Source organism: Somniosus microcephalus, chromosome 4, assembly GCF_052327205.1.
Source record: "Somniosus microcephalus isolate GS21.2 chromosome 4, FLI_Smic_1.0, whole genome shotgun sequence".
NCBI lineage: Eukaryota > Metazoa > Chordata > Chondrichthyes > Squaliformes > Somniosidae > Somniosus > Somniosus microcephalus.
In genome coordinates, this window is record NC_140990.1 from 33,785,463 (window position 1) to 33,929,641 (window position 144,179).

Below are 144,179 nucleotides of genomic sequence, written 5' to 3' on the forward strand. Positions count from 1 at the left end.
TCTCAATTGTGAAGGTGGGAAGTCGATATATGTAGCCATGGAACTTTTCTAGTCCAACTACCAAGCCTAGACATTCCTTTTCAATCTGGGCATATCGACACTCAGAATCAGTCATAGACCTGGAGGGATAGGCAACAGGCTTCCAATCTTCACCCTCTGCTTGTAGCAAAACCGTGCCTAGGCCATCTTTTGATGCATCCATTGACACTTTGATTCTCTTTGTTGGGTCAAAGAAGGTGAGTACAGGTGTGGTTGTCAGCACTGTTTTGAGGTTCATCCACTCTTGTTCATATCTTTCTGTCCATGCGAACTCATTTGTTTTATGTAGCAGGTCTCGCAGACAGGCTGTCTTGGCTGACAAGTTAGGAATGAACTTTCCAATGAAGTTTATCATCCCCATGATGCGTAGCACTCCTTTTTTATCAGTGGGTCAGGGCATGTTGAGTATGGCATTTACTTTTTCCATATCTGGCTCTATTCCTTTACCAGATAGATTATCTCCTAGGAAAGTGATTTCCTGGATGCCAAACTGACACTTGGCTTTGTTGAGCTTCAGTCCATTCCGGCGTATGCTCTGTAGCAGTTTAGTCAGTCTCTCATTGTGTTCTTTCAGTGTGGAGCCCCAGATGATAATGTCATCAACATAGACCCGAACTCCTTCCAGACCTTCAATTATGTGTTCCATCGCTCTATGAAAGATTTCAGATGCAGATATTATCCCGAAAGGCATTCTGAGGAAACAATACCTGCCAAATAGTGTGTTGAAGGTACAGTATTTGGTGCTATCTTCATCCAGTTTTAGTTGCCAAAATCCTTGTGAGGCATCGAGCTTTGTGAAGTATCTGGCACCTGACACTTCACTGGTGATTTCTTCTCGCTTGGGAATCTGGTAGTGTTCACGTTTTATGTTTGCATTTAAGTCCTTTGGATCCATGCATACTCTTAGATCATTGTTCTTTTTCTTTACACATACCATGGAGTTAACCCAGTCTGTTGGCTCTTCGACTTTCCTGATGACTCCTAGTATTGTCATTCTGTCCAGTTCTTTCTTGAGCCGGTCACGCAGGGGTGCTGGAACTCTCCGTGGAGCATGTACCACTGGCTGAGCATCCTCCTTTAGCTGGATCTTGTAACTGAATGGTAGAACTCCAAATCCTTTGAACACATCCTGGAAATTATTCACTACAGAATCCACTGAGTCATCTGGTCTGCTTATGGCACAGTTTATACAGTAGACTCTCTTGACCAGTTCTAAGTCCTCACAAGCTTTATCACCTAGTAGTGAATCAAGTCCTTCAGCCACAACAGAAAACATGAGATGATGCACTTTGTCTTTGACTGTCACTTTAAGTCTGCATACACCTAAGCTATCTATTTTCTGTCCATTATAGCTCTTCAGTAGTACTGACTTTTTCTGTATTTTGGGCTTTTCTTTCATATTTTTAATGTCACTCATACTGATTAAGTTTGCTTTTGCCCCAGTGTCTAGTTTCAATGTAACTAATGCTCCATTTACCTGCAGTGGCATCATCCATTTGTCCTCTTTTACTGCATTAACTTTATGTTCAGCATTGTCCATTCCTGAGGGCTGCACATTTTCTGTACCCTTTTCTATATTGTCACATGACACCATTCCTACAAAAAATGTCTCACTTAAATCAGTGTCCTCAATCACATTGACTTGTTGCCCTTTCTTTGTTTTTACTTTTGAAAAGCATTGTTTGGCAAAGTGATTCTTTCCATTACATTTTGTGCACATTTTCCCAAACGCTGGGCATTGTCTTGACTGGTGCTGGTAACCACAGCATTTACAATTGAAAGTTACATCCTCCGATTGCTTTGCATTTCTGTTCTGCCCACATTTCTTCCCTTGTAGGACACAGCACCGACAGCAGCATTGTCATTCACTGCAGTCGCATTATTATTAATTTCACTGAAAGTCTTTGCGTGCTGTTGAGCTAGCTCACTGGCATGGCATATTTTCACAGCATCCTCCAATGTTAGTTCGGTTTCTCTCAACAAGCGTTCGCTGACTTTTTTATCATGAATACCAAACACAATCTGGTCACGAATCATGGATGATTTCAGTTCAGAGAAATTACATGTCTGTGCTTTCAGTTTCAGATCGGTCACAAAGCTATCAAATGTCTCATTTTGCTGCTGTGTCCGTGAATGGAACACGTACCTCTCATAGGTCTCGTTCTTTTTTGGAGAACAATGTGTATCAAACTTCTTTAGCACATCGTCCATTTTTTCTCTGTCCTCCTTTTGATCAAATACAAACATATTAAATACCTCTATCGCCTGCGGGCCTGCAACCGTGAGCAGCAATGCTATTTTCCTTGCGTCTGGCATCGTACCGAACCCGATGGCGGCAATGTAGAGTTCGAATTGTCGTTTGAAAGTCCGCCAATTGCTGTCGACATTCCCCGTGAGTTTCAAACCCTCCAGTGGCTTCAAATTCTCCATGTCGCGTTTTGCAATATTCAGCAGATATTCCCACTTCTGGTACCATGTTATTATGTTCATAAATAAATAGACGTTTTCATTATGAACAGCTAGCTTGAGCTAGTCATTTATTCAGCCATGTGGACTAGTATACAGCATCCATCTTGACTACTGCATCTTGGGTAGCCCACTCCTAAACATACAGCTCCACCTAGTGTACCATTATAGTATGACATGTTACTGATCATTACAGGGTCCTTTGACTTGGTGGACGTCTGGCGAAATCTCCATCCTGACTCCAGCGCCTTCACTTATGTGAGGTCTGGAGGAGGGAGGCCCAGAATCGACCGCCTTTACATTTCCCGGGTGTACGTCTCCTGCATTCTGGCAGCTTCCATGCGGCCGGTGCCGTGCATGGACCACCACCTGGTGTGGGCGGAGCTCGCTCCATTACGCGCATGGAGGGGGTCCGCGTACTGGCATTTTAACAACCTGCTGCTGGAGGACGAGTGGTTCCGGGATTCGATTCGTCGGTTCTGGGCCGACTGGAGAACGAAGCGGGGGACTTCCCCTCCTTGAGGCTATGGTGGGACCTGGGCAAGGCTCACGTCCGTCTCTTCTGTCAGGAGTATGCGTGGGGGTCGACCAAGAGGCAGGAGGCCCGGGTCAGGCGGTTGGAGAGGGAGGTGCTCGACCTGGAGTCCCGTCTCGGTCAAGTCGTCGATGACCCAGCCCTGTGGAAGGTGTACGAAGAGAAGAAGGGCGCACTGAAGGACCTGCAGCTCATCGGGTCCCGAGGCCCGTACGTGAGGTCACGGACCCAGATCCTCCAGGATCTGGACCGTGGCTCCCCCTTCTTCTACTCGCTGGAAAAAAGATGGGGGGTCCATAAGCAGCTCTTGGGGCTGCTGGCCGATGACGGATCTCTGGTCTCGGATCTGGAGGGGATCAGTGCGGAGACCAGGGCCTATTACAGGTCTCTGTTCTCTCCGGATACATCCAGCGAGGATACGCACAGAGTTTTGTGGGAGGACCTGCTGAAGGTCGGCCTGGAGGGCGCCGAAAAATTGGACGCTCCGCTGTGCTTGGCAGAGCTGGCTGCGCCCTCGGCCAGCTCTCGAGGGGAAAGTCCCCGGGGCTGGACGGGCTGACCGTGGAGTTCCACAGGGCATTCTGGGATGTCCTGGGGGTGACTACGTGCGGGTCCTGGGGGAAAGTCTGGCGACCGGGGCAATGCGCCTCTCGTGGTGCAGGGCGGTCATTGTCCTGCTGCCTAAGAGGGGCGATCTCTGCCTTTTAAAAAACTGGCGCCCGGTCTCCCTCCTCAGCACGGATTATAAAAATTTTGCCAGGGCCATGTCTGCCCACCTTGGCACCGTGCTGGCACACATGATCCAACCCGACGAGTCCTACATGGTCCTGGGCCGGACTATCCATGATAACCTCCATCTGGTCCGGGACCTGGTCCACCATTCCCAGAGGGCTGGTCTGTCGGTCTCCTTCCTTTCCCTGAATCAGGGGAAGGCGTCCGACAGGGTGGATCATTAGTATCTCTTCAGAACTCTGCGCGCATTCAGGTTCGGGACGCATTTCGTCGCACGGATCCGACTTCTGTACGCCGCCGCGGTGTGTCTGATAAAAGTTAACGGGAGGGGGGTGCGTCAGGGATGTCCCATGTCCGGTCAGTTGTATGCCGTCTGCATGGAGCCTTTCCTGCGCCTCTTGCGGAAGAGGTTGACGAGACTGGCTCTGCAAGGGCCGGGCGTGGAAGTCGTCCTCTCAGCTTATACCGATGACGTGCTCCTCATGGTTATGGATCCCGCTGACTTGCGGAGGATGCGAGAATGCCAGCAGATTTACTCGGACGCATCCTCTGCCAGGATCAACTGGGAGAAATGTTCTGGACTCCTGGTGGGCCAGTGGTGGGTGGACTGCCGGAAGAGTTCAGGCCCTTTGCCTGGAGCACCACGCACCTCCTCTATTTGGGAGTCTACCTTAGCCCCGCCGAGGACGCCTGGCCGGCGAACTGGCAAGAGCTGGAGGCCAAAGTCACCGCTCGCCTAGGACGCTGGACAGGACTGCTCCGAGTGTTGTCCTACAAGGGTTGAGCGCTGGTCATAAACCAGCTGGTGGCCACCATGTTGTGGTACTGGTTGGTCACTTTGATCCCGCCCCCTGCGTTTGTTGCCAACATGCAGAAGAAGCTCATCGCCTTCTTCTGGGACAAAGGGAAGCACTGGGTCTCTGCAGCGGTTCTGAGTCTCCTGCTTAGGGAGGGCGGTCAGGCACTGGTGTGCCTTCACACCTGGGCGGTGATTTTCTGTCTTCGGACCCTGCAGAGACACCTGTACGTCGAGAATCCTCCTCGATGGTGTGCGCTGGTGATGTATTTCTTCCGCCAGCTGCACGGCCTCAACTATGACACGCAGCTCCTGTTTGTGGAATTGGGCCGTACATGTGTCTACCTGCGGGAGTTGCCTGTCTTCTACCAGGAACTGCTATGGGTCTGGAACAGTGTCACCTCCAGGCGGAGTTCTCCCCCGTCAGGAGTGGCGGCTCTCCTTCAGGAGCCGCTGCTCAGGAATCCGCACCTCCGTGACGGCTGGATCAGGCAGCTGGCGGAGGGCAGGGCTGTGCCTGGTAAGGTGACCAGGGTCGGGGACCTGCTCGATGGCGGAGGAGTGGGTTGGATGGTGCTGGAGGAGCTGGCGCAGCGCCTGTCCTGGGCCAATGTCCGGCTCGCAGCCAAAGCCATCGAGATGCTGAAAGCGGCACTGGGCCCCGACTCCACTAGGTGTATCGAGGAGGCTCAGGCACGTGGGGCGATCCCGTCTGAACTGACCCCTGTTCAGATAGAATTCCTCATCAGCGCATGGCCCCGAAACCCCTCTCAGGAACCGGCGCCTCACAACTTGAGCCGTCTCGAGGAAATGCCCTCCGTGCCTTTTAGTTCTGCGTGGAGGGGTTTCCTGTATGGGCTGCTCCTGCACAGTCTCCACTTTGTCATCTTCACCTGCCGTCTGGACACGCCTTGGCGTGCCATCTTGCTGTCTGGCGGAGGTCCCCAATGGGGGGCTCTCTACGCGGGAGTCTTCCCTTTATCTATTGGGGACTTGGCCTGGAGGGTGTTGCATGGAGCAGTCCCGTGCAATAAGATTTTAAGAAAGTTCACGGACTCCCAGGCTGCTTGCTATTTTTGTGGCCTAGAGGAGTCCGTGTTCCATACCTATATTGAATGTGAGAGGTTGCAGCCCCTGTTCCATTATTTAAAGGGACTACTCCTCGATTTTTGGCTGCACTTCAGTCCCACGCTCCTGATCTAATGCCACCCGGTGCGGAGGGGAGAGGGAAGGTTGGAGGACCTCCTTGTAGGACTGCTCCTGGGCCTGGCCAAAGTGGCCATAAACAGGTCCAGGCAGCGGGTGGTCGGGGTGGTCGTTCGGCCCTATTGCCTACCTCTCTTCCGCGGCTATGTTCGCACCCGGGTGGCCCTGGAGATGGAGCACGCGGTGTCTGCCGGCACACTTGAGGCCTTCTGAGACCGGTGGGCGCCCCGGGGACTGGAGTGCATCATCACCCCGGCCAATGTGATTTTAATTTAATTTGATAAGTTTTAAAAATTAATCTAGTGTTTTTAAGCTTCTTTACAGTCCATTTGTTCGGCTGGGAGGGCGGGAGGTTCCGCTCGGCGATGCAGAGAGCCCTGCAGATGGAGAAGAATGTCGACCAGAGTCTGCTGGATCTGCAAAATCTCTCCACTGGGAGCGCCGACCCTCAACTGTGTGAATTCCTGGAGACCCGCTATCTGGATGAACAAGTGAAAATGATCAAGAAGCTTGGAGATCACATCATTAACGAAAAAAAAATAAACCCCGGGATGAGCGAACGAACGGACGAATGGAGGAATGAATGACTGAATGATTGAACGATGCCAGTTGGACTGGCGTGTACGGATTCTTGGTTAATTAAATAGTTGAAGTTTGTACTGTAAACATTATTGATTTACCTGTAAAATTTATTGTTGTATTTATATTGTTGACCATAATTGGTCAATGAATGTAATGGATTTACTATGTAACTGATGAGTTGTATAAGTACTGTTGCAGTTGAATGTTAAAATTTTTAAAAAGGATAACAGGTTATACCAAGCAAAAATGAAGAGTTACTACATTGCCAGTAGGACTGGTAAATATTGTTTTTCAACCTGGGTATCTATATTGTTGACATATAAAAAAAAAAGAACCCCAGGATCCCTGATAGCCAGCCAGGAATCTTGTGCTGCTGCTGTGCCAGAAGAGAGGGGAGGACAGGAGAGGAGAGGAGAGGAGAGGAGAGGAGAGGTCTCTCTCTCTCTGTGTCCAGGAGGAGAGACCACATCTGTTGATAAAAAAAAAAAGAACCCCGGGGGGACGTGGGCCGCTCACACCCCGAGCTCAGGGAGTGGGTTCATGAACCCCGGGGGGACGTGGGCTGCACACACCCCGAGCTCAGGGAGCGGGTTCATGAACCCCGGGGGGACGTGGGCTGCACACACCCCGAGCTCAGGGAGTGGGTTCATGAACCCCGGGGGGACGCGGGCCGCTCACACCCCGAGCTCAGGGAGCGGGTTCATGAACCCCGGGGGGACGTGGGCCGTTCACACCCCGAGCTCAAGGAGCGGGTTCATGAACCCCGGGGGGACGTGGGCCGTTCACACCCCGAGCTCAGGGAGCGGGTTCATGAACCCCGGGGGGACGCGGGCCGCTCACACCCCGAGCTCAGGGAGCGGGTTCATGAACCCCGGGGGGACGCGGGCCGCTCACACCCCGAGCTCAGGGAGCGGGTTCATGAACCCCGGGGGGACGCGGGACGCACACACCCCGAGCTCAAGGAGCGGGTTCATGAACCCCGGGGGGACGCGGGCCGCTCACACCCCGAGCTCAGGGAGCGGGTTCATGAACCCCGGGGGGACGCGGGCCGCTCACACCCCGAGCTCAGGGAGCGGGTTCATGAACCCCGGGGGGACGCGGGCCGCTCACACCCCGAGCTCAGGGAGCGGGTTCATGAACCCCGGGGGGCCGCGGGCCGCTCACACCCCGAGCTCAGGGAGCGGGTTCATGGACCCTGGGGGGGACGTGGGCTGCTCACACCCCGAGCTCAGGGAGCAGGTTCATGAACCCCGGGGGGACGCGGGACGCTCACACCCCGAGCTCAAGGAGCGGGTTCATGGACCCTGGGGGGGACGTGGGCTGCTCACACCCCGAGCTCAGGGAGCAGGTTCATGAACCCCGGGGGACGCGGGACACTCACACCCCGAGCTCAGGGAGCGGGTTCATGAACCCCGGGGGGACGCGGGCCGCTCACACCCCGAGCTCAGGGAGCGGGTTCATGAACCCCGGGGGGACGCGGGCCGCTCACACCCCGAGCTCAGGGAGCGGGTTCATGAACCCCGGGGGGACGCGGGCCGCTCACACCCCGAGCTCAGGGAGCGGGTTCACGAACCCCGGGGGGACGCGGGCCGCTCACACCCCGAGCTCAGGGAGCGGGTTCATGAACCCCGGGGGGACGCGGGCCGCTCACACCCCGAGCTCAGGGAGCGGGTTCATGAACCCCGGGGGGGACGCGGGCCGCTCACACCCCGGGCTCAGGGAGCGGGTTCATGAACCCCGGGGGGACGTTGGCTGCTCACACCCCGAGCTCAGGGAGCGGGTTCATGAACCCCGGGGGGACGCGGGCCGCTCACACCCCGAGATCAGGGAGTGGGTTCATGAACCCCGGGGGGACGCGGGACGCTCACACCCCGAGCTCAGGGAGCGGGTTCATGAACCCCGGGGGGACGTTGGCTGCTCACACCCCGAGCTCAGGGGGCGGGTTCATGAACCCTGGGGGGACGCGGGCTGCTCACACCCCGAGTGCGGCCCCAGGCCCCATTATTAAAACACTCGACGTTATCCGCTTCACACACACCCGGGGTGGGCCTCAGGCCCCGAACAAGAGCCTCGGGGCCGGGCGTTTGCCTCGAGCGGGGCAGCAGCTGCGGGGCTTTCTCCCGGTGACAGGCCCGGGGTAACGGCCGCCATCTTGAGAGGCTCAGGGGGCAGCAGGGCGCATGCGCGGCCCCCTTGGCCAGGAACCAGGAGGAGAGAATCTTGTCAATTTCTATCCTGGACTCACAGTGACGGCTTTTGTAAACTCCTTTTACAGGCTGTGAGAAGGGCAGCATTTACACACCGCAAACTCAAACCAAACATCACATCAAGATCTGACAGAGTCACTCCATTCATCAGGACCTGAATTTCATCAGCCTTTGAATGTGGAAGGAGAAATGTTTGTCTGTTCTGTCTGTCAGAAAAGATTTCAAACATCAGTTTGACTGGAAAAGCACCGAGACACACACACCCGAGTGAGAGTGTTCCAGTGCACTGACTGTGGAAAGAGCTTTAACCAGTTACACAGCCTGAAAAATCATTGCACCATTCAGTGGGGAGAAACCGTACCCGTGTTATGTGTGTGAACGAGGCTTCGACCGATTGTCCAACCTGAAGTCACACAAGGACACCCGCACCACGGAGAATCCGTGGAAATGTGGGGACTGTGGGAAGGGATTCCATTACCCGTCCCAGCTGGAAACTCATCAACGCAGTCACACTGGGGAGAGGCCATTCACTTGCTCCGTGTGTGGGAAGGGATTCACTCGCTTATGCATTCTGCAGACACATCAGCGAGTTCACACTGACAAGAGACCATTCAGCTGCACTCACTGTGGGAAGAGGTTCAAGCAGTCAGCCAACCTCATACTACACCAGCGAGTTCATACTGGGGAGAGGCCATTCCCCTGCTCCGTGTTTGGGAAGGGGTTCACTCGGTCATCCCACCTGCTAACACACCAGCAAGTTCACACCATGGCGAGGCCATTCACCTGCTCAATGTGTGGGAAGGGAGTTAATCAGTCGTCCAAACTGCTGACACACCAGCGAGTTCACACTGTGGAGCGACCGTTCACCTGCTCCGTGTGTGAGAAGGGATTTAATCGATCATCTAACTTGCTGACACACCAGCGAGTTCACATGTGACTGCAGGGGTTGGATTCTGCTCTTAATCACATCCAGGACTGAACCATGTTCATTCTGACAGTTGGGGTTTGTTTCTGCTGATGTTAATAACCACGATAACTGGGCTGGAGTTTAATATTCTGGATATGTAGCTGATTGACTTGTTGGGGCTGCAGTGTCCATTTAAGAACCGCTGTCTCATCTTTCCCCTTAATTTCTGATGAGAGCTGAATTATTTTACAGTAAAATTATGAACTTTTACTTCAATCCTAAATTGATCTTTGATACAAAATCTACAATTCAGTGTTTGAAAGGTTCTGCTGATTAACATCTCCAATTAGAAAGTGCTGATTAATCCTCGCAGACAATTCTTACTAACTTGCACATTACACACAGTGGCACCTCCGTTATCCACCAGAAAGAAGGGGAATGGGAATTGGTGGAGAATCGAGAGTCCCCAAATGTTGCCCCTCCCGTCTGGTACAGCAATCCCCTCACCATGGGAAGGGAGACAAGTCCAGTTATAGTAACGGGATGAGTTAAAGGTATTTACTCAGACGGGTGGGAGGCGGAAAGTGGTGTTCCACGGGGATCGGTGCTGGGACCACTGTTGTTCACCATTTACATGAATGATTTGGACTCGGGAATCAGAAGTACAATTTCAAAATTTGCTGATGACACTAAATTGGGGGGTGTAGTTAATATTGAGGAAGACTGCAATAACATCCTTGTAGAATTATTCAGTTGTGTTCAGTAAATAGCAGCATCTTTTAATTTGCTTTGACTGATCACATCACTATATAGTTACGTGAAAAACAGAAATCATTAACAGCTCCCAATTTCAGAATTGTCAGATTCAAACTCAACGTCTTCCAAGTACAATCTAACATTTCAAAAATTGTATTGTATGTAGGTGAGATATTAGGACTCTTGTCTAACACAATCCAAACACAGTGACACACAGACATATGGGCAGGTGCAGCTTCACAGCGAATCCTTTCAAGCCTCACTAAAAAGTGGCAGACTGGCAATCCATTGTTCACTAATGGAGTTGTGATCTTTGTAAATTAAGAAAGGAAATGCATGGAAATGTGTCAAAGAGTTGATTAACAGAGTGGGGCATCATCTCCCTTTGATTTCTATTTCTGACAGCAGGCAACAGAAAAAGGCCATTACAACACGACATAAACAGACTCTTCAGGTGTGAGACATCAGACTTCAGAACAACACGTCTGCCAGCTCTGGCCACAAACCTCAGTACAGTCAACCTTTCAGCAGCTGCAGCCCTGATTAAATAACTAGTAGTTTAACATGTCTAGTAGAGCTTTTGTATCAAAATAGAAGAAATCTATTTGTGACACACACACAATTAATAATTACATCACAATGTGATTGTCAGGATTGATTATCACCTCTTGATACCTTCCGTGCCCACCGGTCGAGGAAGGTATCAAGTGAACCGGTGGACACCACCTGCTCCCTCTCCAGGGCCACCCGGGCAGGGACAAGACCACGGGAGAGAGGCAGGCAGTCAGAGTGACCCCCCCCATGGGCCCCGCCCATCCTGGGCCTACAAATTGCTGTTTTCACCAGGCCCAAGAGCAGGTCCCGGAGCAGATCCCCCGACTTACCCACCCCCCTCCGCACCGGGCGGGCAAAGATTAGGAGCGTGGGGCTAAAGTGTAACCAAGAGTTGAGGAGCAGCCCCTTCAGGTAACTATACAGGGGCTGCAACCTCTCACACTGAATATATACACGGCCCATGGACTCCTCAAGGCCGCAAAAACCACACCTGGCCTTGGAGTCCGGAAAGGAGCTCAGAAACTATGCACACGACAGCTCCTTGTAACAGTCTCCACCCCAGATCCCCAATGGTGCAGGGAAGTACCAGTCTGATTGACATTGGGCAATAAACTAAATGAATAAATTATACAGAAACCCGAGTCCCCGGGTCCTCAGCCCTGGTGTGAAGTACGCAGGCCACCGATTTTCCATTACTGACTCGCACCTCAGGCCCCGCCCAGTCTGGTTTAATTACTAAATGTTTTCTAACTCGGGTTCAGGCCTGTCATTCTGAGGGAAACTTAAGAGGCCTCAATTTCTTTGTGTGACCTACTTGAGAGGCTTTAATAAACTGGCAATAAGATTTTATGTTAAAGGTGGAAAGAAGTGAAAAACACCACTAGCGATGCCTCAAAACTAATGGACAGAGAAATCCACTTCATCAGCGCCCCCGGCGCACCTTCACTCCACACGGCCTGACCTGGGTCATCTTCCAGGCCTTACATACTGTTTATGGATAGCAAGCTGGTTACAAAACAGGAAACAGGGAGCAGGGGTTGGGAGTAGCTACTCAGACTGGCAAAAGATGGGAAGTGGTGTTCCACAGGGATCGGTGCTGGGACCACTGTTGTTCACCATTTACATAAACGGTTTGGACTCGGGAATCAGAGGTACAATACCAAAATTTGTCAATGATACCAAATTGGGAGGTAGAGTTAATACTGAGGAAGACTGTGACAAAATCATGGGTTAAACTCCCTCTCTAACAGCACTGTGGGAGCACCTTCACCACACAGACTGCAGCAGTTCAAGAAGGCGGCTCACCACCACCTTCACAAGGGCAACTAGGGATGGGCAATAAATGCCGGCCTTGCCAGCGACGCCCACATCCGATGAACGAATATTTAAACAATGCAAGACTTCCAGAATGGGAGGGCAATTAGCAAATGAATTTTAAGATAAGTGGTGCATTTTGGTAGGAACAATAAGGAGGCCACACACTACTTGGAAAATAAGAATCTAAATGGGGTAGAGGAGCAAAGGGATCTCGGGGTCCAGATACACAAATCACTAAAAGTAGCGACGCAGGTTAATGAGGCCATAACAGGAGCCAACAATGGACTGGGGATCATTTCTAGAGGGATAGAATTGAAAAGCAGAAAAGTTATGTTAAACTTGTATAATAATAATAATAATAATAATCAACTTTATTGTCATTGTTAGTGCACAAGTGCAGTACAACGAAATGTAGGCTTGCGGCTCCCGAGAGTGTACATTTTGATTAAGACATTTAACATTCAACATTCATTTGGGTTGTAATACATAGACATAAACATAAACATAATAAAGTGCATTGGCAGATGTGCAGGCTTTAGAGTTTATTTGTAGAGTTCAGTAGGATGACAGCCCTGGGAAAGAAGCTGTTCCTAAATCTGGTCATTCGGGTGCGAATGCATCTGTAGCATCTCCCAGATGGCAGGGGGCGAACAAACTGTGGCTGGGGTGGGTAGGGTCTTTGATGATGGTCAGTGACCTCTGTAAACAGTGTTTCTGGTATATGTTCTCTATGGTCGGTAGCCGGGTGCCGGTAATGCGTTGTGCAGTTTTGTCTACCCGCTGCAGGGCTTTCCGGTCATAGGAGCTACAGCTGCCATACCACACTGTGATACAGTTTGTCAGGATGCACTCTATTGCGCAGCGGTAAAAGTTAGAGAGGATCAGGGGTGACAGGTTACAACCCTTCAGCCTCCTTAGGAAATATAGGCGCTGCTGGGCCTTCTTCACCAAAGAGGAGATATTGAGGGACCAGGAGAGGTCTTCCGTGATGTGGACTCTGAGGAACTTAAAGTTGTCCACCCTTTCCACCACAGCCCCATGGATGTGGATGGGGGTGTGACTTCTGCCTTTAGACTTCCTGAACTCCACAATGATTTCCTTGGTTTTCTTGATGTTAAGGGCCAGGTTGTTATCGGCGCACCACTTCACGAGATGCTGGACCTCCTCGCTGTAGGCTGACTCATCGTTGTTGGTGATCTGGCCTACTACCGTGGTGTCATCTGCAAACTTGATGGTGGTGTTGATGGGGCAAGAGGGCCAGAATCCAAAATAGGCTGAAGAGGGCCCCTCACAAACCCTCCCTCCCAAGTATTTTCCTGGCCAACGTTAGGTCACTGGAAAATAAAATGGATGAGATCAAACTTGATCTCTCCTCACAGATAAGAACAAAGACCTGGTTGAACAACGGCATCCCTGACACCACCATTCAGCTAGAAGGACGCATGGTCTTCCGTGCCGACAGAGTAACTGTCGGGATCGCACCCCCGTGGATGTTCCAGGTCGTGTATTTTTAGTTATCCTGGTGTCTAACACACACACATCAATAAAACAGGGAATTCCTGGAAACACGCTGCAGGTCCTTCTTTATCTGGAGATCAAATGTCTGTTGTATAATTGTACCAGCAGTTAACAGGCTCCTGTGAACTCCTCCCTCTGCTACTTTAATGCAGACTTTAACCAATTTATTTTAACCTGCCTTAAAATGGTAGGCTCAGGACTGTCCCACAAACACGTTAAACCTTCGTAGAATAATTACCAGTCATATTTAGACTGGAAACTTAAACCTGCTGTTTCACATTCAGTCAGGAACAGATCACAGTTTTACACCAATGTCTGATTTGACAGCACGTTCCCAGCATTCACCGTTGTTCTTCCTGACTCTAAACACAGTTGTAAAGGAGTCTTCTGTTCCGTGCCTAGGAGCTCTGAACCATGGAAGGGAGCGGCTGGGACAGGTTTCTCTCACGCCTCAAGATTAACCCACATGTGGCCTTTGCTGTCAGTGAAGAGAGGAGAAAGACCAAAGTGACATTTGCCCCTCTCAGTGTGGCCCTGAAGGACTGTGTCCAGGCTGGAGTTCTATTCCCGCCGTACGATCCTCCCCCAGATTGTTCTTTGAGCTCCAGCCAGGTGATGCTAAACACTCAGGTGGGAAAGACAAAAATCTACAACAATGTGTGATGTAAGAAAAAGGAGGCTTACCATCAAGTAACTTTAAAGTAAGCTTTAAGTAACTTATAAACACATTATATACAAGAGAGGTCTTTACCATGCCTCTGGTAGAAGCCTCTTACAATACTGAACAGACCAGTATTTATACCAGTCCAACAGGAAGTGACACATGACAGGAAGTGAGGTATGTACACAGTTCATAGTTCATAGTTCACAGTTCACAGTTCACAGGAAGTGATGACATAACTTCCCGGAAGTTATTATTTTTATCACATTCTTCCCTCCTGTAGGTTTAGGAGGCTGTGGTCTACCTTTTGGTCCGCAGCCGCCGAACAAGGAAGAGTCGCACCCGTTTGGATTCCCGTCGTAGAGGGTCGCTGGTCCGCTTACATGCAGTTGGCCATTGGTCAGAGTCCGTGTGGCCTGGATTGCCCTGTGAAGGGTCGGGGAGATCATGGCTTCGAGTACGAGCCCCAATAGGTTCAAAGTCAGACTGCCTCTGTTCAGAGGGAGGTGCAGAGCTGGTCTGTGGCGGACCAGTACTTTCATGGTACTGGGAGGGTCGCAACCTTGAGCACGGGGTTCTACCGGCACCAAGCTAGTTGGTGTCCGATCAGGATCCTGGAGAGGGGTACCCGATAGGTCCCAAGAGTTTCCTGGTGAAATGCCATCACCCGATGTCCCACTAGGTCCTGGTGGGCAGGGAGCCAGATCCCGTAATGATACGGTAGATTCTCGGCCGTCGGAATATCGTATGTTTGCATAGGTGGGGTTGGCATCGGTTAGTTCGACCTCGTCTACAAGAGGGTCATTTTTAGACGTCCGAACGTATCTTCGGAGTAATACAGGTCCAGGAGTAGTTAGCCATGACGGGAGTGATGTCCCATGAGATGAGCGACGCTGGAATCCAAAGAACCGCTCATGAGGTGTAGTATTTGTGGCTGTAGAAAGCAGGGACCGTATAGAGTGCAATGCATCCGGAAGCACTGTTTCCCATTGCTGGTCTGGTAGGCCCCGAGATCTTAAAGCGAGACGTATGGAATTCCAGATGATACCGTTATACCTCTCTACCTGCCCATTTCCGATGGGATGGTATGGTGTTGTTTTGCTTGTAGCAATTCCCCGTTCTGAGAGGTAGTCCTTGAGTTCCCTCGACATAAAGGATGGACCCCGATCTGAGTGAATATAAGCCGGCATGCCACAGAGAGAAAATACCTGCTCAAGGCAGCAGATTACTGTGGACGCCAGCATATTGGAGCAGGGGAAGGCAAACGGAAAACGTGAATATTCGTCGATCATGGTGAGCAAATATGTGTTCCGAGTTGAAGAGGGCACTGGGCCCTTAAAATCGATGCTAAGTCGTTGCATCGGTTGGGTTGCATGTATGAGTATACCATCTGAGGGGCGGAAGAACTGAGGTTTTAATTCCGCACAAAGCCGGCATTCTGAGCATATTTTCTTTACATCTCCAGTGGAAAAAGGGAGATTCCGTGATCGTACGAAATGTAGCATGCGCGTAACGCCAGGATGACACAAACCATTGTGGACATCCATGAGAGTGGAGGATGACATAGTGGAGCAGAATGCCCGTGTGAGGGTGTCCGGGGCCACATTCTCCTTGCCAGGCCGATAGAGAATGGTATAACCAAAAGAGGCCAGTTCCATCCTCCAAAGTTGTATTTTATTATTCTTAATTTTGGTTCGCTTTCGATTATCGAGCATGAAGGCGACTGATCGTTGGTCCGTGATCAATGTAAAGTGCTGGCGAGCTAGAAAATGGTTCCACTTCCGTACTGCCTCTATGATGGCTGTGGCTTCTTTCTCAACCGGAGGATAATGTAGCTCGGCACCTTGTAAGGTCCTGGACATAAATGCTACAGGACGACCTTCCTGATTCAGAGTAGCCAAGATCGCCACCTCCGAGGCATCACATTCAACCACGAAAGGGAGATTCTCATCAATGGAGTGAAGAGCCGCTTTCTCCAACTGTTTTTTGAGAAGGTTAAAGGCTGCAACAGCCGCTGTTCCCAGTGGAAATGATCTAGCATGCAGCAAGGGTTGGATTTTGTCCGAAAAATGAGGAATCCATTTAGCGTAGTATGCAAACAGACCGAGAGCCCGACGTAAAGAAGCCGGATTCTTAGGTGACGGGAGCTCTTGGAGCGGGCGAAGTCTTTCTGGGTCTGGCTGAATGATACCATTGCCTACGCAGTAGCCAAGGATGTTGATGGTCGGTTGCGACTCAACAGATTTGGATTCATTCAGGGTCAAATTACGGCGATGGAGGGCGTCCCGAAATTTTTGGAGGTTGGAGTCGTGTTCCTGTTGATCGTGACCTGCAATGGTAATGTTATCAAGATAGGGAAAAGTGTCCCTTAGGTTTTCCTGCTTAACCAGGCCATCCATTGCCCGTTGAAAGACAGCCACTCCATTAGTAACCCCGAATGGGAGGCGACGAAATTGGTACAGCCGTCCATTAGCCTCAAAGGCTGTGTACTGCTTATCTGAGACCTTCAAGGGTAACTGATGATAGGCACTTTTTAAATCGTAAGTTGAGAACACTTTGTATTCGGCCAGTTTATTAACCATATCATCAATGCGTGGCAATGGGTAGGCGTCCAAGTCGGTATATTGATTGATGGTTTGCGAATAATCGATGCATAGTCGCTGTTTGTGAGGTTTTAGAGGGTTCTTGACAATGACGACTTGAGCCCGCCAGGGCGACGAACATGGCTCAATGATATCCTCTGCTAGAAGTCGAGAGATTTCAGCCACAATAAAAGATTGGTCTTCCTGATTAAAGCGCCGCGATTTCGTTATTATCGGTTGGCATTGAGGCGGAATACTGGCAAATAATGAGGGTTCATCAAGTGAAGCTGCTGATAATGCACAAAATGGTAATTTAGACGGTATATTAGAAATAGTAAGTCCGGGTTTGGATCCACCAAACTCAATGGTGAGTTTCTTATGCTGTTTTTGGAAGTCCAGTCCTAAGAGGAGATCACTACATAAGTCCTTGAGCACCGAAAGTCGGGTGGAGGGATACATACGACCATGAAGTGTCATATCAACAACACAAAAGCCGGAGATTCTGGTATTAAGTGATGACTGGGCCATCGCAATTGCCTGGTCCGATGGGAAGACATGTAGTTTCAATTTCGCAACAATCTGTTCCTTAATGAAACTATCAGTACTTCCTGAGTCAATTAAGGCATCTAAGGTATGCCCTTTAATTGAAATTTTTGTGGCTGCTTGAGACAGGTTCTGTGGGCAAGCAGCTGTAATTGGTGTCGTTGCACAGAGAGTGGCTGAAACTCTCGGTGTGCTTCTTCGGGAGAGAGCTCGAGAGGAAGCTTGATAGGTCCTAGCTGGAGCATCTTGATAGGCCCTAATTGGGGCAGTTTGGTAGGCCTTAGCTGGATTGGCCCTCGTAGAGGCCCTTGATAGGCAAACTTTAGCAAAGTGTCCTTTTTTCCCGCAATAACTGCAGATTGCATTGCGAGCAGGGCAGGTTTTCCTAGGGTGAAAAGCATCTCCACAAAAGAAGCATTCCTTCCTAGATTGCCAAGAGGCTGCTAAAGTGGGGTCGTCCTCCTCTTCTTCATCAGAATTATCAGAATTAGATTCCCCCATGATAGGGTTCACCTGAGACCGCTTGAATTGTCTGGTTGCAGCTACAGCAGCAGATCGAGATCTGGGCAGCTGATAGAGGTCTGCATTTCTCTTTGCCAAATCCAGTGAACAAGCTAGGTCAAAAGCTTTTTGTAGCTCAAGTGTTTTACTTTCTAGTAGACGCTGGCGTATAAATGGAGAGGCAATCCCGCAGATGAAAGCATCACGAATCATTTCTTGGCGGTACAGCTCAGCTGAGGCTGCCTGAAAGTTACAATCTACGCTGAGCCTGCGAAGTTCTTGCAGGAATTCGTCAATTGATTCCCCTGGCCCTTGTCGGGCTGTGGCCAGTAGATGTCTAGCATAGACCTCATTTGGGGTCTTGGCATACAGTTTCTTAAGTGCCCGAATCACCTCATCGTAATTATCCCATTCATCAACATATTCGAACACTTTTGGGGTCACATAATTGATAAGTATCTTCAATCTAGCAGGAGCATCCGCTTCACATTCATCCAGAAAATTCTCAAAAGTACGGTACCAATGCTTCCATACCCTGCCAGCTGCTGGTGCATTCGGGTCCAAGTCCAGACGAATAGGTCTAAGGATTTTCTCCATGATGGGTGGTTCCCTGGATCCTTAATTCCGAGTTTGTCCGAAGGTCTAGTATTTGTGAGTGTAAATACTAAGTTACTTAAATTGATGTAAGAAAAAGGAGGCTTACCATCAAGTAACTTTAAAGTAAGCTTTAAGTAACTTATAAACACACTATATACAAGAGAGGTCTTTACCATGCCTCTGGTAGAAGCCTCTTACAATACTGAACAGACCAGTATTTATACCAGTCCAACAGGAAGTGACACATGACAGGAAGTGAGGTGTGTACACAGTTCATAGTTCATAGTTCACAGTTCACAGTTCACAGGAAGTGATGACATAACTTCCCGGAAGTTATTATTTTTATCACAATGTGTTTAACAGAAAGCTGATTTACCCAACATCTAACCAGAAAATTAAACTCCAGCCCAGTTATAGGAGTTATTAACATCAGCAGAAACAAAGTCAAACTGTCAGAATGAACATGGTTCAGTCCTGGATGTGATTAACAGCAACAATAACAGCAGAATCCAAACCCTGCAGTCACTTGTGAACTCACTGGTGTGTCAGCAGGTGGGATGAACGAATGAATCCCTTCCCACACATGGAGCAGGTGAATGGCCTCTCCCCATTGTGAACTCGCTGGTGTGTCAGCAGGTTGGATGAATGAGTGAATCCCTTCCCACATACAGAGCAGGTGAATGTCCTCTCCCCAGTGTGAACTCACTGGTGTGTCAGGAGGTCGGATGACTGAGTGAACCCCTTCCCACACACGGAGCAGGTGAATGGCCTCTCCCCAGTGTGAACTCGCTGGTGTGTCACCAGGGTGGATGACTGAGTGAATCCCTTCCCACACAACAAGCAGGTGAACGGCCTCTCCCCAGTGTGAACTCGCTGGTGTCTCAGCAAGTGCGATGAACAAGCGAATCCCTTCCCACACACAGAGCAGGTGAACGGAATCTCCCCAGTGTGTGTGCATTGGTGTGTCAGCAGAGTGGATGACCGAGTGAATCCCTGCCCACACACGGAGTAGGTGAATGGTCTCTCCCCAGTGTGAACTTGCTGGTGTCTCAGCAGATCCATTTTGATTTTAAATCTCTTCTCACTGTCAGAACATTTAAAGGGTCTCATATCATTGTGAACATGCTGGTGTGTCCACAGGTTGGATGACTGAGTGAACCTCTTCTCACACACAGGGCAGGTGAATGGCTTCTCCCCAGTGTGAACTCGCTGGTGTCTCAGTAGATGAGATGAATTAGTGAAGACCTTCCCACACTCAGAGCAGGTGAACGGCCTCTCCCCGGTGTGACTGTGCATGTGTCTCGCTAGGCCGGAGTATCGGGTGAAGCCTCGTCCACACACAGAACACGTGTACGGTTTCTCCCCGCTGTGAACGGTACTTTTTGCTGCCATGTGCAATGGCCGATGATATTCAGGTCCTGATGAAGCAAGTTACTGTTGACGTGATGTTTAGTTTGAGCTTCCTGTCTGCAAATCCTCCCCTTCTAATACCCTGTAAAATGAATTCAAAACAGGAAAAAGGGAGCATGAGAGAGAACCCACAAAAAAGGAAAGGCAGGTTTTGAAATTGTGCTCAATGAATCTGGTCATTTGTGGGGCCGGCACCAGAAACAAGTGACCATGAAAGCTGCCGGGTTATCATAAAAACTCAACTGGTTCACTAATAAGAACCTAAGAAATAGGAGCAGGAGTCGGCCATTTGGCCCCTCGAGCCTGCTCCGCCATTTAATGAGATCATGGCTGATCTGATCTTGGGCTCAGCTCCATTTCCCTGCCACTCCCCATAACCCATCACTCCCTTATTGTTCAAAAATCTGTCTACCTCCACCTTAAATATATTCAATGACCCAGCCTCCACAGCTCTCTGGGGCAGAGAACTCCACAGATTTACGACCCTCTGAGAGAAGAAATTCCTCCTCATCTCAGTTTTAAATGGACGACCCTTTATTCTGAGACTGTGCCCCCGAGTTCTAGATTTCCCCATGAGGAGAAACATCCTCTCTGCATCTACCCTGTCGAGCCCCTCAGTATCTTATATGTTTCAATAAGATCACCTCTCATTCTTCAAAACTCCAATGAGTATAGGTCCAACTTGCTCAACCTTTCTTCATAAGTCAACCCCCTCATCTCAGGAATCAACCTCGTGAACCTTCTCTGAACTGCCTCCAATGCAAGTATATCCCTCCTTAAATAAAGAGACCAAAACTGTACGCAGTACTCCAGGTGTGGTCTCACCAATACCCTGTACAGTTGTAGCAGGACTTCCCTGCTTTTATACTCCAACCCCCTTGCAATAAAGGCCAACATTCCATTTGCCTTCCTGATTACTTGCTGTACCTACATGCTAACTTTTTGTGTTTCATGCACAAGGACCCCAGGTCCCTCTGAACTGCAGCATTTTGTAATCTCTCTCCATTTAAATAATAATTTGCTTTTTTATTTTTCCTACCAAAGTGGATAACCTCACACTTTCCCACATTATACTCCATCTGCCAAATGTTTGCCCACTCACTTAGCCTGTCTATATCCCTTTGCAGATTCTTTGTGTCCTCTTCATAACTTGCTTTCCCACCTATCTTTGTATCATCAGCAAATTTGGCTACATTACACTCGGTCCCTTCATCCAAGTCATTAATATAGATTGTAAATAGTTGAGGCCCCAGCACTGATCCCTGTGGCGCCCCACAAGTTACCGTTTGCCAACCGGAAAATGACCCATTTATCCCGACTCTCTCTTTTCTGTTAGTTAGCCAATCCTCGATCCATGCTAATATATTACCCCCAACCACGTGAGCTCTTGTGCAGTAACCTTTTATGTGGCACCTTATCGAATGCCTTCTGAAAATCCAAATGTCCTTCAGGGAAGGGAACCTGCCTACACAAGACTCTGGCCTCTATGGGAGGAGAGAGAGAGAGGTGGGGGAGAAGGAGAGGGGCTTTATACATCTGTAACTTTGACAGAACCTCCCAAGCCCATGACCTCCACCACCGAGAAGGACAAGGGAAACCGGTGCATGGGAGCACCATCACCTCCAAGTTTACCAGCAAGCCACACACCATCCTGACTTGGACATATATCGCCGTTCCTTCACCAATCCTGGTTGGGAATCATGAAACTCCTTACCTAACAGCATTGTGGGAGTACTTTCACCACACGGACTGCAGCGGTTGAAGAAGAAGGCCCATCATCACCTTCTCAATGGGAAACTGAGGATTGGCAATATATGATGGGTGGTGGTGTTCCACAAGGATCAGTGCTGAGACCACTGCTGTTCACAATTTACATTAACCATTTAGAATTTGGAATCAAAAACACAATTTCTAAATTTGCGCATGATACCAAATTCAGGAGGGGGGGGAAGTCAATACTGAGGAGGACTGCAACAAATTACAGGAGGACATTAATAAACTTGCAGAATGGGCATATAATTGGCAAATGAAGTTCAACACAGATAAATGTGAGGTATTACATTTTGGTAGGAAAAATAGGGAGGTCACTTATCACTTGGAGGGTGCGAGTCTAGGTGGGGTAGAGGAACAAAGGGATCTCGGAGTACAAATACACAAATCACTAAGTTGTGACACAAGTTAGCAAGGCCGTAAAAAAAGCAAACCAAGCACCAAGGTTTATTTCTAGAGGTATTGAATTGAAAAGTAGGTAAATTCTGCTAAACCTTTATTGAACCTTGGCTAGACCACACTTGGAGTTCTGCGTACAGTTCTGGTCACCATATTATAAATAGGATATAGAGGCACTGGAAAGGGTGCAGAGAAGATTTACAAGGATGATACCAGAAATGCGAGGGTATACATATCAGGAAAGGATGAACATGCTGGGTCTCTTCTCTTGTAAAAAGGCCGAGGGGTGACCAAATAGAGGTCTTTAAAATTATGAAAGGTTTTGATAGAGTGGATACAGAGAGAATGTTCCCACTTGTGGGGAAGAGCATAACTAGAGGCCATCAATATAAGATAGTCACCAAGAAATCCAATAGGGAATTCAGAAGAAACTTCTTTACCCAGAGAGTGGTGAGAATGTGGAACTCGCTACCACAGGGAGTGGTTGAAGCGAATAGTATCGAAGCATTTAAGGGGTGGTTAGATAAGCATATGAGGGAGAAGGGACTAGAGGATTACGCTGATTGATTTAGATGAGGAAAGATGGGAGGAGGCTCGAGTGGAGCATAAATGCCAGCATGGACTGGTTGGGCCGAATGGCCTGTTTGTGTGCCATATATCCTACGTATGTATGTAATATATGCTGGCCTTGCTAGTGATGCCCACATCCCAAGAATGAATTAAAATAAAGATGTATATGCAAAATGGATTAAAAGCCTCTACAGAAATACTTGTTCCTAAAACAATACTCTTTTACATTGTACAGACAGCGTCTGTTTAACAATCTGATCTCCCCCCGAATCCACTTCCCTTGACGATCTCACATTGGAAATTGTTTGGGTCCTCCTGGGCTCAGAAGTACTGGGGGTTAAACCCAGCAGATTCAAACACTCCCAGGGCAGGTACAGCACAGGTTAGATACAGAGTAAAGCTCCCTCAACACTGCCCCATCAAACACTCCCAGGGCAGGTACAGCATGGGTTAGATACAGAGTAAAGCTCCCTCTACACTGTCCCATCAAACACTCCCAATGCAGGTATAGCACGGGTTAGATACAGAGTAAAGCTCCCTCTACACTGTCCCATCAAACACTCCCAGGGCAGGTACAGCACGGGTTAGATACAGAGTAAAGCTCCCTCTACACTGTCCCATCAAACACTCCCAGGGCAGGTACAGTGCGGGTTAGATACAGAGTAAAGCTCCATCTACACTGTCCCATCAAACACTCCAGTGCAGTGCTGAGGGACTGAAGCCCGGCACAGAGTAAAGTTCCCTCTGCTCTGCTCCACCACCATGCCTGAGCCCTAAACTCAAACGAGCGCCCTCTGCTGCCTGACACTGGTCTCAGCAGTGGGAGAACCAGGCGGCGGAGGTCCCGCCCCTCGGACACCCCAATTGGTTGGAGGACCCGCCGCCACCTTGGTCCTCCAATATCCACCCACTCACCCTATTGGTCGGAGCTCACGTCAGTCCTCACCCAGGAGCTAATGACGTGCCCAGTCCGGCTCTCTGCAGCAGACGCCGGGCTGCGGCCGCTCAATCCGCCCCGCTCGGTGCCGGGAGGGCGCTCCGGTTTGTATTTTGTTTATTTTTATCTCCCTGCCCGCACTTCTCTCCACGATATATATATATTAAAAAACCTCATAAAGCTCACTCTCCGGGGCCATCCGGGCTCTCGGACAGTTACCCGGACCTTCCCCAGAATGCCCCAGGCGGGGCCCCCACGCAGGCGCGGTAGCGGCTCATTGTCCGGAGCGGGTCTTGCCGAGCATGCGCAGTCCGCCGCCCAGGGCCTCGGCCGAGAATCTATAAAAGACCCCAGAGACTCAGGTAGACGTCAGTGCGGGGGCAGCGGGAGGAATCTCAGAGCGGCGGAGCGACTATAAAAGGCCCCAGAGACTCAGGTAGGCCTCAGTGCGGGGGCGGCGGGTGGAATCTCGGAGTGACTATAAAAGGCCCCAGAGGCTCAGGTAGGTCTCAGTGCGGCGGCGGTGGGAGGAATCGCGGAGCGACGGAGCGACTCTAAAAGGCCCCAGAGACTCAGGTAGGCCTCAGTGTGGCAGCGGTGGGAGGGGCCTCGGAGCGACTATAAAAGGCCCCAGAGGCTCAGGTAGGTCTCAGAATGTCAGCAGGGGACATCTCGGAGAGGGGGAACGATTGTAAAAGGCCCCGGAGGCTCATGTATGTCTCAGAGCGTCAGCAGGAGAAATCTCGGAGCGGCAGAGCGACTGTAGAAGGCCCCCAGAGGCTCAGGTATGTCTCAGTGCGGCGGCGGTGGGAGAAATCTCGGAGCAAATGTAAAAAGCCTCAGAGACTCAGGTAGGCCTCAGTGTGTCAGCGGCGGTGGGAGGAATCTCAGAGAAGTGGAGCAACTATAAAAGGCCCCAGAGACTCAGGTAGGTCTCAGTGCAGTGGCGGTGGGAGGAGACTCGGAGCGGCAGAGCGACTGTAAAAGGCCCCAGAGACTCAGGTAGGCCTCAGTGCGGTGGCAGCGGGAGGAATCTCGGAGCGGCGGAGCGAATATAAAAGGCCCCAGAGGCGCAGGTTACATTCCGCATGTCCAGTCCCAGGGTTAGAATCCCCCTGTACAGTCCCAGGGTTAGCATCCCCATGTACAGTCCCAGGGTTAGAAACCCCCTGTACAGTCCCAGGGTTAGAATCCCCCATGTACAGTCCCAGGGTTAGAATCCCCATGCAGAGTCCCAGGGTTAGAATCCCCATGTACAGTCCCAGGGTTAGAATCCCCGTGTACAGTCCCTGGGTTGCAATCACCGTGCACAGTCCCAGAATTAGAATCCCCATGTACAGTCCCAGGGTTAGAATCCCCATGTACAGTCCCAGGGTTAGAATCCCCACGTACAGTCCCAGGGTTAGAATCCCCACATACAGTCCCAGGGTTAGAATCACCATGTACGGTCCCAGGGTTAGAATCACCATGTACGGTCCCAGGGTTAGAATCACCATGTACGGTCCCAGGGTTAGAATCCCCATGTACAGTCCCAGGGTTAGAATCCCCATGTACAGTCCCAGGGTTAGAATCACCACGCACATTCCCAGGGTTAGAATCCCCATGTACAGTCCCAGGCTTAGAATCCCCATGTACAGTCCCAGGGTTAGATTCCCCGTGTACAGTCCCAGGGTTAGAATCCCCATGTACAGCCCCAGGGTTAGAATCCCCATGTACAGGCCCAGGGTTAGAATCCCCATGTACAGTCCCAGGGTTAGAATCCCCATGTACAGTCCCAGGGTTAGAATCCCCATGTACAGTCCCAGGGTTAGAAACCCCAGGTACAGTCCCAGGGTTAGAATCTCCATGTACAGTCCCAGGGTTAGAATCCCCATGTACAGTCCTAGGGTTAGAATCCACATGTACAGTCCCAGGGTTAGAATCCCCATGTACAGTCCCAGGGTTAGGATCCCTATGTACAGTCCCAGGGTTGGAATCTCCATGTACAGTCCCAGGGTTAGAATCCCCATGTACAGTCCTAGGGTTAGAATCCTCATGTACAGGCCCAGGGTTAGAATCCCCATGTACAGTCCCAGGGTTAGAACCCCATGTACAGTCCTAGGGTTAGAATCCTCATGTACAGTCCCAGGGTTAGAATCCCTATGTACAGTCCCAGGGTTGGAATCTCCATGTACAGTCCCAGGGTTAGAAATCCCATGTACAGTCCCAGGGATAGAATACCCATGTACAGTCCCAGGGTTAGAATCCCCATACACAGTCCCAGGGTTAGAATCCCCACGTACAGTCCCAGGGTTAGAATCCCCATGCACAGTCCCAGGGTTAGAATCCCCATGTGCAGTCCCATGGTTAGAATCCCTGTGTACAGTCCCAGGGTTAGAATCCCCATGTCCAGTCCCATGGTTAGAATCCCCATGTACAGTCACAGGGTTAGAATCCCCATGTACAGTCCCAGGGTTAGAATCCCCATGCACAGGCCCAGGGTTAGAATCCCCATGTACAGTCCCAGGGTTAGAACCCCATGTACAGTCACAGGGTTAGAATCCCCATGTACAGTCCCAGGGTTAGAATCCCCATTTACAGTCGCAGGGTTAGAATCCCCATGTACATTCACAGGGTTAGAATCCCCTTGTACAGTCCCAGGGTTAGAATCCCCATGTACAGTCCCAGGGTTAGAATCCCCATGTACAATCCCAGTGTTAGAATCCCCAAGTACAGTCCCAAGGTTAGAATCCCCATGTACAGTCCAAGGGTTAGAATCCCCATGTACAGTCCCAGGGTTAGAATCCGCATGTACAGTCCCAGGGTTAGAATCCCCATGTACATTCCCAGGGTTAGAATCCCCATGTAGAGTCCCAGGGTTAGAATCCCCATGTAGAGTCCCAGGGTTAGAATCCCCATGTACAGTCCCACGGTTAGAATCCTCATGTCCAGTCCCAGGGCTGGAATCCACATATACAGTCCCAGGGTTAGAATCCACATGTACAGTCCAAGGGTTAGAATCCCCATGTGCAGTCCCAGGGTTAGAATCCCCATATACAGTCCCAGGTTTGGAATCCCCATGTACAGTCCCAGGGTTAGAATCCCCATGTACAGTCCCAGGGTTAGAATCCCCATGTACAGTCCCAGGGTTAGAATCCTCATGTACAGTCCCAAGGTTAGAATCCCCATGTACAGTCCCAGGGTTAGAATCCCCATGTACAGTCCCAGGGTTAGAATCACCATGTACAGTCCCAGGGTTAGAATCCCCATATACAGTCCCAGGGTTGGAATCCCCATGTACAGTCCCAGGGTTAGAATCCCCATGTGCAGTCCCAGGGTTAGAATCCCCATGTACAGTCCCAGGGTTAGAATCCCCATGTACAGTCCCAGGGTTAGAATACCCGTTTACAGTCCCAGGATCAGAATCCCCATGTACAGTCCCAGGGTTAGAATCCCCATGTACAGTCCCAGGGTTAGAATTCCCATGTACAGTCCCAGGGTTGGTATCCCCATGTACAGTCCCAGGGTTAGAATCCCCATGTACAGCACCAGGGTTAGAATCCCCATGTACAGGCCCAGGGTTAGAATCAACATGTGCAGTCCCAGGGTTGGATTCCTCATATACGCTCCCAAGGTTAGAATCTCCATGTGCAGTTCCAGGGTTAGAATCCCCATGTACAGTCCCAGGGTTAGAATCCCCATGTACAGTCCCAGGATTGGTAACCCCATGTACAGTAACAGGTTTAGAATCCCCATGTACAGTCCCAGGGTTAGAATCCCCATGTACAGGCCTAGGATTAGAATCCCCATGTACAGTCCCAGGGTTAGAAACCCCATGTACAGTCCCAGGGTTAGAATCCCCATGTACAGTCTCAGGGTTAGAATCACCATATACAATCCCAGGGTTAGAATCCCCAAGTACTGTCCCAGGGTTAGAATCCCCATGTACAGTCCCAGGGTTAGAATCCCCATGTACAGTCCCACGGTTAGGATCCCCATGTACAGTCCCAGGGTTGGAATCCCCATGTACAGCCCCAGGGTTAGAATTCCCATGTACAGTCCCAGGGTTAGAATCCCCATGTACAGTCTCAGGGTTCGAATCCCCATGTACAGTCCCAGGGTTAGAATCCCCATGTACAGTCCCAGGGTTAGAATCCCCATGTACAGTCCCAGGGTTAGAATCCCCATATACAGTCCCACGGTTGGAATCCCCATATACAGTCCCAGGGTTAGAATCCCCATGTACAGTCCCATGGTTAGAATCCCCATGTACAGTACCAGGGTTAGAATTCCCATGTACAGTCCCATGGTTAGAATCCCCATGTACAGTCCCAGGGTTAGAATCCCCATATACAGTCCCAGGGCTGGAATCAACATGTACAGTCCCAGGGTTAGAATCCTCATGTACATTCCCAAGGTTAGAATCCCCATGTACAGTCCCAGGGTTAGAATCCCCATGTACAGTCCCAGGGTTAGAATCCCCATGTACAGTCCCAGGGTTAGAATCCCCATATACAGTGCAAGGGATGGAATCCCCATGTACAGTCCCAGGGTTAGAAACCCCAGGTACAGTCCCAGGGTTAGAATCACCATGTACAGTCCCAGGGTTAGAATCCCCATGTACTGTCCCAGGGTCAGAAACCCCAGGTACAGTCCCAGGGTTAGAATCTCCATGTGCAGTCCCAGGGTTCGAATCCCCATGTACAGTCCTAGGGTTAGAATCCCCATGTACAGTCCCAGGGTTAGAATCCCCATGTACAGTCCCAGGGTTAGGATCCCTATGTACAGTCCCAGGGTTGGAATCTCCATGTACAGTCCCAGGGTTAGAATCCCCATGTACAGTCCTAGGATTAGAATCCTCATGTACAGGCCCAGGGTTAGAATCCCCATGTACAGTCCCAGGGTTAGAACCCCATGTACAGTCCTAGGGTTAGAATCCTCATGTACAGTCCCAGGGTTAGAATCCCCATGTACAGTCCCAGGGTTAGGATCCCTATGTACAGTCCCAGGATTGGAATCTCCATGTACAGTCCCAGGGTTAGAAATCCCATGTACAGTCCCAGGGTTAGAATCCCCATGTACAGTCTCAGGGTTAGAATCACCATATACAATCCCAGGGTTAGAATCCCCAAGTACTGTCCCAGGGTTTGAATCCCCATGTACAGTCCCAGGGTTAGAATCCCCATGTACAGTCCCACGGTTAGGATCCCCATGTACAGTCCCAGGGTTGGAATCCCCATGTACAGCCCCAGGGTTAGAATTCCCATGTACAGTCCCAGGGTTAGAATCCCCATGTACAGTCTCAGGGTTCGAATCCCCATGTACAGTCCCAGGGTTAGAATCCCCATGTACAGTCCCAGGGTTAGAATCCCCATGTACAGTCCCAGGGTTAGAATCCCCATATACAGTGCCAGGCTTGGAATCCCCATGTACAGTCCCAGGATTAGAATCCCCATGTACAGTCCCAGGTTTAGAATTCCCATGCACAGTCCCAGGTTTAGAATACCCATGTACAGTCCCAGGGTTAGAATCCACATATACAGTCCCACGGTTGGAATCCCCATATACAGTCCCAGGGTTAGAATCCCCATGTACAGTCCCATGGTTAGAATCCCCATGTACAGTACCAGGGTTAGAATTCCCATGTACAGTCCCATGGTTAGAATCCCCATGTACAGTCCCAGGGTTAGAATCCCCATATACAGTCCCAGGGCTGGAATCAACATGTACAGTCCCAGGGTTAGAATCCTCATGTACATTCCCAAGGTTAGAATCCCCATGTACAGTCCCAGGGTTAGAATCCCCATGTACAGTCCCAGGGTTAGAATCCCCATGTACAGTCCCAGGGTTAGAATCCCCATATACAGTGCAAGGGATGGAATCCCCATGTACAGTCCCAGGGTTAGAAACCCCAGGTACAGTCCCAGGGTTAGAATCACCATGTACAGTCCCAGGGTTAGAATCCCCATGTACTGTCCCAGGGTCAGAAACCCCAGGTACAGTCCCAGGGTTAGAATCTCCATGTGCAGTCCCAGGGTGCGAATCCCCATGTACAGTCCTAGGGTTAGAATCCCCATGTACAGTCCCAGGGTTAGAATCCCCATGTACAGTCCCAGGGTTAGGATCCCTATGTACAGTCCCAGGGTTGGAATCTCCATGTACAGTCCCAGGGTTAGAATCCCCATGTACAGTCCTAGGATTAGAATCCTCATGTACAGGCCCAGGGTTAGAATCCCCATGTACAGTCCCAGGGTTAGAACCCCATGTACAGTCCTAGGGTTAGAATCCTCATGTACAGTCCCAGGGTTAGAATCCCCATGTACAGTCCCAGGGTTAGGATCCCTATGTACAGTCCCAGGATTGGAATCTCCATGTACAGTCCCAGGGTTAGAAATCCCATGTACAGTCCCAGGGTTAGAATACCCATGTACAGTCCCAGGGTTAGAATCCCCATGCACAGTCCCAGGGTTAGAATCCCCACGTACAGTCCCAGGGTTAGAATCCCCATGCTCAGTCCCAGGGTTAGAATCCCCATGTGCAGTCCCACGGTTAGAATCCCTGTGTACAGTCCCAGGGTTAGAATCCCCATGTCCAGTCCCATGGTTAGAATCCCCATGTACAGTCACAGGGTTAGAATCCCCATGTACAGTCCCAGGGTTAGAATCCCCATGCACAGGCCCAGGGTTAGAATCACCATGTACAGTCGCAGGGTTAGAATCCCCATGTACATTCCCAGGGTTAGAATCCCCTTGTACAGTCCCAGGGTTAGAATCTCCATGTAAAGTCCCAGGGTTAGAATCCCCATGTACAATCCCAGTGTTAGAATCCCCAAGTACAGTCCCAAGGTTAGAATCCCCATGTACAGTCCAAGGGTTAGAATCCCCATGTACAGTCCCAGGGTTAGAATCCCCATGTACAGTCCCAGGGTTAGAATCCCCATGTACAGTCCCAGGGTTAGAAACCCCATATACAGTGCAAGGGCTGGAATCCCCATGTAGAGTCCCAGGGTTGGAATCTCCATGGACAGTCCCAGGGTTAGAATCCCCATGTACAGTCCTAGGATTAGAATCCTCATGTACAGGCCCAGGGTTAGAATCCCCATGTACAGTCCCAGGGTTAGAACCCCATGTACAGTCCTAGGGTTAGAATCCTCATGTACAGTCCCAGGGTTAGAATCCCCATGTACAGTCCCAGGGTTAGGATCCCTATGTACAGTCCCAGGACTGGAATCTCCATGTACAGTCCCAGGGTTAGAAATCCCATGTACAGTCCCAGGGTTAGAATAACCATGTACAGTCCCAGGGTTAGAATCCCCATACACAGTCCCAGGGTTAGAATCCCCACGTACAGTCCCAGGGTTAGAATCCCCATGCTCAGTCCCAGGGTTAGAATCCCCATGTGCAGTCCCATGGTTAGAATCCCTGTGTACAGTCCCAGGGTTAGAATCCCCATGTCCAGTCCCATGGTTAGAATCCCCATGTACAGTCACAGGGTTAGAATCCCCATGTACAGTCCCAGGGTTAGAATCCCCATGCACAGGCCCAGGGTTAGAATCACCATGTACAGTCGCAGGGTTAGAATCCCCATGTACATTCCCAGGGTTAGAATCCCCTTGTACAGTCCCAGGGTTAGAATCCCCATGTAAAGTCCCAGGGTTAGAATCCCCATGTACAATCCCAGTGTTAGAATCCCCATGTAGAGTCCCAGGGTTAGAATCCCCATGTAGAGTCCCAGGGTTAGAATCCCCATGTAGAGTCCCAGGGTTAGAACCCTCATGTCCAGTCCCAGGGCTGGAATCCACATATACAGTCCCAGGGTTAGAATCCCCATGTACAGTCCAAGGGTTAGAATCCCCATGTACAGTCCCAGGGTTAGAATCCCCATATACAGTCCCAGGTTTGGAATCCCCATGTACAGTCCCAGGGTTAGAATCCCCATGTACAGTCCCAGGGTTAGAATCCTCATGTACAGTCCCAAGGTTAGAATCCCCATGTACAGTCCCAGGGTTAGAATCCCCATATACAGTCCCAGGGTTAGAATCACCATGTACAGTCCCAGGGTTAGAATCCCCATATACAGTCCCAGGGTTAGAATACCCGTTTACAGTCCCAGGATCAGAATCCCCATGTACAGTCCCAGGGTTAGAATCCCCATGTACAGTCCCAGGGTTAGAATTCCCATGTACAGTCCCAGGGTTGGTATCCCCATGTACAGTCCCAGGGTTAGAATCGCCATGTACAGTCCCAGGGTTAGAATCCCCATGTACAGGCCCAGTGTTAGAATCAACATGTGCATTCCCAGGGTGAGATTCCTCATATACACTCCCAAGGTTAGAATCTCCATGTGCATTTCCAGGGTTAGAATCCCCATGTACAATCCCAGGGTTAGAATCCCCATGTACAGTCCCAGGATTGGTAACCCCATGTACAGTAACAGGTTTAGAATCCCCATGTACAGTCCCAGGGTTAGAATCCCCATGTCCAGGCCTAGGATTAGAATCCCCATGTACAGTCCCAGGGTTAGAAACCCCATGTACAGTCCCAGGGTTAGAATCCCCATGTACAGTCTCAGGGTTAGAATCACCATATACAATCCCAGGGTTAGAATCCCCATGTACAGTCCCAGGGTTAGAATCCCCATGTACAGTCCCAGGGTTAGAATCCCCATGTACAGTCCCACGGTTAGGATCCCCATGTACAGTCCCAGGGTTGGAATCCCCATGTACAGCCCCAGTGTTAGAATTCCCATGTACAGTCCCGGGGTTAGAATCCCCATGTACAGTCTCAGGGTTCGAATCCCCATGTCCAGTCCCAGGGTTAGAATCCCCATGTACAGTCCCAGGCTTAGAATCCACATGTACAGTCCCAGGGTTAGAATCCCCATATACAGTGCCAGGGTTGGAATCCCCATGTACAGTCGCAGGGTTCGAATCCCCATGTACAGTCCCAGGTTTAGAATCCCCATGCACAGTCCCAGGTTTAGAATACCCATGTACAGTCCCAGGGTTAGAATCCACATATACAGTCCCACGGTTGGAATCCCCATATACAGTCCCAGGGTTAGAATCCCCATGTACAGTCCCATGGTTAGAATCCCCATGTACAGTACCAGGGTTAGAATTCCCATGTACAGTCCCATGGTTAGAATCCCCATGTACAGTCCCAGGGTTCGAATCCCCATGTACAGTCCCAGGTTTAGAATCCCCATGCACAGTCCCAGGTTTAGAATACCCATGTACAGTCCCAGGGTTAGAATCCACATATACAGTCCCACGGTTGGAATCCCCATATACAGTCCCAGGGTTAGAATCCCCATGTACAGTCCCATGGTTGGAATCCCCATGTACAGTCCCAGGGTTCGAATCCCCATGTACAGTCCCAGGTTTAGAATCCCCATGCACAGTCCCAGATTTAGAATACCCATGTACAGTCCCAGGGTTAGAATCCACATATACAGTCCCACGGTTGGAATCCCCATATACAGTCCCAGGGTTAGAATCCCCATGTACAGTCCCATGGTTAGAATCCCCATGTACAGTACCAGGGTTAGAATTCCCATGTACAGTCCCATGGTTAGAATCCCCATGTACAGTCCCAGGGTTAGAATCCCCATTCACAGTCCCAGGGCTGGAATCAACATGTACAGTCCCAGGGTTAGAATCCTCATGTACAGTCCCAAGGTTAGAATCCCCATGTACAGTCCCAGGGTTAGAATCCCCATGTACAGTCCCAGGGTTAGAATCCCCATGTACAGTCCCAGGGTTAGAATCCACAATCACAGTGCCAGGGCTGGAATCCCCATGTACAGTCCGAGGGTTAGAATCCCCATGTGCAATCCCAGGGTTAGAATATCCATGTACAGTCCCAGGTTTTGAATCCCCATGTACACTCCCAGGGTTAGAATGCCCTTGCACAGTCCCAGGGTCAGAATCCCCATGTACAGTCCCAGGGTTAGAATCCCCATGTACAGTCCAAGGGTTAGAATCCCCATGTACAGTCCCAGGGTTAGAATCCCCATGTACATTCCCAGGGTTAGAATCCCCATGTACAGTCCCAGGGTTTGAATCCCCATGTACAGTCCCAGGGTTAGAATCCCAACGTACAGTCCAAGGGTTAGAATCCGCATGTACAGTCCCAGGGTTAGATTCTCATGTACTGTCCCAGGGTTAGAACACCCATGTACATCCCCCGGGTTAGAATCCCCATGTACAGTCCCAGGGTTAGAATCCCCAGGTACAGCCCCGGGGTTAGAATCCCCATGTACAGTCCCTGGGTTAGAATCCCCATGTACAGTCCCAGGGTTAGAATCCCCATGTACAGTCCCAGGGTTAGAATGCCCATGTACAGTCCCAGGGGTGGAATCCCCATGTACAGTCCCAGGGTCAGAATCGCCATGTAGAGTCCCAGGGTTAGAATCCCCATGTACAGTCCCAGGGCTGGAATCCACATGTACAGTCCCAGGGTTAGAATCCCCATGTACAGTCCCAGGGTTAGAAACCCCATGTACAGTCCCTGGGTTAGAATCCCCATGTACAGTTCCAGGATTAGAATCCCCATGTACAGTCCCAGGGTTAGAATCCCCATGTACAGTCCCAGGGTTAGAATCCCCAAGTACAGTCCCAGGGTTAGAATCCCCATGTACAGTCCAAGGATTAGAATCCCCATATACAGTCCCAGGGCTGGAATCCACATGTACAGTCCCAGGGTTCAAATCCTCATGTACAGTCCCAGGGTTAGATTCCCCATGTGCAGTCCCAGGGTTAGAATCCCCATGTACTGTCGCACGGTTAGAATCCCCATGTACTGTCCCAGGGTTAGAATCACCATGTACAGTTCCAGGGTTAGAATCCCCATGTACAGTCCCAGGGATGGAATCCCCAAGTACAGTCCCAGGGTTAGAATCCCCATGTGCAGTCCAAGGATTAGAATCCCCATATACAGTCCCAGGGCTGGAATCCACATGTACAGTCCCAGGGTTCAAATCCTCATGTACAGTCCCAGGGTTAGATTCCCCATGTACCGTCCCAGGGTTAGAATCCCCATGTACCGTCCCTGGGTTAGAATCCCCAAGTACAGTCCCAGGGTTAGAATCCCCATGTACAGTCCAAGGATTAGAATCCCCATTTACAGTCCCAGGGCTGGAATCCACATGTACAGTCCCAGGGTTCAAATCCTCATGTACAGTCCCAGGGTTAGATTCCCCATGTACAGTCCCAGGGTTAGAATCCGCATGTACAGTCCCAGGGTTAGAATCCCCATGTACAGTCCCAGGGTTAGAATCCGCATGTACAGTCCAAGGGTTAGAATCCCCATGTACAGTCCCAGGGTTAGAATCCCCATGTAGAGTCCCAGGGTTAGAATCCCCATGTAGAGTCCCAGGGTTAGAATCCCCATGTAGAGTCCCAGGGTTAGAATCCTCATGTCCAGTCCCAGGGCTGGAATCCACATATACAGTCCCAGGGTTAGAATCCCCATGTACAGTCCAAGGGTTAGAATCCCCATGTGCAGTCCCAGGGTTAGAATCCCCATATACAGTCCCAGGTTTGGAATCCCCATGTACAGTCCCAGGGTTAGAATCCCCATGTACAGTCCCAGGGTTAGAATCCCCATGTACAGTCCCAGGGTTAGAATCCTCATGTACAGTCCCAAGGTTAGAATCCCCATGTACAGTCCCAGGGTTAGAATCCCCATGTACAGTCCCAGGGTTAGAATCACCATGTACAGTCCCAGGGTTAGAATCCCCATATACAGTCCCAGGGTGGGAATCCCCATGTACAGTCCCAGGGTTAGAATCCCCATGTGCAGTCCCAGGGTTAGAATCCCCATGTACAGTCCCAGGGTTAGAATCCCCATGTACATTCCCAGGGTTAGAATACCCGTTTACAGTCCCAGGATCAGAATCCCCATGTACAGTCCCAGGGTTAGAATCCCCATGTACAGTCCCAGGGTTAGAATTCCCATGTACAGTCCCAGGGTTGGTATCCCCATGTACAGTCCCAGGGTTAGAATCCCCATGTACAGCCCCAGGGTTAGAATCCCCATGTACAGGCCCAGGGTTAGAATCAACATGTGCAGTCCCAGGGTTAGATTCCTCATATACACTCCCCAGGTTAGAATCTCCATGTGCAGTTCCAGGGTTAGAATCCCCATGTACATTCCCAGGGTTAGAATCCCCATGTACAGTCCCAGGATTGGTAACCCCATGTACAGTCCCAGGGTTAGAAACCCCATGTGCAGTCCCAGGGTTAGAATCCCCATGTACAGTCTCAGGGTTAGAATCACCATATACAATCCCAGGGTTAGAATCCCCATGTACAGTCCCACGGTTAGGATCCCCATATACAGTCCCAGGGTTGGAATCCCCATGTACAGCCCCAGGGTTAGAATTCCCATGTACAGTCCCAGGGTCAGAATCCCCATGTACAGTCTCAGGGTTCGAATCCCCATGTACTGTCCCAGGGTTAGAATCCCCATGTACAGTCCCAGGGTTAGAATCCCCATGTACAGTCCCAGGGTTAGAATCCCCATATACAGTGCCAGGTTTGGAATCCCCATGTACAGTCCCAGGGTTAGAATCCCCATGTACAGTCCCAGGTTTAGAATCCCCATGCACAGTCCCAGGTTTAGAATACCCATGTACAGTCCCAGGGTTAGAATCCACATATACAGTCCCACAGTTGGAATCCCCATATACAGTCCCAGGGTTAGAATCCCCATGTACAGTCCCATGGTTAGAATCCCCATGTACAGTACCAGGGTTAGAATTCCCATGTACAGTCCCATGGTTAAAATCCCCATGTACAGTCCCAGGTTTAGAATCCCCATATACAGTCCCAGGGCTGGAATCAACATGTACAGTCCCAGGGTTAGAATCCTCATGTACAGTCCCAAGGTTAGAATCCCCATGTACAGTCCCAGGGTTAGAATCCCCATGTACAGTCCCAGGGTTAGAATCCCCATGTACAGTCCCAGGGTTAGAATCCCCATATAGAGTGCAAGGGCTGGTATCCCGATGTGCAGTCCCAGGGTTAGAAACCCCAGGTACAGTCCCAGGGTTAGAATTTCCATGTACAGTCCCAGGGTTAGAATCCCCATGTACAGTCCCAGGGTTAGAAACCCCAGGTACAGTCCCAGGGTTAGAATCTCCATGCACAGTCCCAGGTTTCGAATCCCCATGTACAGTCCTAGGGTTAGAATCCCCATGTACAGTCCCAGGGTTAGAATCCCCATGTACAGTCCCAGGGTTAGGATCCCTATGTACAGTCCCAGGGTTGGAATCTCCATGTACAGTCCCAGGGTTAGAATCCCCATGTACAGTCCTAGGGTTAGAATCCTCATGTACAGGCCTAGGGTTAGAATCCCCATGTACAGTCCCAGGGTTAGGATCCCTATGTACAGTCCCAGGGTTGGAATCTCCATGTACAGTCACAGGGTTAGAAATCCCATGTACAGTCCCAGGGTTAGAATCCCCACGTACAGTCCCAGGGTTAGAATCCCCATGCACAGTCCCAGGGTTAGAATCCCCATGTGCAGTCCCACGGTTAGAATCCCTGTGTCCAGTCCCAGGGTCAGAATCCCCATGTCCAGTCCCATGGTTAGAATCCCCATGTACAGTCACAGGGTTAGAATCCCCATGTACAGTCCCAGGGTCAGAATCCCCATGTACAGTCCCAGGGTTAGAACCCCATGTACAGTCACAGGGTTAGAATCCCCATGTACAATCCCAGTGTTAGAATCCCCAAGTACAGTCCCAAGGTTAGAATCCCCATGTACAGTCCAAGGGTTAGAATCACCATGTACAGTCCCAGGGTTAGAATCCGCATGTACAGTCCCAGGGTTAGAATCCCCATGTACAGTCCCAGGGTTAGAATCCCCATGTAGAGTCCCAGGGTTAGAATCCCCATGTAGAGTCCCAGGGTTAGAATCCCCATGTAGAGTCCCAGGGTTAGAATCCTCATGTCCAGTCCCAGGGCTGGAATCCACATATACAGTCCCAGGGTTAGAATCCCCTTGTACAGTCCAAGGGTTAGAATCCCCATGTACAGTCCCAGGGTTAGAATCCCCATATACAGTCCCAGGTTTGGAATCCCCATGTACAGTCCCAGGGTTAGAATCCCCATGTACAGTCCCAGGGTTAGAATCCTCATGTACAGTCCCAAGGTTAGAATCCCCATGTACAGTCCCAGGGTTAGAATCCCCATGTAGAGTCCCAGGGTTAGAATCACCATGTACAGTCCCAGGGTTAGAATCCCCATATACAGTCCCAGGGTTGGAATCCCCATGTACAGTCCCAGGGTTAGAATCCCCATGTGCAGTCCCAGGGTTAGAATCCCCATGTACAGTCCCAGGGTTAGAATCCCCATGTACAGTCCCAGGGTTAGAATACCCGTTTACAGTCCCAGGATCAGAATCCCCATGTACAGTCCCAGGGTTAGAATCCCCATGTACAGTCCCAGGGTTAGAATTCCCATGTACAGTCCCAGGGTTGGTATCCCCATGTACAGTCCCAGGGTTAGAATCCCCATGTACAGGCCCAGGGTTAGAATCAACATGTGCAGTCCCAGGGTTAGATTCCTCATATACACTCCCAAGGTTAGAATCTCCATGTGCATTTCCAGGGTTAGAATCCCCCTGTACAGTCCCAGGGTTAGAATCCCCATACACAGTCCCAGGGTTAGAATCCCCACGTACAGTCCCAGGGTTAGAATCCCCATGTGCAGTCCCACGGTTAGAATCCCTGTGTACAGTCCCAGGGTTAGATTCCCCATGTCCAGTCCCATGGTTAGAATCCCCATGTACAGTCACAGGGTTAGAATCCCCATGTACAGTCCCAGGGTTAGAATCCCCATGCACAGGCCCAGGGTTAGAATCCCCATGTACAGTCCCAGGGTTATAATCCCATGTACAGTCACAGGGTTAGAATCCCCATGTACAGTTCCAGGGTTAGAATCCCCATGTACAGTCGCAGGGTTAGAATCCCCATGTACATTCCCAGGGTTAGAATCCCCTTGTACAGTCCCAGGGTTAGAATCCCCATGTAAAGTCCCAGGGTTAGAATCCCCATGTACAATCCCAGTGTTAGAATCCCCAAGTACAGTCCCAAGGTTAGAATCCCCATGTACAGTCCAAGGGTTAGAATCCCCATGTACAGTCCCAGGATTAGAATCCCCATGTACAGTCCAGGGTTAGAATCCCCATGTGCAGTCCCTGGGTTAGAATCCCCATGTACAGTCCCAGGGTTAGAATCCCCAAGTACAGTCCAATGTTAGCATCCCCATGTACAGTCCCAGGGTTAGATTCCCCATGTACATTCCCAGTGTTAGAATCCCCATGTGCAGTCCCAGGGTTAGATTCCCCATGTACAGTCCCAGGGTTAGAATCCCCATGTACAGTCCCAGGGTTAGAATCCCCATGTACAGTCCCAGGGTTAGAATCCCCGTGTACATTCCCAGGGTTAGAATACCCATGTACAGTCCCAGGGTTAGAATCCCCATGTACAGTCCCAGGGTTAGAATCCCCATGTACAGTCCCAGGGTTGGAATCCCCATATACAGTCCCAGGGTTAGAATCCCAATGTACAGTCCCTGGGTTAGAATCCCAATGTACAGTCCCGGGGTTAGAATCCCCATGAACAGTCCCAGGGTTAGAATCCCCATGAACAGTCCCAGGGTTAGAAACCCCACGTACAGTCCCAGGGTTAGAATCCCCATGTACAGTCCCAGGGTTTGAATCCCCATGTACAGTCCAGGGTAAGAATCCCCATGTGCAATCCCAGGGTTAGAATCCCCATATATAGTACCAGGGTTAGAATCCTCATGTACAGTCCGAGGGTTAGAATCCCCATATACAGTCCCAGTGTTAGAATCCCCATGTACAGTCCCAGGATTAGAATCCCCATGTACAGTCCCAGTGTTAGAATCCCCATGTACAGTCCCAGGATTAGAATCCCCATGAACAGTCCCAGGGTTAGAATCCCCATGTACAGTCCAATGTTAGCATCCCCATGTACAGTCCCAGGGTTAGAATCACCATGTACAGTTCCAGGGTTAGAATCCTCATGTACAGTCCCAGGGTTAGAATCCCCATGTAGAGTCCAGGGTTAGAATCCCCATGTGCAGTCCCAGGCTTAGACTCCCTGTGTACATTCCCAGGGTTAGAATCCCCATATACTGTCCCAGGGTTAGAATCCCCATGTCCAGTCCCAGGGTTAGAATCCCCATGTACAGTCCCAGGGTTAGAATCCCCATGTACAGTCCCAGGGTTATAAGCCCCATGTACATTCCCAGGGTTAGAAGCCCCATGTACGTTCCCAGGGTTAGAATCCCCATGTACGTTCCCAGGGTTAGAATCCCCATGTACAGTCCAGGGGTTAGAATCCCCATGTACAGTCCCAGGGTTAGAATTCCCATGTATAGTCCCAGGGTTAGTATCACCATGTACGGTCCCAGGTTTAGAATCCCCATGTACAGTCGCAGGTTTAGAGTCCCCATGTACAGTCCCAGGGTTAGAATCCCCATGTAGAGTCCCAGGGCTAGAATCCCCATATACAGTCCCAAGATTAGAATCCCCATGTACAGTCCCAGCGTAAGAATCCCCATATACAGTCCCAGGGTTAGAATCCCCATGTACAGTCCCAGAGTTAGAATCCCCATGTACAGTCCCAGGGTTGGAATCCCCATATGCAGTCCCAGGGTTGAATCCCAATGTACAGTCCCTGGGTTAGAATTCCAATGTACAGTCCCGGGGTTAGAATCCCCAGGAACAGTCCCAGGGATGGACTCCCCATGAACAGTCCCAGGGTTAGAATCCCTGTGTACAGCCCCAGGGTTAGAATCCCCATATATTGTCCCAGGGTTAGAATCCCCATGTACAGTCCAGGGGTTAGAATCCCCATGTACAGTCCCAGGGTTAGAATCCCCATGTACAGTTCCCGGGTTAGAAGCCCCATGTACATTCCCAGGGTTAGAAGCCCCATGTACAGTCCCAGGGTTAGAATCCCCGTGTATAGTCCCAGGGTTAGAATCCCCATGTCGAGTCCCAGGGTTTGAATCCTCATGTGCAGTCCCAGTGTTAGAATCCCCAGGTAGAGTCCCAGGGTTAGAATCCCCATGTACAGTCCCAGGGTTAGAATCCCCGTGTACAGTCCCAGGGTTAGAATCCCCATGTACAGTCCCAGGGTTAGAATCCCCATGTATTGTCCCAGGGTTAGAATCCCCAAGTACAGTCCCAGGGTTTGAATCCCCAAGTACAGTCCCAGGGTTAGAATTCCCATGTACAGTCCCAGGGTTAGTATCACCATGTACGGTCCCAGGGTTAGAATCCCCATGTACAGTCCCAGGTTTAGAATCCCCATGTAGAGTCCCAGGGATAGAATCCCCATGTAGAGTCCCAGGGCTAGAATCCCCATTTACAGTCCCAAGGTTAGAATCCCCATGTACAGTCCCAGTTTTAGAATCCCCATGAAGAGTCCCAGTGTTAGAATCCCCGTGTACAGTCCCCGAGTTAGAATCCCCATGTACAGTCCCAGGGTTGGAATCCCCATATACAGTCCCAGGGTTAGAATCCCAATGTACATTCCCTGGGTTAGAATCCCAATGTACAGTCCCGGGGTTAGAATCCCCATGAACAGTCCCAGGGTTAGAATCCCCATGAACAGTCCCAGGGTTAGAAACCCCACGTACAGTCCCAGGGTTAGAATACCCATGTACAGTCCCAGGGTTAGAATCCCCATGTACAGTCCAGGGTAAGAATCCCCATGTGCAATCCCAGGGTTAGAATCCCCATATATAGGAACAGGGTTAGAATCCTCATGTACAGTCCGAGGGTTAGAATCCCCATATACAGTCCCAGTGTTAGAATCCCCATGTACAGTCCCAGGATTAGAATCCCCATGTACAGTCCAGGGTTAGAATCCCCATGTGCAGTCCCTGGGTTAGAATCCCCATGTACAGTCCCAGTGTTAGAATCCCCATGTACAGTCCAATGTTAGCATCCCCATGTACAGTCCCAGGGTTAGATTCCCCATGTACATTCCCAGTGTTAGAATCCCCATGTGCAGTCCCAGGGTTAGATTCCCCATGTACAGTCCCAGGGTTAGATTCCCCATGTACAGTCCCAGGGTTAGAAACCCCATGTACAGTCCCAGTGTTAGAATCCCCATGTACAGTCCCAGGGTTAGAATCCCCGTGTACATTCCCAGGGTTAGAATACCCGTGTACAATCCGAGGGTTAGAATCCCCATGTACGTTCCCAGGGTTAGAATCCCCATGTACAATCCAGGGGTTAGAATCCCCATGTACAGTCCCAGGGTTGGAATCCCCAAGTGCAGTCCCAGGGTTAGAATGCCCATGTATAGTCCCAGGGTTAGTATCACCATGTACGGTCCCAGGGTTAGAATCCCCATGTACAGTCCCAGGTTTAGAATCCCCATGTACAGTCCCAGGGTTAGAATCCCCATGTAGAGTCCCAGGGCTAGAATCCCCATATACAGTCCCAAGGTTAGAATCCCCATGTACAGTCCTAGCGTAAGAATCCCCATATACAGTCCCAGGGTTAGAATCCCCATGTACAGTCCCAGAGTTAGAATCCCCATGTACAGTCCCAGGGTTGGAATCCCCATATACAGTCCCAGGGTTGAATCCCAATGTACAGTCCCTGGGTTAGAATCCCAATGTACAGTCCCGGGGTTAGAATCCCCAGGAACAGTCCCAGGGATGGAATCCCCATGAACAGTCCCAGGGTTAGAATCCCTGTGTACATTCCCAGGGTTAGAATCCCCATATATTGTCCCAGGGTTAGTATCCCCATGTACAGTCCAGGGGTTAGAAGCCCCATGTACATTCCCAGGGTTAGAAGCCCCATGTACAGTCCCAGGGTTAGAATCCCCGTGTATAGTCCCAGGGTTAGAATCCCCATGTAGAGTCCCAGGGTTTGAATCCTCATGTGCAGTCCCAGTGTTAGAATCCCCAGGTAGAGTCCCATGGTTAGAATCCCCATGTACAGTCCCAGGGTTAGAATCCCCGTGTACAGTCCCAGGGTTAGAATCCCCATGTACAGTCCCAGGGTTAGAATCCCCATGTACTGTCCCAGGGTTAGTATCCCCAAGTACAGTCCCAGGGTTAGAATTCCCATGTACAGTCACAGGGTTAGTATCACCATGTACGGTCCCAGGGTTAGAATCCCCATGTACAGTCCCAGGTTTAGAATCCCCATGTAGAGTCCCAGGGTTAGAATCCCCATGTAGAGTCCCAGGGCTAGAATCCCCATTTACAGTCCCAAGGTTAGAATCCCCATGTACAGTCCCAGTTTTAGAATCCCCATATAGAGTCCCAGTGTTAGAATCCCCGTGTACAGTCCCCGAGTTAGAATCCCCATGTACAGTCCCAGGGTTGGAATCCCCATATACAGTCCCAGGGTTAGAATCCCAATGTACATTCCCTGGGTTAGAATCCCAATGTACAGTCCCGGGGTTAGAATCCCCATGAACAGTCCCAGGGTTAGAATCCCCATGAACAGTCCCAGGGTTAGAATCCCCATGTACAGTCCCAGGGTTAGAATCCCCATGTACAGTCCAGGGTAAGAATCCCCATGTGAAATCCCAGGGTTAGAATCCCCATATATAGTAACAGGGTTAGAATCCTCATGTACAGTCCGAGGGTTAGAATCCCCATATACAGTCCCAGTGTTAGAATCCCCATGTACAGTCCCAGGATTAGAATCCCCATGTACAGTCCAGGGTGAGAATCCCCATGTGCAGTCCCTGGGTTAGAATCCCCATGTACAGTCCCAGGGTTAGAATCCCCATGTGCAGTCCAATGTTAGCATCCCCATGTACAGTCCCAGGGTTAGATTCCCCATGTACATTCCCAGTGTTAGAATCCCCATGTGCAGTCCCAGGGTTAGATTCCCCATGTACAGTCCCAGGGTTAGAATCCCCATGTACAGTCCCAGGGTTAGAATCCCCATGTACAGTCCCAGGGTTAGAATCCCCGTGTACATTCCCAGGGTTAGAATACCCGTGTACAGTCCCAGGGTTAGAATCCCCATGTACAGTCCCAGGGTTAGAATCCCCATGTACAGTCCCAGGGTTGGAATCCCCATATGCAGTCCCAGGGTTAGAATCCCAATGTACAGTCCCTGGGTTAGAATCCCAATGTACAGTCCCGGGGTTAGAATCCCCATGAACAGTCCCAGGGTTAGAATTCCCATGAACAGTCCCAGGGTTAGAAACCCCACGTACAGTCCCAGGGTTAGAATCCCCATGTACAGTCCCAGGGTTGGAATCCCCATGTACAGTCCAGGGTAAGAATCCCCATGTGCAATCCCAGGGTTAGAATCCCCATATATAGTACCAGGGTTAGAATCCTCATGTATAGTCCGAGGGTTAGAATCCCCATATACAGTCCCAGTGTTAGAATCCCCATGTACAGTCCCAGGATTAGAATCCCCATGTACAGTCCAGGGTTAGAATCCCCATGTGCAGTCCCTGGGTTAGAATCCCCATGAACAGTCCCAGGGTTAGAATCCCCATGTACAGTCCAATGTTAGCATCCCCATGTACAGTCCCAGGGTTAGATTCCCCATGTACATTCCCAGTGTTAGAATCCCCATGTACAGTCCCAGGGTTAGAATCCCCATGTACAGTCCCAGGGTTAGAATCCCCGTGTACATTCCCAGGGTTAGAATACCCGTGTACAGTCCGAGGGTTAGAATCCCCATGTACAGTCCCAGGGTTAGAATCCCCATGTACAGTCCCAGGGTTAGAATCCCCATGTACAGTCCCAGGGTTCGAATCCCCATGTACGTTCCCAGGGTTAGAATCCCCATGTACGTTCCCAGGGTTAGAATCCCCATGTACAGTCCCAGGGTTGGAATCCCCATGTACAGTCCCAGGGTTCGAATCCCCGTGTACAGTCCCAGAGTTAGAATCCCCATATACAGTCCCAGGGTTGGAATCCCCATATACAGTCCCAGGGTTAGAATCCCAATGTACAATCCCTGGGTTAGAATCCCAATGTACAGTCCCGGGGTTAGAATCCCCATGAACAGTCCCAGGGTTAGAATCCCCATGTACAGTCCCAGGGTTAGAATCCCCATGTACAGACCCAGGGTTAGAATCCCCATGTACAGTCCCAGGGTTAGAATCCCCGTGTACAGTACCAGAGTTAGAATCACCATGTACATTCCAGGGTTAGAATCCCCATGTGCAGTCCCAGGGTTAGAATCCCCATGTACAGTCCCAGGGTTAGAATCCCCATGTAGAGTCCAGGGTTAGAATCCCCATGTGCAGTCCCAGGGTTAGAATCCCCATGTAAAGTCCCAGGGTTCGGATCCTCATTTACAGTCCCAGGGTTAGAATCCCCATGTACAGTCCCAGTGTTAGAATCCCCATCTACAGTCCCAGGATTAGAATCCCCATGTACAGTCCCAGGGTTAGAATCCCCATGTACAGTCCCAGGGTTAGAATCCCCTTGTAGAGTCCAGGGTTAGAATCCCCATGTGCAGTCCCAGGGTTAGAATCCCCATGTACAGTCCCAGGGTTAGGATCCTCATTTACAGTCCCAGGGTTAGATTCCCCATGTACAGTCCCAGTGTTAGAATCCCCATCTACAGTCCCAGGATTAGAATCCCCATGTACAGTCCCAGGGTTAGAATCCCCATGTGGAGTCCAGGTTTAGAATCCCCATGTGCAGTCCCAGGGTTAGAATCCCCATGTACAGTCCCAGGGTTAGGATCCTCATTTACAGTCCCAGGGTTAGAATCCCCATGTACAGTCCCAGTATTAGAATCCCCATCTACAGTCCCAGGATTAGAATCCCCATGTACAGTCCCAGGGTTAGAATCCCCATGTACAGTCCCAGGGTTAGAATCCCCATGTACAGTCCCAGCGTTAGAATCCCCATGTACAGACTCATGGTTGGAATCCATGCGTTGGCAATGAGCTTGGGCCCCAGTAAAACCCAGGTCAAGGGCAGGCCCACTGTGCCCACTCTGAACCCGGTTTGCTGCTCGCTCTGTGCCCAGCACTGCCTGCACCCCCGGCGCTTGGAATTGGAATTTCAGCCTCAGTGTTACAAGTTTCATCGGTTACAGGCTGGAGAGAGGAATAGTTCAATCTGACCCAGAGCTGTGTGATTGGTTCAGTCTGCATATTGCTGACGGGCCCTTTTAAATTTTAGTGGTCAGGTATTCAAATTCCCGTAAACACTAATCCCGGATGTAAAAGAGGGGAGAGCTGTGTTTGAATCAGAGTCCCCTTGGAGATTCTCTGAGAGAAGGAACTGGTCAGCTTGAAATTTGAATGAGAAAAATCAGTGAGAGATTTCCAATTAGCAGATTTTGACCATAGAATCAATGGTTACAGCACAGAAGGAGGCCATTCGGCCCGTCGAGCCCGTGCCGAAACAGCGTAGCTCATCAGGACGGGGATTGAACCCGCGACATTGGTGTTATTAGCACCATGCTCAAACCATCTGAGCAAACTGACCAATATCAACTCCCACAGGGATGGGGAATTCTAGAATAAGAAGGAACCGGTCACGATTTGAAAGGTATTAAAGTATTCGAGGTGCCCTTACATTTGGGATCCTTCTTTATTTTGTCCACTCAAGGAGTTAGATAACAGTTCTCCTCTTGTGAATGTAGAGCTGGATTATTGGGCCGTGATGTGTTTCCTTGTTGATCTTCTGTTAAATACATTTCCTGAGTTAATTTAAATATAAACCAGATTTGCAGGCGTGATGCTCTATTCACACATCGAAGGTGAGAGAGATGCTGTGGGGCACACACTAAGTCCAGTAGCTGAAAGTGATTAACAGACTGGGTTTTGTGTTTCGTGATCCCGGGTGTGTTACCGATACCTTCCCTGGACACCAAGGCTGGGAAAGGCACTCTGGAATGTATGGGGAGCTGGGACTTGTCCATGAGAGTAACCGAAGGTATGAGAACTGAAATAATCTAGAGTTAGAAAGCAGAAAAGGCCCAAAAATGGAGCAGTCAGTGACAGGACATCAATTAGTCTCCTCTTATCTTGGAGACGTCAAGGACTCCACACACTGTATGTTTGAAACAAAGCTGATTTATTTGACATATATATCCAGAAGATTAAACTCCAGCCCAATTAGGGAGTTATTAACATCAGAAACAAACCCCAACTGTCAGAATGAACATGGTTCAGTCTGAATGTGATTAACAGCAGCAATAACAGCAGAATCCAACCCCTGCAGTCACTTGTGAACTCGCTGGTGTTTCAGTAGGCTGGATGACTGACTGAATCCCTTCCCACAGACGGTGCAGGTGAATGGCCTCTCCCTGGTGTGAGTGCATTGGTGTTGCCTCAGATCCTTTCTGCTTTTAAAGGTCTTCTCACAGTCAGAACATTTAAAAGGTCTCTTATTTGTGTGAACACGTTGGTGTGCAGTGCGGTGGGCTGACTGAGTGAATCCCTTCCCACACACAGGGCAGGTGAACGGCCTCTCCCCAGTGTTTACTCACTGGTGTGCCAGCAGCTCCCTTGTGCTTTTAAAGCTCTTCTCACATTCCGAACATTTAAATGGTCTCTTATCAGTGTGAACAAGCTGGTGTTCAGTGAGTGTGAGTGACTGAGTGAATCCCTTCCCACACACGGAGCAGGTGAATGGCCTCTCCCCGGTGTGAGTGCGTTGGTGTCTCAGCAAGTGGGGTGAACAAATGAATCTCTTTCCACGCATGGTGTAGGTGAATGGTCTCTCCCCAGTGTGAGTGCGTTGGTGTGCCAACAGATCATTTTTCCTTTTAAAGGTCTTCTCACAGTCAGAACATTTAAAAGGTCTATCAGTGTGAACAACTTGGTGTGAAGTGAGGTCAGCTGATGAAGTGAATCCCTTCCCACACACCAAGCAGGTGAGCGGCCTCTCCCTAAAGCGAATACGCTGGTGTTCAATGAGGTTCCATGAATGAGTGAATCCCTTCCCACACACGGAGCAGGTGAATGGCCTTTCCCCTGTGTGAATGCGTTGGTGTGCCAGCAGAGAATTTCTGCTTTTAAAGCTCTTCTCACACTCAGAACATTTAAAAGATCTATCATCAGTGTGAACAAGCTGGTGTGTAGTGAGGTGTGATGAAGAAATGATTCCTTTCCCACACACGGAGCAGGTGAACGGCCTCTCCCCGGTGTGAATACGCTGGTGTTCAGTGAGGTTCCTTGAACGAGTGAATCCCTTCCCACACACGAAGCAGGTGAATGATCTGCCCCAGTGTGATTGCGCCGATGAGCTTCCAGCTCAGATGGGCAAGAGTATCCCTTCCCACAGTCCCCACATTTCCAGGGTTTCTCCGTGGTGCGGGTGTCCTTGTGTCTCTCCAGGTTGGATGATCGGTTGAATCCTCGTCTACACACAGAACATGTGTACGGTTTCTCCCCGCTGTGAAAATTTTCCTTATACAACAGATTCTACAAACAAATACTAATTATGATATTCATACAATATTATAGTTGTGTAGTAAAGTTCTTCTGACAGGCAGTGTCCACCAACTGAGCAGACCGATAGTTAGCAGATCTGGGAGGCACCACAAGATGTTCCACCTTGACTGCAGCAGTCAGCTTTCTTATCCCCGGGGTTCGGACTCTCAACTAAGCTGCTAACTGCCCCTCTATTCAGGCCCGAAAAGTAGAGCCTGCGTGATTCTTGTTACATCTGTGAATCAGATCATCCTGCTGAAGGAAAGTTACAGAACAAACAACCTCAAAGTAAACTTACAATTAATGAACTAACAAAGGGCCTCCATCGAACTGCAAGGAATATTACTTCCAGCTGCATTCCTTTTACAGATGTGCTCGCTCTAACTCGATCTTCCGTAGACATAGGCTTGGCAGATTGTGTTTGTAACTAACAGCTCCTTCAGTATATTTTCTTCCCACAATTGAATGTTGTGCCTCAGGAGTTAATTGGAATTATAAACTTCTTAAATTGATAGTTAAGACAGATGGCTTTGCCCGTTGCCTAGACAGCACAATGATGTTTGTGGACCTCTCCAACAGGGAAGGTCTCTGTGTAGAGAATAACAACAACTTGCATTTATGTAGCGCCTTTAACATAGTAACATGTCCCAAGGTGCTTCACAGGAGCCTATTATCAAACAAAATTTGACACCAAACCGCATAAGGAGATATCAGCGCAAAAGAGGTCGGTTTTAAGGAGTGGCTTAAAAGAGGAAAGAGAGTCGGGGAGTTTGGGGCAACGAATTCCAGAGCTTAGGGCCCAGTAGCTGAAGGCACGGCCACCAATGGTGGAGCGATTAAAGCTGGGGACATGCAAGAGGCAAGAATTGGAGGAGCGCAGCAATCTGGGAGGGTTGTAGGGCTGGAGGAGGTTACAGAGATCAGGAGGGGTGAGGCCAAGGAGGAATTGAAAAAAAGCTTCAATTTAAGAGTTTCTGGGCAATTAGTCTTTTAATTCAGAATCTAGCAGCCTCTATGTAAACATGCAATAGCAAAATAGTGTGAATTCTGGAATTCTGAAATAACAACAGAAAATGCTGGAAACATTCAGCAGGTCATATGTATATGAAATAAAGAAAATCTGTCTTGTGTTTAGAATTTCATTCTAAGTCTAATTTAATCGTGACAATATTTTAATTTTAATTCCGGACTTCTAAAACCTCCTTTCCCACACTCGGTCCCTCCCTATAAACTGTCCCTGTGTAATATTTCTCAGTTTAGGTGAAGGACACTCCCTGACCGGTCTCTAATTCTCCTCCATTTACAGATGCTCCCTGACCAGTCTCCATTTCTCCTCCATTTACAGGTGCTCCCTGACCAGTCTCCATTTCTCCTCCATTTACAGATGCTCCCTGACCAGTCTCTATTTCTCCTCCATTTACAGACGCTCCCCTGACCAGTCTCCATTTCTCCTCCATTTACAGACGCTCCCTGACCAGTCTCCATTTCTCCTCCATTTACAGATGCTCCCTGACCAGTCTCCATTTCTCCTCCATTTACAGATGCTCCCTGACCAGTCTCCATTTCTCCTCCATTTACAGACGCTCCCTGACCAGTTTCCATTTCTCCTCCATTTACAGATGCTCCCTGACCTGTCACCATTTCTATTACGTCCGTGAATGATTGAGACACGGACAGCAGGAGTTGAACAAAACACGTCTTTACTGTTGGAAGTCAATAGTGAAACTGAAACAACAGAGGCTCACTAACGCCTTTTATACAGGGGTGGTCACTGCCGGTACTGCAGTCTGAGACCAGTTATTCTCTTAAAGGTACATACACAACAATTCCTCCCCTTTTAGATAAACAGTACATAACATTCATTTAACAACTAAATGATAACTAATTACAATCACAATTACGGTTGCTAGATACATTGGTTAAGTTTAAGCAATTATAAGTTCAGTCTTTGAGGAGGCTTCCTGATTCTGTCTGGATAACGCCTCTTTGGGTTATCAGGTTCTTCTGGCAATGTTGAGTCGGGATCAATGTCGTCGTTTGGTTCATCTGCTTCCAATATTACCGGTTCTGCGGTAGCTGCAATTGGTACATCGATTTCATTACCAGGTGTATCAGATCGTGGTGTGGAGTTGACGTTTTCCAGTGACTCTAGAATCTGGTCAGCATGGCGTCTTACAATGCTCTCTCCAACGTCCACATGAAAGGTCCTTGCCGTGTACAAATCATTCCTGGCTGCCATTTCTCAGTGCGATAGTCCCGGGCCAAAACTGTTTGACCTATCTTAAAACTCCTGGTCGGCCTTTCATTCATATTCTGAAACTGCCTGTTCTCCACATCTCGTCGGACGTTTGGCTTAACCAAATCCAAGCGGCATCGTAGTCTTCGATTGAAGAACATCATGGCTGGAGTTTGGTTGGTAACCGCATGTGTCGCATTCTGGTAGGCAAACAAGAAGTTGTCCACCTTGTGTTGTAGGGGTATATCTTCATTACACATTGCCTTGATAGCCTTCTTGAATGTTTGGACAAACTTCTCGGCCAATCCATTAGTGGCTGGATGATATGGGGCAGATGTGTAATGCTTAACACCATTGTTCTTTAAGAACCTCCGGAACTCTTCAGACACAAACTGTGGTCCATTGTCAGAGCAAATCTGTTCAGGCAGCCCATTCCTGGCGAATATGGTTCGTAAAACTGTGATAGTTTTTTCCGTGGTGGTTGAGGACATTTTTATTACCTCTGGCCACTTTGAATGTGCATCTACCACAATTAAAAACATCGAGTCCATGAAGGGACCAGCAAAATCAATGTGCACCCTTTGCCATGGAGATGAGAGCCACTCCCATGGATGCAGAGGAGCTTGTGGTGGGGCATTTTGGACCTTCTGGCATCCTGCACAGCTCTTGGTCATCTCTTCGATTTCTCTATCGATTCCCAGCCACCACACAAACGCTCTGGCTAAGTTTTTCATTTTTACCCCACCCAGATGACCCTCATGAAGCTCATTGAGCACTCTATCCATCAACTTAGGTGGAATTACTACTCTGGATCCACACATCAAAGTTCCTCTGCACACTGACAGCTGTTCTCTTCTCGGCGAGAATGCTGGCAGCAGTGGTTCGCCATGTGCTGGCCATCCCTTCACCGTTAAATCATAGACCCGTGATAGTGTCGGGTCATTCCGTGTTTCCTTTTCTATGTTCGCATTCGTCACAGGGAGACATTCAACTATGGTCGAGTGCAATAACTCCATTGGATCCACTGCAAGGTCTTCTTCTTCCACCGTCGGCAACGGTAGGCGTGACAATCCATCAGCATTTCCATGCTGTTTAGTTCCTTTGTACTCGATGTCATATTGGTGTGCCCCTAGGAAAAGGGTCCACCTCTGCAGCCGTTGTGCTGTCATTATCGGTACGCCCTTCTGAGGGTTGAAAATGGAGACAAGAAGTTGGTAGAGTAAATTTTTGACCTTGCAGGTAGTGATTGAACTTCTTCACCCCCCACACTAGGCTGAGGGCCTCTCTGTCAATCTGAGTGTAGTTACGTTCGGCAGAAGTTAACGAGCGTGACGCAAAAGCTATCGGCCTCTCAAGGAATTTATGTGACAGTATCGCCCCAATGCCGTAGGGAGATGCATCACACGCCAGTCTGATCGGCAGTGCTGGGTTGTAGTGAGCCAATACTTCCCTTGAAGTGATTAAGTCCTTACTCTTCTGGAAAGCCCGCTTACAATCATTGCTCCATTCCCATGCTACTCCCGTTCGTAGCAGGGCGTTCAGTGGGTGCAGAATTGTCGACAAATTCGGCAAAAACTTATGGTAGTAATTCACCAATCCGAGGAATGACCTCAGTTGCGACACATTTTCAGGTGCTGGGGCCTTAACAGCCGCTTCAATTTTGTCAGGGGACTTATGTAACCCCTCTTCATCAATCACGTGGCCACAATACGATATCTGTTTCTTATAAAACTCGCACTTGGGGCGGTTGGCTCGCAGCCCATGTTCCTGTAGTCTAGTGAGCACCTGTGCTAGGTTGTTAAGGTGTTCGCTGTCATCTTCACCTGTCACAAGGATGTCGTCCAAGTAACACTGAGTCCCCGGAATCCCTTGCAGGACTTGTTCCATCGCTCTTTGCCATATCGCCGGAGCTGATGCTACTCCGAATACCAATCGATGATACTGATAAAGACCTTTGTGAGTGTTTATCGTGAGATACTTCCTAGAGGACTCTTCAACTTCCATCTGCAAATATGCTTGTGCTAGGTCAATTTTTGTAAAATGCTTCCCTCCAGACAGTGATGCGAAGATGTCTTCTATCCTTGGAAGAGGATATTGTACTGTGTGAAGGACTGGGTTCACCGTCACCTTGAAGTCCCCACAGATGCGAATCTTCCTTGGCTCCCCGGACTTATTACCTAACGTTTTCTTCATGACAGGAACGATGGGTGTTGCCCACTCGCTCCAGTCCACCTTAGACAACATGCCTGCCTTCTCCAGATTCTCCAGCTCTGCCTTGACGGCTGGGCGAATTGCATATGGTACCGGTCTTGCTTTGAAAAACTTGGGAACTGCATTCTCTTCTATTTTTATCGAGGCGGTTACGCCTTTAAACGTGCCCAGTTCTTGTTGAAATTCCTCTTTGGCGTTAGCTAAGATTGTTGACAATCATCCAGGAGTGACGTCTTCATCTTTTTCACCGTCCACCGTCATTGCATGAATGGAGTGCCAATCTAAGTTTATCTTCCTGATCCATTCCCGTCCCAATAACGGTGGTCCACCATTTGGCAGTATGTCGAGATACAATTTCCGTATTTTCTTGCCGTTGTATTCGACAGGCACCCTTATTTTTCCTCTGGGGTATACTTTATGCCCCGTATACTTCGTCAAGATGATGGATGTCTCTCTCAAGGGTATGTGTGAAAATAGCCGCTCGTAGTCTCGTCAATTCATGACGGTTAGCGCTGATCCTGTATCCAATTCCATTTTAACTTGGGACCCTGCTATCATGAGGGTGACCCAAATGGTTCGGTGATCCTCCTTTGTGATTACATTGTGAAGTTTGAGACAGCTTAGTCTCCTGTTCCCGGATTCACTATCGCTCATCTGGTCTTTGGAACTACTGTCTGTCATCTTTTGTACTTTCTTGTACGGTTCCTTAGTAGCCTTTTTGTTGTCGCTGGTCTTCTTCCCAGACCTGCAAACTCGTGCAATGTGGCCCATCTTCCCGCATTGCCTGCATATTTTGTCTTTGGACCAGCAGTCCTTCTGGTCATGGTTAGTTCTGCCGCAGCGATAACATTTTGCAAATCCCCATGTCATTTCGTGGGTGCCGTATTCTTGTGGCTTTTGTTGAATTTCTGCAGCTCCCCTGGCTGCTACTTCATACGATACTGCCATGCTAAAAGCCTTACCTAGCGTCAGCTCTTTCTCTGATAGTAAATTCTTCTGTGTTCCTGCACTCGGGAGTCCACAGACAAATTTGTCCCGTAGGGTATCTGCCAGTCCTTCTCCGAACTGGCAGTGCTTTGATAGCTTGCGTAGTACCATAAGGTGCTCAGCATTGCTCTCATCTTTATGCTGAGTTCTCCTGTGGAATTTAAATCTTTCTGCTATCAACAGCGGTGTAGGATATCGGTGTTTCTGTAGGACAGCAACAATTTCGTTAAAACTCATCGCCTTCCATTTGGCTGGAGTAATCAGGTCCCGCAATAGGCCGTACGTTCTAGCGCCCATTAAATTTAGCAATATCGATGCCTTTTTCTCCTCAGCTATTTCGTTTGCCTCAAAATATACCTCGACTCTTTCCACATACGTGGTCCAGTCCTCTATTGTATTATCAAAAGCAGTGATACAGCCAGTCTTCGGCATCTTGCAAATCTAAAATGGCGCCTCCCGCGCTTTGCCTTCTTCCCCGATTTAACAAAATGGTGCCTCCCGCGCTTTGCCTTCTTCCCCGCTGATTAAGATGGCGCCTCCCGTGCTTTGCCTTCTTCCCCGCTGTTGCTAGCACTGCTTTCCGCCTCTATCACTTCCTTAGGGTTCCCTTTGGCGTTACCAACGGGGTCTCCGTCTTCCAAAGGGAGATGGACCGGATGGTCGATCAAAACACGCTGCAGGCCACTTTCCCTTACCTAGACAATGTGACCATTTGCGGCCATGACTTGCAGGACCATGACGCAAACCTCGAGAAATTCCTCCGCACCGCCCAACTCCTGAACCTGACATATAACAAGGAGAAGTGCATATTCCGCACAGACCGCCTCGCCATCCTTGGCTGTGTTGTGGAACACGGGGTCATCGGTCCCGACCCGGACCGGATGCGTCCCCTTATGGAACTCCCACTGCCCCACTGCCTAAAAGCTCTGAAGAGGTGACTAGGGTTTTTTTCCTACTACGCCCAGTGGGTCCCCTACTATGCAGACAAAGCCCGTCCGTGATCAAATCCACCTCTTTTCCCCTGATGGCAGAGGCCCGCTCAGCCTTCCACCGTATCAAGGAGGACATTGCCAAAGCCACCATGCACGCAGTGGACGAATCCATCCCCTTCCAGGTGGAAAGCGATGCGTCCGACTTCGCTCTGGCCGCCACCCTTAATCAGGCGGGGAGACCTGTGGCATTCTTCTCACGAACCCTCCAGGGCCCGGAGACCAGACATTCCGCGGTCGAGAAGGAGGCCCAGGCTATTGTGGAGGCTGTGCATCATTGGAGGCACTACCTGGCCGGAAAACGATTTACCCTGCTCACTGACCAGCGTTCAGTTGCTTTTATGTTCAACAACAAGCAGAGGGGCAAAATCAAAAATGACAAGATCTTGAGGTGGAGAATCGAACTTTCCACCTACAATTACGAGATCTTGTACCGGCCTGGGAAGCTGAATGAACCCCCAGATGCCCTATCGCGTGGCACGTGCACCAGCGCGCAGATCGATAGGCTGAGGGCCCTCCACAATGACCTCTGCCACCCGGGGGTCACCAGGTTCTTCCACTTCATCAAGGCCCGCAACCTGCCTTACTCCATTGAGGAGTTCAGGACCATGACCAAGAACTGCCAAGTCTGCGCTGAGTGCAAACCGCACTTTTATAGACCAGACAGAGCCCACCTGATAAAAGCCACTCGCCCTTTCGAACGCCTGAGCGTCGATTTTAAAGGGCCTCTCCCCTCCTCCGACCGCAATGTGTACTTCCTCAACATCATTGACGAGTACTCCCGTTTCCCGTTCGCTATCCCCTGCCCGGACATGACCAGTGCCACGGTCATTAAATGTCTGAACAGCCTCTTCACCCTGTTCGGTTTCCCCAGCTATATCCATAGCGACCGGGGCTCATCGTTTATGAGCGACAAACTCCGCCAGTACCTGCTCACTAGGGGTATAGCCACAAGCAGGACCACCAGTTACAACCCCCGGGGGAATGGACAGGTGGAAAGAGAGAATCCAACAGTTTGGGAGGCCGCCCTACTAGCCTTAAAGTCTAGGGGCCTTCTGACCTCCCGCTGGCAGGAGGTGCTCCCCGATGCGCTCCACTTGATTCGGTCACTGCTCTGCACTGCCACCAATGCCACCCCTCACGAGAAAATGTTTGTCTTCCCAAGGAAGTCCACATCGGGGACAGTGTTACCGCCATGGCTGACGTCCCCAGGGCCGGTACTGAGAAGACACGTGAGGACCAATAAAACGGAACCCCTGGTCGAGAGGGTCGACCTCCTCCACGCCAAATCCCAGTACGCTTACATTGCGTACCCGGACGAGCGGGAGGACACAGTCTCCATACGAGACCTTGCACCATCGGGGACCGCTGTAACCCACTACCCATTACCACCACCCCCACGACCCGATATCCAACCCCAGCAGCCGGCTCGCCTTGGACCGTCACCCACGAGGACTACACTCCAGTGCCCCAGCCTACGCGGGACGTGACGCCGGAAGCTCCACCACCCCTGCTGTCGCCACGTCGATCACCGCGGCAGACAAGACCTCCGGAGAGACTCCAATACACGAACTTTTAAATACACTTCACCCCGCCGGACTCATTTTTAAACAAGGGGTGAATGTGGTAAACCACTGTTATACCTGTCTCTATGTGTATGTGTATTCCACTAGGTACAGGTCTGGACATGCCTCGGCTGACTCCTCCCACTATTCCAGGTATATAAGTGACTACCTTCCAGTCCCTTAGTATTCTGGACGGGTCGACCACTCGAGACTAGACCTTCATTCTTTAGTTAATAAAAGCCTGGTTGTTACTCACTTAACCTCAGTCTTTTGAGTAATTGATGGCGCATCAGAATCCCTGTGTTCAGTCCCAGGGTTAGAATACTCATGTACAGTCCCGGGGTTAGGATCCCGATGTACAGTCCCAGGGTTAGAATCCCCATGTACAGTCCCAGGGTTAGAATCCCCATGTACAGTCCCAGGGTTAGGATCCCCATGTACAATCCCAAGGTTAGAATCCCCATGTACAGTCCCAGGGTTAGAATCCCCATGTACAGTCGCAGGTTTAGAATCCTCATGTACAGTCCCGGGGTTAGAATCCCCATGTACAGTACCAGGGTTGGAATCCCCATGTACAGTCGCAGGGTTAGAATCCCCGTGTACAGTCCCAGGGTTAGAATCCACATGTACAGTCCCAGGGTTAGAATCCCCATGTACAGTCCCAGGGTTAGAATCCCAATGTACAGTCCCAGGGTTAGAATCCCCAAGTACAGTCCCGGGGTTAAAATCCCCATGTACAGTCCCGGGGTTAGAATCCCCATGTACAGTCCCGGGGTTAGAATCCCCATGTACAGTCCCAGGGTTAAAATCCCCATGTACAGTCCCAGGGTTAGAATCCCCATGTACAGTCCCAGGGTTAAAATCCCCATGTACAGTCCCAGGGTTAGAATCCCCATGTACAGTCCCAGGGTTAGAATCCCCATGTTCAGTCCCAGGGTTAGAATCCCCATGTAAAGTCCCAGGGTTAGAATCCCCATGTACAGTCCCAGGTTTAGAATCCCCATGTACAGTCCCAGGGTAAGAATATCCATGTACACTCCAAGGGTTAGAATCTCATGTAAAGTCCCAGGGTTAGAAACCACATATACAGTCCCAGGTTTAGAATCCCCATGTACAGTCCAAGGGTTAGAATCCCCATGTACAGTCCCAGGGTTAGAATCCCCATGTTCAGTCCCAGGGTTAGAATCCCCATGTACAGTCCCAGGGTTAGAATTCCCTTGTACAGTCCCAGGGTTAGAATGCCCATGTACAGTCCCAGGGTTAGAATCCCCATGTACAGTCCCAGGGTTAGAATCCCCATGTACAGTCCCAGGGTTCGAAGCCCCGTGTATAGTCCCAGGGTTAGAATCCCCATGTACAGTCCCAGGGTTAGAATCCCCATGTACAGTCCCAGAGTTAGAATCCCCATGTACAGTCCCAGGGTTAGAATCCCCATGTACAGTCCCAGAGTTAGAATCCCCATGTACATTCCCAGGGTTAGAATCCCCATGTACAGTCCCAGGGTTAGAATCCCCATGTACAGTCCCAGGGTTAGAATCCCCATGTACAGTCCCAGGGTTAGAATCCCCATGTACAGTCCCAGGATTAGAATCCCCATGTACAGTCCCAGGGTTAGAATCCCCATGTACAGTCCCAGGGTTAGAATCCCCATGTACAGTCCCAGGGTTAGAATACTCAAGTACAGTCCCAGGGTGAGAATCCCCATGTACAGTCCCGAGGTTTGAATCTCCATGTACAGTCCCAGGGTTAGAATCCCTGTGTTCAGTCCCAGGGTTAGAATACTCATGTACAGTCCCGGAGTTATAATCCCCATGTACAGTCCCAGGGTTAGGATCCCCATGTACAGTCCCAGGGTTAGCATCCCCATGTACAGTCCCAGGGTTAGAATCCCCATGTACAGTCCCAGGTTTAGAATCCCCATGTACAGTCCCAGGGTTAGAATCCCCATGTACAGTCCCAGGGTTAGAATCCCCATGTACAGTCCCAGGGTTAGAATCCACATGTACAGTCCCACGGTTAGAATCCCCATGTACAGTCCCAGGGTTAGAATCCCCATGTGCAGTGCCAGGGTTAAAATCCCCATGTACAGTCCCAGGGTTAGAATTCCCATGTACAGTCCCAGATTTAGAATCCCCATGTACAGTCCCAGGGTTAGAATCCCCATGTACAGTCCCAGGGTTAGAATCCCCATGTACAGTCCCAGGGTTAGAGGCCCCGTGTACAGTCCCAGGGTTAGAGTCCCCATGTACAGTCCCAGGGTTAGCATCCCCATGTACAGTCCCAGGGTTAGAATCCCCATGTACAGTCCCAGATTTAGGATCCCCATGTACAGTCCCAGGGTTAGAATCCCCATGTACAGTCCCAGGGTTAGAATCCCCATGTACAGTCCCAGGGTTAGAATCCCCATGTACAGTCCCAGGGTTAGAATCCCCATGTACAGTCCCAGGGTTAGAATCCCCATGTACAGTCCCAGGGTTAGAATCCCCATGTACAGTCCCAGGGTTAGAATCCTCATGTACAGTCCCAGGGCTAGAATCCCCATGTACGTTCCCGGGGTTAGAATCCCAATGTACAGTCCCAGGGTTAGAATCCCCATGTACAGTCCCAGGGTTAGAATCCCTATGTGTGAGGGAATGTTGTACTGAAACTAGAATTGTCTGTTCTGAATTTCTATCCTGTACTTAGAATTATGACTTTTGTAAACTCCTTTTACAGGGTATTAGAAGGGAGGATTTCCAGACGGGAAACACAAACCAAACATCACATCAAGATCTGACAGTGTCACTCAATTCATCAGGACCCGAATATCATCGGCCTTTGAATGTGGAAGGAGAAATGTTTGTCTGTTCTGTCCATGGGAAAAGATTTCAAACATCAGTGTGACTGGAAAAGCACCGAGACACACACACCCGAGTGAGAGTGTTCCAGTGCACTGACTGTGGAAAGAGCTTTAACCAGTTACACAGCCTGAAAAAACATCGCACCATTCACAGCGGGGAGAAACCGTACACGTGTTCTGTGCGTGGACGAGGCTTCAACTGATCGTCCAACTTGGAGCGACACAAGGACACCCACACCATGGAGAAACCCTGGAAATGTGGGGACTGTGGGAAGGGATTTAATTACCCGTCACAGCTGGAAATTCATCAACGCAGTCACACTGGGGAGAGGCCGTTCACCTGCTCAGAGTGTGGGAAGGGATTCACTTGTTCATCCACCCTGCTGACACACCAGCAAGTTCACACTGACGAGAGACCTTTTAAATGCTCCGACTGTGCGAACTGCTTTAAAAGCTCTGAGGGACTAATTCAACACCAGCGAGTTTACACTGATGAGAAACCATTCAGTTGCTCTCACTGTGGGAAGAGGTTCAGGTATTCATCTAATCTCATTGTACACCAGCGCACTCACACTGGGGAGAGGCCGTTAACCTGCTCCGTGTGTGGGAAGGGATTCACCCATTCATCCACCCTGCTGACACACCAGCGAGTTCACACTGGGGAGAGGCCATTCATCTGCTCTGTGTGTGGGAAGGGATTCTCCCGTTCATCCCACCTGCTGACACACCAGCGAGTTCACACTGGGGCGAGGCCATTTACCTGCTCCGTGTGTGGGGAGGGATTCACTCATTCATCCAACCTGCTGAGACACCAGCGAGTTCAAACTGGGGAGAGGCCATTCACCTGCTCTGTGTGTGGGAAGGGATTCACCCATTCATCCAACCTGCTGACACACCAGCGAGTTCACACTGGGGAGAGGACGTTCACCTGCTCTGAGTGTGGGAAGGGATTCACTCGGTCATCCAACCTGCTGACACACCAACGAGTTCACAAGTGACTGCAGAAGTTAGATTCTGATGTTATTGCTGCTGTTAATCACATCCAAGACTGAAATCATTCTGACAGTTGAGGTTTATTTCTGCTGATGTTAAACTCCAGCCCAGTTATAGGGTTATTAATATTCTGGATATGTAGCTGATTGACTTGTTGGGGCTGCAGTGTCCCTTTCAGAACCGCTGTCTGTGATCTTTCCCCTTAATTTAGGACTTTCATAAGAAATTATTTGACAAAATTATGAATTTTATTTTAACCCTAAATTGATCTTTGGTACAAAATCTACAATTTATTGTTGAAATGTTGCACTGATTAACACCTCCAATTAGAAAGTGCTGATTAATCCTCGCTGACAATTCTTACTGACTTGCACATTACACACAGTGGCACCTCCATTATCCACCAGAAAGAAGGGGAATGGGAATTGGTGGAGAATCGAGAGTCCCCAAATGTTGCCTCTCCCGTCTGGTACAGCAATCCCCTCGGCATGGGAATGGAGACAAGTCCAGTCAACGTAACGGGCTGAGTTTAATCTTTCTGGGCCTGTGGGGTTGGTTTATATCAGACAGGAGGAGACTGGTGTCAGTGACTGTGGTGTTGGTTTATATCAGACAGGAGGAGATTGCTGTCAGTGACTGGGGCTGGTTTATATCAAACAGGAGGAGATTGGTGTCAGTGACTGGGGTTGGTTTATATCAGACAGGAGGAGATTGGTGTCAGTGACTGCATCTAACCTGTGCTGTACCTGCCCTGGGAGTGTTTGATGGGGCAGTGTAGAGGGAGCTTTGAGCTTTATTCTGTATCTAACCCGTGCTGTACCTGCCGTGGGAGTGTTTGATGGGACAGTGTAGAGGGAGCTTTACTCTGTATCTAACCCATGCTGTACCTGCCCTGGGAGTGTTTGATGGGACAATGTAGAGTGAGCTTTACTCTGTATCTAACCCGTGCTGTACCTGCCCTGGGAGTGTTTGATGGGACAGTGTAGAGGGAGCTTTACTCTGTATCTAACCCGTGCAGTACCTGCCCTGGGAGTGTTTGACGGGCCAGTGTAGAGGGGAGACATGGTGTTCACGTCGATGACAACAATGGCGGTGCATTAACCCAGAATACCCCACGCGGTGGAAGGTGCCCTATCAATGACGACAGGAGCCGAGTGCGCCGGCGCAGTAACTTTGCTCTGGGCATGCGCAGTGCGAGTGGTGGTGATGATTTGAACAGAACAGGCAGGTCAGCGGCCGGGATCCGGAAGGAGTTTGTTGTCGCAGGGGATCGTTTGGACCCACGGGTGGGTTTAAAAGCTTTTTAAATACCTGGTGTAGGCCTGAGGCCCCGAATAAGAGCCACAGGCCCCGTGTTTCCCCGGTTACAGTCCCGGTCAGTAACCGCCCTGGTGATCCGTGTCAGCGGCCACCATCTTGGACAGGGCGGGTCTCACGGCGCATGCGCTGTACTGTGGGTGGGGCTTCAGGGTCTCTGTCAGTTTGATTGGACCACATGTTTCTCCCATATTAGTGACCCCTGAATTGGGCTAATTCTTGATTTTTTTTAAATAATTTTTTTTAAATTTAAGATTGAACATTTTATTTACAGTTAATGACATTACAGAGCTCAGGTCTCGGCTCTTTGCACAAAGTCACAAGCCATCATTCCCTGCAAGGCAGGGGTCCCAGTCTCTTTAAGTTGGTGATGTGATCTCCAAGCTTCTTGATCATCTTCACTTGTTCATCCAGATAGTGGGTCTCCAGGAATTCACACAGATGAGGGTCGGCGCTCCCAGTGGAGAGTTTGTGCAGATCCGGCAGACTCTGGTTGACATTCTTCTCCATCCACAGAGCTCTCTGCATCGCCGAGCGGAGCCTCCCGCTCTCCCGAGTCTCACCTTTGGGGGAGCAAGAGAGGAAAGAATGTTCCATAGAAACTAGACTTGTCTGTTCTGAATTTCTATCCTGTACTTAGTGATGATTTTGTAAATTCCTTTTACAGGGTATTAGAAGGGGAAAATATGCAAATGAGAAACTCAAACCAAACATCATGTGAAGAGCTGACATTGACTCGATTCATCAGGACCTGAATATCATTGCGCTTTGAATGTGAAAGGAGAAATGTTTGCTCTGTCAGTGGGAAAAGATTTCAAACATCGTTGTGACTGGAAAAGCACCGAGACACACACACCCGAGTGAGAGTGTTCCAGTGCACTGACTGTGGAAAGAGCTTTAACCAGTTGATGCGCTATCGATTCTAATAAAAGGCCGAGTAGAGTTCAGAACAACAGGCTTTTATTAACTACTGAATGCAACTACAAACAGATCAGGACTATGCCTCTAGTGGACGACCGAATGGCAGAGAGCTGCCGTGCAGCCGTCCTTATACCAGGTAGCCAAGGGCGGAGTCAGCTGAGGCATAGTCAGGTATAACAGTGAAACAAGAGTGAACGACAACAACAACAACAATAATGAACACAGTGAACGACAGTGGTTTACCACATTCACCCCTCGTTTAAAATTACGTCCGGCGGGGTGAAGTGTATCAAAAGTTCGAGTAGGTGAGTCTGTCGGGCGGCCTCGTTTGCCGTCGAGATCTTCGTGGCGACGGTTGAGATGGTACAGCTTCCAACGACGCGTCTTGAACGGGATCGAGCACCGGCGTATCGTCCCCTTTGGTGTTGGGTGGGCGAGTGGACTCCGGCGGGTCCTGGGGTCGCGGCATGCCATCTACTGGGGTGGAATGGACAGGGGTGAGAATTGGGTCTACTGAATTTTGGGCCATGTCGAAGGGGGTCGTGGTGGAGGGCAATGGTGATGGGTCAGTGGACCCCGAGGGTGCCAGATCTCTAATGGAGACTGTATCCTCCCGCCCGTCCGAATATGCCACGTAGGCGTACTTGGGGTTGGCATGGAGGAGGTGAACCTTCTCTACCAGGGGAGCCGTTTTGTGGGACCTTACATGCTTCCTCAGCAGGACAGGCCCTGGGGACGTCAGCCAGTGTGGTAGTGAGGTACCGGATGTGGACCTCTGGGGAAAAATGAACTTTCGCTCATGGGGGGTGGCATTGGTGGCAGTACACAGCAGTGACCGGATGGAGTGGAGCGCATCAGGTAGGACATCCTGCCAACGGGAGGTCGGAAGGCCCCTAGTTTTCAAGGCTAGGAGGGCCGCCTTCCAGACCGTCGCGTTCTCTTTTTCAACCTGTCCGTTCCCCCGGGGGTTGTAGCTGGTGGTCCGGCTTGAGGCAATACCTCTCATGAGCAGGTACTGACGGAGTTCGTCGCTCATGAAGGACGAGCCCCGGTCGCTATGAATATAGCTGGGAAAACCGAACAAAGCAAAGAGGTTGTGCAGGCATTTAATGACCGTAGCAGGGGATGGCGAAAGGGAAACGGGAGTACTCATCAACTATGTTGAGAAAGTACACATTACGGTCAGAGGAGGGGAGGGGCCCTTTAAAGTCGACACTCAGGCACTCAAAGGGGCGGGTGGCCTTGATCAGGTTTGCTCTGTCAGGCATATAGAAGCGCGGCTTGCACTCTGCACAGACTGGGCAGCTCCTGGTCATGGTCCTGACCTCCTCGATGGAGTAAGGCAGGTTGCGGGCCTTGATGAAGTGGAAGAACCTGGTGACCCCCGGGTGGCAGAGGTTGTTGTGGAGGCCCCGTAGTCTATCGATCTGCGCGTTGGCGCATGTGCCTCGCGATAGAGCATCTGAGGGTTCGTTGAGTTTCCCGGGCCGGTACAAGATCTCGTAATTGTAGGTGGAAAGTTCAATTCTCCACCTCAAAATCTTGTCATTTTTGATTTTGCCCCTCTGCTTATTATTGAACATAAAAGCAACTGAACGCTGGTCAGTAAGCAGGGTAAATCGTTTTCCAGCCAGGTAGTGCCGCCAGTGGCGCACCGCCTCCACAATGGCCTGGGCCTCCTTTTCCACAGAGGAGTGTCTGAGTTCGGAGCACTGGAGGGTTCGTGAAAAGAAGGCCACGGGTCTTCCCGCCTGGTTAAGGGTAGCGGCCAGGGCAAAGTCGGATGCATCGCTCTCCACCTGGAAGGGGATGGACTCGTCCACCGAGTGCATGGTGGCCTTGGCAATGTCATCTTTTATACGGTGAAAGGCTGAGCGGGCCTCCGCTGTCAGGGGAAAGGAAGTGGACTTGATAAGTGGACGGGCTTTGTCCGCATAATGAGGGACCCACTGGGCGTAATAGGAAAAGAATCCCAGGCACCTTTTGAGGGCCTTGAGACAGTGGGGCAGGGGAAGTTCCATCAGGGGGCGCATCCGGTTAGGGTCAGGGCCGATGACTCCGTGTTCCACCACACAGCCAAGGATAGCGAGGCGGGTTGTGCGGAATATGCACTTTTCCTTGTTGTACGTGAGGTTTAGGAGTTGGGCCGTGCGAAGGAACTTATCAAGGTTGGCGTCATGGTCCTGCAGGTCATGGCCGCAGATGGTCACGTTGTCCAGGTAGGGAAATGTGGCCTGTAACGCATTCTCATCGACCATCCGGTCCACCTCCCTCTGGAAGACGGAGACACCATTGGTGACGCCGAAAGGAACCCTGAGGAAGTGAAAAAGACGGCCGTTTGCCTCGAAAGCTGTGTACTGGCGGTCCTCAGGGCGGATAGGGATTTGGTGGTATGCTGCCTTGAGGTCAATGGTCGAGAAAACGCGATATTGCGCTATCTTATTAACCATGTCGGCTATGCGGGGGAGAGGGTATGCGTCCAACTGGGTGTACTTGTTGATTGTCTGGCTGTAGTCGATGACCAGGCGCTGCTTGTTGCCGGTCTTAACGACTACCACCTGAGCTCTCCAGGGGCTGGTACTACCCTCAATAACCCCCTCCTTCAGGAGCCGCGTCACCTCAGATCTTATAAAGGATCTGTCCCCGGTGCTGTATCACCTGCTCTTTGTGGCGATAGGCTTGCAGTCGCGGGTGAGGTTAGCGAACGGGGGGGGGTGGTGATTTTGAGGGTGGAGAGACTACAGGTGGGGTGCGGTGGGCAATTTAAAAACTGCTGGTTGCAGACAGTGAGTGGGGGAAAAGGTCAACCGTATGTCAAGGTGACACTCTTAAAGTGACAATGAAAGTCCAACCCCAGCAGAACGGCAGCGCAGAGATGTGGCAGGACGAAGAGCTTTACATTTTTATAAACGGAGCCCCTCACCGAAAGGGTCACTACGCAGTAGCCGCCGACGTCTGCTGAGTGAGATTTTGAGGCCATGGAGATCCGATGGTGCGCTGGCAGGACCGAGAGGGAATAATGCTGTACCGTATCAGGGTGTATGAAGCTCTCCGTGCTCCCGGAATCAAAAGGCAAGTTGTGGCGCGGCCATTTACCTGGATGTCCATCGTGGACCTGGCTAGCTGATGGGGTCTGGATTGATCCAGCGTAATGGAGGCCGCTGTGGAGTCGGGAGTGTCACTGTAAAACCCCGGTGAGGCAGTGGGTGAGTCGGGGGCCCGTTGGCAAAATGGCGGACAAAATGGCGGCGTCGGAGATGAAGGACAAAATGGCGGCGCCCATGATGATCCCGATCCCCACGAGGCTGGAGGAAGGCAAGATGGCCGCTCCCACGAATCGCAAGCGGCGCTGCTGAAGGTAGGGGTCTTCTGACTTCTGCAGACGCCAGCGTAGTGTCCCTTCTTACCGCAGGCAGAGCAGACAGCGTTTTTCGCCGGGCAGCGCGCCCTGGGGTGTTTGGTTTGGCCACAGAAATAACATTTCTGGCTCGGGCGGGACATCGCTGCAGCAGTTGGGGCCGGGGCCCAGAGCGGCACCACGTCCCAAGATGGCGGCGGCCGCGACATCCACGAGGCGGCCGCGCGGTCCGGGGAGTAGGCCTCCATGTTCCGATGGGCTACGTCCAATGAAAGGGTGAGTGAAATCGCCTTCTTCAGGTCGAGCTCACTACTTTCCAGCAGTCGCTGCCGTGTGTGAGTGGACCTGAGGCCCGCAACGAGGGTGTTCCGGATGAGCTCCTCCGTATGTTCCATGGCTGATACTTGCTTGCATTCGCAGGCTCGGCTGAGTTCCTTCAGCGCCCGTATGTATGCTTCTGTGGGTTCCCCGGGCTGTTGTTTGCGGGACCCCAGGAGATGTCTTGCGTAAACATAGTTGACCGGGCGTGCATATTGTTCCTTTAAAATGTCGATAGCCCCCTGGTAGCTCGTAGCGTCCCGGATAATTGCAAAAGCTCGGTGGTTTACTTTCGAATTCAGCACCCTGAGCTTGTCGGTGTCGGTGGCGACGGTCTCGCCGGATGCAGCCAGAAAAGACTCAAAGCAGTTCAACCAGTGTGAGAACTTAGCAGGCGAGCCCGATTCTTGCGGGTCGAGTTCCAGGCACTTGATCTTAAGTATCTGCAGCATCATTATTTTTTTTTTTGTCAGTAGTTAATAAAATTGATGCGCTATCGATTCTAATAAAAGGCCGAGTAGAGTTCAGAACAACAGGCTTTTATTAACTACTGAATGCAACTACAAACAGATCAGGACTATGCCTCTAGTGGACGACCGAATGGCAGAGAGCTGCCGTGCAGCCGTCCTTATACCAGGTAGCCAAGGGCGGAGTCAGCTGAGGCATAGTCAGGTATAACAGTGAAACAAGAGTGAACGACAACAACAACAACAACAACAATAATGAACACAGTGAACGACAGTGGTTTACCACACCAGTTACACAGCCTGAAAATATATCGCACCGTTCACAGCGGGGAGAAACCGTACACGTGTTATGTGTGTGGACGAGGCTTCAACTGATCATCCAACCTGGAGAGACACAAGGACACCTGCACCATGGAGAAACTATGGAAATGTGGGGACTGTGGGAAGGGAGTCAATTAACTGCCCCAGCTGGAGACCGGGGATACGCTGCTCACCTGCTCTCTATCGGAAGGGATTTACTCAATTGTCTAGCATGCTGACACACCAGCGAGCTCACAATAGGGAGAGGCCGTTCTGCTCCGTGTGTGGGAAGGGATTCACTTGTTCATCCCACCTCACTGCACACCAACTTGATCATGCTGATGAGAGACCTTTTAAATTCTCTGACTGTGGGAACAGCTTTAAAACCTCTGAGGAGCTGAAAAAACACCAACGAGTTCACACTGACGAGAGACCGTTCAGTTGCTCTCACTGTGGGAAGAGGTTCCGGCAGTCATTCCATCTGGCTGAACACCAGCTCCTTCACACTCATGAGAGTCCATTCAGTTGCTCTCACTGTGGGCAGAGGTTCAGCCAGTCATTACAACTCGCTGAACACCAGCGAGCTCACACCAAGGAGAGACCGTTCAACTGCTCTGAGTGTGGGAAGGGATTCACTCGTTTAGCCCACCTTATGTCACATGAGGACATTCACTCTAGGGAATGGCCGTTCTACTGCTCCGTGTGTGGGAAGGGATTCACTCGCTCAGTCCAACTTTTGACACACAAGCAAGTTCACACAGGGGAGAGGCCATTCATCTGTTCAGTGTGTGGGAAGAGATTTACTCGTTCAAGCCACCTTTTGGTGCACAAGCGAGTTCACACCGGGGAGAGGTTGTTCACCTGCTCTGTCTGTGGGAAGAGTTTCCCTCATTCATCCCACCTTTTGATGCACCAGCGAATTCACACTGGGGAGAGGCCGTTTACCTGCTCCGAGTGTGGGAAAGCATTCACTGAGTCAGCCCACCTCACTACGCACCAGCGAGTTCATACTGGGGAAGGGCCATTCACCTGCTCAGAGTGTGGGAAGGGATATACTCAGTCATCCGGCCTCACTAAACACCAGCGAGTTCACACTGGGGAGCGGCCGTTCACCTGCTCTGTGTGTGGGAAGAGTTTCCTTTCTTCATCCCAACTTTTGATACACTAGCAAGTTCACACCGGTGAGAGGCCGTTCACCTGCTCCGTGTGTGGGAAGAGATTCGCTCTGTCATCCACCCTGCTGAGACACCAGCAAGTTCACTCTGATAAGAGACCTTTTAAATGTTCTGACTGTGAGAAGACCTTTAAAAGCAGCAACGATCTGCTGACACACCAACGCACTCACACTGCGCAGAATCCGTTCACCTGCTCCGTTTGTGGGAAGGGATTCCCTGATTCATCCCACCTACTGGGACACCAGCGAGTTCACACTGGGGCGAGGCCATTCACCTGCTCCGTGTGTCAGAAGAGATTCAGTGATTTAGCCAACCTAAAGAGCCACCAGCGAGTTCACACTGGGGAGAGGCTGTTCACCTGCTCCGTGTGTCGGAAGAAATTCAGTGAATCATCCTACCTAAAGATACACCAGTGAATTCACACTGGGGAGCGGCCATTCACCTGCTCCTTGTGTGGGAAGGGATTCACTTTTTCATCCAACCTACTGTCACACCAGCGAGTTCACACGTTATTGCCGAAATTGGATTCTGCTGTTACTGCAGCTGTTAATGACATCCAGGACTGAACCATGTTCATTCTGACAGTTGGGGTTTGTTTCTGTTGATGTTAATAACCCCAATAACTGGGCTGGATATTAATATTCTGGATCAGTGCCAAATAAATTGGTATTGTTTCAAACACACAGTGTGTCGAGTATTTGTTTCCTCCAAGATAACAGGTTAATTGATATCCTGTTACTGACTGTTCAATTTTTGGGCCTTTTCTCCTGTCTAAATATAGATCTTTTCAGTTCTCTTACCTTCGTTTACTCCCATGGACAAATCCCAGCTCCCCATACCTTCCAGAGTGCCTCTCCCAGACTTGGTATCCAGGGAAGGTATCGGAAACACACCCAGGATCACTGAACACAAACCCAGTCTGTTAATCACTTTCAGCTACTGGACTTAGCATGTGCCCCACAGCATCTCTCTCACCTTCGATGTGTAAATAGACCATCATGCCTCAGAACCTGGTTTTAAATTTAAATACACTCAGCAACTGTATTGAACAAGAGATGAACAAGTAAACAGATCACAGCCCAATCCTCCAGCTCTATATTGTAGGCCAATGAGACTCTGTTAAGGTGCCATGTGCTGCTGGACCACTCTGCGTTTTGCCTGTAATGGAAAATAACTGGAGATTTGTCCCAGTGTAATCTTTGCTGTCATGAAATGAGTGTGTCTTTGAATGAGCCTTACGTTCTTACTCATGTCGGCTGCAATTGTGTAGAAAGGGGATGTGCAAAGAGATGGTCTGTGTATGGAGATGTGAAAGAAGGAAACGGTGTGTGTGTGTGATAGAGACACAGCCTTGTGGTTACAGTCAGAACAATGCACAGATATCCTTGTGGTTATGGTTTGGGCAGGGCCAGGTCAATAATGTAGTAAACACGTTAAATATAAAGGTCACCAGTGCAGTCGCAGCTTGTTAGAACAGATCTGGGGAGAAGAGAGCTCTGAATCCACTGTATTATCCCTGTTCTCCGGATTGGGTAACTATACTCTCTGTATTTTTGCAGTGCTGTTAATAAAGTCAGTGAAAGACAATCTGTTGTTGTGAGCTTGATTATCTGGTGTCTGAAATCACAAGACTCAATATTTAGAGTCAACAAGATGAACAAGTAAACACATCATGGCCCAAACCTCCAACTCTATATTCACAGGAGAAAGTCTGTTACCACACTCCTCGAGTGGACAGAATAAAGAAAGCCTCTAGAATCATTGTAAATATCTGTCAAATTCTGACATATCAATTGTCATTGTATGTTCGATAGCAAAATACTGCAGATGTTGGAAATCCGAAATAACAACAGAAAATGCTGGAATAACTCAGCAGGTCAGGCAACATCCGTGGAGAGAAATTTGAGTTGACGTTTCGGGTCAAACCCTTCTTCAAAACTGGAAAGAAAAGAAAATAGATCGAAGGCAGGGCTGCGATCGAACAAAAGAATTAAAAGAAACAAAAGAAGTAAAAAAGACAATAAAAGGTATTCGAAGCTAGACGAGATGGTAATAGGCTGAGATTAGGTGTGAAGTGTACTGGCAGGGCAAGAGATAGCTGCCAGGTGTGAGAGAGAAACAAAAGGAAAGGGGGGGGGAAAGGAGTGGAAAAATTACAGGAAAAAATGTAATGGGGGCCGAGGTTATGATCTGAAATTGTTGAACTCGATATTGAGTCCGGAAGGCTGCAGAGAGACTAATCGGAAGATGAGGTGCTGTTCCTCGAGTTTACGTTGAGCTTCCGTGGAACAATACAAGAGGCCAAGGACGGTGAGGTCCGAGTGGGAATGGAGCAGTGAATTAAAATGACAGGCGACCGGAAGTTCGGGGTCACCCTTACGGACTGAATGGAGGTGTTCTACAAAGCGGTCATCCAATCTGCGTTTGGTCTACCCAATGTAGAGGAGACCGCATCGTGAGCAGCGAATACAGTATACTAGATTGCGAGAAGTACAAGTAAATCGCTGTTTCACCTGGAAGGGATGTTTGGGGCCCTGGACAGTGGGAAGGGGGGAGGTATAGGGGCAGGTGTTACATCTCCTCCGCTTGCACGGGAAGGTGCCAGGCAAAGGGGAAGGGCTGTTAGGGGTGATAGAGGAGTGGACTAGGGTGTCTCGGAGGGAGCGGTCCCTACAGAATGCTGAACGGGGAGGGGAGGGGAAGATACGTTTGGTGGTGGGATCACTTTGGAGGTAGCGGAAATGCCGGAGGATGATCTGTTGAATGTGGAGGCTGGTGGGGTGAAAGTGAGGACAAGGGGAACCCTATCGTGGTTCCGGGAGGGAGGGGCAGGGGTGAGGGCAGAAGTGCGGGAGATAGAACTGACACGGTCGAGGGCAGTGTCAACCATGGTAGAGGGGAATCCTCGGCTGCGGAAAAAGGAAGACATGTCTGAAGCACTGGTGGCATCGTTGGAGCAGATACGGCGGAGATGGAGAAACTGGGAGAATGGAATAGAGTCCTTACAGGAAGCGGGGTGGGAGGAAGTGTAGTCCAGGTAGCTGTGGGAGTCAGTGGGCTTGTAGTGAATATTGGTCGATAACCTATCCCCAGAGATGGAGACGGAGAAGTCGAGGAAGGGAAGGGAAGAGTCAGAGATGGACCATGTGAAGGTGAGGGAAGGGTGGAAATTGGAGGTAAAGTGAATGAAATTGTCAAGTTCGGGGTGAGAGCAGGAAACGGCACCGATACAGTCATCAATGTATCGGAAAAAGAGGTGAGGGAGGGGACCCATGTAGGACTGGAACAAAGAGTGTTCCACATATCCCATGAAAAGGCAGGCACAGCTAGAACCCATGCGGGTACCCATAGCAATACCTTTGATTTCGAGGAAATGAGTGGAGTTAAAGGAGAAGTTGTTCAATGTGAGAACAAGTTCAGCCAGGCGGAGGAGAGTAGTGGTGGATGGGGACTGGTCGGGCCTCTGTTCAAGGAAGAAGCGGAGCGCCCTCAGGCCATCCTGGTGGGGGATGGAGGTGTAGAGGGATTGGACGTCCATAGTGAAAAGGAAGTGGTTGGGGCCAGGAAACTGAAAACTGTTAAAGTGGCAGAGGGTGTCCGAAGAGTCGCGGATGTAGGTGGGAAGAGACTGGACAAGGGGAGAAAAGATAAGAGTTGAGATAGGAAGAGATAAGTTCCGTGGGGTAAGAACAGGCTGAAACGATGAATCTACTAGGGCAGTCCTGCTGGTGGATTTTGGGAAGGAGGTAGAAGCGGGCTGTGTGGGGTTGGAGAACTATGAGGTTGGTGGCCGCGGGGGGAAGATCTCCAGAGGAGTTGAGGTCAGTGATAGTCTTTGAAACGGTGGTTTGATGTTCGGTAGTGGGGTCATGGTCCAGGTGGAGGTAGGAGGAGGTGTCAAGAAAAGCAATGGTCCTTATACCTACCACTGGGAGAGCCCACTGCATACTTCCCTCTAGTCAGAAAAACATCCCTCAGCACTGCTCACTGTCTCCTATCCCTTAGCCAATTAAAAACCCAAATTACCATCAGCCCTTTAATTCCCTGTGCTTCTATTTTCCGAGTAAGTCTTTTGTGTGGTACTTTATGGGAACTAGATGTAATATCTCCAAGTTTGCAGACGACGCAAAGTTGGGTGGGCGTCTGTGCTGTGAGGAGGATGCCGAGAAACTCCAGTATGATTTGGACAGGTTGGGTGATTGGGCAAAAGCATGGCAGATGCAATATAACGTGGATAAATGTGAGGTTATCCACCTTGGTGTTAAAAACAGGAAGGCAGATTATTATCTGAATGTCAATAGATTGGGAGAAGGGGAAGTGCAATGAGACCTGGGTGTCCTTGTGCACCAGTCACTGAAGGTAAGCATGCACGTGCAGCAGGCAGTTAAGAAGGCAAATGGCATGTTGGCCTTTGTAGCAAGAGGGTTTGAGTACAGGAACAAGGGTGTCTTGCTGCAGTTATACAGGGCCTTGGTGAGACCACATCTTGAGAATTGTGTGCAGTTTTGCTCGCCTTCTCTGAGGAAGGATGTTCTTGCCATGGAGGGAGTTCAGCGAAGATTCACCAGGCTGATACCTGGGATGGCAGGAATGACGTATGAGGAGAGATTGGGTCGATTGGGCTTATACTCGCTGGAGTTTAGAAGAATGAGAGGGTATCTCATTGAAACGTATAAAATTCTGACAGGACTGGACAGACTAGATGCAGGAAGGATGTTCCCGATGGTCAGGGAGTCCAGAACCAGGGGTCACAGTCTAAGGAGCCATTTAGGACAGAAAGGAGGAGGAATTTCTTCACCTAGAGAGTGGTGAACCTGTGGAATTCTCTACCACAGAAGTCAGTTGAGGCCAATTCATTAAATATATTCAAGAAGGAGTTGGATATATTTCTTAAGGCAAAAGGGATCAAGGGATATGTGGAGAAAGCAGGGACAGGGTACTGAATGTGGATGATCAGCCATGATCTCATTGAATGGCGGAGAAGGCTCGAGGGGCCGAATGGCCTACTCCTGCTCCTATCTTCTATGTTTCTATGTTTATCAAATGCCTTTAGAAAGTCCATATATACAACATCTGCTACACTACCTTCATCAACCCTCTGTTACTTCATCAAAGAACTCAATCAGGTTAGTCAGACACGATTTACCTTTAACAAATCCACACTGGCTGCCCCTTATTAACCCATGCTTCTCCAAGTGAGAATTAATTTTGTCCTTGACAATGGTCTCCAGTCGTTCACCCACCACTGACATTAGACTGATTGGCCTGTAGTTACCAGGTTTATCCCTCTCCCCTTTTTTAAACAGGGGTGTAACATTTGCAATCCTCCAGTCCTCTGGCACCACTCCCATATATCTGATGGAGATTGAAAGATTGTGGTCAGAGCTTCTGCTATCTCCACCCTAGCTTCCCTCAGCAATCGAGGATGCATCATATCTGGACCGGGTGACTTGTTAACTTTGCATGATGCCAAACTATTTAGCACCTCCTTTCTATCCATTTTTATCCTATTCAATTTCTCTACCCTCTCCTCTACTGTGACATTAACTTCATCCTCTTCTTTTGTGGAGACAGATGCTAAGTACTCATTCAGTACCTCAGCCATACCCTCTGCCTCCGTATGATGAGCTCCTATTTGGTCCCTAATCAGCCCCACCATTCCTTTAACTCTCCTTTTACTTTTCATATGTTTATAGAAGATTTTTGTGTTCTCTTTTATGTTACCCGCTAATCTTTTCTCATATTCTCTCTTTGTCCTTCTTACATCCTGTTTCAATTTCCCCCACACTCTCTGTATTCTGCCTGGTTTTTGACTGTATTCTGTACCTGACATTTGTCATAAACCTCCTTTTTCTGTTTTATTTTAACCTTTATATCCTTTGTCATCCAGGGAGCTCTAGCTTTGGACACTCCATCTTTCCTCCTTATGGGAATATGCTTGCATTGTACCCGAACTATCTCAGCCTTGAAGGCCTGCCATTGGTCATTCACTGTTTTCCTGGACAATCTTTTTTCCAGTCCACCTGTGCTCAATCCCTTCACACATCACTGAAATTGGCTCTCTTCCAGCTGGGTATTTTCACCGTTGATTTTTCTTTGTCCTTTTCCATAACTACTTTAAACCTAATGATATTGTGATCACTGTTAACCAGACCCCTCCTGCCCCAGAACCGATGAGAGACCCTTTAAATGTTCTGACTGTGCAAAGAGGTTTCAGAGTTCATCCAACCTGCTGAGTCACCAGCGAGTTCACACAGATCCTCAAAGAAAGGAAGATGTTTTAGAAAGGCTGGCGACACTAAAAGTTCGCAGCCATCTCAGAGTAGTGACCCTTTAATTACAATCTCACAGAACAAGGAGAATCACTGTCCCTTTAACTACCACAAATCCCTGTGAGGAGGAGAGGGGGAGATACAGTTTGTCTCAGTAACTGTCACAGAACAGAATCAGCGACCCTGTCCCTTTAAGGGCTTGACTCTCCCCCACTCCCTGCTTTTCCTCAAGTGTCTCATGCTTACAATTCTCATCCTTGTTTTCAAATCCCTCCATAGCCTCGCCCCTCCCTATCTCTGTAATCTCCTTCAGTCACACAACCCCCCGAGATGTTTGTGCTGCTCTAATTCTGCCCTCTTGTGCAGCCCCGATTTTAATCGCTCCACCTGTTGCGTTTGCAAAGATAATCCAGAGACCATAAGAAGAGTTCAGTTCATGTTGCTTTTATAATGGCTGCCACACACACACACTTCCAGGCACAAGCAATCGAATACCTATACACAATACAACGATAACAGCACTATCAAACTCCATGTGCTCAGGCCAAGGCAATCGTGTACCTATCACCAATGTCAGACATAACATTTCCTCCCCCCTCACAGAATTTCAAACATGAAATGTAGTGACAAAGTCCTGTTGGTGGCCTAGGTGTACGAACAGGCCGAGGTGTGGACTGGTGAAGAGCAGGCCAAAGTGGGGACTGCTGAGGAGCAGGCTGAGGCACAATATCTGCTTGAGGGTTGGCTGGCTGAGCCACATGTGCATCCCGCCACTCTGGGGGTAAGGCTTGGGGGTTAGGTCCGTATAATCCCGCATCAGGGGGTGCTGGCACCTTCCAAAGGTGGCTGGCATGCCACCGAGAGCCGTCAGTGAGGCAGAAAGTGGCTGGTCCAAGTTGCCGGCTGATTTGGAGAGGGGAGGACCAGAATGACGCCATCTTATTATTGCGGTGTGGCCTGCGGATTCTGACCCAATCGGAGACTGAGATGTTGGGCACCTTGGCCCTCTTCGACTGGTCGAAGCAGAGTTTCATCTTCTCCTGCTGTCTAGCAACTGTGGCTTGAGCCTGTGGAGCAGGGCTCTGAGCTAGCGAGGGGCAGAGCCTGCCAAGGGGCAGCATGAGCTCATGGCCAAGCATGAGGGATGCCGGTGAGACCCCTGTAGTGGAATGCTGTGAGGCTCTGTAGTGCAGCAGTGTGTGGAGGAGGGCCTTCTCAAACACACACCCCTGGGATAGGTATGCTCTGAGGCCATTTTTCAGTGTCTGGTTAAAACGCTCCACCCCCCCATATGACTCGGGGTGGTAGTACGCTGTGCGACTGTGATGGATGCCCTTGCTCTCAAGGTAAGAGGAGAGTTCCGAAGAGACCATTTGGGGGCCATTGTCTGTGGTGATGGCCTTTGGATGCCCCCAGCAGGAGCAGAGGGACTCAGGATATCAATGATGACCCGAGAGGTGACGGATCCCACGGCAGTGACCTCTGGCCATTTTGAGTGCAGGTCATTGGTCACCACTAGGAACCGTTGATGGTGGGGGACACCATGGATCTCCCCGCAGACGTCCAGCTGCAGGTGCTCCCAGGGCTGAGAGGGCCAGGCAAGGGGTTGCAGGGGTGGGGGAGCTTGGTGGCCAGTCTTGCCACTTACAAGGCAGGCTGCACAGTCCTTGACCAGGGCCTCGATTTCCCTGTTGATACCCGGCCACCACACTAGGTCTTGGCATCATTGTTTGAGCTTCACTATGCCCAAGTGGCCCTCATGCGCCATGGATAAAACACGCGCACGAAGGGCACTTGGGACCACAGTGCAGAGCCCACGTGCAAAACAGGAGTCATTCCAGCAGGAGAGCTCCTCTTTAACTCTGGAGTAGGCAGACAGTTCCTCAGGCACCTTGCGAGGCCAGCCATCTCTGATGAAGGTGCACAGCTGGGAGAGGGCCGGATCCTGTTCAGAGGCCTCTTTGAACTCCTGGAGAGAGACTGTGGTTTGGAGAGGCGTGTGCAGCATCTGGACGATATCCTGTTCCACATGTTCAGACCCAACGAGTGGGGCTGGGGCAGAGACAGTGCGGGAGAGCAGATCTGCAACAACATTGTCACGCCCTGGTGTGAACTGGAGACTGAAATTGTATTGGCGGAGGCGGTCAGACCAGCGGTGTAGATGCAGTGGTCTGTGGCCCGTGCCGGATGTCGACAGCAGGGCAGCGAGAGCCTGGTGACCGGTTTGCAGGATGAAGGCATGGCCATACGTGTACAGGTGCCACCGCTCACGTGCCCAGACGCATGCCAGTGCCTCATGCTTGCCTACTGAGTACTTCTGTTCAGTGGGGCTAAGGGCTCGGGAGGCAAAGGCGATTGGTTTCTCCACTCCATTCTGTATCTGCGATAACACCACCCCCACAGCTGCAGCGGACGCGTCGCAGGTGACAAGGGTGGGGCTGGTGATGTCTAAGTGAGCCAACACTGGAGGCAACGTGAGCTGCGATTTGAGGAGGCGAACAGCTTCCGTACAGGCTTGTGACCACACCCAGGGCTCATCCTTTCGCAGGAGCTGGTGCAGTGGGGCTGTGGCGGCTGAGTACTGGGGCAAAAACTTCAGGTAGTACCCAGTCATGCCAAGGAAGGAGGCAACTTGTGCTGCAGAGCTGGGTTCTGGGATGCTGTGAATGGCATCCACGTTTGGCTGGAGTGGGGATATACTGTCAGCCAACAACCAAAACCCCACAAATTCGATCTCTGAAACAGCAATGGCACACTTTTCGCCATTCAGTGTGAGCTTGTGTTTTGCTAGAGCTGTGAAAACTCTGTGAAGGCGTTCATCATGAGTGGAGGTTGAGGGCCCATGCACGACGATGTCATCCAGGTAGATGGCCACCCCAAGAATGCCCACGAGCACAAAGGACATCACCTTTTGGAAGCAGCTGGGTGCAGAGCTAAGTCCAAATGGCATCCTGGTGTACCGAAAGACGCCAACACGTGTCACAAAAGCAGTGAGGCCCCGGCTGCTGGGGTGGAGGGGAACCTGTAGATAGCCCTGTTGAAGGTCCAGTTTCGAGAACAGGATGGAACCATAGAACTGCGCTGTGAGTTCCTCTGACGTGGGCAGTCAGGGATTACGGACTTATTCACTGCTCGAAGATCGACACAGACGTGTAGACCACCTGACTTTTTCGTTGCGACCACCAGGTTGGAGACCCATGGGGAGGCATCAACTAGTTCGATGATGCCAGCTTCCAGTAGCTGCTTTAGTTCAGCTGTGACCCCATCACGGAGAGCAAGCAGGATGCGGCGCAGTGGCTGAATGACAGGGGTAACGGTGGAGTCAACCATGGGCTGGTGGGTGAAGGCAGTCAGGCAGCCCAGACCCTCGAAGAGTGCTGGCCATGTTTGGTGCCATGGTGAGGTGACGTGCGGAATCGCAGACCCAAGAGAGAAAAACCCAGGTCAGTGAAAAGATCCAGTCCCATTAGGTTAGTTCCTTGGCACGCCACATGAAAACAAAAATCTGGCAAAACTTTTGTTCCAAAGCATACAGTGAGGTTAACTGAGCCCACTAGTCCAATTTTCGAATTACCATACCCGCAAAGGGTAGTGGAGGGTGCAGAGAGTGGCAGGGAGCTGAAAAAGCATTTGAATGTGTCCACATTCAGCAGTGAGACGCTGGCACCGGTATCCAACAACAGCGGGATGCACACATCATTCAGGTTAATTGTGCATGACTTGAAAGCCACTACTGGCCCAGAGCTCACGTTGTGAATTATCGTGCTTGAGGACTGAGAGTGTTCATTTGTAGCAACCGGGGCAGAGCAGCAGACATTGGCAAAGTGATTTTGTTTTCCACAATTGCGACAGGCTTGGCCGCGCGCAGAGCAATTCTGCGCTCTGGTAGCATGTGAATGAAATCCGCAGTTTCCACACTGTTGCCGCGGTAGCGCACGTTGCTGCCATCGCACGAGCATTACCGTGTCAGAGCTGTTGGGGCCGAGGGCGCTGTCACTGGGTGTGTGTGCTAGTTTCGCTGCACATTCGGCTGCAGACTCCACTTGAAAGGCAATGTTGACTGCCTGTGACATTGACAGATCGTCGGACTCGAGTAACAGTCTTTCACGCACTCTCACGTTGTTTGTGTGCTCTATTAGTTGATCACGCACCATCTCATCTTGTAGTGCACCGAACTTGCACGAGCTAGCTAACCCCCTCAAATTAGCCACGAATTGATGCACCGACTCGCCGAGGAGTTGGTGACGCTGTCTAAAAATGAATCGCCGCAGGAGGGCACTTCGTGGGGCAGAGAAGTGTGTGCTTAACAGAGCCACAGCCTCATCATATGTTTGGATTGAGTCTGCTGTGCATAATGTCCCAAGAACACGCTGGCCCTCCGCTCCCAAGAAATGGGATAACAGTGCCTTTTTCCGAGCCATACTCACAGTTTCTAGTCCAAGAGCAATGAGGTAAGTTTCAAAGGACTGTAACCAGCGAACCCATGGGATCGGGGGCTCACCTGGTAGTGCAAGGAAGGGAGGAGGTGGTGGAAGAGAGATTTCAGCCATCCTTGTCGCCAAATGTTGCATTTGCAAAGATAATCCAGAGACCGTAAGCAGAGTTCAGTTCATGTTGCTTTTATAATGGCTGCCACACACACACACTTCCAGGCACAAGCAATCGAATACCTATACACAATACAATGATAACAGCACTATCAAACTCCATGTGCTCAGGCCAAGGCAATCGAGTGCCTATCACCAATGTCAGACATAACACCACCATTGGCAGCCGTGCCTTCAGCTGCCTGGGCCCTAAGCTCTGGAATTCCTTCCCTAAACCTCTCCATCTCTCTCCTTCTTTAAGATGTCCTTAAAACCGACCTCTTTGACCTTTTCTAACGATCCTGTGAAGAGACTTGGGACGTTTTACTACATTAAAGGCGCTTTATAAATACAAGTGGTTGTTGTTGTTTCCTGAAACTAATAATAAATTCCCCAGAGGGAAAAAGACTTGTATTTTTACTCCCAAATATTAGAAAGTTTGTTCGACAGAAGCACGAGGTTTATCTGTTTTTATTCATGAATTTAAAAAGTCTCTATTAAAACCTGAGCCAGTGTGTTGTGAGACAAAGAGCCTTGTGTCCAATAAGGGGAATAAAGGTCCACAGTCTCCCCTGGTGTAAGATTCACAAAATATGAATATTGTCCTATGGGGGTCTATTGGCAGAAGAGGCCTTGATTTTAAAGACTGTTTTAAAAGAAGCCCAGAAAAAGGGGCATACAAAATGGCCTCCAGACCCCGTGACCAGCTTTTTGGGACACTTTAAAATGGTTCCTGCAGTCCCCAGACAGCTTTTGTGGATTCAGCCCACAGTAAGTTCTGGAAGCCGTTTCGGAGACAACGAAACCAGACAGAACCACATACATATAGATTGGATGCAGATCCAGTCAGATCGGCCTGTAGATAAAGGGCATCTATATGTTTACCCAGACAAAGGAAAACAATTTCAAATTCATAGGGGGAACATCAAGAACCATTAAAGACATCAAGAACACATTAAAAACAATACAGGGTCATTCCAGACCAGAGATGGCCGTTACCGGCCATCCCAAAGTAGTTTAAAACATAATAACTACCCCGCTGTGCTACAAGCCCGCCAAAAGTTAAACAAAGACTAACCTTGATTTGGCGGGAGATAAAGGCCTCTTTTGAGAAGTATATCTGGGGAACCCGGGGTAGCGATCGAGGTGTTCACAGGATCTGGCGCTTCAGCTGGGCTTCTACACCTTTACATCGCCAGCCATCGAAAGACGCAGCCCTGTTTGGTGCAGAGTTCGAGTGGAGATGACGGAGGATCGAGGTTCGAGAAGGGAGATCAAGTCAGCATCTAGCCCCGGGGTAACTGTCAGGAGATCATTGACCAACCCCGGGACACTGACGAGACAGGAAGAGACCTATATGAAAATGGTCAAACAGTCGGTCTCTCCCCACACCGACGACCAGGCCTGCTGACATCCAGCCTGTCCGTGATCTTCACCTCGAGGGAGGAGAAGGTGTGTCGCAGCCCGCTACGTTCCGCTGACCACGTGGAGACAGGATGCCTGCAAGGATCAAAACGCAGACCTGTTTCAAAACTCTGCACTTTCCAACTGGATTGGTGAGCATGTTTCTGGCCCCTCATAATCTGATCTAGCTAGGCTTAGGGGGTGGGCATTTTGGGTATAATTAACAATGAGTTGTTGTCCCTCGATGTTCCGTGTGTTTCCCCATTTCATGATGACTTTTGTAAAGTATATTATGCCTGTATATATCTTAGCCAGTACTGTATTATGATTTGTTTTTCCCTCCCATGTACCTTATTGGCTTGCAGTTTGATTTGTTCCTTTATGCAATAAAGTTTCATTTAGTTTTTTCTTTAAACCTGGTCTATAGAGTTTTCCTCTGCATTGCAGTTCCTGCCTCAATGTCCAGTGTCTAGAACCTAAGGGGCGAGTGGGTCGAACCACTCAAGGTTTTACTGTGCAAAAGAGAGGGAGGCCTCTGGAGAGAGAGAGATCTCTGCGATCTAAGAAAACCCCTTACACTGGCCCCGGGCCCTGAACAAGGCCCTGGAGAACCTCGCTGCCCTGCAGATCAGACAATCAGCCGGCGCTAGTCCCGCCCCTCGGGCTCCCTGATTGGTTGGAGGACCAGCCGCCGGCTCGGTCCTCCAGCCCCGCCCCCTCTTCCTATTGGTCCGGAGCTCCCGTCAATCACATGGCAGTGTGAGCTGAGCATGTGCGGGAGTGACCAGACAGGAGAAACCACAACTGGATCGACACAGCAGAGCCGCCAATCCAGAGCCGGCTTGTATCAGGGCGGGCGCTGGATGCGGAAGTCGGTCCCTGGCCGCCTGTGTAGGTCTTTTTGTTGCTTCAGTTTGAGCTGGAGTGGAGATGGAGGAGAAGCTGCTGGGTTTAACCCCCAGTACTTCTGAGCCCAGGAGGACCCAACAATTTCCAATGTGGGACTGTCAAGGGAGGTGGATTCTGGGGGAGATTAGGTTGTTAAACAGACACTGTCCCTACAATGTAAAAGAGTATTGTTTTAGGAACAAGTATTTCTGTAAAGGCTTTTAATCTATTTTACATACACAGATTTTTTATTCATTCTTGGGGTGTGGGTGTCGCTAGCAAGGCCATCATGTCCAAGGCAGGATGGTTTGTGACTTGGGGAACTTGGAGGTGATGGTGTTCCCATGCACCTTCTGCCTTTGCCCTTCTAGGTGGTGGAGGTCTGGGGTTTGGGAGGTTCTGTCAAAGTGCGAGTCAAGTTGCAGATGTATAAAGTGACTCTCCATCACCCCTCCCCCTGACGCCCCTCTCTCCTCACATAGAGGCCAGAGTCGTGTGCAGGCCCAGACCGGGTGGCAGGTTCCAGTGAACTAGTGAACCAGTGGGATTTTACGACAATCCGGCAGCTTTCATGGTCACTTTTTTCTGGTGCCAGCCCCACAAATTACCAGAGTCATTAAGCTCAATTTCACAATCTGTCTCTTTTTGTGGGTTCTCTCTTACATTCCCTTTTTCCTGTTTTAAATTCATTTTACAGGGTATTAGAAAGGGAGGATTTGCAGACAGGAAACTCAAACAAAACACCGCATCAAGATCTGACCGAGTCACTCGATTCATCAGGACCTGAATGTCATCAGCCTTTGAATATGGAAGCAAAAAGCACCGTTCACAGTGGGGAGAAACCGTACACGTGTTCTGTGTGTGGACGAGGCTTCAACCGATCCTCTGGCCTAAGAACACACAAGCGCTGTCACACTGGGGAGAGGCCGTTCACCTGCTCTTAGTGTGGGAAGGGATTCACTAATTCATCCCACCTACTGAGACACCGGCGAGTTCACATTGGGGAGAGATTGTTCACCTGTTCCATGTGTGGGAAGGGATTCATTCAGTCATCCAACCTGTTGAGACACCAGCAAATTCACACTGGGGAGAGGCCATTCACCTGCTCTGTGTGTGGGAAGGGATTCAATCAGTTATCCAACCTGCTTAATCACCAGCGAGTTCACACTGATAAGAGACCTTTTAAGTGCCTGGACTGTGGGAAGTGCTATAAAAGTTCCGAGGAACTGACATGCCATCAACGTGTTCACACTGGGGAGAGGCCGTTCAGCTGCTCTCACTGTGGGACTGGGTTCAGGGGGTCATCTGAACTCACTGTACACCAGTGAGTTCACACTGGAGAGAGACAATTCACCTGCTCCGTGTGTGTCTCAGTCATCCACCCTGCTGAAACACCAGCGAGTTCACACTGTGGAGAGGCCATTCACCTGCTTCGAGTGTGGGACAGGATTCATTCAGTCATCTGACCTTCAGACACACCAGTGAGTTCACACTGGGGAGAGACCATTCACCTGCTTTGAGTGTGGGGCGTGTTTCACTCGTTCATCCCACCTGCTGTCACACCAACTTGATCACACTGATAAGAGACCTTTTAAATGTTCTGACTGTGAGAAGAGATTTAAAAGCAAAATGCATCTACTGAGACACCAGAGAGTTCACACTGGGGAGAGACCGTTCACCTGCCCTGAGTGTGGGAAGGGATTCACTCAGTCATCCACCCTACTGAATCACCAGCAAGTTCACACTGGGGAGAGACCTTTTAAATGCTCGGACTGTGGGAAGTGCTATAAAAGTTCCGGGGAACTGACATGCCATCAATGTGTTCACACTGACGAGAGACCATTCAGGTTCTCTCACTGTGGGACTGGGTTCAGGCGATCATCTGAACTCACTGTCCACCAGCATACTCACACTGGGAAGAGGCCATTCACCTGCTCTGTGTGTGGTAAGGGATTCTCTCAGTCATCCACCCTGCTGACACACCAGCGAGTTCACACCGGGGAGAGGTCATTCAGCTGCTCCATGTGTGGGGAGGGATTCACTCGTTCATCCAACCTGCTGACACACCAGCAAGTTCACAAGCCACTGCAGGGTTTGGATTCTGCTGTTGTTGCTGCTGTTAATCACATCCAGGACTGAACCTTGTTCATTCTGACAGTTGGGGTTTGTTTCTGCTGATGTTAATAACCCCTATAATTGGGCTGGAGTTTGATATTCTGGATATATGTCAAATAAACCAGCTTTATTTTAAACACATTGTTGTAGATTTTCTTCTTTCCCACCTGAGTATTTAGCATCACCTGGCTGGAGCTCAGAAAGGACAATCTGGGGGAGGATCGTACGGCAGGAAAAGAACTTCAGCCTGGACACAGTCCTTCAGGGCCACACTGAGAGGGGCAAATGGCACTTTGGTCTTTCTCATCTCTCTTCAATGACAGCAAAGTCGCCGTGTGGGTTAATCTCGAGGCCTGTGAGAAACGTGTCCCAGCCACTCTCTGCCATGGTTCAGAGCTCCTAGGCACGGAACAGAAGGCTCCTTCAGGAATGTACCCTAGTGCTTTTCTTTTAATTGCCTTATTAACCTGTGTCGCTACTTTTAGTGATTTGTGTACCTGTATCCCTGGATCCCTCTGCTCCTCCAGCCCATTTAGAGTCTTAGGGGGGAAAATTCAGTGGTGCCTCCTTTGGGTCGCTAATGTCGCTGGGGCTAATTTTAGTGTCCCAAAGAAGTTAGCGCCCCTGCGCATTAAATTCAGTGGTAGCACCCCAAGCAGGAGGCGGGGTGCTACTGGAAGCGCTCCCCTCCCTCTTGAGGCGCTACCAGTGAATTTTGCGGTGTTTCGTGTAACAGCGCGACGCCCATCGGCACATAGCACTGTGTCATAGCAGACCTCCCTCCCTGATTAAAGGGGAGGGGCCTAGCACTGCGCACACCGGGGCCCTGCTGGACCACCGGGTAGCGGGGTGTTGGATCAAGAGGAGCGCCGGGCTGAGCGATCGCGGCCGACACCCCGAAGAAGGGGAAGGGGATGGGTGCTGGCAGTTGGCCAAAAAAAAGTTGCCGTCCGACACCTGCCCTAATATTGTTTCAGGAACAAGTATTTCTGTAAAGGCTTTTAATCTATTTTACATATGCAGATTTTTTTATTCATGGGTTGTGGGCGTCACTGGTAAGGCCAGCATTTATTACCCATCCCCAGTTGCCCTTTGAGAAGGTGTTGGTGAGCCACCTTCTTGAACCATTGCAGTCCGTGAGGTGAAGGTGCTCCCACAGTGCTGTTAGGGAGGGAGTTCCAGGATTTTGACCCAGTGACAATGAAGGAATGATGATCTATGTCTAAGACAGGGTGGTGTGTGACTTGCAGATGATGGTGTTCCCATGCACCTGCTGCTCTTTTCCTTCTGGGCGGTAGAAGTCGTGGGACAGGTAGGGTGACAGGTTCCCTTCCATAAGAACACAAGAATTAGGAGCAGGAGTCGGCATTACGCAGTCAGTTGGACAGAGCACGTGATCTCATCAGGGACACGTGACCCGAGCCCACGGCCTGATTGACGGGAGCTTCTGACCAATAGGGAGCGAGCGGGGCGGGGCTGGAGGAGCAAGCCGGCGGCGGGTCCTCCAACCAATCGGGGAGCCCGAGGGGCGGGACTAGCGCCGGCTCATTGTCTGATCCGCAGGGCAGCGAGTTTCTCCAGTCCCTTGTTCAGGGCCCGGGGCCAGGGGAGGCTGTGGGCCTTTATTCGCCTTATTGGACTCAAGGCTCTTTGTCTCACAACACACTGGCTCAGATTTTAATAGAGACTTTATAAATTCATGAATAAAAGCAGATAAAACCCCGTGCTTCTGTGGCCCAAACTTTCTAATATTTTATAGAATAATAGAATGGTTACAGCACAGAAGGAGGCCCCTTGAGCCTGCTCCGCCATTCAATAAGGTCATGGCTGATCTTTGACCTCAACTTGACTTTCCCGCCCGATCCCCATATCCCTGAGGGACATCAGTGAACCAGTTGGGATTTTAATGACAATCCGGCAGCTTTCATCGTTACTTATTTCCTAGTACCGGCCCCACAAATTCCCAGATTCATTGAGCTCAATTTCACAACCTGTCTTTGTGTTTTTGTGGGTTCTCTCTCACGCTCCCTTTTTCCTGTTTTATATTCATTTTACAGGGTATTCGAAGGGCAGGATGTGTAGACAGGATATTTAACTCAAACCTCACATCAAGATCTGACAGAATCACTCTATTCATCGGGACCTGAATATCATCAAACATAACATGGAAGCAAAAAGCACCGTTCACAGCGGGGAGAAACCGTACACGTGTTCTGTGTGTGGACGAGGATTCAGTCGATCCTCTGGCCTGGCGAAACGCAAGCGCAGTCACACCGGGGAGAAACCCTGTAAATGTAGTGACTGTGGGAAAGGATTTGATTACCCGTCTGAGCTGGAAACTCATCGACGCAGTCACACCGGGGAGAGACCATTCACCTGCTCAGTGTGTGGGAATGGATTCACTCAGTCAAGTGACCTGCTGACACACCAGCGAATTCACACTGGGGAGAGGCCGTTCACCTGCTCTGTGTGTGGGAAGGGACTCACTCAGTCATTCCAGCTACTGAGACACCAACTTGTTCACACAAACATGAGACCTTTTAAATGTTCTGACTGTGAGAAAAGCTTTAAAAGCAAAAGGGATCTGCTGACACACCAGCAAATTCATTCTGGGGAGAGGCCGTTCACCTGCTCTGAGTATGGAAAAGGATTCACGAATTCAACCACACTTCTGACACACCAGTGAGTTCACACTGGGGAGAAGATGTTCACCTGCTCAGTGTGTGGAAAGGGATTCACAAATTTGTCCCACCTACTGACACACCAGCGAGTTCACACCGGAGAGGTGCCCATTCATCTGCTCAGTGTGTGGGAAGGGATTCACTCAGAACTGCAGCCTGCTGGCACACCAGCAAGTTCACTCTAGGGAGAGGCCATTCACCTGCTCAGTTTGTGGGAAGGGATTCACTCAGAGCTCCATCCTGCTGAGACACCAGTGCACTCACACTGGGGAGAGGCCATTCACCTGCTCCGTGTGTGGGAAGGGATTCACTTGGTTATACAACCTGCTGACACACCAGCAAGTTCACAAGTGACTGCAGTGGTTGGATTCTGCTGTTATTGCTGCTGTTAATCACATCCAGGACTGAACCCTGTTCACTCTGACAGTTGGGTTCACTCCTGCTGTGGAACTCCAGCACTGACCCTGCTGAAGGTTGTAGGCTCAGGGAGTGGGGCCTCCTGGAGTGGACGGTAAGAAAGCTGGGTTTCGGTATCCTGACAAATATATGGTGAGGAACCAGAGGAATCCTTGCTAAGGAACCATCTGGGGTTTTACCGGCCAGCGTAGGTCTAGGGGTGAATGATGCCCGACTCCCTGAACTATCTTACATTGAACCCAGTTGAGATCAAGATAAATGAGTTTACAGGAGAATAGAGAGAAATATCACCCACAGTTGAGGGAGACAAAAGCAGCCATTAGAGAAGCTCAGAGATCTTTGGAAAAGAAGATGGTGCACAATTGTGGTAATAATGGCAAAATCTTTCCCAGCTCCGTCAGGAGGCAGAATCCCGTTAAAGATGGTTTCGGGCAGGGGTGGGCAATGATTTGGGCTGGAGGGCCACTTAACAAGTTGTGGTGAGCTGTTGAGGGCCGCACACCAATGTTGCCCCTAATGTGTGCGGCTGCATGGTGGCGCAGCAATGGCGAGGTCCCACGCAGGCCGCTCACCAGCTCCTGCCGCTGGGAGAGAAACCGCGCAGCACATTTAAAGGGCCCACGCACGTTGGTGAGAGCAAAGTGTTCAATTGGTGAATCGGAAACAGTCCGACTCTTAATGTTGAGCATCGCACCACTTCTACCCTCCCAATAATTTATCAACATAAATTCAGATCGTCCTCAGATACTATCTTAAATACACAGAATGTGGTGTAAGATAGTAAAATCTGCCGTTACTAAATGAATGAAATGAGTAATCGACTGATCGATGGATTATATGTTGGACTGAAAGTCCACGTGGCTGTTTGGCTGAACAGCTCGAGTCTTTTGAAGCACAAGTAGTTGAAAAAACTGAAGAACATCAGAAGCCATTAACGGAGACGGGCACAGCATGCCAGCTCAACAAATGGCACCAAAGAATGGTGGGATGTGGGTTTATGCCCATTCTCCCTCACACTGCAAATCCTTAATCTCCACTGGACTGTCAGGAAGAAAGAGGGAGTTCAACAGAAAGTGAGCGTGTCCCCACAAGGAAGTCCATTTGGAGGGTGAGACCCCATGGGTCACAGTAGAATGGCAGGGTCAGAGCAAGCTGCCCACCTGTTCCCTCAGCTGAGAATGCTTTGGTTGTGTGCAGGGACCGAAAGAGAAAAAACCATACACAACAAAAAGTAAAAGGCAAAAGAAAACTTCAAAAAGTTTGCTTAAAGTAAGAAAATACTATATTTGTAAAATAACTGCAGGTAGTTTTTTGGCTAAACTCTTACTTAGTCAAACAATCATATTCCAATAAGTGATATTGCAGCTTGCTGTTGATGATAATTAGAGATGTATTTTGTAGATAAATAGTGTACGAGGTTAAAAAGCAGAAAGCTTCCAATTTGGGGATTTGTGTTGCTGCGGAACTGCTCAGGCAGTTTCCATCGTTATTTTATTGTCCTTTTGGCCATTTTTTAGTAGTTGTCCTTCTAGTTCAGATATGCTGGGGGTAATTTGAACCTCCCCCACCTGATGGGATTGAATTTCCTGCCCGTTTTACACCTTCCCCGATTTTGCTCTCCAATAATTTCAGTCGAAAGTGAAATCGGGCGGGTGTAAAACAAGCGGCCGATCCGATCGCATTAGTTTCCCGCCGGGTGCGTGAGGTTAAAATCACCCCCTGCTGTTTCCAAACACAACCCAAGCAAATTTCCCCTGACAATAGTTTGGTTCTGATCCTTAATAATATTCCAGCTACTCTTAACACCACAATTTCTTTAATTCTGACATTTGGCCTGTGATCTGACAGCAAAGCAGTGATCTCGTCACATGCAGTGAGAGTGAGCCAATGGGAACAAACTGGAGGTCCATTGTGCAGGAAGAAACCCAGACACGCGACGACCTTTTCTCTCATTTGAAGCTGTGCATTGCTGAAGAGGATAAGACAGCTTGTAATGTGAAGGACAATCTAGTGTCAGGCAGTGTGCTTGGAGATGTCCAAATATTTATCACCATCCAGTCTGGTCCTCTGCATTGAAAACTCTTGGAACATCACGGATTTGTGAAACATTGAGGTTGATTTTATTGGAAATATCAAATTCAGCTGTGATTTGCAAACCTTTATTATCGAAATGCTCTTGCCATTGAGATGCATCAGTCAGCTGAATAAGGTAGATTTGATATTTTCAATAAATACAGGTTTCAGTTTCATATTTCCAAATATGATTGACTTCCCAAGTCCATTAAACACCACAGATCAGATCATTCAGTCAGGCTCATTTTCAAAGTAAGGCTCAATTGCAACTGGCACATGGGCAAGAATGGAATGTCGATCCTTCTCTTGCAGCTGATCGGGGATCTTGGATGTGTTTGACGTTGCTGAGATTGCTGAGCTTGGACTTCCTGGGGCTAATTTTCATTCTGGGTGGACGTCGGGCGAGCGGTGTGATGGTGCTGCCTGTCCAATGTCCTCGGCGAGAGGACCCAGCCATTTTGATGGCCGGGACTCATCTGTGCAATATCCAGCTCCAACCGCTAAACCAGGGCTGACAGGGAGCTTGCAGATCGGAGGGCGGGGGGTGGGTGAAACTGGAAATGTGCCGGCTCCTCCATGGAACAGAGCCAAACACATTGATGCAGCAAACGGCAGATTCCATTTGCCCGCCCCTGTTTGTGGTTGTGACTCCCCTGCTGCATCGGGGACAATGACCCACCTCCTGACGTTACGTGGGCTGGGTTGCGTCCTACAAACCTGCTTGAGTTTTTAAAAGAAAATTTAACCCTTTTAGCACCGATATCATTCTGGTGAATCTGCGCCGCGACCCCTCTCCAATGCCAATATCTCCTTCCTGAGGTGCGGTGCCCAGATCGGAACACAATACTCCAGGTGGGTTCTAATCAGAGCTCTGTACAGCTCCCAGCTGCTGAGACACCAGCGAGTTCATACTGGGGAGAGGCTGTTCACCTGCTCCGTGTGTGGGAAGGGATTCACTCGGCACTCCAGTCTGCTGACACACCAGCGAGTTCACACTGGGGAGAGACTGTTGACCTGCTCCGTGTGTGGGAAGGTATTCACTCGGCACTCCAGTCTGCTGACACACCAGCGAGTTCACACTGGGGAGAGGCCGTTCACCTGCTCCATGTGTGGGAAGGGATTCACTCAGTCATTCACCCTGCTGAGACACCAGCGAGTTCACCAGTGACTGCAGGGGTTGGATTCTGTTGTTTTTTTCTGCTGTTAATCACATCCAGGACTGAATTGTATTCATTCTGACAGTTGGGGTTTGTTTCTGCTGATGTTAATAACCCCTGTAACTGGGCTGGAGTTTAATATTCTGGATATAAATCAAATAAATCTGCTTTGTTTCAAACACACTTTGTATCGAGTCCTTGGTGTCTCTAAGATAAGAGGAGATTAATTGATGTCCTGTTACCGACTGTTCCATTTTGGGCCTTTTCTCCTTTGTTAAAGAAAGACTTGTATTCATACAGCACCTCTCACAACTTCAGGACATCCCAACGCGCTTTACAGCCAATGAAGTACATTTGAAGAGCAGTCACTGTTGTAATGTAGGAAATGCAGCAGCCAATTGTGCACAGCAAGGTCCCACAGACAGCAATGTGATGATGACCAGATGATCTGTTTTAGTGATGTTGGTTCAGGGAGAAATGTTGGCCAGGGCTCCAGGGAGAACTCCCCTGCTCTTCGAAATGACATCATGGGATCTTTTACGTCGACTTGAGAGGGCAGAGGGGGCCTCACTTGAAAGTGTCGCCCAAAGACGGCACCTCTGTCAGTGCAGCACTCCCTCAGTACTGCATTGGAGTGTCAGCCTAGATTGTGTTCTCAAGTCTCTGGAGGTGGACTTGATCCCACAATCTACTGACTCAGAGACAAGAGAGAGAGAGAGAGTGAGAGAGAGAGTGCTCCCACTGAGACACACAGAGAGAGAGAGAGAGAGAGAGAGAGCCAATAAAGCATTTGAACTGAACTGAAAAAACTGAGTGCTCCCACTGAGACACACAGAGAGAGAGAGAGAGTGCTCCCACTGAGACACACAGAGAGAGAGAGAGAGTGCTCCCACTGAGACACAGAGAGAGAGAGAGAGAGTGCTCCCACTGAGACACAGAGAGAGAGAGACAGAGAGTGCTCCCACTGAGACACAGAGAGAGAGAGAGAGAGAGAGAGAGTGCTCCCACTGAGACACAGAGAGAGAGAGAGAGAGCGAGAGAGAGAGCAAGAGAGAGAGAGTGCTCCCACTGAGACACAGAGAGAGAGAGAGAGAGAGTGCTACCACTGAGCCACGACTAGCACCCGATCATTACTGTAGTGTATGTACTTTGCAGAAGGAACTATATTCTGCAGCCCCTGTATACTGCAGTACCAGTAGTGATCACCCTGTATATAAGCCTGTGTAGTAACTTTGCATAGTTAGTTCCCGTTTGTCTCCACTCAGTAAAGGCCTGTTATAACCAACTCCTGCAGTCCGTGTCTCAATTACACATGGACATAATACTGGCGACGAGCAGATCTGAGCTTACCTACAGTCTGCACCACCTCATGGGGATCCATCCCGAAGCGAAGTTGTCAGAGGTCAAGGCCAGAAGGAAGAAAGAAAGAATAAAACAAACAGAAGAAACGGGCGTCGACCGTGGGCAACCACCTCTGATTCATCGGAGTTGAAGATTTGCAGGAGAGGCTGTCAAGAGTGGGGCTTGGTTATCCTGTCGATGGTGTTCCAGCTAATCGGGCTGGTGGCAGGTAGTACACTGATCCTTCCTGGGCTGTGGCGGGCTTGAGCTCGATCGGGTGGCTTTTCAACGGGGCGGAGCAGCGTTGTCGGGAAGAGGAGAGAGAGAGAGAGGGTGGAGCACACAGGGAGCGGCCGGTGCTACGAAGCTGGGCAGCGTACAGACCCGAGAAGAGGGAGGAAAGTGTCCCATAGGGTTGCTCCGACGATGGGGAAATAAAAGAAATTAGAAGCGCAGAAAGCCGCGAGGAGCTGCAGTTTGCCACGGGAACTGCGGAGAGCGGCGTTAGCAGCAGCGCGGGAGGAAGAGCGTGGAGACCATAGGGCGTCGCCATCAAGGCATAAAACGCCAGCAACAGTGCTAGCAGCAGCGGAGAAGACAGGAAGCGCGGGAGGCGCCATTTTGTTAAATCGGGGAAGAAGGCAAAGCGTGGGAGGCGCCATCTTAGATTTCCAAGATGCCGAAGACTGGCAATATCACTGCCTTCGATAATGCAATAGAAGACTGGACCACGTATGTGGAAAGAGTCGAAGTATATTGCGAGGCAAACGAAGTAGCCGATGAGAAAAAGGCATCGGTACTACTAAACTTAATGGGCGCAAGAACGTACGGCCTATTGCGGAACCTGATTACTCCAGCCAAACCGATGGCGAAGAGTTTTAACGAAATTGTTGATATCCTACAGGAACACCTAAATCCTACACCGCTGCTGATAGCAGAAAGATTTAAATTCCACAGGAGAAATCAGCATAAAGATGAGAGCAATGCTGATTACCTTACGGAACTACGCAAGCTATCAAAGCACTGCCAGTTCAGAGCAGGACTGACAATACTCTACGGGACAAATTTGTCTGTGGACTCCTGAGTGAAGGAACCCAGAAGAGGTTACTCTCAGAGAAAGAGCTGATGCTAGATAAGGCTTTCAGCGTGGCAGTATCGTACGAAGCAGCAGCAAGGGGAGCTGCGGAAATACAGCAAAAGCCACAGGAATACGGCACCCACGAAATGACACGGGGATTTGAAAAATGTTATCACTGCGGCAGAACAACCCATGACCAGAAGGACTGCTGGTCCAAGGACAAAATATGCAGGCAATGCGGAAAGATGGGACACATTGCACGAGTTTGCAGGTCTGGGAAGACTAATGATAACAAAAAGGCTACTAAGGAACAGTACAGGAAAGTACAAAAGATGACGGACAGTAGTTCCGAAGACCAGATGAGCGGTAGTGAATCCGGGAACAAGAGACTAAGCTGTCTCAAACTTCACAACATAATCGCAAAAGAGTATCACCGAACCATTTGGGTCACCCTCACGATAGCAGGGTCCCAAGTCAAAATGGAATTGGATACAGGATCAGCCCTGACCGTCATGAATCGACGAGAATACGAGCGGCTATTCTCACACATACACTTGAAAGAGACATCCATTGTCTTGAGGACATATACGGGGCAAAGCGTATACCCCAGAGGGAAAATAAGGGTGCCTGTCGAATACAACGGCAAGGAAATACAGAAATTGTATCTGTACATACTGCAAGGTGGTGGACCACCGTTATTGGGACGTGAATGGATCAGAAAGATAAGTTTAGACTGGCACTCCATTCAGGCACTGATGGTGGCTGGTAAAAAGGATGACGACGTCACACCTGGACGATTGTCAAAAATCTTAGCTAACGCCAAAGAGGTATTTCAACAGGAACTGGGAACTCTTAAAGGCGTAACCACCTCGATAAAAATAGAAGAGAATGCAATTCCCAAGTTTTTCAAAGCAAGACCGGTACCATATGCAATTCGCCCAGCCGTCGAGGCAGAGCTGGAGAATCTGGAGAATGCAGACATGTTATCTAAGGTAGACTGGAGCGAGTGGGCGACATCCATCATTCCTGTCATGAAAAAACATTAAACAATAAGTCTGAGGAGCCAAGGAAGGTTCACATCGGTGGGGACTTCAAGGTGACGGTGAACCCAATCCTTCACACAGTACAATATCCTCTCCCGAGGAAAGAAGATATTTTCGCCTCACTATCTGGAGGGAAGCGTTTTACAAAAATTGACCTAGCACAAGCATATTTGCAGATGGAGGTTGAAGAATCCTCTGGGAATTATCTCACGATAAACACTCACAAAGGTCTTTACCAGTATAATCGACTGGTATTCGGAGTAGCATCAGCTCCGGCGATATGGCAAAGAGCGATGGAACAAGTCCTGCAAGGGATTCCGGGGACTCAGTGTTACTTGGACGACATCCTAGTGACAGGTGAAGATGGCAGTGAACACCTTGCCAACCTAGAGCAGGTGCTCACTAGACTAAGAGAACATGGGCTACGAGCCAATCGCCCCAAGTGCGAGTTTTTTAAGAAACAGATATCGTATTGTGGCCACGTGATTGATGAAGAGGGGTTACATAAGTCCCCTGACAAAATTGAAGCGGTAGTTAAGGCTCCAGCGCCTGAAAATGTGTCACAACTGAGGTCATTCCTCGGATTGGTGAATTACTACCATAAGTTTTTGCCGAATTTGTCCACAATTCTGCACCCACTGAATGCCCTACTACAAACTGGAGTGGCATGGAAATGGAGCGATGAATGTAAGCGGGCCTTTCAGAAGAGTAAAGATCTAATCACTTCAAGAGAAGTATTGGCTCACTACAACCCATCACTACCGATAAGACTGCCGTGTGATGCGTCTCCCTATGGCATTGGAGTGGTACTGTCACATAAATTCCTTGATGGTTCAGAGAGGCCGATAGCTTTTGCGTCACGCTCATTAACTTCAGCCGAGCGTAACTACACCCAGATTGACAGAGAGGCCCTCAGCCTGGTGTGGGGGGTGAAGAAGTTCAATCAGTACCTGCACGGTCAGAAATTTACTCTACTAACTGATCATCAACCTCTTGTCTCCATTTTCAACCCTCAGAAGGGCGTCCCGATAATGACAGCACAACGGCTACAGAGGTGGTCCCTTTTCCTAGGGGCACACCAATATGTCATCGAGTACAAAGGAACTAAAAAGCATGGGAATGCTGATGGATTGTCGTGCCCACCGTTGCCGACGGTGGAAGAAGCATCTGCAGTGGATCCAGTGGAGATATTCCACTCGACCATAGTTGAATGTCTACCTGTGATGAATGCAAACATAGAAAAGGAAACACGAAATGACCCGACACTCTCCTGGGTCTATGATTTAATGGTGAAGGGATGGCCAGCACTTGGCGAACCACTGCTGCCAGCATTCTCGCCGAGAAGAGAACAGTTGTCAGTGTGCAGAGGAACCTTGATGTGTGGATCCAGAGTAGTAATTCCACCCAAATTGAAGGATAGAGTGCTCAATGAGCTTCATGCGGGTAATCTGGGAGGGGTAACAATGAAGAACTTAGCCAGAGCGTTTGTGTGGTGGCCGGGAATCGATAGAGAAATTGAAGAGATGACCAAGAGCTGTACAGGATGCCAGAAGGTCCAAAACGCCCCACCACAAGCCCCTCTACATCCATGGGAGTGGCCCTCATCTCCATGGCAAAGGGTACACATTGATTTTGCTGGTCCCTTCATGGACTCGATGTTTTTAATTGCAGTGGATGCACATTCAAAGTGGCCAGAGGTAATAAAAATGTTCTCAACCACCACAGAAAAACTATCACAGTCTTACGAACCATATTCACCAGAAATTGGCTGCCTGAACAGATTTGCTCCGACAATGGACCACAGTTTGTGTCTGAAGAGTTCCGGAGGTTCTTAAAGAACAATGGTGTTAAGCATTACACATCCGCCCCATATCATCCAGCCACCAATGGATTGGCTGAGAGGTTCGTTCAAACATTCAAGAAGGCTATCAAGGCAATGTGTAATGAAGACATACCCCTACAACACAAGGTGGATAACTTCTTGTTTGCCTATCGGAATGCGACACATGCGGTTACCAACCAAACTCCAGCCATGATGTTCTTCAATCGAAGACTACGATGCCGCTTGGATTTGGTTAAGCCAAACATCAGAAGAGATGTGGAGAACAGGCAGTTTCAGAATATGAATGAAAGGCCGACCAGGAGTTTTAAGATAGGTCAACCAGTTTTGGCCCGGGACTACCGCACAGAGAAATGGCAGCCAGGAACGATCTGTACACGGCAAGGACCTCTGATGTATACCGTGGACGTCGGAGAGAGCATTGTAAGACGCCATTGTATTGATATCTTTGTGGGTTCAATGACGAGCCATTTATGAAAGAGAATGACTTTTAATCTAAAGCTTGTTCAACTCTTTTATACAGCTTTTACAGGAGACACGATGCTTGTGATGCATCTAGAACAAAACTGAAACCAAACTAACTGCCTTGCTTCTCTCGGTCACATGCCCTCTGCTGGTCAGGCACAAGCAATCAATACATGCAAACATGCTATTAAGGCATCATAATCGAAAAGGCAAATACCATCTCTATTTGCTGATATCATTACATCTCCTTTTCTTAAAACAAAAGCGTTTTACTTTTAACTAACAACATGTTTTCTTTGTATTAATCTGCATTTTAACTGTAACACTTAATGAACTTACATTATCATTATCATGATCGAGGTTTTTTAACCTTGCTTTGTGTGTTCACATGAAATATGTCAATACACTAGAACTTGAAGAAAGAATAAGATAACATTACTTCCTTCTATAACAATAGTCCTTAAATTTGCTCAATGAGTCTCTCAGGAGGCTTCACGTGTCTTGAGGATTTTCTGATTGATTGTCCTTGAATCTGAGTTGTTGCCTCAGATGATGTGTTCTCAGCTGTGTGATCAGGTTGTTCAACAGTATCAGTCTCTTGACCTGCTGTGGCTGGTCCCATGAGAAGATCTCGACGATTTCTTCTCAGAACAGCACCCTCATCTGTCTGAATGGTGTATGATCTTGGTTGAACTTCACTCAGGACAGTTCCCTTCTGAGTCCATGTGTTTGTTTTGTCTTTCAACCTTACTTGGTCACCAGTGTGGAGTTCAGGTAGGTTTTGTGTTCCTCTGTCATAGTAGTACTTTTGCTTTTCTTTCTGTTGTTCTTTGAACTTCCTCACTTTCTCCCCCTCTTTTGTTTTCAGGAGGTTCTCCGGGATGGGTAGGTTTGACCTTAGCCGACGTCCCATCAGGAGTTGGGCTGGTGACTTACCACACTCGAGCGGCGTTGTGCGGTATACAAGCATGCTTTGGTAGAAGTCAGTTCCGCTCTCTTTTGCCTTGTACATCAGTCTTTTCACTGTCTGGACCGATTTTTCCACTAGTCCATTGGACTGTGGATAGTGAGGACTTGACGTTGTGTGGACAAAGTCCCACTCTTTGGCAAAGTGTCGGAAACTTGCATTGTAAATCTGGGGTCCGTTGTCTGTGAAGACCTCGCTTGCCACGCCATGTCTGGATAATATGGCTTTCATACATGTTATCACAGCATCTGCAGTGGTGGTGTACAGTCTACAAACCTCTGGATACAGGGAGTAATAGTCTGTGACTACAAGATAGTCCTTCCCTTGACATACGAATAGGTCAGCGCCTACCTTCTGGTAAGGTCTGTCTGGTGCTGGGTGTGGCTTTAGTGGTTCTACCGGATTGCTTGCTTGATATTTCAGGCATATTGTGCAGTTTGACACCTCATTTGTCACATCTTGGTTGATTCGTGGCCAGTACATCACCTCTCGTGCTCTTTTCTTACACTTTTCGATTCCCAGATGTCCTCCATGGATCTTTTTTAACATCTCTTTTCTCAGACTCTTTGGGATAACTATTTTACTTCCTTTGTAGATGATGTCTTCGACCACTGATAGTTCCGCCCTGCAGTTCCAGTACTCTGCCATGTCAGGTGAGCAGTCTTGCTTCATGTTGGGCCATCCATCCAAGATGCTTTTTCTCAGTCGTCTCATTGTTTCATATTTGTTTGTCTCAGTCTTTATGAGCTCCATTTTTGCATCTGCTATGGGCAGTGCACTTGTGATCATGTCCACGTAGGCATTCACTTTTTCATCCATTGTGGTGTTTGCGGGCTCACTTGGGTCAACAGCTCTGGACAACGTGTCTGCTGTATACATCAGCTTACCCGGTGTTTACGCAACATTCAGTGTATAGCGTTGCAGCCTGATCATCATTCTTTGTATTCTAAGCGGACAGCTATTTAGTGGCTTTTGGAACAATGCAATCAAGGGCTTATGGTCAGTCTCTACACTGATTGCTTGTCCTGCCACAAACTGGTGAAATCTTTCACAGGCGTATGTGATGCTGAGCAGCTCCTTTTCTATTTGAGCATATCGCATCTCCGCGTCTGTCATTGAGCGCGATGCATATGCAATAGGTTGCCAGTAGTCATATTGTTGCAGAAGAACGGCACCGAGCCCACTCTGTGATGCATCTGATGATATCTTGATGGGTCTCGCTGGGTCATAAAACCTCAGAACTGGTTCCTCTGTGAGCAGTTTCTTTAGATCGCTCCATGAATTCTCATGCTCATGATTCCATTCCCATTCTATGTTCTTTTCAGTTAGTCTTCTCAGTGGCGCCATCTTTTCTGAGAGGTTGGATATGAATTTCCCCATGTAGTTGATCATTCCATTAAACCTCTGCACGTCCTTTTTGCATTGTGGCTTTTGGCATATTCTCAATGGCGGACACCTTTCTGGGATCTGGTCTGATGCCCTCACTGCTAAGGATATCTCCCACGAATGTCAGTTCTGTCACCCCGAGCTGGCATTTCTCTCTATTCAGCTTCAGGTTTGTTTTCCTTGTTGCTTCCAGCACTTTTTTCAGTCTCTCGTCATGCTCAGTTCTCGTGGTTCCCCATACTATGATGTCATCCATTGATGTATCAACTCCCTCCAGGTGCTCATAGATCATATGGATAGTTTTGTGATACACTTCAGGAGCTGAGGCAATGCCAAATGGTAACCTTAGGAATCTGTATCTGCCAAATGGACTGTTGAACGTGCACAGTCCTGAACTTGCTTCGTCCAGCTTCATCTGCCAAAATCCTGATGATGCATCTAACTTGCTGAAATATTTTGCATTTGCAAACTGTGCCATGATTTCCTCACGTGTAGGAAGCTTGAAGTGCTCTCTCTTTATTGCTCTGTTTAGATCTCTTGGATCCAGGCAAATTCTGAGCTTTCCATTCTTTTTGTCCACTACGATGAGGGAACTCACCCACTCAGTTGGCTCATCTATCTTCTGAATCACGTTCAGGCTTTCCATCCTGTCCAACTCTGCCTTCAGTTGCTTTTGAAGAGCAAACGGAACTTTCCTGCATGGATGTATGACCGGTGTCATACTTTTATCTACTCTGATCGTGTGTTCTCCTGGAATGCAGCCTGGACCCTTAAATAGGTCTTTGTACTCTTTCATGAGTTCATCATAGACTGTCTCTCCTTCGCTTTCCACAACGAGGACTCTCTTTACCAGGTTCAGTCTCTCACAGGCTTTTAAACCTAGTACGGCTTGCACCTCCTTTGGCACCACGATTAATGCTAACGTGTGCTCTCTGTCCTTGTGTGTCACTTTGACAATGCATCTTCCTTTCACTGGTATTTCAGTACCTGAGTATCGTGTCACTTTCACTTTGATTCCATGTATCTTTGGTCTGGGTCTAATTTTCTTAAAATCAGTCTCTGATATCACATTAACTTGTGCTCCAGTATCCAATTTAAATGGAATGTGTATGTCATTCACTTTTAGTGTCAACATCCAGTCTCTTTCTTCTGTTTTGTTTTCAGACACAACATCTACATAGAACTCCTCTATGTTGCTTTCATCTACTGCATGGACCTTGCTTTGTTGCATTTGGTTCTTACAGCAACGGGCATAATGGTTGTTCTTGTTGCAACTATTGCATGTTTTACCATATGCTGGACACTTTCTTGGTGGATGCTGTGTACCGCATCGACTACATGACTTTCGATTGTCCCTTTCATTTTCATTCACTGGCCACGCCTCTTTTTTCACATTGGCGCTCTTTTTGTTAAACGGTTTGTGTCCGTTCTTACTCACTGCATCCACGTTGCAGCTACTGTCACTGAACAGCTCCTTTGCCTGCGACTTCACAGTCTCTGTAGCCTTACACAGTGCTATGGCTTTTCCCAGGTCTAGATCTTGCTCTCTTAGCAGTCTTTCCCTTAGACCACACACCAGCCTGTCTTTTATCAGCAAGTCTGTCAGTCCCCCAAATTCACACGATTTGCTTCTGTTTCTCAGTTCAGTCACATACTGATCAATAGTCTCACCTGTTTTCTGTACACATGTGAAAAATCTGTGCCTCTCAAACGTCATGTTACGTTTAGGTATGCAGTAGGCCTCAAACTGTTCCATTATTTTATCTAGCTTCATATTGTCTCCATTAGCAGCGAATGTGAAGTTATTATACACCTCCAGCGCTTCATCACCCACGACATGTAAGAACAGTGACGATTTCCTTTTATTACTTTTCTCGTCAGCTCCGATTGCTGATAAATACAACCCCACATGTTGTTTGAACCTTCTCCAATTTTCAGCCACATTACCTGTCAACTGAAGCGACACCGGTGGGAGTAAACCTTCCATTTTTCACTTTGTTAGCTATTCTCTAATGGTAAGTAACGATGTTCTCTTTTGGCTTGCTAATCTGTGAAGAGCTGATTTAACGTCAGATTTTTTCTCTTCATCTCTTTCAATCACTTCTGACACCATGTATTGATTTCTTTGTGGGTTCAATGACGAGACATTTATGAAAGAGAATGACTTTTAATCTAAAGCTTGTTCAACTCTTTTATACAGCTTTTACAGGAGACACGATGCTTGTGATGCATCTAGAATGAAACTGAAACCAAACTAACTGCCTTGCTTCTCTCGGTTACATGCCCTCTGCTGGTCAGTCACAAGCAATCAATACATGCAAACATGCTATTAAGGCATCATAATCGAACAGGCAAATACCATTTCTATTTGCTGATATCATTACAGCCATGCTGACCAGATTCTAGAGTCACTGGAAAACGTCAATTCCACACCACGATCCGATACACCTGGTGATGAAACTGAAGTACCAATTGCATCTACCTCAGAATCGGGAATATTGGAAGCAGACAAACCCAACAACGACGTTGATTCCAAATTAACTCTGCCAGAAGATCCTGATACCCCAAAGAGGCGTTATCCAGACAGGATCAGTAAGCCTCCTCAAAGACTGAACTTATAATTGCTTAACTTCAGCTAATGTATATTACAACTGCAATTGTAAATATGTTATTTAATTATTAATCGAATGTTATGTACTGTTTAGCTAAAAGGGGAGGAATTGCAGTGTATGTACTTTGCAGAAGGAACTATATTCTGCAGCCCCTGTATACTGCAGTACCAGTAGTGACCACCCCTGTATATAAGCCTGTGTAGTAACTTTGCATAGTTCCAGTTTGTCTCCACTCAGTAAAGACCTGTTATAACCAACTCCTGCAGTCCATGTCTCAATTACACATGGACATAATAATTACTCGAGATTATTTCAGTTCTCATACCTTCAGTTCCTCTCATGGACAAGTCCCAGCTCCTCATAGCATCCAGAGTGCCTCTCCTAGCCTTGGTATCCAGGGGAGGTATTGGTAACATGTCCCTGTACCTGTCCTGGGTTTGATGCACCAGTGTAGAGGGAGCTTTACTCTGTATCTAACCCGTGCTGTACCTGCCCTGGGAGTGTTCGATGGGGCAGTGTAGAGGGAGCTTTACTTTGTATCTAACCTGTGCTGTACCTGCCCCGGGAGTGTTTGATGGGACAGTATAGAAGGAGCTTTACTCTGTATCTAACCCGTGCTGTACCTGCCCTGGCCGTGTTTGATGGGACAGTGTAGAGGGAGCTTTGCTCTGTATGTAACCCGTGCTGTACCTGCCCTGGCAGTGTTTGATGGGACAGTGTAGAGGGAGCTTTACTCTGTATCTAACCCATGCTGTACCTGCCCTGGGAGTGTTTGATGGGACAGTGTAGAGGGAGCTTTACTCTGTATATAACCCGTGCTATACCTGCCCTGGGAGTGTTTGATGGGGACAGTGTAGAGGGAGCTTTACTCTGTATCTAACCCGTGCTGTACCTGCCCTGAGAGTGTTTGATGGGACAGTGTAGATCAGGGGTTCTCTGAGGCCCCTCCTGTGTTATAAAAATTCCCTGGACCCCCTGTAACACAACACAAGTATTCATTGACTGTATGATAGCAAAATACTGCAGATGCTGGAAATCCGAAATAACAACAGAAAATGCTGGAAAAACTCAGCAGGCCAGGCAACATCCGTGGAGAGAAATTAGAGTCAACTTTTCAGGTGAACCCCTTGTCAAGACAAAAGAAGCACATGAAATGAAATAGATTAAGAGGCCAGGATCCATTGTCTGTAAAGCGCTTTGGGCCATCCTGCGATCACAGAAGCCTTTCTATAAATGCAAGTCTTTCCATTTCAAATCACTGTGCTTTATTTTTTGAAATAAGTAGTTATTTGGCAATTAAGTGCGGTAATAGTATGTTTTAAACTCCCTCCTCCTTGATTCCCCAATACAAGAGGCCCAGTGACCTCACAAGCTGCCTTGTGGCCACCTTCTTTCCAGCCCACGTGATCTGCTCACCTGAGCAAAGCCCAGCTCCCAGGTGGAGGCGGGAAGTGCACTGATTGACCCTTTATCGCCCCGCCCACCCCAGCAGCCACCAATTGGAGAGTGAGCAGGGTGCAGTGGGCGGGGCTGGCCTTTGATTGACAGTTTGAACTCCCTTTGAATTTCGCCCCAACAATGGACGGCGGTTGGAGGCGGGATTTGGGCAAAGCGGATTGGTTGCCGGCCTTTGATTGACGGTTGACCGGACCAATCGCCGAGGCCTCGGGCTGTCCTGCTCAGTGGCACCACCTGGTGTGAGGGCGAGCGGCGGCTGGAGCTCCGGGTCCCGCAAACTGCGCCTGCGCACTGCTCCTGTTCCAGTGGGAGGTGTTCAACGGGCTGGGCTCCTGGAATTGGGATTGGCCCCGCCCTCCAATAAACCCCAGCCTGGATTTATAGGGGGAAGGGGGGAGATGGGGGCAACAGGCTGGATGGAGATGATGGGAATCTGGATCAACCCAATTGGCAGCAAGCGAGGGGCGGCTTCTGCAGCCTTGGCCCCATCGTGCCCCACATCGCTTCCCCCGCAGCTGCTCAATGGGAACTGAGCCGGCGCCCGGTGTGAGGGCTGCTTGTGGGAGAAAGAATGAAAGAGGGAGTTTCTGGGCCCACCCCTTGAAACCTTCTCATGGACCCCGGTTGAGACCCTCTGATCGACAAGAGGCGCTGCAGCAACTCGCCAAGGCTTCTTCAGCAGCACCTCCCAAACCCGCCACCTCCACCACCTAGAGGGATGAGGGCAGCAGACGCAGGGGAACACCACCACCTCCAAGCTCCCCTCCAAGACACACACCATCCCGACATGGAAATATATCGCCGATCCTTCATCGTCACTGGGTCAAAATCCTGGAACTCCCTCCCTAACAGCACTGTGGGAGCACCTTCACCACACGGGCTGCAGCGGTTCAAGGAGGCGGCTCACCACCACCTTCTCAAGGGCAATTAGGGATGGGCAATAAATGCTGGGCCATCCAGCGACGCCCACATCCTATGAGTGAATAAAAATAATCTTTCCTACCAGTCGTTAAATGTAGGAATACCATATCTTCTCCAACTTTGACTAGTTTATCCTGTCTGATATAAACCAACCCCACAGTCACTGACACCAACCTCCTCCTGTCTGATATAAACCAGCTCCACAGTCACTGACACCAATCTCCTCCTGTCTGATATAAACCAGCCCCACAGTCACTGACACCAATCTCCTCCTGTCTGATATAAACCAACCCCACAGTCACTGACACCAATCTCCTCCCGTCTGACATAAACAAACCCCACGTCACTGACACCAATCTACTCCTGGCTGATATATACCAACCCCACAGTCACTGACACCAATCTCCTCCTGTCTGATATAAACCAACCCCACAGTCACTGACACCAATCTCCTCCTGTCTGATATAAACCAACACCACAGTCACTGACACCAATCGCCTCCTGTCTGATATAAACCAATCCCACAGGCCCAGAAAGTTTAAACTCAGCCCATCACTTGGATTGGACTTGTCTCCATTCCCGTGCCAAGGGGATTGCTGTACCAGACGGGAGGGGCAACATTTGAAGATTCTCGATTCTCCACCCATTCCCATTCCCCTTCTTTCTGGTGGATAATGGAGGTGCCACTGTGTGTAATGTGCAAGTCAGTAAGAGTTGTCAGTGAGGATTAATCAGCACTTTCTAATTGGAGATGTTAATCAGTGGAACTTTTCAGACAATAAATTGAAGATTTTGTACCAATGGTCAATTTAGGGTTAAAGTAAAATTCATAATTTTATTGCCAAATAATTTCTTATGAAAGTCCTGAATTAAGGGGAACGATCACAGACAATGATTCTTAAAGGGACACTGCAGCCCCAACAAGTCAATCAGCTATATATCCAGAATATTAAACTCCAGCCAGTTACAGGGTTATTAACATCAGCAGAAACAACAGAATCCAACCCCTGCAGTTACTTGTGAACTCGCTGGTGTCTCAGCAGGTTGGATGACTGAGTGAATCCCTTCCCACACATGGAGCAGGTGAACGGTCTCTCCCTAGTGTGAACTCGCTGGCGAATCAGCAGGCCGGATGACTGAGTGAATCCCTTCCCACACACAGAGCAGGTGAATGGCCTCTCCCCGGTATGAACTCGCTGGTGTGTCTGAAGGCCGGATGAACAACTGAATCCCTTCTCACACACGGAGCAGGTGAACGGCCTCTCCCCAGTGTGAACTCATTGGTGTTTCAGCAGGCTGGATGAGCAAGTGAATCCCTTCCCACACACTGAGCAGGTGAACACCCTCTCCCCAGTGTGAAGTCGCTGGTATGTCAGCAGGTTGGATGATTTAATGAATCCCTTCCCACACATGGAGCAGGTGAATGGTCTCTCCCCAGTGTGAGTGCGCTGGTGTACAATGAGATTGGCTAAATACCTGAACCACTTCCCACAGTGAGAGCAACTGAATGGTTTATCATCAGTGTGAACTCGCTAGTGTTGAATCAGTTCCTCAGAGCTTTTAATGCAGTTCGCACAGTCAGAACATTTAAAAGTCTCTCGTCAGTGTGAACTCGCTGGTGTCTCAGAAGTTGGGCTGAATTAGTGAATCCCTTCACACACACGGAGCAGGTGAACGCCCTCTCACCGGTGTGAACTCGCTGGTGAGTCAGCAGGTTGGATGACTGTGTGAATCCCTTCCCACACATGGAGCAGGTGAACGGCCTCTCCCCAGTGTGACTGTAGCGATGAGTTTCCAGCTGGGATGGGGAAATGAATCCCTTCCCACACACAGAGCAGGTAAACGGCCTCTCCCTGGTGTGACTGCGTTGATGAGTTTCCAGTTCAGACAGGTAATTGAATCCCTTCCCAGTCCCCACATTTCCATGGTTTCTCCGTGGTGCGGGTATCCTTGTGTCTCTCCAGGTTGGACGATCGGTTGAAGCCTTGTCCACACACAGAACGCGTGTACGGTTTCTCCTCGCTGTGAATGGTGCAATGTTTCTTCAGGCTGTGTAACTGGTTAAAGCTCTTTCCACAGTCAGTGCACGGGAACACTCTCACTCGGGTGTGTGGGGCTCGGTGCTTTTCCAGTCACACTGATGTTGAGGTGATGTTTGGTTTGAGTTTCCTGTCTGTAAACCCTCGCCTTCTAATGCCCTGTAAAAGGAGTTTACAAAAGACATCACTGTAAGTACAGGATAGAAATTCAGAAGACAATTCTAGTTTCGATGGAAAATTCTTTCCTCTCTTTTTCCCCAAAGTTATAAATCCCCATCCCACGCACTCTCCCTCCTCCCTGTGCTGAACTCCAAACCCATCGCACCATCTCCAACATTTTTACTTTTAATCGACTTTTCTTCCTCCCCCTGAAGGTGTTGACTCTGATGGGTTCAGTTCTACACTCATGAGGGACTGGAAGCCAGCAGCCTGCGGGGACCGGACTCTGTCATAAAATAATGGCTTCAGAAGAGAAATTGAAGAAACTATTTAAAAGAAGGTGTGGTGGTGAAATGTTGGGCGGGTGCTCAGCATCTCACACATTGTGTAAGATTAACATTCCACATGTCTGAACCTTTCATTCCGTCCCTGATTTGGGAATCTCTTGAGCTGGCACTTCTTGTCCCATTACACCGAGTTGGTGTAACAGGAGAGCCAGGGATCAGGGGGATATTGGACAGGAAGCACACAGCACGGACATTACACTGCAGGTGGGATATGTGAGAGTGTTACAGTGAGGGCTTCGGGCACTTTATTAAACACACACACAGCAGAAGCACATTAATCTGATGGGAGATCACTGACACACGAGCAGTCAGCGGTGTGGAGCCTCCTGAGATTCCAGCTCCTTTCCAGCCAGTATTTACAGGAGCTGGGACACAGAAAGAGTCTCATTAAAATCACTGATATATTTGTTCACACAAATCACCCCCCAAAAAATGCTGAATGATTTCTCCTGGACGCTGCCTGACCAGTCTCCATTTCTCCGCCATTTACAGACGCTCCCTGAACAGTTTCCATTTCTCCTCCATTTACAGATGCTCCCTGACCAGTCACCATTTCTCCTCCATTTACAGACGCTCCCTGACCAGTCACCATTCCTCCTCCATTTACAGATGCTCCCTGACCAGTCACCATTTCTCCTCCATTTACAGGCGCTCCCTGACCTGTCACCATTTCTCCTCCATTTACAGACGCTCCCTGACCAGTCCCCATTTCTCCTCCATTTACAGACGCTCCCTGACTCACTTCCTGTCTGTCCCGGAGTTTGGCGTTTTGTTGAGATTCGGGCCGGAGTGATAGGGGAACCCGCGGGTAGGGGCGGATAATATTTACTGCTCTTATAATCGGGCCTGGGGCCGCACTCGGGGTATGTGAAGCCCGCGTCCCCCCGGGGTTCATTAACCCACCTCCCTCTGACCTGCTGCAGCCTCGCCACCCGCGCATGCTCAGCTCACACTGCCCAACAATCAGCCTCTCCCGCGCATGCTCAGCCCCGCCCCTCACAATTTTTTTTTTTCAATTCAAATCGCTTTATTGGCATGACAAGTTACATCTTATGTTGCCAAAGCATCGGAAAACATTCATGTTTGTTCACAAAAATACAGATCTATCCATACAGTGTATAAACAGATATATCCCTGAGTGTAGAAATATACTTTCATATAATTTATATATACTCTTATCTTATCTTTAGTGGTTGTCCCTCTGTTTATGGCAAGCTGTAACATAGTGTGCCGCTAGTGTTATGCAACTTCTCTCTTCCCCTAGTAGGTATGGGAGTTTTTGGTCGTCATTCAATTTTCTGAATTCCGGGCATATTTTTGTAAATTTTGGGTAGAAATTCTCCCTTATGCCCTGATATTTTCTACAAGCTGTGAGGAAGTGCATCTCTGTCTCCACCACTCCCTGACTGCAGTGAGAGCATATCCTGTCCTCTCTTGGTAGCCGGGTCTGCCTGTGTCTACCTTTTTCGATCGCCAGGCTATGTTCACTAAGTCTGTACATTGTCAGGATTTTTCTCAGTTTGCTGTCCTTTACCATGGTCAGGTAATCAGCTATGTTGTATTGTCTGTTTAGGGCCAAGAAGCAATTGAGTTTGCTTTGGGTTTTTGTTGTTTCTGCCCAATATGTCAGATATTTTTCCTTTTGCTTAGCGACGATTGTGTTGGGTCGAATTCTTTGTGTTACGCTGTCACTGTCCTGGGGCTGGTTATTGTTAGTAGTGTTAGTAGTTACTTCACTGAGTCCCAGGACGAGTTGACTGAGGGTATTCTTCTTTATGGTCAGCTCTTGGCATTTCAGGGCGTCGTAGTGATAGCATTGGGGGTTGCTCATTTGTAGGTGATTCCAAAATTTGGTGGCTCTTTTTTGGATAGTGATTATTAATGGATATTGGCCGAGTTCCGCCCTGCATGCATTGTTTACTGTTTTCCTTTGAGTCCGGAGGATACTTTTACAGAATTCTGCATGTAGGATCTCAATTGGGTGTTTGTCCCATTTTGCAAATTCTTGTTGTGTTAGCGGTCCCCATACCTCACTGCCATAGAGTGCAATTGGTTCAATTGCTGATTTGAAAATTTTTAGCCAAATGCTAATTGGGATTTCTATTTGGATTGATTTTTTAATGGCATAGAAAGCCCTTCTTGCTTTCTCTTTCAGTTCATTCACAGCCAGTTTGAACTTTCCCATAGAACTGATTTTTAAGCCCAAGTATGTGTAGTTAGTGGTTTGTTCAATTTTGGTTGTTCCGAGTGTGAAATTTATTTTGGGTCCCTGATGTCTGGATCTCTCCGAATGGTTGGAGGACCCACCGCCCGCTCTGTCCTCCAGCCCTGTCCCGCTCTTCCTATTGGTCCGGAGCTCCCGTTAATCACCCGGGCAGTGTGAGCTGAGCATGTGCGGACCTTGGCAGCAGCCGCTGACACATCAGGTGAGAGAACTCAGGGAGCGGGTTCATGAACCCCAGGGGGACGCGGGCCGCTCACACCCCGAGCTCAGGGAGCGGGTTCATGAACCCCGGGGGGACGCGGGCCGCTCACACCCCAAGCTCAGGGAGCGGGTTCATGAACCTCAGGGGGATGCGGGCCGCTCACACCCCGAGCTCAGGGAGCGGGTTCATGAACCCCGGGGGGACGCGGGCCGCTCACACCCCGAGCTCAGGGAGCGGGTTCATGAACCCCGGGGGGACGTGGGCTGCTCACACCCCGAGCTCAGGGAGCGGGTTCATGAACCGCAGGGGGACGCGGGCCGCTCACACCCCGAGCTCAGGGAGCGGGTTCATGAACCGCAGGGGGACGCGGGCCGCTCACACCCCGAGCTCAGGGAGCGGGTTCATGAACCCCGGGGGGACGCGGCTCGCTCACACCCCGAGCTCAGGGAGCGGGTTCATGAACCCCGGGGGGACGCGGGCCGCTCACACCCCGAGCTCAAGGAGCGGGTTCATGAACCCCGGGGGGACGCGGGCCGCTCACACCCCGAGCTCAGGGTGCGGGTTCATGAACCCCGGGGGGACGCGGGCCGCTCACACCCCGAGCTCAGGGAGTGGGTTCATGAACCCCGGGGGGACGCGGGCCGCTCACACCCCGAGCTCAGGGAGCGGGTTCATGAACCCCGGGGGGACGCGGGCCGCTCACACCCCGAGCTCAAGGAGCGGGTTCATGAACCCCGGGGGGACGCGGGATGCTCACACCCCGAGCTCAGGGAGCGGGTTCATGAACCCCGGGGGGACGCGGGCCGCTCACACCCCGAGCTCAGGGTGCGGGTTCATGAACCCCGGGGGGACGCGGGCCGCTCACACCCCGAGCTCAGGGAGCGGGTTCATGAACCCCGGGGGGACGCGGGCCGCTCACACCCCGAGCTCAGGGAGCGGGTTCATGAACCCCGGGGGGACACGGGATGCTCACACCCGAGCTCAGGGAGCGGCTTCATGAACCCCAGGGGGACGCGGGACGCTCACACCCCGAGCTCAGGGAGCGGGTTCATGAACCCTGGGGGAGGCTGCAAGATTCTCAGCAGCTCAGCTCTGCTCGGTGCTGTGTGAATGGGCTGCTCCACACCCCGGCTGCTCACGGGGAATGCCAGTGCGGAGGGCCCAGTGCAGAAGGCCCAGGGTGGAAGGCCCAGAGAAGAGTGTCCTAGGCGGGAGGCCCAGCATGGAGGAGCCCAGGCAGGGGGCCTAGGGCGGAGTGGGTGGTCGACAGAAGCGGAGTCGGGAGATGCTGTGGGTGAGCATGCTGCAAGGTTTCTAAAGTCGAAGAGCGGTCTCCGGCCCGAATGAGTTCCAGCGGCCCCGTCTGTGCTCCAGCTGGTGGCAGCTGTGAGGCTTTGTTTCGTGATGGGATCGGGTTTGTGCGCCGCCATTTGGTGGAGGAAAGACAGACTGTTCCTATCTATAGTACGGTGCTTGAACAGCCATAAGATGGGAAAAGAGAACGGGATAAAAGTAAAAAAGGAAAATAAAAGACAAACAAGGTATATCGGCAAGGAATAACGAATGTCTTGATGACTGGGTCCTGTGAGTGATAACAGCAAGAAGAAGGGAATTTGAGTACTCGTTTTCTTTTACGGGATTTGAGAAAGTGGTCGGCTTCTTTTCTGTGGAAAGGTTGAAGACTGTGGATAAGGATAATGACATTATATGGTTGGATAACATCAAGTGAAAAGACGAGGAGTTATTAAAGAGTCAATAGGACTGGCGTTGAACTGGTATCTCTTGTTTTTGAAGAAGTTTCAGGTTCTGGTTAAAAGTAGTTTACTTGAAATCTTAAGTGATTTTTTGATATGGTTGTGGGATTTTCTATATTGTGGTGTTATTTAGTGTTAAAGCCTTCCTTAATCGAACGAACGAATGCTCTAGTGAAAGCACGCATGCGGATACAAATATATGCACGCGCGTACGCATACACAATGGAGCTTACGTTCGACCGAATGAAGGGCCCGCTGCCCAGGACGGTGGGTCACTCAGTGAGCGTGAGGCCTGTTGGACGGATGAACGAACACATAGGCATGCACGCAGATAGAAATGGCACACATGTACGCAGTCATGCACATGGAACTTACGCTTGAGCGAACGAACGGACGAATGGAGGAATGAATGACTGAATGATTGAACAATGCCAATTGGACTGGCGTGTACGGATTCTTGGTTTATTAAATAGTTGCAGTTTGTACTGTAAACATTATTGATTTACCTGTAAAATTTATTGTTGTATTTGTATTGTTGACCATAATTGGTCAATGAATGTAATGGATTTACTATGTAACTGATGAGTTGTATAAGTACTGTTGTACTTGAATGTTAAAATTTTTAAAAAAGGACAACAGGTTATTCCAAGCAAAAATGAAGAGTTACTAGATTGCCAGTAGGACTGGTATGTATTGTTTGTTACTATGGGTACCTGTATTGTTGACATTGGTTTTGTCTGGAAAAATTTATTATTGTATTTGTACTGTTAATCCTAAAGCTGTTTCTTCTAAGGCTTAGCCTTATTGTGGTTAATGAATGTAATGGATTTATCACGTAATTGATGAATTGTAACAAGTACTACCAGATTTAAATAAAAGATTAATGAACAAAAAAAAATGAACCCTGGGGGGACGTGGGCTGCTCACACCCCGAGTGCGGCTCCAGGCCCCATTATTAAAACACTCAACATTATCCGCTTCACAAACACCCGGGGTGGGCCTCAGGCCCCGAACAAGAGCCTCTGGGCCGGGCGTTTGCCCCGAGCGGGGCGGCAGCTGCGGGGCTTTCTCCCAGTGACAGGCCCGGGGTAATGGCCTCCATCTTGAGAGACTTAGGGGGCAGCAGGGCGCATGCGCGGCCCCCTTGGCCAGGAACCAGGAGGCGAGAATCTTGTCAATTTCTATCCTGGACACACAGTGATGGCTTTTGTAAACTCCTTTTACAGGCTGTGAGAAGGGCAGCATTTACAGACCACAAACTCAAACCAAACATCACATCAAGATCTGACAGAGTCACTCCATTCATCAGGACCTGAATATCATCGGCCTTTGAATGTGGAAGGAGAAATGTTTGCCTGTTCTGTCTGTGGGAAAAGATTTCAAACATCTGTGTGACTGGAAAAGCACTGAGACCCACACACCCGAGTGAGAGTGTTCCGAGGGACTGCCGAAGAAGAAGAAGCACTGACTGTGGAAAGAGCTTTAACCAGTTACACAGCCTGAAAAAACATCGCACCATTCACAGTGGGGAGAAACCGTACACGTGTTCTGTGCATGGACGAGGCTTCAACTGATCGTCCAACCTGGAGAAACACAAGGACACCCGCACCATGGAGAAACCGTGGAAATGTGGGGACTGTGGGAAGCAATTCAATTACCCATCTGAGCTGAAAACTCATCAACGCAGTCACACCGGGGAGAGGCCGTTCACCTGCTCCGTGTGTGGGAAGGGATTCACTCTGTCGTCCAGCCTTCATTTACACCAACGAGTTCACACTGATGAGAAACCTTTTAAATGCTCTGACTGTGGGAACTGCTTTAAACTCTCTGCAGATTTTATTAAACATCAGCTTGTTCACACCGACGAGAGACCATTCCGTTGTACTCACTGCGAGAAGAGCTTCAGGCAGTCATCTCACCTCATTCAACACCAGCGAGTTCACACTGGGGAGAGGCCGTTCATCTGCTCTGTGTGTGGGAAGGGATTCACTATATCATCCCACCTGCTGACACACCAACTTGTTCACCTTGATAGAGCTTTTAAATGTGCTGACTGTGAGAAGAGCTTTAAAAGCGCAAAGGATCTGCTGACACACCAATGGGTTCACACTGGGGAGAGGCCATTCACCTGCTCCATGTGTGGGAAAGGATTCACTCTATCATCCAGACTCAAGGTCCACCAACGCACTCACAGTAGAGAGAGGCTGTTCACCTGTTCTGTATGTGGGAAGGGATTCACTACTTCATCCAACCTGTGGACACACCAGCGAGTTCACACTAGGGAGAATCCGTTCACCTGCTCCGTGTGTGGGAAGGGATTCACTCGATCATCTTACCTGATGAGACACCAGCAAGTTCATAAGTGATTGTAGGGGTAGGATTCTGCTGTTAATCACATCCTATATTTGTTTCTACCAATGTTATTAACCCCTATAACGGGGCTGTGTTGTGTTCGTTATTTCTCCAAGATAAGGGACTAATTGATGTCCATTTTAGGTCCTTTTCTCCTTTTGAACTCTAGATTATTTCAGTTCTCATACCTTCGGTTACTCTCATGGACAAGTCCCAGCTCCCCATATCTTCCAGAGTGCCTCTCCTAGCCTTGGTATCCAGGGAAGGTGTAGGTAACACACCCGGGATCACTGAATACAAACTCAGTCTGTTAATCACTGTCAGCTACTGGACTTAGCGTGTGTCCCACAGCATCTCTCTCACTTTCGATGTGTGAATAGAGCATCACGCCTGCAAACCTGGTTTTAAATTTATTCAGCAAATCTATTTAACAGAAGCTTGCAGGGTGATGAGGCACTGTTGAGGTGCTGCTGTATCAGTGTGGTAAACCACTGCTAACTCTGTACATGTCTGTGTGGTAAACCACTGTTAACTCTGTACAGGTCCGGGCATGTCTCCGCCCCTGGCTCCACCCCTAAGCCCGGGTATAAAGGTGACTCACCACCCTTCCCCTGGGAGCTCTTAGGATGGATCCACTAGCAGAGGCATGCTCCAGTTCTTAGTCAATAAAAGCCTACTTCGTATAAGTTCAACTCGTAGTCTTTGGTGTTGTTGATAGTGCATCAATTTTATTGACTAAATTTTCGACATGGAGCAAATCTTGAAGCCGGAACGTTTAGACCTGGATCCTCAAACAGCAGATGCAGCCAATAACTTTGAACACTGGCTGAGCTGTTTCGAAGCCTTCCTGGAGGCCTCCAGCACTACCGTCACTACAGATGACGCGAAACGGCTTGTCTTGAACTCACGGGTGAGCCACCAAGTCTACTCGATCATCCGAGATGCCACAACTTACGCGGCCGCCATCGCGACGCTAAAGGAACAATACGTGAGGCCTGTTAACGAGGTCTACACCAGACACCTCCTGGCTACCCAAAAACAGCGCCCCGGGGAATCGGGCGCCGAATATTTACTGGCACTGAGAGTCCTCGGCCGGGCCTGTAATTGCAAAGCGGTGACGGCCAAGGAATGCATGGAAGACCTGATCCGAGACGCCTACGTAGCCGGCATCAGGTCCAACTATACTCGGCAGAGGCTGCTGGAACAGAGGGGGCTCGACCTGCAGAAGACGGTGGCCCTCGCTAACTCGTTAGATGTGGCCCTCCAGAACATGGACGCCTACCCCCCTGACCGGATGGCCACGTGGATGTCATGGGAGCAGCCATCTTGGGAACCGGTAAGGCCACAAGCCGCCAGCAGCCCAACTACAGCTGCAATGACCAGAGGCCAGAAATGCTACTTCTGCGGCCAGGCTAAGCACCCCAGACAGCAAAGCCCAGCAAAGGACGCGACCTGCTCCAAATGCGGCAAGAAAGGCCACTACGCGAGCGTGTGCAGGACGAAATCGACCCCCAATTCCAGCAGCGTCGCATGTGAACCGTGCAGGCTGCCATTTTGGACGCCACCAACCACGTGTGAGCCGTGCGGGCCACCATTTTGGGCACCACCAGCCGCGGGGGAGCCGCCATCTTGGACACCATTTCGGGAACAGGCCCCCGGCGCGGGCGAATACTACAGCGACCCACCGACCTCGACGATGGCCTCCATCACCCTGGACCAATCTAGGCCCCATCAACTAGCCAGGTCCATGATGAACGTAAAGGTAAATGGCCATGCCACAAATTGCCTTTTCAACTGCGGAAGCACGGAGAGCTTCATCCACCCCGACACGGTGCGACGCTACTCCCTATCGGTTATGCCCACACGCCACCAGGTCTTTATGGCCTCAAAGTCCCATACGGCAGACGTCGACGGCTACTGTGTAGCGACTCTGACAGTGAACGGTGTGGAGTACAGAGATTTTAAATTCCTCATCCTGCCACAGCTCTGCGCTCCCGTACTGCTAGGATTAGACTTCCAGTGCCATCTGGAGAGCGTCACGATGGCATATGGCGGGCCCCTGCCCCCACTTACAGTCTGCAGCTGGCAGAATTTAAACACGGCGCCGCGCAAAGTATGCGGCCTGTCCACCCTGAAGGTCAAACCCCCCCCGATGTTCGCTAACCTCGCCAAAGACTGCAAGCCAATTGCTACTAAAAGCAGGCGGTACAGTGCCGGGGATAGGAGCTTTATTAAATCAGAAGTAGAAAGACTCCTGAGGGAGGGGATTATCGAGGGCAGCACCAGCCCATGGCGAGCCCAAGTGGTGGTAGTGAAGACCGGCGAAAAACAGCGCCTGGTTATTGATTACAGCCAGACGATCAATCGATACACGCAATTAGATGCATACCCACTTCCCCGCATATCTGACATGGTCAACCAGATAGCACAATACCGGGTATTCTCGACGATTGATCTGAAGTCGGCATACCACCAGCTCCCCATCAGGCTTGAGGACCGCCAGTACACAGCCTTCGAGGCTGACGGTCACCTCTACCACTTCCTCCGAGTCCCCTTCGGCGTCACCAACGGGGTCTCGGTCTTCCAAAGGGAGATGGACCGGATGGTTGACCAGAACGCGCTGCAGGCCACCTTCCCCTATCTAGACAATGTCACCATCTGCGGCCATGACCGGCATGACCACGACGCCAACCTAGAAAAATTCTTCCGTACGGCCCAACGGCTGAATCTGACATACAACAGAGAAAAATGTATGTTCCGCACCACGAGCCTCGCTATTCTTGGCTGCGTGGTGGAAAACGGAGTAATCGGCCCCGACCCCGACCGAATGCGCCCCCTCCTGGAACTACCCCTCCTCCACTGCCTAAAAGCCCTGAAGAGATGCCTAGGGTTCTTCTCTTAATACGCCCAGTGGGTGCCCAACTATGCGGACAAAGCCCGGCCCCTCATCAAGTCAACCTCCTTCCCCCTGATGGCAGAGGCCCGTGCGGCCTTCACCCTCATAAAAGAGGACATTGCGAAGGCCACAATGCACACAGTGGATGAGTCCATCCCTTTCCAAGTGGAGAGCGATGCATCCGACTTCGCCCTAGCCGCAACCCTTAACCAGGCGGGGAGACCCGTGGCCTTCTTTTCACGGACCCTCCAGGGCCCCGAAATTCGACACTCCTCAGTCGAGAAGGAGGCCCAGGCGATAGTGGAGGCTGTACGGCACTGGAGGCATTACCTGGCCGGTAAACGTTTCACCCTGCTCACTGACCAATGGTCAGTAGCATTTATATTTAACAACAGACAAAGGGGGAAAATCAAAAATGATAAGATATTGCGGTGGAGGATCGAGTTATCCACCTACAACTACAATATCTTATACCGGCCCGGGAAACTTAATGAGCCCCCAGACGCCCTATCCCGTGGGACATGTGCCAACGCACAAGTCGATAGGCTACAGACCCTCCACAATGATCTCTGCCACCCGGGGTTCACCAGGTTCTTCCATTTTATTAAAGCTCGCAACCTGCCTTACTCCATCGAGGAGGTCAGGACCATGACCAGGAACTGCCAGGTCTGCGCCGAATGCAAACCGCATTTTTATAGGCCAGACAGGGCACACCTTTTTAAAGCCACCCGCCCCTTCGAACGTCTCAGCGTCGATTTCAAGGGGCCCCTTCCCTCCTCTGACCGCAACACGTACTTCCTCAATATTATTGACGAGTACTCCCGTTTCCCCTTCGCCATCCCCTGCCCGGACATGACCAGCGCCACAGTCATCAGGTGCTTCAACGACCTGTTCGCCATATTTGGCTTCCCCAATTACATCCACAGCGACAGGGGCTCGTCGTTCATGAGCGACGAGCTGCGCCAGTACCTGCTCGAGAAGGGCATAGCCACGAGCAGGACTACCAGCTACAACCCCCGGGGTAACGGACAGGTAGAGAGGGAGAACGCAACGGTGTGGAAGACCGCCATGCTCGCCCTAAAATCCAAGGGCCTCCCAATCTCCCGCTGGCAAGATGTCCTCCCCGATGCGCTCCACTCCATACGATCACTGCTCTGTACTGCCACAAACGCCACCCCTCACGAGAAGATGTTCATCTTCCCCAGGAAATCCACCTCGGGGACATCACTACCGCCATGGCTGACGTCTCCGGGACCCGTCCTGCTCAGGAAACACGTGAGGAGCCATAAGACGGACCCCCTGGTTGAAAAGGTTCACCTCCTCCACGCCAACCCACAGTATGCCTACGTGGCGTATCCTGATGGGCGGGAGGACACAGTCTCAATTCGAGACCTCGCACCCTCAGGTACCACCCAAAACACCATCGATCACCATACACTACCTCCACCCACCACCACTACCCATGACGCACCACCGGGGTGTCTACCACGAACTGACGACATGCCGGTGCCATCCCTACCCCGAGAGGACGACACGCCAGTGCTCCGTCCCATGCGAGAAGCGGCCGCAGGCAAATAACCGCCGCAACCGGCACCACGAAGATCATTACGGCAGACAAGACCCCCGGAGAGACTTTCGTATACGAACTTTTGAAACACTTCACCCCGCCAGACTCTTTTTTAAATGAGGGGTGAATGTGGTAAACCACTGCTAACTCTGTACATGTCTGTGTGGTAAACCACTGTTAACTCTGTACAGGTCCGGGCATGTCTCCGCCCCTGGCTCCACCCCTAAGCCCGGGTATAAAGGTGACTCAAGACCCTTCCCCCGGGAGCTCTTAGGATGGATCCACTAGCAGAGGCATGCTCCAGTTCTTAGTCAATAAAAGCCTACTTCGTATAAGTTCAACTCGTAGTCTTTGGTGTTGTTAACAGTGCATCAATCAGCCAGTGGCTCAGTGGGTAGCACTCTCGCCTCTGAGTCAGAAGGTTGTGGGTTCAAGTCCCACCCCAGAGACTTGAGCACAAGAATCTAGGCTGACACTCCTGTGCAGTACTGAGGGAGTGCAGCACTGTCGGAAGTGCTGTCTTTCAGATGAAACATTAAACTAAGGCCCCGTCTGCTCTCTCCGGTGGAAAAGATCCCATGGCACTATTGAGAAGAAGCGCCGGGGAGTGATCTCTGGTTTCCTGGCCAATATTTATCACTAGAATAAAACAGATGATCTGGTCATTATCACATTGCTGTTTGTGGGAGCTTGCTGTGCACAAATTGGCTGCCGTGTTTTCTACATTACAACAGTGACTACGATTCAAAAGTACTTCATTGGCTGTAATAAAGTGTTTTGGGACGTCCTGAGGTCATGAAAGAGGCTGTATAAATGCAAGTCTCATCTTTCCTCTGCATTGTGCCTGTAATGGAAATAACTGAAGATTAGTCCCAGTGTAAGAGCCATAAGAAGTGCCACTACACCCAGTGTAACCTTTGCTGTCATGAAATGAGTGTGTCTTTTAATGAGCCTCACGTCCTTGCTCATGTCAGCTGCAATTGTGTAGAAAGGGGATGTGTAAAGAGATGGTCTGTGTAAGGAGATGTGAAACAAGGAAACGGTGTGTGTGTGTGATAGTGACACAGCCTTGTGGTCACAGTCAGAACAATGCACAGATATCCTTGTGGTTATGGTTTGGGCAGGGCCAGGTCAATAATGTAGTAAACAAGTTATGTGTAAACATCACCAGTGTAGTCACAGCTTGTTAGAACAGAGCTGGGAAGAAGAGAGCTCTGAATCCACTGTATTATCCCTGTTCTCCGAATCAGGTAACAATGCTCTGTCTGTATCTTTGCAGTGCTGTTAATAAAGTCAGTGAAAGACAATCTGTTGTTGTGAGCTTGATTATCTGGTGTCTGAAACCACAAGACTCAAATTTTAGAGTCAACAAGATGAACACCAAACACATCACGACCCAATACTCCAGCTCCATATTCACATGAGAAAGTCTGTTATCACACTCATCGAGTCTTTTTCCGAGTGGAAGGCAGTGACTAGTGGGGTGCTGTAGGGATTGGTGCTAGGACCCCAGTTATTCACAATATATATTAATGATTTAGCGAGGGAACTAGATGTAATATCTCCAAGTTTGCAGACGACACAAAGCTGGGTGGGCGTGTGTACTGTGAGGAGAATGCAGAGAAACTCCAGTATAATTTGGACAGGTTGGGCGATTGGGCAGATGAAGTATAATGTGGATAAATGCGAGGTTATCCACTTTGGTGGCAAAAACAGGAAGGCAGATTATTATCTGAACGGCAATAGATTGTGAAAAGGGGAAGTGCAACGAGACCTGGGTGTCCTTGTGCACCAGTCGCTGAAGGTAAGCATGCAGGTGCAGCAGGCGGTAAAGAAGGCAAATGGTATGTTGGCCTTCATAGTGAGAGGATTCGAGTACAGGAGCAAGGATGGCTTGCTGCAGTTGTACAGGGCCTTGGTGAGACCACAACTTGAGTATTGTGTGCAGTTCTGGTCACCTTATCTGAGGAAGGATGTTCTTGCCATGGAAGGAGTGCAGCGAAGATTCACCAGACTGATACCTGGAATGGCAGGAATGACGTATGAAGAAAGATTGGGTCAATTCGGCTTATATTCGCTAGAGTTTAGAAGAATGAGAGTGGATCTCATTGAAACTTATAAAATTCTAACGGGACTAGACAGACTAGATGCAGGAAGGATGTTCCCGATGGTCGGGGAGTCCAGAACCAGGGGTCACAGTCTACGGATAAGGGGTAAGCCATTTAGGACTGAGAAGAGGAATTTCTTCACCCAGAGAGTGGTGAACCTGTGGAATTCTCTACCACAGAAGGCAGTTGAGGCCAATTCATTAAATATATTCAAGAAGGAGTTGGATATATTTCTTAAGGCTAAAGAGATCAAGGGATATGGGGAGAAGGCAGGGACAGGGTACTGAATTTGGATGATCAGCCATGATCTCTGTGGTGATTATTCCTTGATTAGTAAAAGTATTATGATTCGTTGTTTGTTAACTGCCTTGGGATATGTGTTGTAATCTCATTGGTAGTTGATGATCACATGATGTGTTGTGGCTACCTTAAATTCAGTCCTTTTCTAGCTTTAGTTGGGACTGGATGTAGAAAGATATGCTGCTAATTTTAAAGTTAATAAAGCCTAACTTTGGAAGGCAAATCGATTCTTTATTTCAATTTATTAACTTTGTGTTAGAATGGAGCAATATCTTCAACCAGAACGATTCAAGGCTGACCCCAATTCTGCTGGAGTGGATGATAAATGGAAACATTGGTATTGTACATTTAAAAACTTTTTGGGCGTGTTGGATCAAGAGGCTCTAAATAAGCTGAATATGCTGATCAACTACATTGACCCGGATGTATATAAATATATTTTGCACTGTAAAACTTATGAAGAGGCTATTTCTACATTGGAAAAGATTTTTGTTAAACCAAAGAATGAGGTATTTGCACGTCATCTTTTATCTGTCCGTAGGCAGCAGGTGGGAGAATCTTTGGATACTTATTTACAAGCACTTCGGTGCCTTAGTGTTGACTGTAATTATAAGGCTGTGACGGCTGAAGAACATAAGGACGAATCGGTACGGGATGCTTTTATTAATGGATTACTGTCTAGATCAATTCGTCAGCGGTTGTTAGAAAATAAGACTCTGGATCTTAAAAGTGCTTTTGAGCAAGCTTCTACATTGGATGTGGCTCAGAGAAGTTCGGACTCTTATGCTCTTTTTAATCGGCCTGCGACTATGGTTTCGGCAGTTTCTGATGAAAAGGAATTATGTGGACTTAATGGGATTGGTTTACTAGATTTTGAAACAGTTTCTACTTCGGCGGCCGTTGCCTCTAGGATTCAGAAGTGTTATTTTTGTGGGAATATCCGGCACCCTCATCTGAAGTGTCCTGCTCGGGAGGCTGTGTGTAGTAAATGCGGCAAGAGAGGTCATTATGCACGTGTGTGCAAATCATCAGGTTCAATTACCTTCCCTTCTTCTGGTGTGGGAGGGTCTTCCTCCACTACCTCTTCTGTGACTATTCAGCCATTAGATAGGGCGTTTATTGCATCAATTCCTGCTGCATTTGCTCATGGCCTAACCAAAGCTATAGTTACGGCTCAAATTAATGGGTTGGAAGTGAAGGCCCTTATAGATACGGGCAGTACTGAGAGTTTTATAAGTCTTCAGTTTGTGAAGGAGAAGCATTTGAAAATTTCGCCTGTTACGTATCAGGTGTGTATGGCTCAGACGACCCTTATTTCACAAATAGCTGGTTGTTGCTTTGTGAAAATGGTTCTTCTGGGTAATACGTATACTGATATACGCCTATCTGTTTTGCCTAATCTCTGTGCGGATATTTTGATTGGACATGATGTGCTTCAGTTACACGAGTCTCTTAGTCTTTCATTTGGAGGGACTAAGCCACCTTTATCTATTTGTGGATTAACCTCTTTATCTATTCCTCCATTATCACTTTTTTCCAATTTGATGTCGGATTGTAAGCCAATTGCTACCAAGTCAAGAAGATATAGTAGTCAGGATAGAGAATTTATTAATTCTGAAGTTCAACGTCTCTTATTGGAAGGAATCATTGAACCTAGTTGTTCGCCTTGGCGAGCACAGGTAGTTGTCACGACTAATGAGAGACACAAGAAACGAATGGTGATAGACTATTCCCAAACTATTAATAGGTATACTCAATTAGACGCGTACCCTTTGCCTAAGATTGATGAGCTTATCAATAAAGTATCTCAGTATAAAGTTTTTAGCACTATTGATTTAAAGAGTGCTTATCATCAGATTCCTATTGTTAAGAAGGATCAACCATATACGGCCTTTGAGGCTGGTGGAAAGCTGTATCAGTTTTGCCGAATACCATTTGGTGTTACTAATGGTGTTGCTTGCTTTCAACGGGCAATGGATGCTTTTATAAGTGATAACTCCCTCTCTGACACCTTTTCATACTTAGATGACATCACAGTGTGTGGCAAATCAAGGGTGGAGCATGATTCTAATTTAAAAAGATTCCTTCAAGCTGCGGAAAAAGTTGGTTTAACTTTTAACAAAGAGAAATGTGTCTTTTCGACTACTGAGGTAAATCTATTGGGGTATATTATTTCGGGAAATAAGATTAAACCAGATCCAGAACGTCTGCGACCATTGATCGATTTACCTTGTCCTACTAATTCTAAGGCTCTGCAACGAGTTGTTGGACTGTTTTCTTATTATTCTAATTGGATTGCAAATTTTTCACGGAAGATCCGGCCTCTTATTCGGGTTACGACATATCCTCTATCATGGGAGGCCAGGACATGTTTTGAGAATTTTAAAAAGGATATTTTAGGAGCAGTTGTGCACTCCATTGATGAGCAGGTTCCCTTTGTGATTGAGACGGATGCTTCGGATTTTGCAATTGGGGCTACTTTGAACCAAAATGGAAGACCTGTGGCCTTTTTCTCACGTACTTTGAATAATAGTGAAAAAAGACATTCCTCAATTGAAAAAGAGGCTTACACAATAGTAGAAGCATTGCGTAAATGGAGACATTATTTATCGGGGCGACATTTCACGTTGGTAACTGACCAAAAATCTGTGTCCTTTATGTTTGATGTTAAACATTTTGGAAAGATTAAAAATGATAAAATAATGAGATGGAGGATTGAGTTGGCATGTTACCATTTTGACATAGTTTATCGTCCGGGGAAGGATAATGTTGCTGGGCTTATTGTTCGGTGATTCACGGAGATACGCTTATTAATCTTCACAATGCCTTATGTCATCCTGGGGTTACGAGGATGATACACTTTGTACGCAGTAAGAACTTGCCTTTTTCAGTTGAAGACATCAAGCGGATGACTTCATCATGTTCTATCTGCGCTCAGTGTAAACCGACTTTGTTTAAGCCTCAACGAGCTCATCTTATAAAGGCTACTTCTCCTTTTGAACGTTTGAGTGTTGATTTTAAGGGACCTCTTCCTTCAACTACTCAAAACCGATATATATTTACTGTTGTGGACGAGTTTTCAAGGTTCCCTTTTGCTTTTCCTTGTGCAGATGTATCGGCTGCTACAGTTATTAAATGTTTGACTCAACTTTTTGTCATCTTTGGGATGCCTGCGTATATCCATTCGGATCAGGGAAGTTCTTTTATGTCTTCCCAGTTGAAGGAATACCTTCAGAGTCGGGGAATTTCTACTAGTAGAACTACCCCGTATAATCCCCAGGGTAATGGACAGTGTGAACGATACAATGGGGTGATCTGGAAGGCAGTTATGTTGGCGTTGACATCCCGGAATCTTAAGAATACACAGTGGGAAATGGTGCTGCCTGATGCCCTGCATTCCATTAGATCATTGCTTTCAACGGCTACTAATGTGACCCCCCATGAAAGGCTCTTTAACTATCCGCGGAGATCTACTACGGGATATTCGGTACCTTCATGGCTTACTATGCAGGGACCTGTGTTGCTTCGACGCCATGTTAGATTGTCAAAATATGACCCCTTGGTGGAGGAGGTGGAGCTGTTGGAGGCAAATTCCCAATATGTCCATATTCGATTCCAAGATGGGAAAGAAAGTACTGTTTCAATTAAAGACTTGGCTCCTTGTGGGGGCCAGCCCTCTTCTGAGGATATTAATAATGGTCATGATTCGGATAAGGTGGATGCTGTTACAGATACTACGAATATTTCCAATCCGATTGCAGATAATCATACTTTTATTAGTCAGCCTTTGATAGGTGTTTATGACTGTCCCAGTTCATCTTCTGATGGGATTTCTAATCCGGAAACCGTTGAGAATCGGGATATGGATAGCCTTCCTGTTGAAGATACTTCTGTGCCTTCTGGCGTGGGAGGGCAAGGAATTTCACCAATGTTAAGAAGGTCGACACGAACAAGATATCCGGTCGACCGATTGAAAATGGACTTTTAAATTGATAATGTTTTAAAAATTGTTGAAATATTATAGTGTATTATGCGTAATGTTATTATTTGTTGTTCATTTAGTATTGTGTTATGTAAATAGTTTTATTCTCGTGCATAGTTTAGTTGTAAATAATTAATTGTAAATTGTAAAAGTTATAAGGTTGGAGTATATTTTAAAAGGAGGGGTGAATGTGGTGATTATTCCTTGATTAGTAAAAGTATTATGATTCGTTGTTTGTTAACTGCCTTGGGATATGTGTTGTAATCTCATTGGTAGTTGATGATCACATGATGTGTTGTGGCTACCTTAAATTCAGTCCTTTTCTAGCTTTAGTTGGGACTGGATGTAGAAAGATATGCTGCTAATTTTAAAGTTAATAAAGCCTAACTTTGGAAGGCAAATCGATTCTTTATTTCTCATTGAATGGTAGAGCAGGCTCGAGGGGCCGAATGGCCTACTCCTGCTCCTATCTTCTATGTTTCTATGCCATTTGCCTTCCTTATTGCTTGCTGTACCTGCATGCGAGCTTTCTGTGATTCTTTCATGAGGACACCCAAATCTCTCTGAACACCAACACCTGAAAGTTCCTCAACATTTAAAAAATATTCTGTTTTTCTATTCTTCCTACCAAAGTGAATAACCTCACATTTCCCCACATTATACTCCATCTGCCACCTTACTGCCCACTCACTTAGTCTATCTATCTCCCTTTGCAGACTCGTCGTGTTCTCCTCACAGCTTACTGTACCACCTAGCTTTGTATCAGCAGCAAACTTGGACACATTACACTCGGTCCCTTCATCTAGGTCATTAATATAGATTGTAAATACCTGAGGCCCCAACACTGATCCTTGCGGCACCCCACTAGTTACAGCCTGTCAACCTGCAAGATCCGTTTATCCGTTTACCCCAGTGCTTGGATTGTTTTTTTAACGGCCTTATTAACCTGTTCAATCAGAAATCTCAGGGTAAACCCAGCGTGCCCTCTCTGAACCCGGTTTGCTGCTCCCTCTGTGCCCAGCACTTCCTGCACCCCTGGCACATGGAAGTGGAATTTCAAAAGGAAGGAATCTGTCAGCATTTGAAAGACTTTTAGTAAGAATTCAAGGTGTTTTCAGAGAGTTGGAATCTTTCTCTATTCTCGGGGAGTTCGATATCAGCCTTTCTCCTGTGAATATAGAGCTGCCTTATAGGGCTGTGATCATCTTTGAAAGAGCTGCCAATTCGTCCCACTCCCCGGCCCTTTCCCCGTAGCCCTGCAAACTTTTCCTTTAAGTAGATCCAATTCGCTTTCAAAAATTCCTGTTGAATTTGCTTCTACCACCCTTTCAGACAGTGCATTTCAGATCACAACAACTCACGGAGCAAAAAATGTCTAATCTCCCCTCTGCCTTTTTGCCAATAATTTGATGTGATGTGTTTACTTGTTAAATACATTTGCTGAGTGGATTTAAATTGAAAACCAGGTTCTGAGGCGTGATACTCTATTCACACATCGAAGGTGAGATGCTGTGGGTCACACGCTAAGTCCAGTCGCTGGCAGTGATTAACAGACTGGGTTTTGTGTTTAGTGACCCCGGGCGTGTTACCGATACCTTCCCTGGACACCAAGGCTAGGAGAGGCACTCTTGAAGGTATGGGGAGCTGAGACTTGTCCATGAGAGTAACTGAAGGTATGAGAAGTGAAATAATCTGGAGATAGAAAGGAGAAAAGGCCCAAAAATGGAGCAGTCGGCAACAGGACATTAATCAAGCACTCGACACACTGTGATTGAAACAAAGCTGATTTATTTGACATATCAAAATATTAAACTCCAGCCCAGTTATAGGAGTTATTAACATCAGCAGAAACAAACGCGAACTACCAGAATGAACATGGTTCAGTCCTGGATGTGATTAACAGCAGCAATATCAGCAGAATCCAACCCCTGCAGTCGATCATGAACTCGCTGGTGCGTCAGCAGGTAGGATGACTGAGTGAATCCCTTCCCACACACAGAGCAGGTGAATGGCCTCTCCCCAGTGTGAACTCGCTGGTGTCTCAGATGTTGGGAAGAACAAATTAATCCCTTCCCACACACGGAGCAGGTGAACGGTCTCTCCCCAGTATGAACTCGCTGGTATACAATGAGGTTGCAAGAATGCCTGAACCTCTTCCCGCAGTGAGAGCAACTGAACGGTCTCATCAGTGTGAACTCGCTGATGTTGAATTAGTCCCTCAGAACTTTTAAAGCAGTACCCACAATCAGTGCATTTAAAAGATCTCTCATCACTGTGAACTCACTGGTGTGATCGGAGGGCTTTAGCACTAAATTTAACACTAAATAACACCACAATATAAAAAATCCCACAACCATATCAAAAAATCACTTAAAACTTCAAGTAAACTACTTTTAACCAGAGTGAGTGAATCCCTTCACAAACACGGAGCCGGTGAACAGTCTCTCCCCTGTGTGACTGTGTCGATGAGTTTCCAGCTGGGATGGGTAATTGAATCCCTTCCCACAGTCCCCACATTTCCACGGTTTCTCCGTGGTGCGGGTGTCCTTGTGTCTCTCCAGGTTGGATGATCAGTTGAAGCCTCATCCACACACAGAACACGTGTACGGTTTCTCCCCGCTGTGAATGGTGCGATGTTTTTTCAGGCTGTGCAACTGGTTAAAGCTCTTTCCACATTCAGTGCACTGGAACACTCTCACTTGGGTGTGTGTGTCTCGGTGCTTTTTCAGTCACACTGATGTTTGAAATCTTTTCCCACAGACAGAACAGACAAACATTCCTCCTTCCACATTCAAAGGCCGATGATATTCAGGTCCTGATGAATTGAGTGACTCTGTCAGATCTTGACGTGATGTTTGGTTTGAGTTTCCTGTCTGCAAATCCTCCCCTTCTAACAGCCTGTAAAAGGAGTTTACAAAAGTCATCACTGGAAGTACAGGACAGCAATTCAGAACAGACTATTCTAGTTGCTCTGGAACATTTTTCCTCTCTTGCTCCCCAAAGCTGTAAATCCCCATCCCACACACTCTCCCTCCTCCCTGTGCTGAAATCCAAACCCATCGCACCATCTCCAACATTTCTTTCCTCCACTCCCAGTTTCCCCCTCCCTCTATTCTGGTTGGGTTCAGTTCTACACCTGCTGTGTGCAGAGTGAGAATAAAATCAATGAGTCAATGATTGTCTCTCCTGGTCACTGGGACCCTGAAGCCCCGCCCACACTCTGTACCAAGATGGCCGTGCATGCGCCTTGCTGCTGGTGGAACCGGTCTGTCTTTCCTTCACCAAGATGGTGGCACGTAACCCGGGCCTGTCACCAAGAAAAAGCCTCACCGCTGCTGTCCAGTTGAACACAGACCGGGCCGCTGGATCTCATTCGGGCCTGAGGCCATTCTCTAACTTTATAAATCCTGCGGCGCGGCCTACCCGCAGTTTATTAATCTCCCGACCCCGCTCCCGCCGACCTGCAGCTCCGCCCGGCGACCGCGCAGAGCCTGCCCCGCGCCTGCGCCCTGGGCTCCTGACATCCCCAGAAAACCTGAAAGAGGTATCTGGATTGTCTCCGTCACTCATTCTTAAAGGGACAGCACCCTGTGTCTGGGCAGCTGCCATTAAAGGCACAGACACAGCTTCACCCTTCTCTATTATAAATAAAAACAGGAAATACTCAGTAGATCAGGCAGTATCTGTGGAGAGAGAATCAGCGTTAATAGATAGATCTTCCTTAACCAACTTCTTAGACTTTTTTGAAAGAGACAACGTCCTGAATTAAATGGGGCGTATCCCGAATTAAATGGTGTAGTGTACCTGGACATCCAAAAGGCCTTTGACAAAGTATTGCATGATAGACTTCTTTACAAACCAAGGTCGGGACTGAAAGCCAATAAATCCCCTGGACCTGATGGCCTCCATCCTAGGGTTTTGAAAGAGGTGGCCAAAGAGATAGTGGATGCATTGGTTGTCATTTTCCAAAATTCCAGATTCTAGAATGGTTCCCGCGGATTGGAAGGTACCAAATGTAACCCCACTATTTAAGAAAGACCGCCTATTTCCACCTCCGTAACATCGCCCATCTCGGCCCTTGCCTCAGCTCATCCGCTGCTGAAACCCTCATCCATGCCTTCGTTACCTCTAAGCTTGACTATTCCAATGCACTCCTGGCTGGCCTCCCACATTCCACCCTACGTAAATTTGAGGTCATCCAAAACGCGGCTGCCCGTGTCCTAACTCACACCATTCCCATTTGCCCATCTCCCCTGTGCTCGCTGACCTACATTGACTCCCAGTTAAGCAACGCCTCAATTTCAAAATTCTCATCCTTATCTTCCAATCCCTCCATGGCCTCGGCCCTCCCTATCTCTGTAATCTCCTTCAGCCCCACAAACCCCCAAGATATCTGCACTCCTCTAATTCTGCCCTCTTGAGCATCCCTGATTATAATCACTCAACCATTGGTGGCCGTGCCTTCTGTTGCCTAGGCCCTAAGCTCTGCAATCCCCTGCCTCACTACCTCTCTTTCCTCCTTTAAAATGCTCCTTAAAACTTACCTCTTTGACCAAGCTTTTGGTAACCTGGCAAAATTTATCCTTATGTGGCTCGGTGTCAAATATTCTGTCTTACAATACTCCTGTGTAGCACCTTGGGATGCTTTACTACGTTAAAGGTGCTATATAAATACAAGTTGTTGTTGTTGAAAGGAGGGAGAGAGAAAACGGGGAACTACAGACCTGTTAGTCTGGCATCCGTAGTAGGGAAAATGCTAGAATCTATTGTTAAGGACATGGTAACAGGGCACTTAGAAAATAATAATAAGATTGGGCAGAGTCAACACAGATTTATGAAAGGGAAATCATGTTTGACAAATCTGTTAGAGTTTTTTGAGGTTGTAACTAGCAGAATAGATAAGGGGGAACCAGTGGATGTGGTGTATTTAGATTTTCAGAAGGCATTCGATAAGGTGTCGCACGAGGTTATTAAATAAAAGCACTACTGGCGCGAATTCATAAACTCATTTCTCTTATCTGGAAGGAGGAGAGCATGCCAGGGGATCTCAGAGATGCTGTAATTGTGACCATCTTCAAGAAAGGTGACAAGTCCAATTGCGGTAATTACAGAGGAGTTTCCCTGCTGTCTGCCACAGGGAAAGTCATCGCAAGAGTCCTCCTCAATCGCCTTCTCCCAGTGGCCAAAGAGCTCCTCCCAGAGTCGCAATGCGGATTCCGCTCACTAAGGGGCACAATGGACATGATCTTCACCACGCGTCAACTACAAGAGAAATGCAGGGAACAGCACCAACCACTGTACATGGCCACCTTTGATCTCACAAAGGCCTTCGACACTGTCAACCGTGAGGGATTATGGAGTGTCCTCCTCAAATTCGGCTGCCCTCAAGTTTGTCACCATCCTCCTCTGCTTCACGACGACATGCAAGCCGTGATCCTGACCAACGGTTCCACCACAGACCCAATTCATGTACGAACCGGGGTCAAGCAAGGCTGTGTCATCGCAACAACGCTCTTCTCGATCTTCCTTGCTGCAATGCTTCATCTCACCCTCAGTAAGCTCCCCACTGGAGTGGAGCTAATTTACAGAACGGGAAACTGTTCAACCTCCGTCGCCTCCAGTCCAGATCCAAGGTTGTCCCATCCTCTGTCATCGAATTGCAGTATGCAAACGATGCTTGCGTCTGCGCTCACTCGGAGGTCGAACTCCAAACCATCGTCAACACCTTCACTGGAACGTACGAGAGCATGGACCTTACACTAAACATCCGGAAGACAAAGGTCCTCTACCAACCTGCCCCTGCCACACAGTACTGCTCCCGATTATCAAAATCCACGACAAGGCCTTGGACAACGTGGACGACTTTCCATACCTCCGGAGCCTACTGTCAACAAGGGCAGGCATCGACGACGAAGTCCAACACCGCCTTCAATGTGCCAGTGCAGCCTTCGGTCGCCTGAGGAAGAGAGTGTTTGAAGACCAGGACCTCAAACCTGGCACTAAGCTCATGGTCTACAGAGCAGCAGTGATACCCGCCCTGCTGTATGCCTCAGAGACATGGACCATATACAGCAGGCACCTCCAAGCACTGGAGAGGTACCACCAACACGGCCTCCGCAAGATCCTGCAAATCCATTGGCAGGATAGGCACACCAACATCAGTGTTCTTGCTCAGGCCAACATCCCCAGCATCGAAGCTTTGACCACGCTCAATCAGCTCCGATGGACAGGTCACATCGTCCGCATGCCCGATACGAGATTCCCAAAACAAGCGCTCTACTCAGAGCTCCGGCACGGCAAGAGAGCCCCAGGTGGGCAAAGCAAATGCTTCAAGGACACCCTCAAAGCCTCCTTGAAAAAGTGTAACATCCCCACCGACATCTGGGAATCCCTGGCCCAAGACCGCACAAAGTGGAAGAGAAGCATCCGGGAAGGCGCCGAACACCTCGAGTATCTTCGCCGGGAGCAAGCGGAAGCCAAGCGCAGGCAGCACAAGCAGCGCACGTCAACCCAAGCACCCCACCCACCCGCCCCTTCAACCACCGTCTACCCCACCTGTGACAGAGAATGTACGTCCCGCATGGACTCATCAGTCACCTGAGAACTCATTTTTAATGTGGCAGTAAGTCATCCTCGGTTCCGAGGGACTGCCTAAGAAACAAAATTAGGGCTTGTGGGATTGGAGGTAATATACTAACATGGATTGAGGATTGGTTAACGGACAGAAAACAGAGAGTAGGAATAAATGGGTCATTTTCAGGTTGGCAGGCTGTAACTAGTGGGATATCACAAGGATCAGTGTTTGGGCCCCAGCTATTCACAATCTACATCAATGATTTGGATGTTGGGACCAAATGTAATATTTCCAAGTTTGTTGACGACTCGAAATTAGTTGGGATTGTGAGTTGTGAGGAGGATGCAAAGAGGCTTCAAGGCGATTTAGACAAGTTGAGTGAGTGGGCAAATACATGGCAGATACAGTATGACATGGATAAATGTGAAGTTATCCACTTCGGTTGGAAAAACAGAAAGGCAGAGTATTATTTAAATGGTGATAGATTGGGAAATGCTGATGTACAGAGGGACCTGGGTACAGAGGGAGGCATCAAGGGGATATAGACAGGCTAAGTCTTTTTTGCACCTTCTCCAGTGTCTCTACTTTTTATAATATGGAGACCAAAACTGTTCACACTATTCCAAGTGTGGTCTAACTAAGTTTCAATACAAGTTTAACATAACTTCTCTGCTGTTAAATTCTATCCCTTTAGAAATGAACCCCAGTGCGTTGTTTGCTTATTTTATGGCCTTATTAACCTGCATTGTTACTATTAGTGACTTGTGTATCTGGACCCCGAGATCACTTTGCTCCTCTACCCTATTTAGACTCTTAATTTCCAAGTAGTATGTGGCCTCCTCATTCTTCCTACCAAAATACACCACCTCACACTTATCTATATTGATATTCATTTGTCAATTACGCGCCCATTCTGCAAAGGTATTAATATATTCTTGTATTTTGTCACAGTGTTCCTCAGTAATAACTTTATCCTCCAACTTGGTGCCAACAACAAATTTTGAAATTGTTCTTCTGATTCCTGAGTACAAATCGTTTATGTAAACAGTGGTCCCAGTCTGTGAAACAACACTTTCCACCTTTTGCCAGTCTGAGTAGCTACTCCTAACCCCTACTCTCTGTTTTCTATTTTGTAACCAGCTTGCTATCCATAACAGTATGTAAGATCTAGAAATAACAACAACCAGCTTTGAAAAAGGGTTCACCCGAAACGTCAACTCTTAATTTCTCTCCACGGATGTTGCCTGGCCTGCTGAGTTTTTCCAGCATTTTCTGTTATTATTTCGGATTTCCAGCATCTGCAGTATTTTGCTATCCTGTAAGATCTAGAAGATGACCAAGGTCAGGCCGTGTGGAGTGAAGGGCCAGGCAGCAGAATGGATGGAAAGATGGCTACAGAACAGAAATCAGAGGGTTGGAGTTAAGGGAAGTTGGGAGCCATCTTTCCATCGCATTTATGTGTGTTGCTGTATACTACAATAGGATGCAAGGAGGCTTCAAGGGGATATAGACAGGCTAAGTGAGTAGCAAAAATATGGCAAATGGAATATATCATGGAGAAATGTGAAGTTATCCACTTTGGTAGGAAAAATAGAAAAACAGAGTATTTTTTAAATGGTAAGAGATTGGGAAATGTTGGTGTTCAGAGGAGCCTGGGTGTCCTTGTACACGAATAGCTGAAAGTTAACATGCAGGTACAGCAAGCAATTAGGAAAGCAAATGGTATGTTGGCCTTTATTACAAGAGGATCTGAGTATAAGAGTAAAGATGTCTTACTGCAATTATATAGGGCCCTGGTGAGACCACACCTGGAGTATTGTGTACTGTTTTGGTCTCCTTACCTAAGGAAGGATATACTTGCCATAGAGGGAGTGCAGCAAAGGTTCACCAGACTGGTTCCTGAGATGAGAGGATTGTCCTATGAGGAGAGATTGAGTAGACTAGGCCTATATTCTCTAGAGTTTAGAAGAATGAGAGGTGATCTCATTGAAACATACAAAATTCTTACAGGGCTTGACAGAGTAGATGCAGGGAGGATGTTTCCCCTGTCTGGGGAGTCTAGAACCAGGGGTCACCGTCTCAGAATAAGGGGTCGGCCATTTAGAAAGACTTGCATTTATATAGCGACTTTCATGACCACCAGACGTCTCAAAGCGCTTTACAGCCAATGAAGTACTTTTGGAGTGTAGGCACTGTTGTAATGTAGGAAATGTGGCAGACAATTTGCGCACAGCAGGCTCCCACAAACAGCAATGTGATCGTAACCAGATAATCTGTTTTTTGTGTTATGTTGATTGAGGGATAAATATTGGCCAGGACACCGGGGATAACTCCCCTGCTCGTCTTTGAAATAGCGCCATGGGATCTTTTACATCCACCTGAGAGAGCAGACGGGGCCTCGATTTAACATCTCATCTGAAAGACGGCCCCTCTGACAGTGCCGCACTCTCTCAGCACTGCACTGGAGGGTCAGCCTAGATTGATGTGCTCAAGTCCCTGGAGTGGGACGTGAACCCACGACCTTGTGACCCAGAGACAAGCTGCCAACTGAGCCACAGCTGACTGAGATGAGAAGAAACTTCTTCACTCAGAGGGCGGTGAATCTTTGGAATTCTCCACCCCAGAGGGCTGTGGAGGCTCAGTCGTGGAGTATATTCAAGACAGAGATCGATAGATTTTTGAATATTAAGTTAATCAAGGGATATGGGGATAGTTCAGGAAAGTGGAGATGAGGTAGAAGATCGGCCAGGATCTTATTGAATGGCGGAGCAGGCTGGAACGGCAAAATGGCCGACTCCTGCTTAGAAACATAGAAGATAGGAGGAGGAGTAGGCCATTCGGCCCCTCGAGCCCGCTCCGCCATTTAATGAGATCATGGCTGATCATCCAAATTCAGTACCCTGTCACTGCCTTCTCCCCATATCCCTTGATCCCTTTAGCCTCAAGAAATATATCTAACTCCTTCTTGAATATATTTAATGAATTGGCCTCAACTGCCCTATGTGGCAGAGAATTCCACAGGTTCACCACTCTCTGGGTGAAGAAATTCCTCCACATCTCAGTCCTAAATGGCTTACCCCTGTGAAAGTCAAAATACACCACATCCACTGGTTCTCCCTTATCTATTCTACCAGTTACATCCTCAAAAAATTCCAGTAGATTAGTCAAGCACGATTTACCTTTTGTAAATCCATGTTGACTTTGTCCGCTCCTGTCACTGTTTTCCAAGTGCTCTGCTATTACATCTTTTATAATGGACTCTAGCATTTTCCCCACTACCAATGTCAGGCTTACCGGTCAATAATTCCCCGTTTTCTCTCTACCACCTTTTTTGAATAGTGGGGTAACATTAGCTACCCTCCAATCCATGGGAACTGTTCCAGAATCATTAGAATTTTGGAAGATGACCAGCAATGCATCTACTATTTCTAGAGCCACTTCCTTAAGTACCCTAGGATGTAGATTATCAGGCCCTGGGGATTTATTGGCCTTCAACCCCGTCAATTTCCTTAACACCATTTCCCTACACTGATTTCATTCAGTTCCTCCCTCTCATTAGACCCTATGTTCCCCGACATCTCTGGGAGGTTATTTGAGTCCTCCTTTGTGAAGACAGAACCAAAGTATGTATTTAATTGGTCAGCCATTTCTTTGTTCCCCATTATAAATTCCCCTGATTCTGACTGCAAGGGACCTACGCTTGACTTCACCAATCTTTTTCTCTTCACATATCTATAGGAGCTTTTACAGTCTGTTTTTATGTTCCCTGCAAGCTTACTCTCATACTCTCGTTTCCCCCTCTTAATTAATCCCTTTGTCCTCCTTTGCTGAATCCTAAACTGCTCCCAATCCTCAGGATTATTGCTTTTTCTGGCCAATTTATATGTCCTCTCCTTGGATCTTATGCTATCCCTAATTTCCCTTGTTATCCACGGTTGAGTCACCTTTTTTGTTTTATTTTTATGCCAAACAGGGATGAACAAATTCTGTAGTTCATCCATGCAATCTTTAAATGTTTGCCATTGCTTATCCGCCGTCAACCCTTTAAGTAACATTCCCCAATCCATCCTACCCAACTCACGCCTCATACTATCATAGTTTCCTTTATTTAAATTCAGGACCCTAGTCTCCGAGTCAAATACTTCACTCTCCCTCTTAATGAAGAATTCTATCATATTATGATTGCTCCGCCCCATGGGGCCTCGCACAACAAAATTGCTAATTAATCCTTTCTCATTACATAATACCCAGTCTAAGATGGCCTGATCTCTAGTTCGTTCCTCGACATATTGGTCCAGGAAACCATCCTGTATACACTCCAGGAATTTCTCCTCCACAGTATTGTTACTAATTTGGTTAGCCCAATCTATATGTAGATTAAAGTCACCCATGATAACTGCTGTGCCCTTATTGCACGCGTCTCTAATTTCCCGTTTAATGCCATCCCCAACCTCGGCATTACTGTTTGGGGGTCTGTATACAACTCCCACTAACGTTTTCTGTCCCTTGGTATTTCTCAGCTCTACCCATACAGATTCCACATCATCAGAGCTAATATCCTTCCTTACTATTCTGTTACTCTCTTTAACCAGCAATGCTACCCCACCTCCTTTTCCTTTTTGCCTGTCTTTTCTGAATATTGAATACTCCTGGATGTTAAGTTCCCAGCCTTGGTCACCCTGGAGCCATGTTTCCGTAATCCCAATCATATCATATCCGTTTACCTCTATTTGCACAGCTAATTCATCCACCTTATTACGAATGCTCCTCGCATTAAGACACAAAGCCTTCAGGATTGTTTTCTTTAACACTCTCAGACCTTTTAGAATTATTATTTACTTTAGCCATATTTGATTTAAACCCTTGATTACTCTGACTGCCACTTTTCCTTTTCTCCTTCCTGTCTTTTGCTCCTATCCTTGTTTCCCTTTCTGCTGTCTCGCTGTACAGGTTCCCAACCCCCTGCCATTTTAGTTTAAACACTCCCCCTAGGACATCAGTCCCGGTCCTGCCCAGGTGCAAACCGTCCAGTTGGTACTGGTCCCACCTCCCCCAGAACCGGTTCCAATGTCCCAGGAATTTGAATCCCTCCCCCTTGCACCATTCCTCTAGCCACGTATTCATCTGAAATATCCTTCTATTTCTACTCTGACTAGCACGTGGCATTGGTAGCAATCCTAAGATTACTACCTTTGAGGTCCTATTTTTTAATTTACCTCCGTATATTCAGCTTTTAGGACCTCATCCTGGTTTTTACCTATATCGTTGGTACGTATATGCACCACGACAACTGGCTGTTCACCCTCCCCCTCCAGAATGCTCTGCAGCCGCTCCGAGACATCCTTGACCCTTGCACCAGGGAGGCAACATACCATCCTGGAGTCTTGTCTGCGGCCGCAGAAATGCCTATCTATTCCCCTTACAATAGAATCCCCTATCACTATAGCTCTCCCGCTCTTTTTCCTCCCGTCCTGTGCAGCAGAACCACCCACAGTGCCAGGAAGTTGGCTGCTGCTGCCTTCCCCTGATAAGCCATCTCCCTCAACAATATCCAAATTGGTATATCTGTTTGAGAGGGGATGGCCACAGGGGACCCCTGCACTACCTGATTTGGCCTCAACTGGAGTATGTGCCCAATTCTGGGCATTGCACTTTATGAAGGATGTGAAGGCCTTAGAGAGGGTGCAGAAAAGATTTACAAGAATGGTTTCAGGGATGAGGGACTTCAGTTATGTGGATAGACTGGAGAAACCTTAGAGCAGAGAAGATTGAGATGAGATTTGATAGAGATGTTCAAAATCATGAGGGTTCTGGACAGAGTAGATAGAGGGAAACTGTTCCCATTGGCGGAAGGGTCGAGAACCAGAGGACACAGATTTAAGGTGATTGGCAGAAGAACCAAAGGCGACATGAGGAAAAACTTTTTTACGCAGCGAGTGGTTAGGATCTGGAATGCACTGCCTGAAAGGGTGGTGGAGGCAGATTCAATCACGGCTTTCAAAAGGGAATTGGATAAGTACCTGAAGTAAAGAAATTTGCAGGGTTACGGGGAAAGGGCGGGGAGTGGGACTAGCTGAAGTGGTCTTGCAGAGAGCCGGCACGGGCTCGACGGGCCGAATGGCCTAATTCTGTGCTGTAACCATTCTATGTTTATATAAAATATTAAAAAGTTTGTTCGACAGAAGCACAGGGTTTATCTGCTTTTACTCATGAATTTAAAAAGTCTCTATTAAAGCCTGAGCCAGTGTGTTGTGAGACAAAGAGCCTTGTGTCCAATAAGGGGAATAAAGGCCCACAGCCTCCCCTGGCCCCGAACAAGGGACTGGAGAAACTCGCTGCCCTGCGGATCAGACAATCAGCCGGCGCTAGTCCCGCCCCTCGGGCTCCCCGATTGGTTGGAGGACCCGCCGCCGGCTCGCTCCTCCAGCCCCGCCCCGCTCGCTCATATATGGTCGGAAGCTCCCGTCAATCAGGCCGCGGGCCCGGGTCACGTGTCCTCCAGGAGATCACGTGCTCGGTCCAACTGACGCCGCTCGGTCTGGGGCCTCGCTGACTCTCAGATTTTTCTATTTCTCTTTATTCTCTCCCGATCCACCCCTCCCCCCAACCCCGCGCGATTCTCCACCCAATCGGAGCGAAGAAAACTCACTTTGCATCACCGATCGCGACTCTGTAACCGACACCAAGGCCTTTCCCGGAATGCCCCGCGCCGACTCCGTCCGACAGGATCCGAGTGCGCAGGCGCAGCTCCGAGTGGGGGAGGGGGTTGGTGTCCTCTGGGCATGCGCGGTTATTACCCTTGGTGACCGGGAGGGGTCGCTGTGCCGGACTCGGCCCGTGTGCGCAAGCGCGGACTCTTGCTGTCTCCAGTAGCAGCAGGAGCAGGCCATTCGGCCCCTCGAGCCTGCTCCGCCATTCAATGAGATCATGGCTGATCATCCAATCTCAGTACCCTGTCCCTGCCCTCTCCCCATATCCCTTGATCCCTTTAGCCTCAAGAAATATATCTAACTCCTTCTTGAATATATTTAATGAATTGGCCTCTACTGCCTTCTGTGGTAGAGAATTCCACAGGTTCACCACTCTCTGGGTGAAGAAATTCCTCCTCATCTCTGTCCTAAATGGCTTACCCCTTATCCTTAGACTGTGACCCCTGGCTCTGGACTCCCCCGCCATCGGGAACATCCTTCCTGCATCTAGTCTGTCTAGTCCTGTTAGAATTTTATAAGTTTCAATGAGATCCCCTCTCATTCTTTTAAACTCCAGCGAGTATAAGCCCAGTTGACCCAATCTCTCCTCATACATCATTCCTGCCATCCCAGGTACCAGTCTGGTGAATCTTCACTGCACTCCCTCCATGGCAAGAACATCCTTCCTCAGATAAGGCAAACAAAACTGCACAGAATACTCAAGGTGTGGTCTCACCAAGGCCCTGTACAACTGCAGCAAGACGTCCTTGTTCCTGTACTCAAACCCTCTTGCTACGAAGGCCAACATATCATTTGCCTTCTTAACCACCTGCTGCACCTGCATGCTTACCTTCAGCGACTGGTGCACAAGGACACCCAGGTCTCGTTGCACTTCCCCTTCTCCCAATCTATTGCCATTCAGATAATAATCTGCCTTCCTGTTTTTGCCGCCAAAGTGGATAACCTCGCATTTATCCACATTATACTGCATCTGCCATGCATCTGCCCAATCACCCAACCTGTCCAAATCGTACTGGAGTTTCCCGACATCCTCCTCACAGCACACACGCCCACCCAGCTTTGTGTCATCTGCAAACTTGGAGATATTACATCTAGTTCCCTCGTCTAGATCATTTATATATACAGGAAACTTTGCTTTTTCCGGAGGTTGTATGTCCGGAAACCTCGATCTAACGGCAGAAATCAGCAGCCATTTTGGTTAGGTTTTTTTTCTTCTCCTAGCAATTTTTTTTTTTTTTTAAACAGTCAGGCTCTGGAAAGCGACTCTGTAGCTTAGCAACAGCTTCAGAGACGCTGCCAAGGTACGGGCCGAGTGTTTACAAGCTGTTGCTAAGCAACAGCGTTTGTTGTCATCCACCCTCCTGTCACACCAGCTTGTTCACACTGACGAGAGACCCTTTAAATGTTCTGACTGTGGGAAGAGCTTTAAAAGCTCTAAGATCCTTAAGGGACACCAGCGTCTTCACACTGATCATCGAATCTAACAGCACAGAAGGAGGTGATTCGGCCCATCGTGTCTGTGCCGGCTCTTTGAAAGAGCTGTTCAATTTAGTCCCAAACCCCAGCTTTATCCCCAGAACTCTGCAAACTAGTCCTCTTCAAGTACATGTCCAATTACAGTTTGAAAGTTCCTGTGGAACCTGATTCCAGCATCCTTTCAGATGGTGTTCCAGATCTTAACAACCCTCTGTGTGAAAACAATTCTCCTCATTTCCCCTCTAGTTCTTTTAGCAACTATTTTAAATCTGTGACCTTTGGTTACCGACCCACTTGCCAGAGTGAACAGTTTCTCCCTACTTGCTCGATCAAAACCCCTCATCATTTTGAACACCTCTATTAGGTCTCCTCTTAACCTTCTCTGCTCTAAGGGGAACAATCCCAGCTTCTCCAATCTCTCCACATAACTGAAGTCCCTCATCCCTGGTACCATCCTGGTCAACCTCCTCTGTACCCTCTCCAAGGCCTTGACATCCTTCCTAAAGTGTGGTGCCCAGAACTGTACACAAGACTCCAGCTGAGGCCAAAACCCTGCAGCTGTACAAAACCCTGGTTAGACCACACCTGGAGTACTGTGAGCAGTTCTGGGCACCACACCTTAGGAAGGATATATTGGCCTTGGAGGGAGTGCAGCGTAGGTTTACCAGAATGATACCCGGACTTCAAGGGTTAAGTTACGAGGAGAGATAACACAAATTAGGGTTATATTCCCTGGAATGTAGAAGGTTAAGGGGTGATCTGATCGAAGTTTTCAGGATATTAAGGGGAACAGATAGGGTAGATAGAGAGAAACTATTTCTGCTGGTTGGGGATTCTAGGACTGGGGGCAGAGTCTAAAAATTAGAGCCAGACCTTTCAGGAGTGAAATTAGGAAACACTTCTACACACAAAGGGTGGTAGAAGTTTGGAACTCTCTTCCGCAAACGGCAATTGATGCGAGATCAATTGTTAATTTTAAATCTGAGATTGATAGGTTTTTGTTACCCAAAGGTGTTAAGGGATATGGGCCAAAGGCAGGTGTATGGAGTTAGGTCGCAGATCAGCCATGATCTCATTGAATGGTGGAACAGGCTCGAGGGGCTGAATGGCCTCCTCCTGTCCTATGTTCCTAATGATTCGTAAAGGTTTAGTGTAACTTCCTTGTATTTGTATTCAATGGCCCTATTTACAAAGCCAAGTATCCCATACGCTTTCTGAACCGCCTCACCAACTTGCCGTGGCACTTTCAAAGATGTGTGAATATGGACCCCCAGGTCCCTCTGCTCTTGCACCCCCTCAAAATAGTCCCATTTAGATTATACGGCATCTCCCTGTTGTTTCTCCCAAAGTGCATCACTTCACACTTATCCTCATTTAATTTCATCTGCCTTGTGTCTGCTCATTTCACAGTCTGTCTCTGTCCTCCTGAAGTCTGCTACTACTATGCTCACTATTTACTACGTTGCCAAGTTTTGTATCATCCGTAAACTTCAAAATTGTACACCTATACCCAAGTCCAGGTCAGTTATATATAACAAGAAAAGCAATGGTCCTAATCCCGACCCCTGGGGGAACCCACTGCATACTTCCCTCCAGTCAGAAAAACATCCCTCAGCACTGCTCACTGCCTCCTCTCCCTTAGCCAATTATACCCAAATTACCATCAGCCCTTTAATTCCCTGTGCTTCTATTTTCCGAGTAACTCCCTTATGTGGTACTTTATCAAATGCCTTTTGAAAGTCCATATATACAACATCTACTGCACTACCTTCATCAACCCTCTGTTACTTCATCAAAGAACTCAATCAGTTTAGTCAGACACAATTTACTTTTAACAAATCCATACTGGCTGCCCCTTATTAACCCATGCTTCTCCAAGTGAGAATTAATTTTGTCCTTGACAATGGTCTCTAGTCGTTCACCCACCACTGACATTAGACTGATTGGCCTGCAGTCACCAGGTTTATCCCTGTAGTGTATGTGCCTTTAAGAGCCCCCTGTGTACTGTAATGCCGGTAATGGCCACTCAGGCTATATAAGCCTGTATAATGTGTTGTATCAGTAAGTTCACCTCCAGACTTTGTTCAGTAAACACCTGTGAAATCAACTCCTGCCTTCAGTGTCTCTATTAACACACGGACACAACAGTGGCGACAAATTGGAAACGGACTTACCTGCAATTCGGCAGCACCTCAAGGACATCGATTACTCAGACGTCCAAAGTCGAAGAAAAGCAAGAAAAAAAAGAAAAAAGCTGTGGTTTCACCAGCTAGCCGAGCTGGTGGCAGGTACTGCAATAATCCTTCCTGGGCGGCGGGCTGGGGCTGCAATTGTCAAGATAAAGGGACAAATTTAAGAAGTCACACAACACCCTACCCTGCGAGGCCAAGCAGCGAAGGCGGAGGCAAGCAGTAACACACGGGGGGGGGGGGGGAGCACTCGGGAGACGGCCAGCGCTGCAAGCAGGTCGGCGTTCGGACCTAGCAGAGAGAGTCCGGCGGGAACGAGTCTCCACCTGTAAATAAAAATGTTAAAAAACCGCGGAAAACAGCGTTGTCATCGGCAGCAGCGGCGGGAAAGCGCGGGAAGCGCCATATCTTTTCTGCAGGAAAGAAAGAAAAGCGCGGGAAGTGCCATTTTTTTTCCAGGCTGCCTAAGGCTGGCAATATTGATGCTTTTGATAACGATATAGTGGATTGGACCACATATGTGGAAAGAGTGGAGGTATATTGCAACGCAAATGGAATAGAAAATGATAAAAAGGCGTCAGTACTTCTAAATCTAATGGGCGCAAAGACATGCGGGCTGTTACGAAACTTAATCACTCCAGCCAAACCAAAGGACAAGAATTTTCAGGAAATTGTTGATACCCTACAGGAGCACTTAAACCCAACACCGCTGCTGATAGCGGAACGATTCAAATTCTTCAAGAGGAATCAACACAAGAATGAAAGTAACGCTGATTACCTCACCGAATTAAGAAAGCTATCAAAGCACTGCCAATTCGGGGCAGGACTGGCAGATTATCTTCGAGACAAATTCGTCTGTGGTCTCCTAAGTGAAGGAACACAGAAAAGGCTGCTTTCTGAGAAAGATTTGACACTGGACAAGGCTTTCAGTATGGCTGTATCATACGAAGCAGCCGCAAGAGGAGCTGCAGAGATACAGCAAAAGACACAGGACTTCGGCACCCATGAAATGACACAGGGTTTCGAGAGATGTTATCGCTGCGGCAGATCCACCCATGACCAGAGGGACTGCTGGTTCAAGGACAAAGCATGCAGGCAATGCGGAAAGATTGGACACATTGCACGGGTATGCCGATCTGGACAAAAAAAATCCACGGACAGGAAAAAAAAAATCAATAAAGAAAAGTACAGAAAGGTACAAATGATGACGGACAGTAGCGCCGAAGACCAGAAGAGCGATAGCGACTCCGGAAACAAGAGACTAAGCTGTCTCAAATTACATAATGTAATTGCCAAAGAAGATTACCAGACCATTTGGGTTACCCTCACGATAGCAGGGTCCCCAGTTAAAATGGAGCTAGATACAGGATCAGCTCTGACCGTCATAAATCGACGGGATTACGAGCGGCTATTTCCGCATATACCTTTAAAAGACACATCCATTATCTTGAAAACATATACGGGGCAGAAAGTATACCCCAAAGGAAAAATAAGGGTGCCTGTTGTATACAACGGCAAGGAAATACAGAAGTTGTATTTATACGTTCTACAAGATGGTGGTCCGTGTTGGGACGTGAATGGATCAGGAAGATACGTTTAGACTGGCACTCCATTCAGGCACTGACGGTGACCAGTAAGGAAAAAAATGATGATGACGTCATACCTGAATGATTAAAAGACATCTTGGCCAACGCCAAGGAAGTGTTTCAAGAGAAACTAGGAACCTTGAAAGGCATCACCGCCTCAATAAAAGTGGAAGATGCGGCAATTCCCAAGTTTTTTAAGGCAAGGCCGGTGCCATACACGATTCGTCCAGCAGTCGAGGCAGAGCTGGAGAATTTGGAAAAGGCAGGCGTATTATCCAAGATAGATTGGAGCGAGTGGGCAACACCCATCGTCCCGGTCATGAAGAAAATGTTGAATAATGATAAATCTGAAGAACAGAGAAAAATTCGCATCTGTGGGGACTTCAAGGTGACTGTAAACCCGGTCCTTCACACGGTACAGTATCCTCTTCCGAGGATAGAAGATATTTTCGCCTCACTATCCGGAGGGAAACGTTTCACCAAAATTAACTTGGCACAGGCATATCTACAGATGGAGGTTGAAGAGGCCTCTAAAAAGTATCTCACGATAAATACACACAAAGGCCTGTACCAGTACAATCGACTGGTTTTCGGAGTAGCATCAGCTCCAGCTATCTGGCAAAGAGCTATGGAGCAAGTCCTCCAAGGGATTCCGGGGACTCAATGCTACCTCGACGACATCCTTGTAACAGGAGAAAATGACAATGAACACCTTGCCAATTTGGAGCAGGTGCTCACTAGGCTGAGAGAACGGGGCCTACGAGCAAATCGCCCCAAGTGCAAATTTTTCCAGAATCAAATATCATATTGTGGCCACATAATTAATAAGGAAGGGTTGCATAAGTCACCTGAAAAAATTGAAGCAGTCATAAAAGCCCCAGCACCTGAAAATGTTTCACAATTAAGGTCGTTCCTGGGATTAATAAATTACTGTGGTAAACCACTGTCGTTCACTATCGTTACACTATAGTTATCACTGTTATATCGTTACTCTATGGTTATCACTGTTCACACTGTTGTATCACTATACGAGGTCGCCTCTTGTCACGCTGTTATACCTGGGCTGACCACTGCTGACTCCGCCCATGGCTCCACCTACCTGCCCAGGTATAAAGGTGGTCGACTGGCTGGTATTCCTCCTTGTTGGATCCGATCACCCACGAGGGTGGGCTCTGTTATTTAGCCAATAAAAACCTATAGTTACTTTCTTAACTTGTCGCTTTTCATTGGATGAATTGATAGGTATATCAATTACTATCATAAATTTTTACCGAACTTATCAACTCTTCTGCAGCCTCTTAATGAACTGCTACAAGCAGGAGTAATTTGGAAATGGAGCGAAGACTGTAAATGTGCCTTCCATAAATGCAAAGACTTAATCACGTCCAAGTAAGTTTTGGCTCATTGCAACCCATCACTGCCAATCAGACTGGCGTGCGATGCATCCCCTTACGGCGTAGGAGCGGTATTATCGCATAGATTCCCTGATGGCTCGGAATGGCCGATTGCTTTTGCGTCACGCTCATTGAACTCAGCTGAGCATAACTATGCCCAAATCGACAGGGAAGCACTCAGCCTGGTATGGGGAGTGAAGAAATTCAACCATTACCTACACGGACAAAAATTTACCTTGTTGACTGACCATCAAACCCTCATCTCCATATTCGACCCTAAAAAGGGTGTTCCCATTATGACAGCGCAAAGGCTACAGAGGTGGTCCCTTTTTCTAGGGGCACACCAATATGACATAGAATACAAAGGATCAAAACAGCATGGGAATGCTCACGGTTTATCGCGCCTACCGTTGCCAATGGTAGAAGAGGCACCTACCATAGACCCAGTGGAGATGTTCCACTCTACCATAGTGGAATGTCTAACAGTAACAAATTCTGCCATTGAAAGGGACACGAGAAATGACCCCACTCTCTCACGAGTCTACGCTTTAACAATGAAGGGATGGCCAGCACATGGCGAACCACTGTTGCCAGCATTCTCGCAAAGAAGAGAACAGCTGTCAGTGTGCCGAGGAACCTTGATGTGTGGATCCAGAGTGGTGATTCCACCCAAACTCCAGGATAAAGTTCTAAAGGAGCTTCACGAGGGGCATCTGGGTGGAGTGAAAATGAAGAACCTAGCCAGGGCGTTTGTATGGTGGCCAGGTATCGATGGAGACATCGAAGAAATGACCAAGAGCTGCCTAGGATGCCAGAAGGTCCAAAACACTCCACCACAAGCCCCTCTACATCCATGGGAGTGGCCCTCATCTCCATGGCAAAGGGTACACATCGACTTTGCTGGTCCATTTATGGACTCAATGTTCTTAATCGCGGTTGATGCACACTCCAAGTGGCTGGAGGTAATAAAGATGTCCTCCACCACCATGGAAAAAACCATCACAGTATTAAGGACCATATTTGCCAGGAATGGGCTGCCTGAACAGATCTGTTCTGATAATGGACCGCAATTTGTGGCCGAAGAATTCAGGAAGTTCTTAAAAAACAATGGGGTTAAGCACTACACGTCCGCCCCATACCATCCCGCCACCAATGGATTGGCTGAAAGGTTTGTCCAGACGTTCAAGAAGGCCATAAAGGCCGTGGGTAATGAAGACATAAAACTTCAGCATAAGGTGGATAACTTCTTGTTTGCATACAGGAATGCAACACATATGGTTACAAACCAAACTCCCGCCATGATGTTCTTCAATAGAAGCCTAAGATGCCGGCTGGATTTGATCAAGCCAAACATCAGAAGGGACGTGGAGAACCGGCAATTTCAAGGCATGAATGAAAGGCCAACTAGAACCTTCCAGATAGGTCAACAAGTTTTGGCCCGGGACTACCGTACCGAGAAATGGCAGCCTGGACCTATCTGCACACGACTAGGACCGCTGATGTATACCGTGGACATTGGAGAAAGCATAATAAGGCGCCATGCTGACCAAATCATAGAGTCATCCGAAAAGGGACAACCTACACCACAACTCTATACGCCTAATGATGAAGTAGAGATACCCATAGTATCTACCTCCGATCCGGTGATACTGGAACCAAATGAACCCGACACTGGCATTCAAGCCGAATCAGCCTTGCCAAAAGAACCTACTACACCACCAGAAACTACTACACCACCGAGGCGTTATCCAGACCGAGTCAGGAAGCCTCCAGAGAGACTGACTTGTAATTGATTAACTGCAGCAATGTGTAGATTATTGTTCTTGTAACATGTAATTAATGATTACTTAAAATATTATGTACTGGTTGGCTAAAAGGGGAGGAATTGTAGTGTATGTGCCTTTAAGAGCCCCCTGTGTACTGTAATGCCGGTAATG

At 48.9% G+C, this 144,179-nt stretch overlaps 3 protein-coding genes and 3 pseudogenes across 5 annotated transcripts; 5 read left to right on the forward strand and 1 right to left on the reverse strand.

Moving 5' to 3' along the window:
* The first annotated feature begins 23,734 nt into the window (after positions 1–23,734).
* Positions 23,735–69,266, forward strand: LOC147118584 (uncharacterized; annotated as a pseudogene). Its single transcript, XR_015077931.1, has 3 exons — positions 23,735–24,022; positions 58,707–59,816; positions 67,253–69,266. The product of XR_015077931.1 is annotated as an uncharacterized LOC147118584 (transcript).
* On the reverse strand, positions 46,666–105,810 carry LOC147118585 (uncharacterized; annotated as a pseudogene). The gene is made up of 4 exons (XR_015077932.1): positions 105,671–105,810; positions 103,493–104,581; positions 47,500–47,641; positions 46,666–47,250 (listed from the first exon to the last, which is right to left on the reverse strand). The product of XR_015077932.1 is annotated as an uncharacterized LOC147118585 (transcript).
* On the forward strand, positions 61,892–82,400 carry LOC147118586 (uncharacterized). The gene is made up of 2 exons (XM_085984488.1): positions 61,892–62,366; positions 81,527–82,400. The coding sequence occupies exon 2, from the start codon at positions 81,855–81,857 to the stop codon at positions 82,155–82,157; it is 303 nt and encodes a 100-aa protein (XP_085840614.1). The 5' UTR covers positions 61,892–62,366; positions 81,527–81,854; the 3' UTR covers positions 82,158–82,400.
* Positions 82,315–83,008, forward strand: LOC147118587 (uncharacterized; the record flags this gene model as incomplete). Its single annotated transcript, XM_085987029.1, has 1 exon — positions 82,315–83,008. A coding segment is annotated over one exon (654 nt), but the record flags the coding sequence as incomplete, so codon positions are not given.
* LOC147118588 (uncharacterized) lies at positions 84,163–94,244 on the forward strand (annotated as a pseudogene).
* A 4,908-nt stretch (positions 105,811–110,718) lies between the features above and the next one.
* LOC147118589 (uncharacterized) lies at positions 110,719–111,474 on the forward strand. Its single transcript, XM_085984485.1, has 2 exons — positions 110,719–111,127; positions 111,209–111,474. Exons 1-2 carry the CDS (start codon positions 110,719–110,721, stop codon positions 111,472–111,474), a joined length of 675 nt encoding a protein of 224 aa, XP_085840611.1.
* The last annotated feature ends 32,705 nt before the right edge of the window (positions 111,475–144,179 follow it).

Coding starts and splice junctions, on each gene's coding strand:
- LOC147118586 (XM_085984488.1), top strand. CDS start 81,855: ATGTGTGGGAAGGGATTCATTCAGTCATCCAACCTGTTGAGACACCAG.
- LOC147118589 (XM_085984485.1), top strand. CDS start 110,719: ATGGAGAAACCGTGGAAATGTGGGGACTGTGGGAAGCAATTCAATTAC. Junction 111,128..111,208: donor CCACCTGCTGACACACCAAC/TTGTTCACCTTG, acceptor TGACACACCAAT/GGGTTCACACTGGGGAGAGG.